This window comes from Pelmatolapia mariae, linkage group LG7 (assembly GCF_036321145.2).
Source record: "Pelmatolapia mariae isolate MD_Pm_ZW linkage group LG7, Pm_UMD_F_2, whole genome shotgun sequence".
NCBI lineage: Eukaryota > Metazoa > Chordata > Actinopteri > Cichliformes > Cichlidae > Pelmatolapia > Pelmatolapia mariae.
In genome coordinates, this window is record NC_086233.1 from 10099718 (window position 1) to 10212500 (window position 112783).

General features: G+C 39.9%; 3 protein-coding genes across 4 annotated transcripts; 1 reads left to right on the forward strand and 2 right to left on the reverse strand.

The window, feature by feature from the left end:
* The first annotated feature begins 15484 nt into the window (after window positions 1-15484).
* Window positions 15485-32609, forward strand: hapln1b (hyaluronan and proteoglycan link protein 1b). Its single transcript, XM_063480528.1, has 6 exons — window positions 15485-15610; window positions 27161-27293; window positions 28800-28963; window positions 29386-29584; window positions 30442-30744; window positions 32286-32609. Exons 2-6 carry the CDS (start codon window positions 27188-27190, stop codon window positions 32573-32575), a joined length of 1062 nt encoding a protein of 353 aa, XP_063336598.1. The 5' UTR covers window positions 15485-15610; window positions 27161-27187; the 3' UTR covers window positions 32576-32609.
* Window positions 32610-39409: 6800 nt separating this feature from the next.
* On the reverse strand, window positions 39410-74252 carry vcanb (versican b). 2 transcript variants are annotated; one of them, XM_063480530.1, is made up of 16 exons: window positions 74155-74252; window positions 72832-72909; window positions 71347-71769; window positions 68637-68811; window positions 67711-67838; window positions 66893-67189; window positions 60077-60781; window positions 56395-56498; window positions 54846-56172; window positions 53565-53678; window positions 53348-53461; window positions 48149-48307; window positions 47378-47460; window positions 42710-42854; window positions 41092-41274; window positions 39410-40986 (listed from the first exon to the last, which is right to left on the reverse strand). In XM_063480530.1, exons 2-16 carry the CDS (start codon window positions 72896-72898, stop codon window positions 40739-40741), a joined length of 4272 nt encoding a protein of 1423 aa, XP_063336600.1. In that variant the 5' UTR covers window positions 72899-72909; window positions 74155-74252; the 3' UTR covers window positions 39410-40738. The 2 variants fall into 2 exon arrangements, with proteins under 2 accessions (XP_063336600.1, XP_063336601.1); XM_063480531.1 differs by lacking the exon at window positions 71347-71769.
* An 811-nt stretch (window positions 74253-75063) lies between these two features.
* Window positions 75064-107213, reverse strand: xrcc4 (X-ray repair complementing defective repair in Chinese hamster cells 4). Its single transcript, XM_063477842.1, has 8 exons — window positions 107113-107213; window positions 98263-98400; window positions 96333-96523; window positions 91682-91848; window positions 90871-91002; window positions 90489-90628; window positions 84707-84848; window positions 75064-76249 (listed from the first exon to the last, which is right to left on the reverse strand). Exons 2-8 carry the CDS (start codon window positions 98396-98398, stop codon window positions 76147-76149), a joined length of 1011 nt encoding a protein of 336 aa, XP_063333912.1. The 5' UTR covers window positions 98399-98400; window positions 107113-107213; the 3' UTR covers window positions 75064-76146.
* Between the last annotated feature and the right edge of the window lie 5570 nt (window positions 107214-112783).

Genomic DNA, 112783 nt, shown 5'->3' on the forward strand with positions numbered 1-112783 from the left:
AAAGTCAAATAATGGTGTAGTTAATGATGCAAGTTGAGCAGAGTGAGCTACACTAAAGCATGTATTGCATGTGGTCCTGAGTCATGTATGCTGTTTGGTGATACATTAGACATTTTTATTAAAGTGATTTTAAAGTGTAGTGTAGCTCATGTTCTTGTTCTCTGGCACCAGTAAGTTGTAAATCAAACATTGGGTAGACCAATGTGCACCAAGTGATCTTTACATGTTATCAGGAGTGTTTTCAAAAGGTAGAAGAAATGGGTTGATGTATAGAGGAAAAAAGCAACTGTATTTAGTCCTGGAGACTGGGCCTACCAAAGGTATGACGTTACTGTTTTGTAAATATTGAAAACATAACAGATTTTCACTATTGATGTAAAGCTTTTACTGTTAACAATTATTAACATGTTAAGTGTGGTACAAACACTATCAGCTGCTGGTTAGTATTGCTTTTACCGCAATCAGTTATAACACTTATAAACAGCAACTTATATATGCAATTAATATTTTTACCAACGGCCCTATTTGCATACCATAATATCTCTATATCTGCAAGAATCACCCTAACAACATGTCAGTGACAGTTCGTCAAATCACAACAACAGCTGCCTCAAGGCGCTTTATATTGTAAGGTAAAGACCCTACAATAATACAACACAAAAAACTCCTATAATCATTTAACCCCCTAAGAGGCAGTACTTTGGCGACACTGGCGACCAGGCTCAGGGAGAGCCGCCCATTTGCCGCAACGGGTTGGGGTGAGGGGAGGAAGACAGGACAAAAGACATGCTGTGAAAGATAAGATAAGATAAGATAAGATAACCTTTATTAGTCCCACACGTGGGAAATTTGTTTTGTCACAGCAGGAAGTGGACAGTGCAAAAGTTATGAAGCAAAAATTAGAATAAAATAAAATAAGAATAAATACAGTACACAACTGTACAGAATAGAATAAAATAGAATACTATATACACTAGAATAAAATAGAATAAAATATACAATAAGATAAAAATGCTATATACAACAGAGTAAAAATACAACGATGCCAGAAAAGATTATTGCACTTAGTGTTATTGCACATTTGTGGATGTGTGTGTTTGATCAGTTAAAGTCTTTGTTGTGGAGTCTGACAGCAGTGGGGAGGAAAGACCTGCGAAATCTCTCCGTCCCACACCGTGGGTGCCGCAGTCTCCCACTGAAGGAGCTGCTCAGTGCTGTCACAGTCTCATGCATGGGGTGGGAGATGTTGTCCAACAGGGATGACAGCTTAGCCACCATTCTCCTGTCACTCACCACCTCCACTGGGTCCAGAGGGCATCCTAGAACAGAGCTGGCCCTTCGGATCAGCCTGTTCAGTCTCTTCCTGTCCCCAGAAGAGATGCTGCCGCCCCAGCAGACCGCACCGTAAAAGATGGCTGAGGCCACCACAGAGTCATAGAAGGTCTTCAGGAGTGGACCCTCCACTCCAAACGACCTGAGTCTCCGCAGCAGGTACAGTCTGCTCTGCCCTTTCCTGTAGAGGGCGTCTGAGTTATGAGTCCAGTCCAGTTTGCTGTTCAGATGAACACCAAGGTACCTGTAGCTGTCCACAGCCTCAATGTCCATACCTTGGATGTTCAGTGGTTGCAGTGGAGGATGTTTGTGCCTGCGGAGAGCCAGAGATTAATAATAAGTAATGATTCAATGCAGACAGGTGCATAAACACATATTAAGTATAAAAGGTGACTGAAAAAGAAATACTCAATGAATCATGGGAATCCCCCAGCAGCCCATACCTATTACAGTATAACTAAGGGAGGATTCAGGGTCATCTGATCTAGCCCGAACTATATGCTTTAGCAAAAAGGAAAGCTTTAAGCCTGATCTTAGAGACAGTGTCCGTCTCCCGAATCCAAATTAGAAACTGACTCCGCCTCCCATTCTACATTTACATACTCTAGGAACCACAAATAATCTCGCAGTCTGAGAGCGGAGTCCTTCAACGGGGTGATACGGTACTATAAGGTCTTTAAGATAAGATGGGACCGGATTATTCAAGACCTTGTATCTGAGGATCTGGATTTTGAATTAGAATCTGGATTTAACAGGGAGCCAAAAAAACAGAGGCCAATATAGGAGAAATATGCTCTCTCTTTCTAGTCCCTGTCAGTACTCTTGCTGCAGCATTTTGGATCAACTGAAGACTTTTCATGGAATTTTTAGGACATCCTGATAATAATGAATTACAGTAGTCCAGCCTAGAAGTAATAAATACATAACTAGTTTTTTCAACGTCACTCTGAGACAGAATGTTTCTAATTTTAGTTGCGCAAATGGAAGAAAGCAGTCCTACATATTTGTATAATATTTGCATTGAAAGACATCCTGGTCAAAAGTGACTCCAAGATTTCTCACAGTGTTACTGCAGGCCAAGGTAATGCCATCCAGAGTTAGTATCTGGTTAGATACCATATTCCTAAGATTTTTAGGGGCAACTACAATAACCTCTGTTTTATCTTAATTTAGAAGCAGAAAATTAGAGGTCATCCATGTCTTTTTATATTTAAGGCATTCCTACAGTTTAACTAATAGGTGTGTATTATCTGGCTTCATGAATAGATAAAGTTAAGTGTCATCTGCATAGCAGTGAAAATGTATGCTATGCCTTCTGATGATACTGTCTAAAAGAAGCCTGTATAATGTAAACAGAATTGGTGTTAGCACAGAATGCTGTGGAACCTTAGTGTGTGAAGAGGACTCTCCATTTAGATGATTTATTCGATAGATATGATCCACTGCAGTACAGTGGTTGAATACCTAATATCTACAGAATGCTCTAATCACTGTAATGAAATAGTATGGTCAACAATCTGTCTGTGAAAGTTCTCAGTCATCCAGGTCATCGTAGTCTAAGGGGCTTGGAAAGAAAAGGGTCTATTGTAACCAACCTTTACATGGAGGAAGTGGAAAGAAAGGCTCTTGGCTCTTTTAAAGGGAGAGTACCCAGCCACTGGTGCAGATATGTAGACGACACCTGGGTCAAAATCAAAACACAAGAAGTGGAATCCTTCACTGTGCACATTAACGCCGTGGATAAAAACATCAAGTTCACCAGGGAAGACACAAAGGATAACTGTTTGCCTTCCCTGGACTGCGCCGTGCACATTGAAGAGAATGGCAACCTCAACATTGAAGTTTACTGGAAGCCCACACACACGGACCAGTACCTCCTCTTTGACTCCCATCACCCTCTGGAACACAAACTTGGAGTAATTAAGACCCTACATCACCGGGCAGAACATGTTCCCTCTAAGCCTGACGGGAAAAAGAAGGAACACACACATGTAAAGGAAGCACTCAAAACATGCGGTTATCCTAATTGGGCGTTTATAAAGTCAGCAAAGATGCACAGAAAAGAAGATCAGACACCAGCTAGGGAGGATAAGACAGACAGATGCAACAACACAACACAACGCAGCCGGTGTATTAGAGAAACTCAGGCAGGAGAGTTTTCTCCAAGCACGACATCCCAGTGCATTTCAGACCCAGCAACACACTCAGACAAAAACTGGTTCATCCCAAAGACAAAACTCCTAAACACAAACTTAACAATGTAGTGCATGCTGTACAGTGTAGCGAGGAATGCCCAGACTGCTACATTGGAGAGACCAAACAGCCACTTCACAAGCGCATGGCACAACATAGAAGAGCCACCTCCACAGGACAAGACTCAGCAGTCCATCTGCATCTAAAGGACAAAGGTCGCTCTTTCGAGGATGCCAATGTTCACATTTTGGACAAAGAGGACAGATGGTTTGAAAGAGGAGTGAAAGAAGCCATTTATGTCCACTGTGAGCGACCATCTTTGAACAGAGGGCGGTGGCTTACGACACCAACTGTCTGCCATCTATAATCCAGTTTTGAGATCCCTTCCCAGACGCCTTAACACCCACTCACACCCTGGGCCATCTGACCTCAGGAAATCACATGATAGGGTGGGGCCAGGTTTCACAATGAGCTCACCCGAAACCCTGGCTGATTGTGACCCACACCCATTTTCACACCTTGGCTCATGTGATTAGGTAGAGGATCATCAGGGGGTCCTTTGTCCCTCTTTGGGCGGACACTCCCACGGGGTTTAAATCTGGGACTCTCCACCATGTGACCCTAGAACTGAAGAAGCTTCTCGGATGAGAGGTGAAATATCTTCAAGCAACTTAAAGAAGTCCAGACACTTTTCTTTCCAAGCTCCTTAGACTATGGTCAACAATATTGAACACTGCAGGACAAGCACAGAGATGAGTCCACTGCAGAGGCCATAAGAAGATCATTTTTAACCTTAACTAAAGTTGTTTCTGCTGTTATGATCAATGTTGTGGTTTGTGATCACCTGCCGCCTGTGTTGATGTGTGGCTCCTCCCACTGGGGTGTTGGGTGTGGGTGTGTGTATTTTCTTTCTCCTCCCTCCAGGCTGGGTGTGTGGGTGTGTCTGTGATTGGCTGATTCAAGCAAGCTCCTGAAGTTGGGATTGGATGATTGACCGGACAGCAGCCTGTTATCCTCCACCTGACAGCCACCTCGCCCCTCTCCATGTCTCCTCTATACCAACAAAGCGCCATCTAGTTGTTTGTACTTTTGATCATTTCTGTGAGAATCCCGAGCGTTGATCTTTTTTGTAAACTGAAAGCCATTTGTAATTTAGATATGTTGTTGGAACTAAGAGTTTTTGTAAATAGTTGTTGTAAACATTTCTTGTAATTTCCTATTCACTGTATATATTGAGCATTGCAGCAGGTTAGTAGGAGTAAGAAGCCATTTTTGTTGAGCCCTTTTTCTCATGGTTTTTGGATGGGATCTTAGGTTAGAGAATTGTCTTTTGTTTGCTTTTGTTTTCTGATAGGAAAGATTAAGGAAAATTAGAAACTTTTTCTTTGTTATTTTGGGCACTGCTTACATCTGAAGGAAATAAATTGCTGCTTAGCACCTTTACCTGCTTTGTTACTGGCCTTTCTTGGAGTGGTTGGAGTGGGGATTAGTTCTGTTTTACAACTACTCTTTCAAGAATTTTTGAGATAAAACAAAGGTTGGCCTATAATTAGCCAAGACAGCTGGGTCAAGAGATGTTGAGACTGCCAGCTTGAAGGTCTGTGGTATATAACCGATTAGAGATAGGTTAATCATATTTAAGCATTAGTTAATGGCAGTTACATCTTCGCACAGTCTCAAGCAGGGCCCCACTGGTTATCTGGAATACCGGGTATTTGCCTGGTGTGCCACTGCACTTGTGGGCTGATCAAAATAATATTTTTTTCTTTATCAATATACTTATGCAGACTATAGACCAGCTTGAGTGGCACACCTATCCGCACTTACAGCAGAGTTGAGTGTGGATGGAGATAACTGTAGACTGTAAATACAAGACAGATGTAACCATTGTTAGTCAAGTGTCAGCTTCAAGCTGAGCATCAATTGCTTTTTTTAATCACATGTCACAGATGTGGAAAACCAACACTCTGCTCTGCAATGGCAGACAAGTGATTGATAAGTCATTCACCAATAAGCATACACTGCTTTACCCCCCTTCTCACTTTAATGAGACCTCTCACCTACAAAATAAACTAAACAGCTTACTGTTTCCCTCAAGAAGTGAAATTAACTTTTCATCCAATAAACTAATCAGGAAAGTGGTGTTAACTGCAGACGTTTGCCTTCCATATCATAATACCACAATTTCTGTCTCAGAATAATATACAGTGGAACAGAGGGTGTTTCGTAAGTCAAAATATTCGTAAGTCGAAGAGCCTTTTTCCATCGCCTTTTTGAGTGAGGCGATGCTGGCTGAAGACAAAGTTCTTGGTGGAGGCTGAAGAAAGCATACATACGTACGTGTACATTACGCGGCCATTTTGCCGTACCACGGGCAGAAATATTGCCATTAAGTGCCTTCATAACTTGAATTTTTCGTTAAATGGGGTCTTCGTAAGCCGGGGTTCCACTGTATTTCCCATGTGTTGTTACTAACAGTCTATTTCAAAATGTGGTCAAATAAAAAAATTGTGCACTAAAGATAATTGAAACTTCCTGAAGTGACATTTATTATGCAATACTGACTATATAGCAGATTTAAAAAACAGAAAGTGTTGTACAAAAACAAAACAAGAGATAAAACGAAAGACAAAACCACTAAACCACCAGTAAAACAAAGAGAATAAAAAGAGCATGTCAACTCACACTGGTCCAAATGCTTTTGAAAAAAGATGTGTTTTCAAAAGAGACTTAAAAACAGGAAGTGAAGGTGCCTCTCTCAAAGGCAACATATTCCAAAATTTGGGAGCCACAATTGAAAAAGATTGTACTCCTCTAAGTGCCAGCTTAGTTTTTGAGAAAGCAGTTGGCTGATCTAAGGGCCCAGGAGGGAATATAAGGCTGAAGTACATCAGAAAAGTATGGAGGAGCAAGACTGTTTAGGCACTTATAAGCCAACATTAGGACTTTAAAATTAATTCTGTGATAAACAGGAAGCCAGTGAAGAGAGGACGGGATAGGAGAGATATGTTCATGCCTGTGTGTACCAGTTAAGAGATGGACAGCAGCATGTTGAACAAGCTGAAGACGTGAGAGGGATGCTTGGCTGACTCCAGCATAAAGTGCATTACAATACTCAAGCCTAGTTGAGATAAAGGCAAGTATTATTTTCTCCAAGCCATGCCTTGACAAAACTGGCTGAAGCTTTGCTATTTGCCTTAAGTGGAAAAAGCTTTGTTGCAACACAGAACTGATTTGTTTATTAAATTTAAAATCCAAGTCCATAATGACTCCCAGATTTGTGACATGCTGTCTGATGTATGACCCAAGCCAACCATAATTAATAACTGGGTTGCATCAGGTATTATTAAGCCCTCATATAATTACCTCTGTTTTGCTTTCATTGAAGCTCAAAAAGTTCAGAGCCATCAAAGCCTTGACATCTTAAGGGCAGTTTTAAAAGAGTTTGATGGTGCCTGGATTATTAGGTGTTAAAGGCAGGTAAATTTGGCAGTCATCTGCGCAGCAGTGGAAGGATATCTCATGTTTTCTAGGAATAGAGCCCAAAAGCAGCAAGAACAAGAAAAAAAGAAGATGACCACGGACTGACCCCTGAAGTACCCCACAGGAAAGGGGGACTGAGGTGGATAAAAATGTTCAATAGTAACACTAAATGTTCTGCCACCCAGTTGGAACCCAGTGTTCCAAACATGAGATAAGAATACTGTGGTCCACAGTATCAAATGCTGCAGTAAGATCTAAAAGCACAAGAATCACAGAGCTTCCAGAATCATTTGCTATAAGGATGTAATTATAAACCCATTAGCGTGCTGTTTCAGTGGAATGTAAATGTTTAGAACCAGACTAAAAAACCTCGATGATACCATTAGTATCCAAAAAGGTATTCAACTGGCTAAAAACTATTTTCTCTAATAACTTTGAAAGGAATGGGAGTTTTGAGATTGATCTAAAATTTGAGCAAAGTAAAGGGTCAAGGCCAGTTTTTTTTTTAAATAAAGGATTTACAATTGCATGTTTAAAACCACCAGGAAACACATTGGAAGTAATACTGCTATTTATAATGGGAAGGACTGAGGTTCCAGTCGAGGGAAAAACCTCTTTAAAGAGATATGCAGGTATAACATCCCGTGAGAGGCAGAGGGTTTCATTTGCCTAACCACATCTTTGAGAACTTAAATGAAACAGGCTCAAACTGATGTAAAACAGCCGAGCAGGGAATAAGCATGGGTGGGTCATATGTTGGAAATACTATTGCTGACCTGACCTCGACATGTTTACAAAGAAAGAAAGGAATTGATTACATGAGTCAGCAGAGGCTTTCAGGGTGGTAGACTGCGGCACATTTAGAATAGAGCTGATAGTCTTAAAAAGAACACAGGGATTATGACAATTTGGCAGAGTGATCTGAGAAAAATCTCTGTTTTTCTCTTTTATTTACATTTCAAAAGAAACCTGCAATTTGTCTTTCTTCCACTTTCACTCTGCTCGCTTACACTGATGCCTGACTGCTCGGGTCGATTCATTTAACCAGGACTGAGGAATACGTTTTGGGTGCTTGGCCTAAAGATTTTCTTCATAAAAGTGGAGGAGAAGAGAGCCGCAACGGAAGAGTTAAACATATGGCAGCGCCTGGGTGGAACGCAAGCTTGCACAAGAGAAATGTCAAATAAAACAGGTTTGTGATCAGAAAACACTGAATCCCATTTTCCAAATTAAAAACAGATAAACCATATAACATGATAACACCAGGTCAAGAGTGTGCCCCTGCTGATGTGTAGGGTCTTTTGTACAAGGTCAAAACACTAAATAAGATTTAAAAACTCCTAAGCTAACAGTTTATCAGGGCAACAGACATGAATATTAAAATCACTAACTATTAAAATATTTAGGCACAATTTCAGCCAAAAATCATTAAAAGTCATTTAAAAAATGTTTGTTAAACTGATTAGATTAGATTACTGCACACATTACTAGTTGAGAGCATCCCTGTTCAAATATGCAAGTTCAAAGCTGGAGGAGGAAACCAGCACCTGGTTTAAAAGTGAAAGTTATATTTGAAAACAGTCAATATTCTTCCTCCTCTACTTGACATCCTTGGAGCATTAAGAAATGGGCAGTTGGAGAGTAACATTTCATAAATAATGCTAGATTCACCAACTCTCATCCATGTCTCAGTCACGAAAAGGAGATCCAACCCATTAGAAGAAAACAAAAATTAATCATAAAGAATGAATGTTTTATTTGCTAAGGACTGCACATTTACAGCCCCCATTAAAAGTTTAAGACCACTTAAAAAATGGCAAAAAATGATATTTGCATGGTTGGATCCTGATAGGGATCCTCCTGAAGTTCCATTTTTCCACTGGAGGACAAAGCACTCTAGACCATTATGGCGCCCCCTCCACTGTCGCGTGTAGAAATCATCTCAGGTGGGATCTGCTTGTCATGCCAGTAATGTTGGAAACCATCAGGGCCATCAAGTGACCGAGTGACCCTGTTTATGCAGTTCAACAACTTGACCAAATTGGGAAAGGTTTTTTGCCTTTGCCATCAAAAAGTCATGACAGTGTGACTACCTGACAGAAAATGACAATGAATCCCCATTTTTGCACAGATTTAGCTGTTTAAAGGCATGCAGTCCTAAACTTTCAATCAGCTGTAAAACAGCCTGTTTCAGTTTAAGTGTTGTTTTCAATAAGTTGCATGCTTAAAAAAATGTTTTGTCTCACTCCCATTTCTTCTTGTTGCATGTTGAAGCTCTACTTGGAACCTTGTTAATATCAGCCATGCAAAATATGATTTTTGCCATTCTTCAAGTGGTCTTAAACTTTTGATCAGGACTGTATTAGAGCCATCCTTGTTGGAGCCCAAGTTAATGGGCGCAAATTGAAAAAGTTTATTCCACGACTCCCAAGAAGCAAAAAACAGCAGCTAGCAGGGTTATGGACACATAGTCCTACCACAGGAACCAGAGAGGAGATAACAGGATAAAGGAGACCCCTTAAGATGCGATGGAATGGAGCATAACCAGCTGGCGCAGCTGCTGAAGAAAAGAAAAGGCAAGCTTTAAGCTTCACCAGCCAACCGGCATGTTTACCCTGGAATCTGTGGTGGTACGTGAAAGCGCTCCACATAGCAAGTAAGCAGGAACATCAGCCAGGGACGGACAATACCCTGTTTTTTGTTCCTTCTGATTAGAGCTTTCAAAATTAATGGAAAAAATGGAAGATCCAAAAGTTTTTGGTGTTCATACACCAGTTGTGAGTTGATTTTGGTGACAAGAATTGTCAGAAACAGAGCAAACAATAACATAATTGACAGAGGTAGACGGCAAGCCATCTTTCCATGGAAAAATCAGTCTGTCTTCATTCAGCAAAGATTACATTTTACTTAGTATAATCCTTTCTAAATAGTTTAAATTGCACTCTAAGCTTAAGTAATTGTTTGCTTTGATTATTTGTTGTTTAACTGTTTGACATTTGGTTTTGTGCCTTTTCTGTCTTTAACAGTCTCGTACTGTACCCCCAAAAACAACAGGATCAGAAGATAGGGAAACAAAAAGAAGGAAGCACGGTGTCCAGAAAAGCTGTAAAGCAGACAATGGTGAGGCAGTTAGAAGAAGATAAGTAATGATAGCTGGAGAGACATAGAGGGAGGAATGGGGTGTGATAACAAGAGTGTAATTAATTCTGGGCTTAGGGTGTTGTGAAACATTCCCACAGGATGTGGTTCATACTGGAGACACTTGAGAACTGCTCCTAATTAGCCTAAAGACTGGGCAAACAGATGTAAACAGAAGAAGGTCGTTTCCTATAGGACACTTTCCATTTAGCTCTCAGTTTCTTAAATTTGAATGTTGAAAGCATGTAGTAGTGCCTGTTTGTTCACTATGACATAATTTTTTGTAATACGTTTACGTCTCATCACAACACAATAAGTACTTTAATTTTCCACTTTACTGTTCCTTTAATGTTCCATTGAAACTGAATTGGATAAGCAGAAGAAAATAGATGGATGGATAAGAAAGAAAGAAAGCAAAGTAAGTAAATGTAAAAAAGGGGATGCATGAATAAGAAAGCACAAAGGTTCAAACACACAATTAACCAACTCAAAGAAAGACAAATCAGTAAATCATCAAAACAGACATGCCAAATTCCACAAAACGGCATTAAAGGAGATTCAAATAATAACGTAAAACTGATGTCAACATACCAGGATAGCAAGAGATGAAAACAACAATCAAACAATTATACAGAAATTAAAAAAAGAAGTCCAAATCTCCCGACACTAGAACTCAACCTCAGTTATATTCTCTAAGAAAAAAAAGCAATGTATTACAAATGGGGTTTTTTTGGGTTTTTTTAACAGTAATGCAGTAATTACTCAGAGAAAGTAACTTGTTACATTACTTTCTCGCTACTCCATAACATGACCAAAGATACATGGCCCCATAATTATTAGTTAACAATATAAACCTGAGGCTACAGTTCCACATACCAACACAAACTCCTGCCCTAGTGAGACCACACAAATGAACATAAAACCAGCAAAGCAAAGATGAGCACAAAGAGACTTCGAAACGATCATCACAGTGAATCTACTGTATACATAAACAGATAGAAACAGAGGCTACAGTCTGACTGCTCACTGGTACCTCTGTTACCTGTTTAAGTTCAGACTTAGCTGGTGGGTCGCAATTTCCAGTATTTGCCAAAAACTCATTGCCAGTATTTAAAATATTTTGAATGAGTTTTTTGCCTATATCTCTTATTAATGATGTTAAGTTATACTGAGCAGGAATGAGCATTCCTGTCACAAGGTAGAAACTGCATGTCATGGTTCTGGGTCATTTTGACCCAGCATTTTGGGTTATGGTGTTTTTGTGATTTCATTGTGTTGTAATGTTTTACTTTCTATTATTTATTATTGCTTTATATGTTTATTTATATTTCTGTTTTCATGTTGTCTTGTTGGTGTGTCTCATCTCCCCTAACACACAAATTTCCCCACCATGGGATCAATAAAGTCTTATCTTATCTTATCTTATCTTCCTGTTTGCATGTTTCCCTCCTTTTTTTTCCTTTGTGTATGTTCTCCCCAGCTCTTCTTGTGTCTCTCTCACTTCGCGTCCCTCTTTACCTCTCATTTCCCTTGACAGTTTTCCGTGTTCCCCTCTTTGTGTCCACCCTCGTTGTCCCTGAGCCTTCCTTCCTTCCTGGTGTGTGATTAGTCTGCGTCTTGTGTTTCCTGTTTTACTTTGACAGCGTCATGTGCTGTGTTTAGTGTGTTCTGTTTTGCTTCCTCATGTCTCGTAATGCTTAACTTATGTTTATCTCTTTATCATGTATCACGTTCAATGTATCTCATGTTCAGGGGGGTTTTTTTTGTCTCTTATCCCTAGTGTTAGTGTTAGTGTTGCCTTAGTTTATGTGTGCCTTTGTTTCTTATCCTTGAATCAGCCAATAAATCGGTCCACCTTTCGTTAAGAGCCCGCTTCCTTGTCTTGTTTTACTACATTTAGGTCTTCACTTACAACACATCGACCACCGGGCTGTGACACTGCTCAATTTAGATATTATTTTTATTTTTGCAGCTAAAAAACATAATTTACAAATCTTAAGTTACAAATGTATTTTTCAAGACAGATGTGGTGAAGAGGGAAGCAGAAATTGCAACAAATATAATGCTTTTACAAAAATATTTTAAGTGGTGAAAAAGAAATGCATTTATTCTAATGTGGAACAAAGAGAAACTGTAGTTCAAGCCTTTTTATTTATATACTTTTATTTAATTCTTTTCTTCTGTAAAGTATCCTTGGATTTCTTTAAAAGATGCTAGTTAAAATGGTTTTTATATGTTATCAATAATATATATAATCCTTTTGTAACTCCTGTTGTCTATACCCTATTTCCCAGTGTCTATTTATAATGTCTATTTCCCAATATAAGCAAAGATATTACACTTTACAATAATGAATAGAAACACTTGCAATCATTTTTTGACAGGTGATCGCAACAGCGGCATACATTCAGCTATAACACCTCACTAGGTTCTGGGTGAGGTTTGCGTTAGTGTGCTATATGTGGAGATGCTTGCAAAGAGCTACAGTTGTATTAGCAGCATAATGCAGTTGTTTTATGTCTTGGACACAATTTACACTTTAACATCATGCTCTTGTCCTTTTGTGCAATAAAAGTAAAAGTAATGTCCATATCTCCACCCCTTAAAAGTTCCACCTCCCTGCATAGGAACTGAAATCAGCTGACTATCTGCACAGGGGAAAAAAATGTATGCCTGGGGTTTTTTTTTTTTGTTTGTTTGTTTTGGTTTGGTTTTTTGTCCAACGGTTGTGAGCAGATAACTGAAGGATCTTTGTAACAAAAGCAACAATCACAACTTTTTTGTGATAACTGAATTTAGTATGGTAGCATGTTACTGAAAAAAATTATGTAATTACAGTAACTGGTTATTTTGGAATCCTTTGTAACCAAAATCGCCTGCCAAGCACTTTTTTTTTTACTGAAAGAGATACTCTATCTAGGTTGTTCTGTTGCCAAGGGTGCATGGGATTACCTACAACTGTTTTCCACACTTCTGTTTTAAGAGAGTGGAGATCTGATAACAGAAGAAATTTATCTCTATCCCTTTTATCTCAACAAATTCGTAATAAGTAGTTGTCAAACAGCTAACAGATCATCTGCAGAGGAATGGTTTATTTGAAGAGTTTCAGTCAGGTTTCAGAGCACATGACAGTACAGAAACAGCTTTAGTGAAGGTTACAAATGATCTTACGGCCTCTGACAGTGGACTCATCTCTGTGCTTATCCTGCTAGACCTCAGTGCACCATTTGATACTGTTGATTACAATATTTTACTGGAGCATTTAGAGCATGCTGTAGGTATTACAGGTACAGGTGCTGCAGTGGTTTGTATCATATCTAACTAACAGACTCCAATTTGTTCATGTAAACAGAGAGTCCTCTTCACACACACTAAGGTTAATTATGGAGTTCCACAGGGTTCAGGGCAGAACCAATTCTGTTTACATTATACATGCTTCCTTTAGGCAGTACCATTAGTAGGCATAGTATATATTTTCACTGCTATGCAGATGACACCCAACTTTATCTATTCATGAAGCCAGATAACACACATGTTATCTAACCAGAAATATGGTATCTAACCAGATAATATACTCTTGATAGCATAACCTTGGTCTCCAGTAACACTTTGAGGAACCTTGGAGTCATTTTTGACCAGGACATGTCCTTCAATGCACATATTAAACAAACATGTAGGACTGCTTTCTTCCATTTGCGCAATATCTCTAAAATTAGAAATATCCTGACACAGAGTGACATGGGAAAAACTAGTTATGTATTTATTACTTCTAGGTTGGACTACTGTAATTTGTTATTATCAGGATGTCCTAAAAACCTTCAGATAAACCAAATTTCTGCAGCAAGAGTACTGATAGGGACTAGAAAAAGAAAGAGCATATTTCTCCTATATTGACTTCCCTTCATTGGCTCCCTCTTAAATCCAGAATTGAATTCAAAGTCCTATTCCTCACATACAAGGTCTTGAATAATCAGGCTCCATCTTGTCTTAATGACTTTATAGTACCGTATCATCCCATTGAAGCACTTTGCTCTTTTACTGCTGTCTTACTTGTGGTTCCTAGAGTATTTAAAAGTAGAATGGGAAGGAGAACCTTCAACTTTCAGGTGCCCAGCTTCCAATTTGGATTTGGCAGACAGACACTGTCTCTACTTTTAAGATCAGGCTTAAAACCTTCCTTTTCACTGGATCATTTGACCCTGAATCCTCCCTTAGTGATGCTGCAATAGCCGTAGGCTGCTGGGGGATTCACATGATGCATTGAGTATTTCTTTGTCAGCCACCTTTCTCACTTGCTATGTGTTAATAGACCTCTCTGCTTTGAATCATGCTTGTTATTAATCTGTGGCTGTCTTGTGCAGCATGTCTTTTGTTTTGTCTCCCTCTCCTCACCTCAACTGGTCATGGCAGATGGCCACCCCTCCCTGAGCCTGGTTCTGCTATTAAAGGGAGTTTTTCCTTCCCACTGTCACCAAAGCGCTTTCTGGGGTCCTATGATTGTTGGGGTCTCTGTTGTATTATTGTAAGGTCTACTTTGCAATATAAACCAACTTGAGTGGATTGTTGTTGTGATTTGATGCTGTATAAATAAAACTGATTTGAATTAAAATTGCTGGCCAAAATGCATCTCTCATTTTCTAGTTTCTGAAACTATGCCTGTTACAAACCTGAACTAAACTATAGGGTGGCTGTAGCTCCATTCTGCATGCCAAATATCAATAAAGTAGTTTGCCGGTGACCCTGTAAAGGCTCAGTTTATAATACTTTGTTGATTTGTTCTGTCATAACCAGTGAAAAGAGCTCATCATGGTGGAACTCAAATACTGAACTACATTTTACTGAGTGTAAGAAAGACTGACTCTCTCTCACGAGACACGTCATTCTTTTCATGAGCATGTTTGTGATTTGATGTCTGTTTTTTTGTTTCTCTTCAGGTAAAAAGAGAAGAACACATAAACACTACATCACTACTGCTGACAAAAGCACGTTTGAATGTGTACTAACTTTAAACACGACGTGTGATTAAAGCTGAGAGGCGCTGAGAGGCAATGAGAAGGCGGGGTGATGGGCTTGTGCAAATCTAGTCTGTGAGCACAGATTGAGCAACAGGGTACCTCCTTTGTTTGACACTTTTCCTGAAATGGGTGTGAGGCATTTGGAAATAGTTGTCCAAAAAGGCTAAACATCCACTTCACAGTGTGGATTTACACTTCACGCACTTCACCTGCATGCGCGCGGTGCCGCTCGCAAGTCGGACTGTTCTTACCCATGTGCGTGTAAGCTGGAGGACCGCGCTGCCGCACTGCTATTAGTGCTGATAGTGGAACCTGTTATTGGAGTAGATAGAGAAACCGACAACACCCGCACCGCCTGCTGCTCTTAAATTGGTGCGTAAACGGTTTACGCTTCAATCACCTTCTTGGCTGCCGCAGGATTGAAGCTTCCAAACAGCGCACAGGGCGAGGTAAAGAGCTGGGTTTTTTATTTCGTTTTGTCTGTACAAAAAAAAGTCTTGTGAAACTCTTGTCACTTTGACGCATTACAAAGAATTTGAGAATTAATGCGATGTTTATTGGAATAATAAATATAACACCTTGTAATAACCTCAAGGTGTTTTAGGGAAAAGGAAAGATGTGTAACAGTAATGGAGACATTAAAGTGCATATCACAAACCAAACCTAATAGGAATAAGTAGTAACACTATTTTTGTTTGTTTTTTGTTTTTGTTTCTTGCTATATAACTGTTTTCATAAAAGAAAACCGACTTGTCCTTTTAACAGCAGAAACGAACTCACTAAGCACCTTGTAAATCTACTTCTTCTTCTTCTTCTTCTTCTTCTTATTATTATTATTATTATTATTATTGTTGTTGTTGTTATTACTATTATTATTTTTTATTGTTGTTATTATTATTATTATTATTATTATTATTATCATCAACTCTACTATCTTATAACAAATATTAAAATGTAAAAAAACAAAAAGCATTCTGACTGGCATAGATCAAAAACTATTTACTTTTCCCTTTAAAAAGTCCTGCTTGTTTTTCCTCCTCAACATAAATACTTGCCTGAGGTTGAGTCCTGTGTACAGGTCTGGAACATTTTTGGGGATTTTGTAAAAGGTAACTGAAATGCTTGTCTCCTTGTGGAGCTGGACTTTTAAGGATTTCCACTGCAGTAGACTCCAAACACCCTTCATTGAGTGCTATATTTAGACATAGGTTTAAAGGTACTTGAGCTTTAGTTGAGTTTTCAATATGCATGCTAGAGAGTGTAACCTTTTGATGAAATGAAGAAGGGGCAGGGTCTCGCTTAGGTTTCAGGTGTTTTTACCCACAAAATGCTCCTGCTTGGGGGTAGTACTTTCACACAGTTAAGGAACATCTGTTGAGGGACTTGCAGCTCAATGATACTTATCAACTTATCAGTGATAAGTCTACTGTTTTCTGAAGCAAAGTAATACAACCTGAATTTTTTTCCTAATATCTGTAAAGGCAGTCAGGTAGTTTTTCTTGTAGCGTGAGCAGACCAAGACATATTACAACTGATGTACATTCAGGTTTTGTTATCCACTGCGAACAGGGAATTGGAAATCTGTGCTATTAAAAGCCAGCTTGCTTGATTGTTCAGGGGCCCTGCCGTGGAAACACTAAGCAAAATGTTCTAGAGGAACATCTAACCAAGCCACAGAAGTGAAGTGAATATCTGTGAATAAAGAAGAATGTCCCACTGCTGCAACCTGCAAAGAGCAAAGAGCAGTGTCTTCCATAACAAGGATTAATTTATTTTTTAAGAATAGTTGATATTGACAGTTTTCACTGATTGACTTATTGGACTATTGCAAGTGGAATGCAGAAATTGCTTCTATAAACTCCATTGCGCTATAAACCAAGGTTTTGTTTTCTTTCCCCATCTTCATTCATCTGCTCATCATGGAATCGTGCAGCTGATCATATTTGTGAGACTTCTGAGAATAGTTGTGGTCGACCATGTTGTGCAGCAACAGGCCAAGTGATTTAGAGCTGAAAACATCAGGACTGTGAGCAGCTCTCAGCTCAACAACCCCTCTCTGTTTGCTGGCTTAGACTCTGCGGCTCCACCCGGACCCCCACCCATTACCCCTGCACCCACCCAGAGCACACACACGCACACACACACACACACACACACACACACACACACACACACACACACACACACACACACGCACACACACACACACACACACACAAACATACATTCAGACTGGGGCCTGCAGTGGACCATGTCAACCCTTAATCAAAAAGGGGGTGTTATTCTCCACACACACACACACACACACACACACACACACACACACACACACACACACACACACACACACACACACACATTTTATATGAATTAGTAGTGAGCAGGAAACAGCAACATCTACTGGCTGCTAGGTTGAAAGGGAAAAATCTGCATCAATATATCTTGCGTGTGTCTATTTATGTGTATTCACCTTTATATAGCAAATGTTAAGCAAGACACATGAGCCAAATTTTCTGAACTTTTTCTCTCTTCAGTAACATTACCTTACCTTATTTATTATTTAACCGTGCTCCCAGTTAAATGCTGTAGGTGAGTCTATTGTGGTGTTGAGTGGATGGACGAAATCACAAGGTCGAGATTTTTCTCACTACAAGACTATTTGTGAAATATCTTTCTTGGTAACTTTTTCTCATACTGAAGCTATTTTTTTGCTGGTTTTTAGTTTGTTTTTCGTATGTTTGGAAGCTGACACAGTCTCTAAGGGGATCAGGTTTTGGGGGATAACAGGAGGAGAGAAGCTGCAGAGAGGCTTGTAAGACTGCAATTCTGCTTCCTGGTCCCAACTCTGGATAATCACGTTTTGGGGGGGTTAATAAATTTGGCAAGGTTTCTAGAAATGAGAGCTGCTCCATCCAAAGTGGGATGGTTGCTGTCTCTTCTAACAAGACCAGGTTTCCACCAGAAAGTTTCCCAATTATCTATAAAGCCCACATCGTTTTTTTGGACAACACTCAGACAGCCAGCAATTTAAGGAGAATATGCGGCCGGTCATTCCAATGGACTGGTTCCTATATAGTACTTTTCTTCGTACCTTACTTAACCATTCACAGAAGCACTTTTTTTCTAAGTCTAAGTGCTTTCTATCTAAAATTCACACCTTACTGAACACATCGGAGAGCAACCCCGTGACCCTGAATTGGATAAGTGGAATAGAATGGACAAACAGTTAACAAGGCAAGGATTAAAAAAAGCACTTGAACACTTAGTTACTTTTAGCTCTGGTAGTGCCTCCTGTGTTTGGCTAGCAGTGAGTACGCTGTACCCATTTTGATGCTTATGAGGAGTGTATCTAACCCTAACCAAAGCTTGATTTCCCACAGAAAACAAAAGTAGAAACAAAAACAGAGATGGGCAGGATTGTAGGATCATACATTTCTAGCTATTCTCATTCCTGCAGTAGAATCAGTGTCACCAACAGTATTACTGTTTTCTCGTAATATTTATATGGAATATTAAAAGGAAAATCTTGTGCTCTGTACTGAGGGCTCTTTGTGGCAGGTATGACGTGGTGTGCTGGTGATGTATAATAAAGAATTCAGTAGACTAGTTTGAACTCACCACGTCAACCATAGAAGGAAAATATATCAGCTGTGCAATAAGGAGACAGACTACTTGTGAATACCTAAGGCTGCATATACAGTAAATACCACACCCATCGAATTGCACCCCACCCACATGCAAACACATAGTAGATTCTAGTGACTGCTAATGTCTGTATGCTTGGCAGGGTTTGCTTTTCCAAAGCAGGTTGCCTCACAGCTTTTAAAAACGTTCTCCAACAGGGTGTTCCTACTCCACTTTAGAGATGCTGAATATAGAATGTATTCTGCATCATTTCCCTGTAGAAAGACTACACGAGGAAAGGAAATGCATAAGCATACCCTAGGCTAAGGTTTACACTAAACCTCCAAGTTTCCATTCAGTTTATTTTAAGAATGATTCTCCTATGTAATCTTTACATGTTTTATTTTTTTTTCTGTGCCAGAGTTTTAATGTGACCTTTGTGGCCTCCTTCATAAGAAAAATAAATATGTTTAGCATTTAAACCTCTGCACTGGTGCTGCAGAGACTGAATGCCTCTCTCTTAGCCAGAAGTATCAGTGTAAGTCAGGTAACCCTAAATGTTGTCCAGAGCTCTGAACATTTGCAGGCTTGCAGCAGAGATAGCAGCACATTAAAGGAGTCTGTCACTATCTGTACCATAAAGTTATTCACCCAACCACAACAGCCTGATCTGGCCTGTGCGTTGTCACGTTTGTTGAATGCAATCTCATTTATAGAATTCACATTGAACCAACAAATTGATACCTGTCTGAAACCAGTTTTCCCTAGACTCTTTTACAACTTGGGAGATAAAGAAGCTGCTTTTATCACTAGATTTTTGTCTTTTTATAGCTGTAGCTGAAGCTTGCTCTGTAGCTGGTTAAGATACTGACTAAAACTGAATGCTTCAATTGTCCTGCTTAATCTACAGCTCAGAAGGACATGTACAGTGCTGTGAAAAGTATATGCTCCCTTGCTGATTTCTTTCTTTTTTTTCTTGTTCACGACCAGTTTGGAGTGAGAGGAGGAAGACAGGATAAAAGACATGCTGTGGAAAAGAGTTACAGTTTAAAATGATTAACAATTAATTGCAGAGTGGTCTATAAACACATGGAGGAAAGCATCTCCTTTGTACTGGTTTTCAGCATAAGCCAGGTTAACAACTTGTTTGTAATGAAAGTATTGTGTTTATCGCTCAGGCTACAACGTCTCAGGAGCTCTTACATCATCTTCTCACTCAGTCAGAAGTGAGAGGTCCATTCAAGCAGAACAAAACTCCACCTCTTTAATTCATAATGGTTATTTTATTTGTAAGCTTACACTGGGGAAGTGTGGTGGTGTGGTTGCTGTTGCCTCACAGCAAGAAGGTCCTGGGCTTATATCCAGCCTTTCTGTGTGGTGTTTGCATGTTCTTCTCTGTATGGACTCCCTGGCTTCCTCCCACAGTCCATAAACATACATTGGTGATAGTTGTTTGTCTGTATGTGTTAGCCCTAAGACAAATTAGCGACCTCTCCCAGGTGTACTCTGTCCCTTGTTCTGTGATAGCCTCTAAACTCCTCGTGACCCTGAATTGTATAAGTGGAAGAAGATAGAGAGATGTCTGCATTAACCTGTGAACTATTTTCTAGTTATACAGTTGAGTGTTCAATGAAACAATCCAAATCTCATGATCACTTATGCATTTCTCACAAGAACAAGTAGTGTCATTTTACAATGACATAAATGATTGTTTTGTCTTTTTGTGGTGGTCTTCACATCTCATTGTCTCCTTAATGTCATTACCAATGCATTCCTTTGCATGTATCATTGTCCTGAGGTTTTGGTGCTTTTGTTTAAAAAGAAGGCAACAGTCCAGAGATGCTTGGCTCCCTGTTATAACTCACAAATGTGTACCTTAAAGGAGATAACCCATAACTGAGCAAATGATGTCTTACAAATAAAAAAGAAAATAACACAGACTTTTCTTTTTCTCTCCAAGTGGCTCATCAGGTCTCTCTTTTAAGGTTTTTACACTAAATTTAGTTTTCTCTCTAAAGGAGGTTTTTTGAGGTTCAAGTTACTCTGTTTTGTGGCTTAGTCATAAATGTAAACAATTTCCATATTCCAAACCTGGAATTTGGAAAGAACATTAAATTTAAAAAAACAGAGTATCTGGATATTAATAATAAAAAAAAAACAGCTCTGAATACATAAGATAAAATTGCATCACATGTAGTAATGACGTGTGCAAAGGAGACATTTAAGAAGTTTAAAGGATGTTTACTCTTCTTTTCAACCTGATGAGAATATTGTAGCCAGCACGGGTCTTCTAGAATATGTTGAGCAAACCAGCGTGCAGCTGGAGAATGCTTCCACTTAAGTGGTTATTATTGGCACAGCTGTGATTCTTATGTGTGGTACACTGATTTGGTGAGTAAGTGGTTTACTGTTATGTTGTGCTTTCTTGCAGTTTAGCACCAGGTTCATAAACTTGCTAGCTAGCTAGTGTTAGCCTAGTTTTTGTATCCCGATGCTTTCTCTGCGTGCTGCTGCCTCTCAGCTTAATAAAAAAGTAACCCCACAGCTTTTAAAACCTTATATAAAACACTCTCAGTAAAATTTCCTGTTGTTGCTTGGAAATGGAAAAGTGAGCTTAGCAACTTCTACATAAGAGTTAAGAAGAATGTGGGGGCCTGTTTTCAATCCACACAAATTGTAAGGCAGCAAAATCAACCCAACACATTAATTCACAAGCCCATGACATAGATGTATTCTAAACTGCATTTATTTTAATGCTTTGTGACTGCTTTTGAACATCTGTGGCATCTGTTTTTTACTGCAGTTTTACTGCAAGGTGGTTGGTGCTTTTTGTGGCGGTAATCCAAGAAGAGAGCCATCAAGCTGAAGGAGGAGTCCGTCCTATTGGGCTTAGTTAGCCATCAGGAGGTGGTCTATAGCTTGCACTGGAGTGGCTCACAGCTGAGTGTGAAGCGGCGGGAATGAGAATCAGCACCCACAGATCTGTTGCCGTGGTCCTCAGTGGGAAAAAGGTGCAGTGCCCACTCTGGGTCAGGGATGTGTTGCTGCCCCAAGTAGAGGAGTTTAGGTATCTCAGGGTCTTGTTCATTAGTGATTGGATAGAGGATCGAGAGATTGACAGATGGATTGGGGCTGCAGCTGCAGTCATGCACCCTTACCTATGGTCATAAGCTCTGGGTCCCACATAGCAAAATTGGTATGGCCCAGATCCACACATGGGCCACCACAAGGCCAGTTGCAGACACACTGGTGGTCCTGTGCTGGCCCATGCGTGGATTACCTCTGTCAAACCAGATCTGGGCCACCAAAGGCTCGTCATTCTTTGCGGTATGTGGGCCATGTGTAAGTTGTGTGCACCCACGGGCCAGTTGCAGACACACTGCTGGCCCTGTGCTGGCCCAGAACAGTTTCAGCTCTGGCCCCAGATGTCAGCCTAATGTGTACCTTAATCAAGCCATGTAATAACAACATGTGCCGGAACATGATAGCACAAAAGAAACATGACGAAACTCTGTTCAGACAGTGAATGGACTGTTTCTTACATAGCGCTTTTCCACTCTCCAGGATTATTCATAGTGCTCTATACAACATGCCACATTCACCCAATTTCTCTAAACGGAGAGCTTCCTAACTACATTCATACACATTCACACTCTTGACATGCAGCCTGGAGGAGCCAGGGATCGAACCACTAACCTTTCGATCAGTAGATAACCCGCTCTACCTCCTGAGCTACAGCCACCCCGTGGTAAACGTAAGTAAACCCTCACTAAGTTTTGGATAAAGTGTACACTCACAAACCTGTCAAACCTGCATTTGAAAAGTTGGCTACCATAGCAGTATAGTATTGCAACATGGCATTTGGGTCTTCTAACTAAAATAGGAAAATAGGAAAATAAATAGCACCATCATTGCCAGACCTGGCCCACATCTGGTTGACATACACCCTGCCATGACACCAGTCAGTCAGAAGTGCCAGCTTATTGCCGGATACAGGCCAGACTTGTTTTCTATGAGCCTTGGCCAGATAAACCAAACCACAATCGGGCCAGATGTGGCATGCCATCATATAAACAGTGCCATCTACGCCAGGCCTGGCCCATATCTGAATGACTTACCATGCCAGAAGTCAGCCAGCAGTGCCAGCTGCTCCAGATCCGGGCCAGACCTGTCTGCTATGTGGGGTAGTGATCGAAAGAATAAGATTATGGATGCAAGCAACAGAAATTAGATTTCTCTGAAGGGTGGTTGGCCTTCAGAGAAAGGGGGAGAAGTTCAGTCGTTCATGAGGGGCTCAGAGTAGAGCTGCTACTCCCCCACATTAAAAGGAGCGATTTGAGGTGGTTCAGATGCCCGTCTCCAATCCACATCCACTGCCACTGCCACAGCAGTTTGTTAGAAATGTTGAAGGTTTAATGAGTTCATGGGTCCACTTAAAATAGTGCCACAGTGTTCCAGTGGCGGTTGATTAAAGACTAATTAAACAAGGTTAATGCTGCATTTGATTCAACTCCACAGCTCATAATCCAGTCTGTTTGAAAAAGTAGCCTGGAATAGCTCTTAAAGTTGGAGATTCAACTGGAAAACTCCCAGTTTCATGAGAATGATGTTACCAAGAAACACATGTTCAAACAGCTATGTTTGTAAATCACATCAGTGCTCTGGTCCTCTGTTAGTCATGGAACACTAAAAGTTCAAGAGATTCCAAACTATGACTGCTGTGACCCCTGTGCCAGCATGCCCAAAGGACATATTAGCAGATTAGTCAATTATCTTATATGTTAAATGCAGATAAGAAGCAAGTGGAGATATCATCTGAATTTCAGGAACAGGACCACTCCTCATTCACACCCCTTCCGGCCTCAGGCTATATATGCCCCTTTCAACAATACCTGCTGTTCTCATTTTCATGCCACCCACCATCTCACTGTCCCAGCATCCTCCACTGTCATACCAGCCCTCTGCATGTCCTCCTTCTCTACATCCATGGATGTTCTTTTTGGTCTTTCTCTTTTTCTCTTGCCTGGCAGCTCCATGTTCAACATCCTTTGTCCGTTTCATTCTCCAAACCATACTTTACAGCAGGTCACACTACTATTACGTAAAGCTTCCCTTTCTGTCTTGCTGCTATCCTTTTGTGGCAAAACAGACATTTTTGATAAGATCTCAAAAGAATGAATATTTTCCAATTTCAGCTGTGGTTCATTGTTTAGCACTGTTGCCTCACAGCAAGAAGGTCCTGGCTTTAAATAAACTAGCTGGGGGTTGTCCAGCTACTCTGGGTGGGTTCTCTGGCTTCCCCCAACAGTCCAAAGACAAGCATCAGTTTAAATAGTGATTCTAAATAAGTTGTGACCATTAATGGTTGTCTTTCTCTCCGTATACATATATACATACATACATATCTCTATTTAGGTATATATCTATATCTCTCTCTGTCTCTCTATCTCTCTCTCGATAGATAGATAGATAGATAGATAGATAGATAGATAGATAGATAGATAGATAGATAGATAGATAGATAGATAGATAGATAGATAGATAGATAGATAGATAGAGCGATAGAGAGATAGAGAGTATGATCAATCATAACCATCATGCTCTTTGAGTACAAATAGGTTTTGTGTTTACGCTTCATGCAGCTGAACGTGGAGCCCTACATACCACTACGTTTACCCAGGGGATGCTGTACCTTGTAGGAGGAGGCTGTCAGAAATGACTACAGCAAGACAGCTCCTCCCAAAGCAGAACCAACTTTACCCCAAATCAGATTTGCACACGATTACACCTCTGCCTCATCACGAGATATTTTAAATACAGTGAGGGTTTCTACAGACACAAACATGCCTCTTCAGTTCAATTTTATTTATATAGCAGTTGACTCAAGTGTAAGGTACAAACTACAATAACACAAAGAAAACAGAACACCCCAATGATCATATGACCCCCTATGAGCATTACTTTGGTGATATTGGGAAGGAAAAACTCCCTTCTAATAGGAAGAAATCTCAAGCAGAACCAGGCTCGGGGAGGGGCGGCCATCTGAGCAACTGGCTGGGGTGAGGGGAGAAAAAGATCAAAGAGATCTTGCAGAAGATAGCCAGAGATGAATTATAACTAATAATTAAATGCAGAGTCAAAGGTTACTCGAGGATGCCAATGTTCACATTTTGGACAGAGAAGACAGATGGTTTGAAAGAGGAGTAAAAAAATGAATTACGACACAAACAATTCAGTCTTGAAATCCCTTACCAGGCATCTAAAGCCCCCACTCACAACTTGCATCTGATGACCTCAATAGGTCACATGATAGGGTGAGGCAAAGTCTTATAGTGGTTTTATCCTCAACCCCCAGTGATGCCAATGAGTCATACCCTTTTTCACACCTCGGCTCATGTGATTAAGCACATGATCAGTAATGGTTTAATCTCCAAAGGGGACAACGCCCACTAGGATTTAAATACCTGGCGCACTCCACCTTTTGGGTTTAGAACCGAAGAAGCCTCTTGAATAAGAGTTGAAACATCTTCAGAAACTTAAATAAGACTTTCTCTTACAAGGTCTTAAAAGTGAATGTAAATCAGGCATCAAGAATTTGATAAAATATCACAGACATAACTGCAGTTCAATGTAGAGGCATTAAAAACATTCCCTTGCTGTAACATGTCCAGGATTACACAACTGAAATACATGAATTAAATGGATAAGTAAAAAGACTCCATGAACTTATAACTTGGTAAGTATCTATGTAGGTAAAAGAAATGGTTCTTCGTACGAGGTGTACTATAAATGCAAATGTTATCAAACTGATCTAAACTACCACTCTTCAGCTGTATGGAAAAACACTACTTATTAACTTTTATATTTATTTAATAATGTTAACATTTTGTTCAAATAAAGTCAGCACATGACAGTTGTGGATGATGAGGTGCTGAAGCTCATCACCTACATGGATACTACTAATGGTGCCAGTGAAGCTTCAAACTGCATCATTTTTGCTGCTGCAGTCCCCTCAGCTTCTTCCACCTCCCTCCCTCCCTGCTTTAGCTTCTTTTTTTTTCGCCGTATCTCCCAGTCTTAGTCTCTCTCTGTCTGCTTCTCTATTATCATTTCATACATCACCTGCTTTTCTTGTGTCCTGCAGTGCACATTCTGACTCAAGCATTTTTACCTTTTTTTAAACGACATGCATCTTTCCCAACATACTTCACTTCCTTATCATTGCACCCTCCCCAGTTGTTCCGCCCATAATGACTATTTTCAGGATGGGAGGGGTGTAAAGTAAGTGTGTGCGTGTGTGTGTGTGTGTGTGTGTGTGCGTGTGTGTGTGTGTGTGTGTGTGTGTGTGTGTACGCTGCAGTTTTTCTGCTGACTTCAGGAACTCCACCTGGCAAAGTCGGCCAGCACTCCTAACCATCCTCCAGCACATATATTGCCACACAAGCTGTAAAATATGTTTTACAGCTTAACAAATGAAATTGTTTGGGGTTTTTTTCTTCTGTTATATTTTGTATAAGATATATAAGGGTACAACAATAATTTTTCACCCATCACCACCTAAATATATATATATATGTGTGTGTATGTATATATATATATATATATATATATATATATATATATATATATATATATATATATATATATATATATATATATATATACATATATATTACATGTATATTTACATGTAATGCCACTTGAAATAGTGAGGAAATTTTTTAAGTCAAATTGAGGGCAATGAACAAAATGTGGGGAACCTCAAAGGGCTAGTTAGCTGTTAAATCTAGAATTTCTGTTGTGTCAGCTGGTGTCCTCACAAGGATGCAACTACAGCTACGCCAGTGTGTGAGTGTGAATGAAGCTTGAGGTGCAGGGGTGACGCTGCACGGTGGCAGTCTCCTTCTAAAAGTGTGGGCTGTCATCAGGACATGCTGCTTTCTCACAGTGCTCAATGACAGAATACTTCCTGCACAGTATGTACTATATGGCTTACACAGAATGTGTATTTGTAAGAACGTCTTCTGTGGGCTGTAGCTTGTAGGGATGTCTGGTTTGTGCATTGAGAAGCTTTCTTTTAATGTGCTGAGTCTGACTGTATGTTTAACTGCGTTCAACAACTTAGAAATGGGATTTTGAGATGTGTGTGTTTATCTTTAGATGTGCTCAGTACCCAGCAGGCAGGCGTCCTGTTAACCAACTGTAATTACGGAGCTCACGGGGGAGAAAGAGCACTGCAGATAAAAACACAGGGTCATACAGTTGCATACAGAAGACGCTTATAAATGGGCTTTCTGTATAGCTTATACATGGAAAACTTTCCTTAGCATTCTCACTGTAGCATAACCCCACCCTCTGTCTGTGTGTCTCTGCAGTGGTCAGAACCTAGCTGGTGAGTGAAGATGATTCCTGTGCTGATCTGGGCTTTGATATCACTGAATGTAGCAGAAAATGACTTAGATGCTCTGTACCCTGACCTGGAGCATTCGAGAACCATTTATGTCACAGGTGAGTACATGTTCACTTGTGTTTCTTTGTGAGAGTGACAATGTCATTCCAGTGTCTGTTTCTGTGTTTCGTTTACAACACTCACTCTGCAGTGTCCTTTCTTCCCTCAGTTTATCAGCATGTTCTCAGTGATAAGACTGCTATGTAGGGACTTTTAGCTAACTTAGACAGAGCTTTCTTATTTGGCTTTTATCAGCAAATGAAAACTTTGTATATCTCTAGTTTTTACATAGTAAAAAAAACCCCACAAAACAGCTATTTTGTTATGCAAGTCACTTCGGAAATGTATTTATTTATCTATTGTTTGGTTTTCCTTGTTTGTGAGATACAAACAAAACCAAAGCCCTTTTCATTTAGGCTGCGTGATTCAGTGAGAATGATGATATAAATCTTTACCAGCATGACTTCCAATTTCCTTTTTTTTTTTCAATATCACTAGCTAATGTATAATATTTTTAGTAAAATAAAACATGATAAATTAATCTCTATTAGTTATTGTTTAAAGTAAAGTTTAAAGCAGTTTAGCAGCAGCTGACCACACCAGCAAGAAATAAATGGTGACTGGAGCCACTGTGTCAACAGCAATTAGTTTTTGGCACTGTTTGGATCTATGGCCAAATATTCTTTGCTGCTTGGTTTGAGACCTTGGAGCAGTTTCGTCTTGATGGTAAAGATAAAGAAACAGTTTAACTGGACTAGCATTTTTTAACATTTTTGCTTCATTTTGTTGTTGTTTTTTTGTTGTTGTTTATTCATTTATTTATTTTTGTTTTTCTAGTCTAAAGTGACCATACATAGAGAAGATGGCAGAATGCCAGAACCTCAAAGTTTTCAGCTAAGCCTAGCAGGCTTGGATATTCAGCTGTATAGCTGCAGCATTCTCAAATTTGTTATAGTCTGATCTCAGTTAGAGACTAAAATGTAATAGAATTTCCCTCTTTAAAACTGGAGGACAAACATTTTAGAGGGTTCATACCCCACAAATCTGTCTTCTTTCACCTGCACAATTGCTAAAACTAGAAACATCTTGTCAGCTGATCCAAAACATTCGACAGGAGTTCTGGTTGGGACTAGAAAGAAAATCATACTTCTAAAATACTTTGTCTGTCTATTAGCTTCTCTTCACTGGCTCGTTGATAAATATGGAATCGAATTTAGAACCCTTCTTCTCACATATAAAGTCGCTAATAATCAGTCTGCATTCATTTCTTAAAAACCATACTGTCCCACTGAAGCACTTTGCTCTCAGACTGCGGGCTTACTTGTGCTTCCTAGGATATTTAAGAGTAGAATGGGAGGCAGAGCCTTTAACTTTCAGGCCCCTCTTCTGTGCAATGAACTCCCAGTTTGAATCAGGTGTCCCTGAATAGTCCCTTTCCTTTTCATCAATTCTTATTCTCCTCATCGCACAACTGATCACATCACTATCTTAGGTTTGTCCTATGTATATATTGAATGTGGATCTCCAGTCAATGTCTCAGGTAAGGTTTTGTTGCTGTTTTTCAGAAAATGGCCCCCAACTGTCAGTGGTAGCAGAAAAAACCAAAGTGGTGTCGAGACGAGGGGGAAATGCTACTTTACCATGCACGATTCTAAGGGACCAAACACTGGCACAAAACCGTAAGATGCGGATCAAATGGACCAAGCTGACCTCAGACTATCTAAAAGAGGTTATCATTTATTTGAAATGAACTGTCATTAGTATTTTTTTTTTTTCAAAACATTGTGTATAGCATTCCAGAGTATCAATATATAATTTATGTAGAAGCATTATAAACTAGTTTTGTTACACATGTCTAATGGTGGCCTTATTATCTTATTATTCATCACTTGCTAAGACATCTTCCCTCCCACTGTCATCAAAGCACTTGCTCATAGAGGGTCGGGGTTTTCTCTGTTGTATTATTGAAGGGTCTAGCTTACAATATAAAGTGCACTGAGGCGACTGCTGTTGTGATTTGGTGCTGTATAAATAAAATTGAATTGAATTTCTTGTTTATTCTGTTCAAAATGTGCTGGACTATTCTTAAGAAATTCCAAAAACTGAAAGCAGTGGAAAAGTATAACATGAACACTTTTCATCGTGTTCTAGGTGGATGTGTTTGTTGCCATGGATTATCACAAAAGGAGTTATGGCAGATTCCATGGACGTGTCCACCTACAAGGTTCTTCGGCCATGGATGCTTCTCTAGTCATTACAGAAATCACTTTGGAGGATTATGGGGGGTATAAATGTGAAGTAATTGACGGGCTGGAAGATGGAACAGCAGTGGTGTCGCTGGACCTTGAAGGTATAATATTTGGAACTACTTCAAAAAATACTAGAATTTAAATATGGAAAAGGGGGGCATAGTGTATATCATTGTTCTAGCAGCTTCATTATGTTTGAGAATAGCCAGCCACACCAGGCATTACTGCCTGAAGACAAAAAAATTCTGGAGCCAGTCAAACACACACACAGCTGACCAAACACATCCAGTTTATCCTGGCTGCAGGCCATCTCTATAAAGTTAAGGATCTTCTAAATCAAACATCATTATATACTTTGTATTGTTCCATTATACTTCTGTTCTGTACTATGTGGAATTGTTGGGAGCCACATACAGAACACACACCCATCCAATATATATTCTGCAAAAAAGAACCATCAAATCCACTTTTTATTAAATTAAATATTCTTAAATTTAAAGACTTGGTTGACCTGAGAACTGCACAAATAATGTATAAAGTAGGAAACAAATCTTTGAGCCACAACATTTAGAACTTGTTCCAAATAAGACCAAATACCCTCAGAGCAAACCCTATGTAGTAAGGATTAATGTAAAAACAATAAGTTGCATGAATATAGCTGTATCATTGTGTTCTATTGAATCCTTGTCTCATTTTTATATACCTTTTTTTTAAGCAAATTTTGGAATTTGAAACAAGCGGGTAGGAACAAATAAGTGTAAACTTTTTCTACCCCTTTTTAAGCATATAAATTGAGTGGATATAGAGATATTAATGACAACTTTGATGCCTTTGCTTTGTTTTGTGTATGTGTTTTCTTGTTATTTTAGTTATATTGACATGTTCAAAATAAATTATATTCTATTCTATTGCATCTCCTTCTCTGCCCTCATTTTCTGTTTTCACCCTGTCTGTGCAGGTGTTGTCTTCCCATACTACCCCCGCTTGGGACGCTACAACCTTAATTTCTACGATGCAGAGCGGGCGTGTCACGATCAGGATGCCATCGTGGCATCTTTTGACCAGCTGTATGACGCATGGCGTGGAGGGATGGACTGGTGCAATGCTGGCTGGCTGTCTGATGGCACAGTCCAGTATCCCATCAACACCCCCAGAGAACCCTGTGGTGGCAAGAGCACAGTGCCAGGCATTCGGAACTATGGGTTGAGAGACAAGGACAAGAACCACTATGATGTTTTCTGCTTTACCTCCCAGTACAAAGGTGAGGAGCAGCACTAAAACTGTGTTTTTGTAGGTATTGGCAACAAACACATCTGCAATACTGAGGGCAACATGCTCTGGTTTGTAACCCTCTCTATGGTTACTGGGTTATGAGTTGATTGAAAACATTTTTACCTGTTTGGCCACCTAAAATTGAAAAAGAAACGAATGTTAATACTATAATACCAACATGTAAGAGTTTCTGAAAGTTTGCTTCTTTTTTATGTGGCTAAAACAAAATCCAGCCCTAACCACAAATGGGATGCTAGTGCCCTGATGGATAGCAGGTTAGACTATAGAAGTTAATTAACACTTGGTATTAACATGTCTTTAAAATGTAGCTAGTGACCTCATATTTATCAAATTGTTGTTGTTGTTTTTTTGTTGTTTTTGTTTTTTACACACTATTCAATCCAGCTTTAATATGAGTTAGTATGAAGAGCCATGTGAGCTCCAACTGGGATGCTTGCATCTTACTTCCTACTACCAGCACCTAGAATAGATGTGGCTCAGGAGACAGACCATGGTTTCCACCACTGGACTCCTTCCTCTTTGTTCAGGTGTCCCAGGGCACAATACTGAATAGTGTGGAACAGAGGGTAGCTTAGACTTCGTGGGGTTAGGATGTGGTATCCGATTTTTTAGACCACCACTCAGTGTAAGTTTTATGTCACAGCTGTGTACTAAGTACTGGTAATTATCAAAATGATTTTTTATGCTTCCACCAATATTTGCAAGCTCTTTATGATGATACTTTTAATCATAAAATACAAAAATTGTAGTTGTCCAAATTCTTTTAATGTACCGTTTTACAAAATAGCTGAAAAAAGATAGTAAATCACATCATTATTTTTTGATGAAAATGACAAATTACAGTTATTTTATTATATTCCTGAATGTTTGAGTGTTACACATGGTCTCAACAGATTTCTAAAATATTTGTTTGTTTGTTTTTATGACAGGAGGTATATAAGGCTGTGCGATATGACCAAAATCTCATATCCCGATGTAAGACATTTCTCATCCCGATAATGATATATATCGGATTTTCAGTAAATTCTGTGAATCTCGGGCAACTCAACTTGTGTAAAGTGTTTTCAGCTGGGCGTTGTGTACCTGGAGTGTACCTGTGACCGATGCATGAAACTATATATCTTTAGATTGTTGTAACGGCTGCCATTTACTTTCTATTTATTACATGGCGTGCCGTGTGAAAAAGGCTGTTTTAACGTTTCAGTCTAAGGTTTATTTTTGAGCACCTGACGGCTCTTTCTTGCTTCTCATCTGATCTTCATCATCTCAATATTGCCGTAAACAGTGTATTTTGCAACACCACAAAACAAACGATGGCGTATAATATGAAATGATGGATGTTTTAACTTCGTCAAATTTGTAAAGGCATCAAAGCATGTATATCCTGTCTTGTTGTGGTGACAGGATCATGTCACTCTGGTTAGGTTGCAGGAATTTGATACATTGATATATTTTCTTCTGTATGTTCTAACCCATTATGTTCATCCTTCTGTTTTCTTGTCACCTCAGGTCGTTTCTACTACCTGATCCAACCCTTTAAGCTGACCTATGATGAGGCAGTCAGGGCATGCCAAAAAGACGGTGCTCAAATTGCCAAGGTTGGCCAGATGTATGCTGCCTGGAAGCTGCTGGGCTATGACCGCTGTGATGCAGGCTGGTTGGAAGATGGCAGTGTCCGTTACCCCATCTCCCACCCCCGCCGGCGCTGCAGTCCCACTGAAGCTGCTGTTAGGTTCAGTGGCTTCCCTGACAAGAAGCATAAGCTGTATGGAGTGTATTGTTTCAAGGGCCACAACTGAGCCACAACACACATCCAGCAAACAATTACATACACTAACATGCATCAACACATACAATAATGAGCATAATAATTGAGAGAAAAAAAACAGAGAAAAAAGCACATTCAAACTGTGATAGTTTTTTTTTTTTTTTTACGGAAACCTTAAGATGTTTTATCCAGACCGATTCATGTTGTGCTTTGTAAACTGGGACCTTATATTCTACAAGGGATAGTTTACGCATATTTAAGGTTTATATTATTTAATCAATGCCTTTCAGAGAGGTGGGCACATTGTTGTGGGGATTAGATAACCTACGGCTACAGACATACTGTCATTTACAAATGGACTAGGCTCGTCAAAGTCTGAAAGTCTGAAGCGTAACTAATCCAATCTCTGCTGTTCAATGTTAACAAGGTTCTAAGACAGGTACTTTGTAAATCATCCTACCACCCAGTGTTTTATTTTTTTATACAAACGTGATGAACCAAACACTAGTCTCATCACCAAAATGAAAAAGAAATCATTTAACTGTTAGCATTGTTTATGTTTTCTAAGTATGTAGAATGTGATAATCTAGAAATGTATTTCTGTTAATGACTATTTTTTGATATACTGTAGAAATATTTAGAATATAATTTTTATCTTTCTGGTCAAACTATCCAAGTCTATTGGGTTTACATGAAACATACAATAACGGTGGAAAAAAACACCACAAAAAATGATTTTGCACTGAATTTATCGAATATGATGCATAGAGGAGAGAAGACAAGGCAAACAGCAGTTTGCTCTTTGCAGCAATACAGAATGCCTGGCATGAAAAAATACTTTACAGTGCTAGAGTACGTTTTGTTCTTCAGAGCATGCCTTGACTTCAACAGCAAAATCGCTATTAGAGTATAGCTACTCTTGCTATCTATTTAGCGCCTTATAGACTGCTATTTTTGATACAAATGCCATAGATTCTTCTAGCTTATTACCAGAGCCAGGCTTTGCCCTGCTTGTGACTCATGTTGCTCATTAGCCCAGCAATCCCAGTGCAACCTGAGAGGACAATCAAAAAAATCTATTACCTGTTATTAAGTTGTGGGTTTGACCTTCAGCATGTGTTTGTGATATCATAAAAATCTGCTTTCTGCATACAGTGTTGCTTGACCTTTAAATCAAATTTTTCTACTGCATTCCTCTCCTATGATGGTGCTAGGCTGCTGTTAACTAGAATTGTAGCTAGCATTGGAAAATTTAGATTTAAATCCAGGTTATGCTCAGGTTTATGTTTGATCTATTTTAGTCAACAAAAAAGCAAAACAATAAAAAGAAATAAATATTAGTCATGTCACAAAAGCAAAGATTTAGTTGTTTGTACCACTGAAATTGCAAAGTTCTTTGTGCCAAATGCAAAGAAAAAAGCAAAATAGTGACTGTTAGTATGCTAACAGACACACATGGCCAATGACTACTACTCACACTGTGGATTGTTAGCCTAAATAAGACTTGCAAACTTTTTGGACCCAAAAATCTACCCTCTCTTTAACAAGTCATGTAGTATTGAGGCTTTTCGTGTGTGTGGGTGGTGGTGGTGGGGGGGCTTGCTAAATGGGTTTTAAAAGTTTGGAAAAGAAATTGGAAAAAAAAAGAAAACGTAATAAAGTCTTAGTTTTTGTTGACAAGAAATAATAAAATGATATGATATGAAATGATAAAAATAATATGCAACTTTTTTGAATAAATTGGAACTAATGCTAGGCTAGGTCAGAGTATTCAGAAAACCTGCTAATGGATACCAGGTAAAATAACAAGGTGCTGAGGTTAACAGAGATAACACTCTGTGACTGACTTATACAGTAATGTATATAGAGATGAAGTCTAAGGTCCTGAACTGACCCCCTAATTGCTATCTAAGTTCTGCAAGGCACAGCCATGAAGCAGCCAACCAGTTCTTCCTGTAGGAGCCTCTAAAGGTTTCTTCCATTTAAGGGTATAACAGTAAATGTAATGTGTAAGCTCACTGTACACAGCCCAGGATGGAAAAGACTGAAGTTTAGGTAATCTAATTGGAATGGTGCAGAGTTGGCTATACTTAGCTACTCAAGTCACTGCACAATCAGAGTTTTGCTATACTTATCATCAGTGAACTGCTGGACGAAAATAGCCTGTAATGATCACACACTGATGATGTGGAAGATAAAATGCTATAACAGCTATGAAGTAAACACTTACTAAAGATCTGTTTTATTTAATTTACTCCTTTTGCATTAGTGTATTGATTAGAATGATTGCAGAAATTATAGTCAATTAAATGAATAGTTTGACATTTGTGAAAGTGCAAACTGGTATGCTAACACACAGCTGTGTAATAGCTAGATCTCATAATGGGCTATAAAATCAAGATATTTCTTGAAAGTAAACAGTATTATGTGTTAATTGGTAAGATTCTGAGCTACATGTTGACACCAAGCTCACACCAGTGTTTAAATTTATGACACCCACAAGCTCATTAGCTAGCATAGAAAAAAACCTGGAAAATCCTGTAAAATAAATAGAATGAAACTAATATATAAGATATATAATAAGATATGCAAGACAGTTCTTCAGTGCATCAGTGCGGATTGAAAGCAATTTTACAATTGATGTTAGATCATCCACATTTCCTACAGTCAAGTTGTCTCAACCTGCTACTCGTTAAATGAAGAAAATAGTGGGGATATTTTGCTAATTAGTTGTCCAGTGTTTCAAGTTTAGTGCAGCTCAGCTACCTGTTTACATTTGTTACTTGCCTTACTTAGTATGTTACATTTTTCCTAACCAGATTACCTGTTTCTACCAGTTGCTAGTCTACATTCTGTGTGTAGCTAAAGTTCAAGTAGTTGTCAGGAATATCACACTTCAGCAAATGTTTTCACGTCTCTTTACTAGCCTTTCTTTTATGCTAAATGAAGTTACGTGTCTCCTGCTTATCTACCACTTTGTATCTACTGTACAGATATGACAGTGGTATCACTTTTGTCATATCACAAGAAAGTAAATATCTATGTTTTCACCATTTCAACTGTTCATTTAAAAGCTTCTATTTTGTATTCTATTGTCTTTCTGATATTGTTCTTCAGGAACCACAGCATAGAAAAAAATCTTAGGGACTTGCAGATAAAGGGATAATAAAAGAATATATAAACCATGACTCAGCCTCTATCAATTTATACAACCATAACTGAATTAACATAAATACATCATAGTAATGATGAGCGATTCCACTGTAATTGCAGCGGAAAAGAAAAATCATCAAAGTTAATGTCTGCCCTTACTTTGTTAGGATGGGTATTTGCAGAGCTGTAGTTCTTGGGTAATGCTGTAATGTGTAAATGTTTGCAGAGGGAGGGGTCCTGCTTACATGAAAATGTTTTTCCAGTGGGAACACTGAGGCCATTCATGGTGCTGCATCAGTTAATTCTGTAACTGAAATACTGCTTGTTGCCAAAGTAAATGACTGTTTTAAAGGCTGAGTGACGTCATGTTGGTTTTCATGCTGATTCTTTTTTTTTTGTGCTGTTTTCAGGAAAGCTGTCTGTTTAACATTACAAAGAGAGCACAGATTATATATAGACATCCACAATCAACAAAGACAGCAGTACCGGTCAAAAGTTTTCAGAATTATACAAAAAGGCCTGTTTCAGGGAACACAAAATGCGTTAACAATTTAAAGTTGTTCTGAAGCAATGGAGGTTGATCAAGCCCTCAAAGCTCGTGCTACTAATTCCTACAGGTGTTCCAACTTTTCTGGATCACTTACAACCCCCTCTGTCTGCATAACAGCAGTGTTGGAACACACTGTGGTACCGTACCCTCGTGAACATCAGCTGAACAGTCTTGTACTGCAGAAAGTAGTGTGTTGCTAGAAAAATGGTGAGAAAAGGGCAAATAACAAGGGAAGAGAGACAGACCATCATAACACTTAGAAATGTAGGTCTTTCCTACAGAGAAATTGGAAGGAAAGTTAAGGTGTCAGTGAATGTCACAGGACAACAGCTTCAAAGCACAGCTTAGTATTGACTGTAGTAAGCAAGTCTCAGTTTCAACTGTGAAGAGAAGACTTCAAGCTGTAGGTTTGACAGGACAAGTTGCAGGAATAAAGCCATTGCTAAGATGTCAGAATAAGACAAAGAGGCTTGCCTGGGCCATGAAACATTGCCATTGGGATACTGAAGACTGGAAGAAGGTATTATGGACTGATGAATCAAAATGTCAAATCTTCGGTTCATCACACAGGATCTTTGTATGCCGTCAAGTAGGTGAAAGGATGGTTCCACAGCGTGTGGCATCAACTGTCAAACATGGAGGAAGTGTGATGGTCTGGGGCTGTTTTGCTGGATCCAGGGTCGGTGACTTGTACAGAGTGACAGGCACCTTAAACCAAAACAGCTACCACAACTTTCTGTAGCGCCATGTAGTACCCTCTGGTATGTGCCTAGTTGGTCAGGGGTCCATTCTACAGCAAGATAATGACCCAAATATAAGACCCAGCTATGCCAGAACTACCTTAGGAAAAAAAGAACAAGCTGGTAAGCTTGAAAACATGGAGTGACCAGCACAGTCTCCAGACTTAAACCCCATTGACCTGCTTTGGGATGAACTGGAGTGAAAGCAACAGATATGGGGAGAGCTTTCTGAAGTAGAAAAGACTGTAGAAAAAAATGCCACAGGTGTGTTCAGCTGTTAAATCTGCCAAAGGTGGCTACTTTGATGAGTCAAAAATTTAGAATACACTTTGGTTTAATAATTGATTCCATGATTTCCTCTTTAACTTCAGTTGCTTATTTGTATTATGTCTTGCAATGACACACACACACACATATATATATTAGGGGTGCAACAATACTCGTATCGATATTGAACCGTTCGATACAGTGCTTTCGGTTTGGTACGCATATGTATCAAACAATACAAAATTTTTTATTTATTTTATCAACTTTTCTTCTGACGATGCTGTCTGTGTTGAGCGCTTAGTGGATCTACGTTCGACTACTCCGCCTAGGCTGCACTGTCGAGTGCAGATCCACTGAGCGCAGCGCAAGCTAGCAAGACAGAAGCTAAGCTCGTTGCAACATGGCAACTGCCTCAACGCTACCCGAAATTGAACCTCCCCCACCCTCATTCAGATCTGGCGTTTGGAACTATCTTGGTTTTCATGTGAAGCATGACCCTGAAGATAAGCGCGTCATGGACAAAAGTAAAACAGTGTGTCTGATGTGCCACGCAATGCTCAATTGGTGGGAACTAGTGCGTTAGCGCAGTTAGCTTGTTAACGTGTTGACGCCGTCCAGCCCCACGCACGGGGCGATCCGCGGTAACTTGTTAACGGAGATTTGCCGCGTTATGACGTTAATGTCATTTTAACGAGATTAACGCTGACAGCACTAGTGGGAACACAACGAATATGACTGCACATTTACGCCCACATCATCCTAGTGCAAAGACAAGTGGAAGCAGACAAAAACAACAAGCACGCATGTTACAAACTTTACCTGAGTCATTTAGACCGCCGTTAGCACATGATTCTCCTTATGGGGATCTGATATGTTTAACATGCTGCTGAGAATATAGCCCAGAAGAAGCATATAGTATAGCTTTTATTTTGGAAAGAGCCATTTCTCTGTAATAAACTCTCTTTTCCAAAGATGAGGGATTTCTCGATCAGATAGATTTTTTTTTATTTTATTATTTTGTTTCAGCAACATTAAATTTAAAAACTGTACTTTTGAGTTAAAATATATATTTATAATTTTAATAAATGGCAAATTAAAAAAGGCATGAACATTTTTTTGTATCGAAAAAATATCGAACCGTGACACCAAAGTATCGAACCGAACCGTGAATTTTGTGTATCGTTGCACCCCTAATATATATATACACACACATATTGCTCCATTCTGTAGTTAGTATCCGTAGCCAGTCCTGTCAGTGATCTCACTGAGGGGGTTCAGGCCTATGCAGAACAGCAGTGGGGATAAAGCATTTCCTTGGTAGATCCCGCACTTGATGGCAACCTGTTCTATGGGCTTGAAGTTGGTCTCTAGTGTTGACCGCCACATCCCCACTGAGTTCCTGATGAAGGCTCTTAGGGTCCTGTTGATCTTGTACTGTTCTAGGTATTCCAGGATCCAGGTGTGGGGCATCAAGTCATAGGCGTTCTTGTAATCAATCCAGGGAGTGCACAGGTTGGTCAGCCTAGTCCACACTGCCCTGTCTACCAGTAGCTGGTCTTTCACTCTTCCGGTATTCCTGACAATTCCTTTTTGTCCCCCCACTCATGTATTGCTCTTCTTAGCTGCTATGATGCCTGACAGGAGCTTCCATGTGGTACTGAGGCAGGTTATTGGCCAGTGGTTGGATGGGAACGTTCTCTTCTGGGGGTCCTTGGAGATCAGGACTGTCTGGCCTTCAGTAAGCCATTCTGGGTGTCTCTCATCAACTAGCAGCTGGTTCATTTGTCATTTGTTCATTTGCTCATGGAGTGCCGTCAGCTTCTTCAGCCAGTAGGCGTGACTCATGTCGGGGCTGGTGCTGTCTAGCTCTTAATACTGGAGACCCTTTCTTGAATGTTTGCCACTGTGATGGTTACTGGACCTTGTTCAGGGAGTTTGCTGTGGTCTGCTCTTAGATTCACTAGCCATTGAGCATTACCGTTATGGGCTGTATCCTTCTCCCATGTGCTTTTCCAATATTGCTCCGTCTCCAGCCTTGGTGGTGCTGTTCTCATATAGTTACATACTATTAAGCTACATACTAAAGGAAAATGTATGAAGGACATGAAGACAACGTGAGATGCATAAAAAAAGTCTTATAGAGCAGGTGGTCATGTTTATTTGTTTCTTATACATTCTCTTATTCCTTGAAAACAATAAACAAACTGATTCCAGATCTACAGGAAAAGGCAACATGAAGGTATGTGTCTAATAATGTAAAAATAATGTAGAAATAACCAGAAGTGTTTTCATTGACAATGGAGGAAGTCAATTTTGAGTCACAGCACAATAAAGAAAATCAACAATCTCAATAAAACTACAGGATGGCATTGTGTATACATACTGTCAATGATAACATGATTTCTCAATAAGAAAGATCATGACAAGAGTCTGTAAACAGTGCAGAAGATATCACTTCAGTTCAATTGACCTTTATTCAATATCACAGTCCATTCATAGTTTTGAAATATACAATAAATTAAATTCTTATGGCTTCAGATAATATTTATAATATATATCCTATGATTAATAGCCACAGCACAGACAGACGACATATTCATCACAATTTCCTATTTGTGTTCATCAAATCTCAATTAAGAAAAAAACTCAGGTAAAATATTTTGTACAAAATCCTACATAGACAAACAATAAAAAACAATGAGTTCCGATAGGCAGACACATTGAAAATGTGGTCAAAGGTAACAATCTGAGGTGATTTGAGGTGAGGAATTCTTGCTCATCTTTTTAATTCAGTGACAAGTTCAAAGTTGTCATTTTTTGTTAGTTTTGCTCAAGAACTGCTAAAATGTTTCCATTTAATTTTTCCATTTCCATCCCTTTTAAAAGTTAACAAAGTGTGAGTGTCTTTAACCAGCTTGGACGTGACTATACTGTTTAACAAAGAATAAGGACTTTAATTCCTTTTAATGAAAAATTTGCCACTGGGCTGCATTAAAATCTGACAGAAGGCACTAGACTTATGAGCACAGGTCAAAAGCTGATGGCTTAAGTTACACTGAACACTTTGACTATTAAGTGTACAACACAGTGAGGAGCTAAAGGCTGCAGTGCTCCTGTGTTGTGACTGATAGACTTGGTTTTAGGGCGACCTCCTTAGGAGACATGGCTGTGTATATCTATATCAGACACAACATATCCAAGTATTTGAACAATGGCACTAGCTGCTGTTTGAAGCAGTGAAAAGGAAGCATATCAATAATCTGAGCACCATGATTTTGTGGGGAGACTGATGTGGTCAATAAATGAAGTTTGGAAATGAAGCTAAACTGTCCTTGGTGTCTGATCCTGGAATGTAATGGTAAAAATGTCCCCTCAAGAGACACTGATAGACAGTTCAGTGGAACATCACTCTCTATCAATGCCTCTAGACAGACTGTAGATAGCCTGCTGCAATTAGTCATCACCAAAAATCTGATGTCCACAACTACAAACCCACTGAGTGTTTCATCTGATCCTGGCTGCGAGTGTGGACCTGCAGCTGCCTCTCCTTACTCAGCTGTCGATGACTCTGAATGGCAATCCAGTTGCTCTGCAAGATGTTGGAAATCTGCTGTTGCCCTTGGTTTTGTCTGTGTTCCTCCTGACTCTTGGTGTGGTGTTGATAGTGCCTGTGTTGATGCTTGTTCTGGGTGTGGCGGCGTTGAAGAACAAATGTCTTGTGGTAGGTTGCAGCTGAGAGCACAGATGTAGAAATTAACTAAAAGTGAGTACAGTTGAAAATACTTTACAGACCTTTAATGAAAAAGTTAGCTAAAGTACAATTAGGAGGAGACTCACGGCTTGTGCAGGTGACTTTAGGTGAGTCCCACTGGCCGTTGGCCTGGCAGCGTATAGTTGGGGTGTGTCTCTGAATGAAGCCCTGCTTACATTGATAACGGAGCAGGGTGTTGATCTCATAGCGCAATTTTGTGGCCCCAAAAACTCGGGCATCCTTCACCACAGGAGGCTGACTGCATGATACTGTTGGCAGGAGATGCAGAGTTTAATAATGTTATTCTCAAACCTGTACCAACCATTTCCATTGACACTTGGGACAGTGCAGGAAACTCTAAACATAAGCAAAGCTCTACATATTTGCTGCAGTTCTGTGAGTCCCAAGGAGAAAACTGCAGCTGCCCAAAACACAACAAAGGCTCATCTCAGATTGGCCAAAAACATCTTGATGATCTCCAAGACTTTTATACTTTAGACTTTGACTGACATGGCAAAAGTTGGACTTTTTGGACGTTTGAGTCCCATTACATCTGGCATCAAACTAACACAGCATTTCATAAACAGAACATCAGACTACCAGTCAAACATGGTGACTGGACTTCAGTAGTGGTAACTGGACTTCATGTCATCCTTAGCTTCTGGTGTGAATAAACATGGTCTCTAATGATGTAGCTAGGTCGCCATGATTATTAACACGCAGCAGTCCCAAATAGAGGAGGTAGTTTCCAGCAATAGCTCTAGTTTGTTGGTCTTCATATGCAAGATGGCTCTTCCATATGTTGAGTAATGGGGATTTAAATAGTTAGAATGCTTGCTTGGCATCCCAGCTTTTGTCTGTGCTCCCTATGCCACCTGTGCTACTTTCCAGGGTTGAGAACACACCAGGAAGATTCTGGCAGTCTGGCTATATCTGGCATGCTGTACAACATATGACTCCAGTGGAACTCTCTGATAACTATACCCTGACACTGTAATATGATGTTCTCAACCTCCATGTGACTATAGATGTGTTAAATGGCAACTAGCACCCGTTAGACCACACACCACCATCTTTGTATTTTGTTTTTACTCTTCGTCAAAAACCAAAATTTGATTGATGGTCTGAAACATGTGTCAAATATGCAAAAAATGTGCATTTTTTAATACAATGCACAGCACTGTAAGTGAAAGATAAAATAAAGATAAGTAAAAGATGAACAACAGAATCACAGTACAGTCTTTAAGTTTAGAATGATCACCGAGACAAAATTAGAAGCAACAGACAACACTTACTTTTTCATCCACACCCCATGTAAGTACTGCACTGAACAAAACAAAGCTAATGCAAAAGTACAGTTCCTCTCGTGGCCACTTGAGGCTGGCCCCTAAACCTAATCCATGTTGAAGAGTCTGGTACAGAACACAGCTTTGGCAACTGCTGCCAATAAAACTGAATTAAATTGAAAAGACTGTTACTTGGTCTGCAGACTTAGTCTGCACAAATTAGCTAATATGTGTCTGTGTATTACACCTGCACAGTTTATGAATGCAGCTCATTCTATGTTTACTATCCCTAGCCAATAACTTTGAAGCTAAGCTTCAAAGTTAAAGTTAAATAAAAAAGCTTCTCTAAGCTTTTCCCATTTTTCCCAGTTGTCCTTTAGTCTCCAAAGAGGACACGTATGTTTTTCCATGTGCATACCTGTTCCCTTTTTGCAGGTAAATGTCAGGTGATAGTTGCAGGGCACGTCATTCCACTGTCCTCCCTCATGCCAGATCATCACCACACAGTCCTCTCCTGACTGGAAGAAGCTGTCCGGCTGGTTTGGCCTCCAATGGTCATATTGCTATCAGAAGACAAATTACAAAGGGCATTATGTTACAGACTGTCTAATTAAATTAGTTTACAAAGTAATGCTGTTACATTTAAGATGGCATGTGCACTTAGCGACCAGCAATGAACAAGAGCTTAGCATCCTAAGTTTGTTTTTCTGTTTTTTTGTGTTTGTTTTTTCTCTTTTCTAAATAACGCCCCAGCTGTGCTGGCCTGTTTCCCATGATGCGTGTGAGGCTGTTAGCCCGCTGAGGATTGTTTACTCCCGTGAGGAGTTGCTACAACTTAACTTCTTGTATGGTGGTAAGGACCTCACCCCATGTATGCTGGGTTTTATACCAAAAGACAGAACAAGTGATAAGAGGAAGATAAAAAGAGGGAGACACGGAGGTGTCAAATTGTGTCTGAGGAGACAACAGGTCAGTCGAACTCCCCTGCCCTCTGTTATCCTGGGAAATGTTCAGTCTGTGAGCAGCAAGGTGGATGAACTCCAGCGGAACGTTAGGTTCCAGAAAGACTTCACACAGGGACAGCTGTGTGATGACTTTTTCCGAGACATGGCTGACAGAGCAGGACCAGGACGTTGATTTTTCAATTGACGGATTTGGAGCTCCATTTCATCGGGATCAGGATGTGGGGGTAACGGGGAAATCCCAAAGGAGGGGGAGTATGCTTGTATGTAAATAAACGTTACTATAACGCTGTGACTGTTTGAGAGTTTATTTGCACACCAGACGTTGAACTTTTATCGGTTGCCACTGTGCCCTTTTTACCCCCCTCATGAGTTTCCACAACTTTTCAGTACTATAGTCTATGTTCACTTGAAGACTCACCTCTCCCCCTCCACCTCAACATCATCACAGAAGTAGGGCATAAGCTGCAGGCACTTTTTTTGTTTGGTGGCATGGTTCAGTCAGACCTCTGTCACAGAGAAAAAACTCATTGAATCAGATAGTGAGATGGTCCTGACAGGTGAGTCTCAGCCCTGTCTAGCCTCCCTGTACTTTAAACAGATACAAAGGATAGCTTTATTAATTGTTAATAATGCCCCCCCCCCCCATCCTCTATTGGGTGAATTTCAGCTTCTTTCCTCTGGACGGAGGTTTCTAGTCCCAAGTTAGCGTTATAAAACAAAACGTTATAAAAACAGCTTTGTCCCTACTGGTGCTACTGTTTTATTTGATTCATCTTCATCTTATTTATATTGTTCTTTTATCACGCATCTAATTATCAAATATGTGTTTGTCAGGTTTAATGGGTGTGTGTGTGTTTTGTGAGGGGATGCCAAATGCTATCACTTTTTTTTTTATGTAAAGCAAATTTACCTAGGGATAGAAATAAAGTAATCTTGAACCTTGAACTGCAAATTTGGCAAAAACATACATTACTGGCCAAATGTTTTAGGCACTTGTGATCTTAGTTGTGATTTAAGCACCTTTCCTATTCTCAGAAAATGCACAGAAAAAAAACAAATTCAATCCAGGTTTATTTATATAGGGTCAAATCACGCATCAAGAAACTCCAACAAAAAACAAGATAATTTGGGGGGATTTTTACCTGTCAGCCTGACACTGTGTGGACACCAAGGTTTGTGAATAAGAGAACTTGAAAATGAGTTGTATCTGCTAAGAATCTACAAGTTAGAATCTTAGTGGCCTCAAACTCAAATTCAAAGTCAGGTTTTCTGAAAAACTTGTCAATGCGATAACTCAAAAAATAGGCAATGTAGGTTTTGAAACTGCTGGGTGGTTAAGGGGCAGCACTGGCTGTTGCCAGTATTTTTCTCATTAATGTCCTCTTTACGATTGTAACCACTGATAGCTGTATCTACTTATGGACAATATCTCTTTTGTGAATACAGACTATGAAGTCCCCACCTATCCTCTTCAGAAGGCAGTCAATACTCATCACATGTGACTGGATGTAATTCATAAAATATACAGACAGTGGTGCTGCAGAGACAAAAAAACAACAGGCCTAAACAAACCCAAGGTTGTGTGGCCTTATATACCAGACGAAATACACAAAAAGTTCATTTTATACTGTATATCTACTTATCACTGCACGCACTTAACATGGTGTATGGCTCCGATTTGACCCCATTCAGGGTGTGTCTGTATTAAGAATGATAACACATGACACAGTCCTCCCTCTTCAGGATCAGATTTCAATTTTCTTGCTCTGAGTTTCCAGCAGATGAACCATGTGTTTGAGATTGTGTCATCACTGCCTACAACTGCTACATCACATGAGCATTTTGCCCCAAATAAGGTTTATTGGCAATTTAAATTCAATTCACTTTTATTTATATATCACCAAAGGTGCTTTATATTAAAAGGTAAAGACTACAATAATATAGAGAAAACCCCAACAATCAGATGCCCCTCTATGAGCAAGTGCTTTAGCAACAGTGAGAAGGAAAAACTCTTTTAATAGGAAAAATCCTCCACCAGAACCAGCCTCAGGGAAGGGTGGCCAGAGAGTAATAATAACTAATGCAAAATGGTTTATAAACACATAGTGAGTGATAAAAGATCAGTGAAGAAGAAATGCTCAGTGCATGATGAGAAGCCCCATAGTAGTCTGAATCTTCTCTTAGCTGTGGGATAACTTAGGCGGATTCAGGGTCAACTGAGCCAAACATTACTATATGCTTTGTCAAAAAGGAAAGTTTTAAGCCTAATGTTAAAAGTGTCTGTCTCCCGAATCCAAACTAGGTGCTGGTTCCACAGAAGAGGGGCCTGAAAGCTCAACACTCTGTTTCCTATTCTACTTTAAATATCCACAAGACAGCAGCCTGAGAGCAAAGTGCTCTAATGGGGTGATATGGTACTATAAAGGTCTTTAAGATAAGATGGAGCCTGATTATACAAGACCTTGTATGTGAGGAGCAGGATTTTAAATTTGATTCTGGATCTGCAAGGGAGACAATAAAGGGAAGCCAATATAGGAGAAATATGCTCTCACTTTCTAGTCCCTGTCAGTAGTCTTGGTGCAGCGCTGAAGGCTTTTCAGTGAGTTTTTAGGGCATCCTGATAATAATGAATTACAGTAGTCCAGCATAGAAGTAATAAATGCATGAACTAGATTTTCAGCATCACTTTGAAACATGATGTTTAAAATTTTAGAGATACTGCGCAAATGGAAGAAAGCAGTCCTACAAAGTTGCTTAATATGCGCATTGAAGTACATATCCTGGTCAAAAATGACTCCAAGATTTCTCACAGTGGAGGCCAAGGTAATGCCATCTAGTGTAAGTATAAGATATCATATTTCTAAGATTTTTATGGCCGAGTACAATAACCTCAGTTTTATCTGAATTTAGAAGAACAAAATTAATCATCCACATCATTATATCTTTAAGAGATTCCTGCAGTTTAACTCAAGTGATCTTGACCCAGCTTTTTAAGTAGCTTTTTAAGTAGTGGTTTAATTACTGCCAGCTTGAATGCCTTGTGGCACATAACCCATTAAAAGAGAGAGGCTGATGATATTTAAGATTGAAATCTTACTGCACCTGGTATTCTCAGATTGTACTGTACTAACCAGGCCTGCCTAGAGTCTGAAATCAAATGAGATCAGGCATGCTCAGAGTGTTACAGCAGCAAGTTAAAAATAGCAACAGGTCGTAAACTTGCCTGAGGATAAAATCAGCACCTTAGAGGTGCAGAAGTAAAGATGGGCAGAGGTTCCCCAATCTGCAAAATAAAATTGTCTACTAATTGTTGGACATTTTCTGAATAATTTTCTTCAATGAAGAAAAAATAGGCCTCAATATTTCATCAGCTACAGTTCATAATATCATCATCATCTCTGCCTTCACGGGACAAGGCTGAAAATCAATCTGGGCCCTCAGGTGGCACAGCATTAAAAACAGGCATGATTCTGTCATTGAACTCGTGTTTTTTGAAGTCAAACAACATTCTGAAAGGTACAGTGTCTGAGAACATCTGAACCCCAACATATTTTCCACTGAAAATCAAAGAAATCTACCTGAACATGTAGGCTCCATAACAGATTAGCAAACCACATCTGGTTCTACTTGCACAGTAGAATGAATAAGAATATCCAAAATGAATAAAGATCACGGAATGAATCTGGAGGCCCAATCTGGCCCAAGTCCAGTTCGGTTCCAGTCATTTCCCACTTCATCTGGTTCTGATCTATTTTGGATTCGTTCATGTAAAATGGTTCATCTTGAAACTGCACTGAAATAAGCCTGACTAATGTAGATAGTAGACAGCTCCCTAAGAGCCGAGACATTTCTTGTAACATGTTTGCTCTACATTTATTAAAGACTTGGAAAGGTGCCCTGTGTTTTTCTTTGTTTCAGTGAATGTGAAACTATTATACTCTGGCTATTAACAGTACCTTAATAAAACATCTCTGCTACTGCTATATGAGAGCCATCATGTATCATTGAAGGCTGATTTTAAATCAAATTGCAAATGGTTACACTGGGGAACAATAAACATTGATGTCTGTAAATGTAACTATATCCATAGCCACTTATCTTATCATTAGTGCTTATCTTACCATTGGTCTGCCATCAGTCCATCTGAAGTCTCTCTCAAACATCTTGTCATTCAGGCCAGTCCACTGGTAGTCACTTCCTAGATCTGCAGGGAAAAAGCACAATGCACTGAGTCCGAGATCATTTTACTGAAGCAGAACCTGATCAATACCAAACAAAGCATTTTGGAGAGGAGTGTAAACAGACAACAAAGAATTATGGAGAAGCACCGTTCAGCTCAGTGTCAGTAGCTTCACCAGTAAACTGGAGTTTACTTGCAGCTCCATCACTATTCTCGACTGATTTCTGTAGTAGAGCAGTGACTGCAAGTCGTGTAGCATTTGCTTGCTTTTTCAAATTTGGTAAAACCAACGATCAAATTATTATTTATCATCAAAGTTGCTTGTTTGGTTTTTTTTTGTTTTGGGGTTTTTTACATACATTCATTGTGAATGAAACCCAAAGACATGTTGAAATCAATGCAATCAAATAACAAAGCAGCTACTCAAAATGTAACTAATGTTTTAGGTAGCCATTTCTACTGTATTTTCAAAAATATTATCAGATTTAGTTTTAGACTATCCATCCAAAAGTAGTTTGGACGAGTGGTTGACCACAAACAACAAAGTTGTGCTGCTAGCACAGCCAAAAACTGTTTCATTTATGATATGGATTTTTAGTATTTGTACCCCGAAGGACTTATTCACAGACTCTCTAGACCCATAATTCCTTATACTGTCGACTGAGCATTATATTAACATTTAAGACACCTCATCAAAACAACACAAACTTACTATTGACAAAAATTTGCTCCTCATGCGACAGGATGCTGGTCAGGTGGGCTCCGTGTATCCGACATTCCCTCTCTGCAGCGTCCCAGGTCCGACGGTGTGTAAAGTGCCTGTAGCAGTGAGATTGAAACTTCTTCCAACCAAAACCACACATCTCAATGTCTGCAGAAAGGGAAAAAGAAAATGTGAAAGAACCATCAAACCAGGTGGAAAAAATATTTCATATTATATACACTTTATCTTGACTTCTTGTGTTGGTGCAGAATTAAAAATGTGGTATGTATGTGGTTATATCATAACTAATGACAAGTCCCTACATATCTTTAAGGCAATAAAACAAAATCCACATACTGAAATATCAAATTTAGGACTAACCCGCTATCATTATAGGCAAAAGTGCAATGCAGTCACATGCCTGGAGCTTCGGTTAACAACTACATCAAATAGGCTCTCAGAATGTTTGTTTCTACTGTCATTAACTTCAGGAGTGAATGACAGGAGTGCAGTTTCACTGAAACTGCACTCCTGAAGACTTAAAACCATAGCCATGTTTGATAAAGCTACATTTAATCTGGCTGCAGATGCCGTGCTTGCAATCTGAATGTCAACCTGCCTGTATCCGAGGGATGCACTTTTATTAGATTAACAGGTAAGAGACTTATCCTACACACCTACAGCCAGTCTAGAATCTTCAATTCACCAAACGTTGTGCATTTCGTAGGACTAACTCCAAGGACTTAGCTTCACTATACAGCTGTTACAATAGAAATTAAGACCATGGGTTAACCCAAAAAACTGTGAACCACTGTTGTGATAGCCAATATCTCTGACTAGGGTTCTTGGTTTTATTAGGCCAGCTAACAAAGACTATGTACAACTGTTTCATAGTACACCTCTCATTTCTGAATTAAATACCACATTCTGACTGATTATTGTGACAGATCACCTGAATCCCTTTTGTCATCTTTTAACAGCTACTTTCATCAGGATAATGCAGAAAGAAATTGTTTGGTAAATCAATTTAATGAAGATGAAAATTAATTTAGTGGCTTTCAGTGGCCTTCTGAGTAACTAGATCACTGACTGGAAATAAAATATTAGATAGTGACTTCAGCTTTGGTTGGTGAGGTCGCATTGTAAAGCCTTGAGCTGAGCACTTTCTTTTGGTGTTATAAAACCAGGTTTGACACTGCATGCCTTATCACAGCTTATCACGTGGTAGCGTCAGCCAAAAGCAAACTAATCCAAGTCACCTCTCCTTGTGATGGATGGATCCTAGTGTATTCAATAACACTTAAAAGCTGTGACTGAGATCTTAAACTAATCAATAAAGTGTTTACCAAGATCACAACTCAAAGGAGGGAAAGACTTCTATAGAACCTGTCACAGTATGCGGCAGCACACTGTATGAATTTGCAAAGAGGACCCAAAATGCAGACACCAAGGAACTTGGACCAAAACTTGAATGTTAACAAAAGGCGAGCTGTTTATTAAGGCTGGTAGAAAAATACTAAGGCAAACAAAGATGAGCTTAAACTAACAATCTAAACTGTGGAAACTAAAAATACAAAGTTACCTGGGACATGAAACACGGCAAGTAATAACAGCCGACCTGACAATAAATCAACAGAAACACACAGACTAAATACACACAAGGGTGATAGGGGAAGTGGAAACACAGGAGGAAACAGCTGACACTAATCTGACATAACGAGACAAAGGAAGCAAAGCTGACTACACTGACATAGGACATAGACCTTCAAAATAAAACAGGAAACTCAACGGAAAGCAGACATGACAATACAACTTCACAACAAGGACAAGAAGACAAGAAACATGACAGACTAACACAGAAGACCGAAGTGAAACATAAATAAATAAATATCCCTTCAGGATTAATAAAGTATTCTGATTCTGATTAAAGGCAACCAAAAGATAATCCAATTACTCAACATAATAAAGGAATAACTTAAGAACTCAAAACGTAAACTGAAAACGCTGGGTCAGAGACCCAGGATCGTGACAGAACCAAGCTTTTTGCTCTTGTAGACATCACCATTAGAAAGACCACAGGTGTAAATCACTGTTTATACAGTATGGTCTATGGACCTGATGTGAAATACAGCAGAACAGCAGCACAAATTTGACGATGAAAATAAAAACCATAGAAACTAAACAAACATAGTGGCAGAACACACAAAACTGAGAGAGATCATGACAATGAGCAGAGGCAAACAAGGGAACAGACCACAGGTGGGGATCAAGCTGAACATAGTCTAACTAACGAGACGGGGAACCAAAACAGAACATGCTGCAAACAGGACAGGAGACTATCAAAGTAAAACAGGAAGTATGAGAAACACACTGAGATGCAGACTGACTAAATACAAGGAACAGAGGGAGCAAGAGACAGAGGCACCACTGGGAAAGAGGCGAATAAACATGGAGACGGAGGCGAGACTATGGAGACACCGAACAAGGGATAGAACTTTAAATACATAACAGACATGGACTACACACGGAGGCATAACCGGGAAACAGACAAATTGAGCATTGAGACAGGACTGATTTCAAAGAGGGATACGACTACCGGAAACTAGACACAATATGACAGGAGAAGGGAAAATGTAAGGCTAGATAACAAATTAAAACCTAGGGATACAAACAGCAATCAAAACTATAACAACCAAAACTAGGATCATGACAATAAAGAGCTGAAGCTGTTTGAGAGCAAAGGGAAGCTTCAACCAGCATTAGTATGCGGTTTCTACTAAATAGACTGTAAGACACAATATCTCTTACTATGAATAAGTGCCTTTTTTCAAACTTCATGTGGTATATTCAAGAAAATGTTTAGACTTTGCTGCTTCGTAACCACATTTTACCCACTCCTTAGGTGTTAATGTGTAGCTAATCAAACTTCTGTCTAAAAGTAGCTATACTACATTTCCCTGGTTGCCTATCACTGCCTTCTAGTACACTTCATAATCTGGAATCAGATTTTCATTTGTTGATGAAGTTACATGTTGTTTTGGAAACATGCTGTTGTAACAGTGAAGCTAACAGCAACACAACAGCTCTGAATTTTATTTCTGTGCTCTGGCCAGAGACGGTGAGGGAGAAAGAGAGGCACAGAGAGAGCTGAGGTCCAGCTGGGGAGTGAAAGCCCCTCACTGAATGAGCTCAGCAACACACAGTTGGACTTCATTAAGTCTCACAAACATCCAGTTGTCTGCAGGTCAAGCACACACAGACACACACAAAGAGCTCATGTATAACACACATTCAACTTCATATACAAGTCACATAATCAGCCCTTTGCTTTGTCTGGCCCTACAAACAATGGCTGTTTTGTATCAGTGGCACCAGAATTATACATGCCAGTAAAGTCATGATGGAAAGTATCTGTCGAGTCTTTTAAGGTAGTAGCCATCATCAACTGACCTCATTTTAATCCTGCCTCTGTGCAGCTACCTGGAATGTAAGGTGAGGTCTCTAATGAATGCAGCACTATAACCCACAGCTCTCTGTCTGTCAGTTTGAAATTAGCAGAGTGGTCAGTTGAGTATGAAACATAGCATCACTCAGCATCACCCAGGATATCAAGCCCAGCCTGAAAAAACTGAAGCAGTATTGTCAGTATTGATTCAATTCCACACAGCTGCAAAAGCTTTCTGGAAAAATAGAGGGCAATTATCTTTCTTCCCTCATTCTTTCCATTGGCAAAAAGCTGCAAGAGGACAGCTGTGTCCCTGATTTTTGAACTCTTGCATATATTAGGAAGGAAAAATAAGCAGTAAACAGTCCATAATTTATATCTGAGTATCTACATTTAGCTTGACACACAGTGTCAATTATTCATCATTCAAATGGATACGCCCTGCAAACTGGGAATTCGTACAGCACCAATGTTTCTATTTTTTCCACAAGACCCCAACAATGCTGACTTGGATAAGCAGAACAAAACACAAATTTCCTCAGGAGTGTAGGTACCACCATATTAACCGCAAAGGATGTTTGGAAGAAAGCCTCTTCTCTCCCAAAAGAAGATGTTGGCATGGCTTAGCTTTGCAGAGCTAAATTTGAACAACAAAACCAAAATGGAGATGTTTGACCATAATAACAGCAGCATGTTTGGAGTAAACCAAACAGCTCAAACACCTCAGACCAACTGTCAGCACAGTGGTGGAGCGATGATGATTTGGGCACCTTGCAGTCACTGAGTGGAGCATGAACTCGTCTGTATACCAAAGTGTTCTAGAGTCAAATGTAAGGCCACCGTCTGACAGCTAAAGCCTGGATGTAACTGGGTCATCAACAGGACAGTGATCCCAAGTACAGAAGCAAATCTACAACTTCTTCTGCATTTTGGCTTAGCTTTTTGTGACTGGAAGACCCCACAACAAATACACTTTTGTGGTTTTGCTTTTCGTGGCAGCAACTTTCCAGCTGTCGCATCTTCTGCTTGGCACATACCCTTCTCCAGGTCCCAGTGTCACTGAACTAGCGAGTGGAGTGGCACACCACACTACACCTCCGCCACATTTTTGTTAAATAAATAATAGCACATAATATGTAATTTGTTCTTGTTCATCTGTGGTTGTATTTAACTCATTTCAAGACTTGCTAAGGACCAAATAACTTTTTAAATATCCTGATATTCACTGTAAAACCTCAGAATTGACAGATCCAGTACTTTTATTCTACAATGACTGCATATGAATACATTAAGTAGTGTATAATGTATGACTCCAAACCATTAATAGACTGAGTAAAATAATTTAAGCAAGCAAATAAAAGCAGAATTTAGTTAAACAGCTTCTTATCATGACTACATGATACAAAAGAAAAACTATGGGGCCTCATTCTGAAACCAAACATCTGACGTTTTGCTCAAAGCAGCAGAAAAAAAACTGTTGCTGCTGAGAACTGTTTCCTTGTTTGGAAAATATTAATCCTCGGAGTCCTCTTGTGTGCCTGAGTTTTGATTATCTGCTGAGTAACGGCAGAAATATTAGTCCTACGGCTGGAACTCATCTGTTGAAGAACCAACGCCCAAAGCTGAATGACGGCCCAAAGACCCAAACTCTGCAGTAAGTTCAGACTTACTTGAAAAGAATGGTGGTCAGAACATATATCTGAGAACTGACTTCCATAGATGAATGATTTTGACACAGTTGCTTATTAATTCTGTTTCCTGACCTTGTTCACAGAACTTTCCTTTGTAGCTCGGGAGGCAGAGACAGGTGAAGGAGTTGATCCCATCCAGGCAAGTGGCTCCATTCAGACACGGGTTAGACTGGCACTCATCAATATCTTCAGACATGCAACACAGACCAGCATTATTATACATCCACCTGTCAGGAAGGGTCAGGATGGCTTGTTAAAAGAGCACACCTGGCTCTGAGGCTCTCTGTACCTGTTTCACAGTGCCACCCGGTGTATCCAGGTGCACAGATGCAGACATTTTGTGGCCCCTTCTTGTAGCACGAGCCTCCGTTCTGACACACGTTGGTTGAGCATGGCAGGAGATCTGCCAAGGAGACAATGAGAATGGAAAACGATTAAAATCATCAACATCATTAAGAGCGGTGAAACGTACTGCAGTTCAGAAAGGCTTTACAACTCCTTATTGGTACAGCAGGGCTGTCCATGTTTGTGGTAATAGACACTCGGTTTGTTGGTGGGCTGACCTTCTTATATTAAAGTATATCAGAAAATTCAATGTCTGCACAAATGTTTACAAGGAACCTTCAATTGCAAACAGGACAGGCTTTTATCCTGCTGTGAATTTTTAATGCATATATTTGTAGAAAAGCGAGGCCAACAAGGGAAAACTTAAATATGCTGTTGCTACAAATCACATAGGCAAACCTGGAAGCTAAATGCTAAATGCTGCTTAGCCCTGCGACAGACTGGCGACCTGTCCAGTGTGTACCCTGCCTCTTGCCCTAAGACAGCTGGGACGGGCTCCAGCCACCCCGCGACCCTGACAAAGATAAGCACAAGAGAATGGATGGATAAATAAAACTAAATTGAATGTCTTGGGTTCAAGACTCTGCATTTTTAAGCTGGATTTGGTCACTTCTGGTTTCAAAAACATCACATAACGCCAAAATGTTCATTTTTTGGAGCCATGAAGTAACCGCATTTGAACAAGCAGGTGGACTAACATGTCAGCTAGGGACAGTAAGGTCAGCTCACGGATCTGACAGTACATTATTTGTCGTATAATTTCATTAAAACTGCTAGGTCAGGCCTACCAGACACCTGCTAGCTACCTCACATCTGTCTGAAATCATCATGCCCCTAAAGCTTTACAAATCCATGAGGGTGGGTTAACAAAGGGTGAGTTGTTATGAAAGTGGAAACTATGTAATAATTTTTTGTGAGCAGCTGTTAAGCTGACCATTTAATACTTGATGTACAAAGGGAAAACCTTGTATTTTGGAACTTTGAAAGTGTATTACAGACTTTTGATAGCACAAGTGGATATTATCATTGAAAAAGCATGTTCTATCCCTTTTAACTAAGGCAGAAGGCTGAGAGAGGGCTCAGCTCAAACATTATAGCTGCTGACTCAAGTAACTGGCAAAAATGTTAAGCAGGGGAACCAAAGTATGCGTAAACCAAGCTGCTGTGCTGTTTAAAACAACTGAAGCAGCTATGAACCAAACCAACAACAAAAGAGTTCATGTACCTGTAATGTTTATAGTGCTGGTCATGACTGAATAAGTTGTGTCCGAGCTGGTCTCAGGTTGAACTGTGGCCACTGTCTGTTCAGGTATCTGAGGTTGGGACTCCACAAAAAAGGGGGTGATCTCTTTATCATAGTCTACAAATTTCTCCTCTGGTACAGCAGTGGCAGCCGGGTCAGGGATTAGACCCCACTGGGGGACAGAATAGCTTTTTTGCTCAGAAGTATAAAAGGGTGAAGTAGTGGAGAGTGTGGTCTGGTCTATGTTCTCCATGGTGGACAGGTCAGCATGTTCTCTGTAAAACTGAGTGTGGATGTCAGAGGAGGCAGACGGAGACTCGGTAGCGACAGCTGGATGGCTCTTATTTTCAAAGGAGGGATGGGCAAAGGGTTTAGGTTTGCTCATTTCTGCAGTCGTGCTCTTTATATTGGTGAGGGTCACAGCTGCCATGGCTGGTGAAACAGTAATAGCGACTTCTCTGAAAAGTTCCCCAGAAGCTCCCTCCTCATCAGACAGCTGGTCTGCACCTGAGTCTGGGTCTGTAACTGCAACATCACCTGATGAAACTCCAAGCACATCTGTGATTTCTGTACGTACTGCAGGTGAAGGCTGTTGGGTATAAAAGTCATTTGAAATCATAGTGCTAAGCATGGTGCTAAGACTGGGTGTGTCTGACGGGTATACATCTTCACCTGAAGCCTCATCTTCTCCAGAGGAAGACCCTTCAAAGTCCCCAGTCTGGGCCTGCTCAGTGGTTTCCTGTGACTTTGTGTCTGGGATAAAAGTCGCAACCTCTGTTCCTCCGATTTCTGTCTCATCAGTCCTCGCATCCAACTGGTGTCCGGTAGCCAGGGTGGGTATAGCATCATCTGCAGAGCCCTCCTGCATACTGCCAACCTCATCATCTGTGGAGTTGCTTGCAGAGCCTTCCATGTCCTCATCAGTTAAGGCAACATGAGCAACATCCTTGGAAACACCAAGCAGGACTGGACTTGATATTGCTGTAGAGACAGGGGGAGTGTATGTGGTTGTGACTGCTGTTTCATGTGGTTCTTGAGTGTTGACTCTCATGGCATCTGTAAAAACATAAGGAACTGTGTCTGCATCCAGGCCTGAGACTGCAACATCATCTGGGTATGCAGCTTGAGGATAAATTATCTTGTCCGTGGTTTCCTCTGGAAATGTCTCCCCGGTTTCAGTTTCAAAGCTAAAGGGAGTCATGCTGATGTCTTCTTCCTCCTCTACTTCTGTCTCATTCACATTTCCAGGAGTGGCCGTCTCAAACTGATCTCCTCTGGCCTCCTCTGGCTGCTGTGGTTCAGGTGTTACCTGGATGGATTGAAACAAATTGGCTATTTTTAGCAAATGAGAAAGAATGACAAAGAGCCAGTAGCTTGACTCAGACCAGATTAGACTATTTTACACATTCACGGAGAGAGCGTCTGATTGAATGATTTGAACACACAAACACAAACACAGACATACATATATATGTATATCGGAGGATTAAACTAGAATTATTTAGTAGACATATCAGTGTATAGAAAGTACCTCATGTTTTCCATTGACAAAGCTGACTATTGGTGCCATATCAATCGGAGTCACCTCAAGGGAAGTGATCTCCCCGCTGCTCAGGAGGTCCAGGATACGATCCACTAGAGGCAGATGAGAAGCAGCCATATAACACATCAAGGCAAAAAAAAACAAAAAAAAAAAACAAGCAATAAGCATTATGATTTTATTCCTTACTTAAAGTGCAATGTCAGTACCAAGTCACAACCTCTTGGGAAAAATCAAATAAATCACCATACAGCCTCTGTGTTAAAATGACTAACTTTAGCAAATTTAAAATTGTTTGCAGCCTGGTAGAAAAAAGTTTTGCTTATTATAATTAAACTAGATCATTTGGTATTGTAGCATAAAGTCATGTATGATGGAGGCCTCAGAAACACAGGTCTAGAGACGGGTAGTCATGAACTAGCAACCACCAGTTGAGAGGGAAAACATATGTTCCTAGACAGGTTGCTGGCAGTTGATGTGAAACTGATTGCTAAAGCCCCACTCACACAGGCTAAAGATCAGTCAGTGATCCCAAACAACAGGTGACATTCTGGTGGTTTCGTCGTAGTTAAGTGTGCTCTCGAGCGAGGGAATCACAGACAGCAGAAAAAAAGATGGCTGTATCCACCACAACATCATATGTTGTTATGTTAGCTTCTGTTATAATACCTCAAGCTAGGCATTTTTGCTGCCTTAAACTTAAAACTCAAGACCAAGGGTCAGATTTGACTGTGATACCAACAGACATGCAGTTATAGTTAGAATCAAGGTAGCCAGTTTTAAAGCATATCTTGCTTACCATGCTTTAAAAATCAATGTGATCGAGACCATAGACTCATCAGAAGAGTTTGTACTACGCTCACAAAATCCAGCCAGGGTGGCTTCACCACAGACTACAATACATTTGGAAATCTTGGTTTGCCATCAGAATCCAAGCTTAAAGGCTTCACTTCGAAGACACACTAGCTATGGTGATCTTTTCATCGTAAACCTGCAGAGGTTTTTATATTTTTAATTTTTTAATATTCCTGATGACATTTCTTCACCTTAACATCAGTAAAGCATTTGAAAGGAGAGCTTTTGCATTGTGGTACTGCAACTTAAGTGAAGGATGTAAGATCTTACAGCTCTGGCACAAACCCACAGTAGTGCATTTCTGATATTTGTTAAAATGAGCCAAAGAGCATATTTGGATGGTTAACAGTTAAAAGTCTGAGTTTTCTATGATTAAGGTCAGTCTGTGCCAGCGGCTTCTCTCAAACAATGCATGCTTGTGTCTCTTCATTAAGACTTTGTGGTACACATGGAAGCTATACAGAGGGGAAGCAGAGTATGCAAATGTATACAAAGTCATAACAGAGAACTTACAGACTTTAAATTGAATAAATATATACAAAATTTCAGCAGAAAAAAACAGTTGACCTAGAAGCATGCTGTTACTGTTAAGTGACTAGTTAATTGGTCCAGGTCAGCCTCTGTGTCACTCTGAACTTGACACCACATGAAGCAGTCATTCTTCATTGTAACACTCAGTGGTTCAACTTTCCTAATTTCCTTAGGATATGGAGACTGAGAGTTGGAGGGCCTCATACAAAAACAGCCTCTGTTTTATGTGATGGTATATTACACATGTAACAGAACATGCCTTCAACATTTTAATAACAAACACAACTTCTGGAAGATGGTACCACTTGGCTAAACACATATGCACTGTAATCTGAATCAATGATTATTAGGCTCTGGGCAGATAGGGCCTCTCTCTTGTCAAGTGCTATTAACCATTTCCAGGCACAAAATATGCCAAAACAAAGATCTGAGCAAGCTGGTGAAAATACAGTGTCTTTGTTTTACTGCTGTAAACCCCACTGCATTCACTGCAAATCACGCCCTACATCTCACATTTGTCAGGAAGTGATTTTAATTTTTTAATTATAAATCTGTACTTTTGATATGGTTGTGATTCGAACAGAGAAATTTCTCTTCTCTCTAGACAACCTAGATTAAAGACAGAACACAGGACCTACTGTTTCCATATCCAGCCTAATCAGAAGGGGAAAAAATAACATGACTGTCTGCCAGTTCTTGGTTAGCCTGTTTAATGTAATCAAACATTGGTGGTAATGGTGTTAATTCAAACGAATTAAGGGAAAATGAAGTGTAGAATATAGGGATTGTTTGAGAACTTGTTAATTTTAGCAACTCAAACTGCTCCCTGGAGAAAAGATAATTACAGTCCAGTATTTGTGGTTTGTTGGCAACTCTTTGTGCAGAAACCCTGATGGGAAAGTTGAAGACCAAACTCTGTAGGCATGTCTAAAGCCAGCAGAGACTAATCACCGATGTCTAAAGCCAGCAGACTAATCACTCCATCAGACCACCACTGTCTCTTTGTGTGTGAGTGAAAAGAAAAGAAAGTGTTCAGAAAGACTCTTGATATACAGTGTTTGTCTTCTGCCGAACCCATCCTGTTTTTTCCAGTGCTGTGGTGTGTTTACAGTGTGTTTAACTACAAACTGGCTGCACAGCAATGACTGACTACATCATTTCCACATCTGGCTCTACAAATACAGCATGTTTTGTGTGAAAATGTGTGAGCATATAAAAAAAAGGTTGCACACCATGAGCTGTGTCCTTTGCCATTTTACACATGAAGTTCTTACTACAAATTGTTGATAGAATCGGGTCAGTCTACAGTTTGTTTCAGTGTTATTTCACTGCTGCAATGGATGCTGCCTCGGTATAACATGCAGTAGACAGGAGAGCCACTTGCAAGGTGCTGTTATCGCCATTTCACCCCAATTGATCGTGACAGATGGCCGCCTCTCCCTGAGCCTGGTTCTGCCGGAGGTTTCTTCCCACTGTCGCCAAAGTGCTTGCTCATAGAGGGGGTCATATGATTGTTGGGTTTTTTTTCTGTATGTATTATTTTAGGGTCTACCTTACAATATAAAGCCTTGAGGCAACTGTTGTTGTGATTTGGCGCCGTATAAATAACATTGAATTGAATTATCTGCACTGTTATCACAATGCTGCAAATCAGTGTGCTTACATTCAAGATTTCTCAATCATTTTAAAGCTGTGTCGACACTTATGTTTACACATAAACCTCTTTAGACTAGTATTTAGACAAGTTCAAGGCTGTGGTGTATGTGGCTCCACTGAGACAACAAAATCAGCTGTTCTTCAGTCCTTGACAGCACAACATAACAAACATAAAGTAATTCCCAAGATAAATGTTCTCAGCCAAAGCCTTTTACAAGATTCAGGAGGGCACATTGCACCACATGTTAGATAATAATCTTTTTATTGCCAATGGTGAAATATTCCCACTCTGGAGGTCTACCTCTACAGCCCCCATACTGGGGGCTTTAAATGCCTGCTGGCTTCCGGTTAATGTGTTGTCGCGGGATAGGTTATTACTTAAATCACGCCAAGAAAAAAAGACATGTTTTGGCATGGACATATGTGTGTTTTTGTCATCATACTTCTCCTTCTTTCTAGAGAACGATGCTTACATGACATGCTAACATGTACTTATTATTTTTGTCAGTACTTGCAACCAAATTTTCAACACAGTACTGGCATCTATATGCCATTTCTCTTAATGCTTTCCAGGGCCTAACAGTATGACTTAAATTACTACATGACTTAGTTAACAACCCACCCAGCTCACCTGATTCTGACCCATTGGTGCTTTGCACATTGACAATGATGAGATGGATAGGAGGTTTTGCTGATGCCATCTCAGGAATGTCCAGAGACTTCTCATGGTCAAATATCGTTTGAGCTCTAATGGTGTAATCCTCTTTGAAAACAACTGCAGGTTGTTCCCCCACTTCAGTAGTCCCAGCTGCGATGTCTGGCTTTGGTGTAAGGATCTCTGATAGAACTGGGTGTGCAGCAGCGTCTTCAGCTGATGACGTTTCAACCCGTGCACTGATGTCCTGAAGCCTAGTAGGCCTTGATGTGATCTCCGGGGTTGCCATTGCTCCTACCTCAGATCCACCAGAGTTGCCCTGGCTGCTGCCTTCTTCCCCTCTGCCACTGGTCTCACCCCTGCCTGATCCTGCCTGATCTAATTGGGAGATATCCAGACGTGGAGGCTGCGTGAGGGTGGTGGGTAATGGAGGCAGCTGCAAGATATCTCCTGATACAAGCTCTTGTGAGGTGGTAGTAAGAGTTGTTGAGGCTGTGGTGTGTGTAGAAGTGAGTGGGCTGTCTGCGGGTGAATGTCCAACAGGTTCTGGTCCTTTTCCTTGGATTTCTGCTCTTTCAACATGTGAAGCTATTGTAGCATGGGGACTATATGTAGGGATGTCAGGTTTGTACACAATTGGAGTCATCAGGGAACTCATAGTAGTTGGCTCTTCCAGTCTAACTGTAAAAGAGGGGAACACAGGAGAGGGACAAGAATTTAGAAGTGGGTCCTACAAAGAGCTTGGCAGTTAAGAAGTGCTGCCCAACTGCAACTCTGTTAATGAAAAAGGCACAATTTTTCCTTAGTCACTACAAAAAAAAAAAAAATGCAAAACACATAATACTAATGTAAGGAAGCAACATTTTCACTAAAACTAGCCATATTCACAAGTCCTTCTTTATATCAAATGTGGTGGCAGCAAGAGGCGCTCCCTACTGGTTTGAAGCACTGCAAGGGCCTAACAACACCATTGCTGTATGTCAAATGGGCAGTGTTGGGAAGGTTACTTTTAAAATGTATTCCATTACAGAATACCGAATACATGCCCCCAAAATGTATTCTGTAACGTATTCCGTTACGTTACTCAATGAGGGTAACATATTCTGAATACTTTGGATTACTTAATATATTATCATGCTGTTTACAACTACGTGAATGTACTATTGCTGTGATTTATTACGGTTACTGAAGGTCCGCGGCTCCGAACCGTAGTAAAGGGACATCTGGCTAATACGGTGGGTTCCGTGTCGGGCTCGTAGCTGAAAACTAGCTTTACTTTGTTGTCTGGGTCAACTTTGCTAGCGAGAGACAAGCATTGAAAGGCTGCTCCAACGGAACTTATTTTTTCCGGAGGAAAACACGAACACAGCGTACAGTTGAGTCTTAATAGCTTACTTACAAATGGGCTCGTCAGGCACTCTTCTTGGCTGCAGTGGTTATTATTATATTTACATGCTTCCAGCTCCCGTTTTTGCTCCGTGACAGCTCGGACTTTTCCTTTCTCTCCCTCCCTCGCTCACAGACACATAACGTGTATGGTAGTCCATTCTCGCTGCAGCACGGACTACACTGCCCATGAGGCTACATTCTTTAGGGCCATGCCTGTAGCATTCTGCCTTTTAGCTTAGCACAACAACAACAACAAAAAAGCACTCTCTCACCCAGGAAACACGCAGAGAGAGAGAGCTTCACCCTGTAACCATGGCAACCGTAACGCTGCCGCCTGGAACAACAGAGCGTAGCTGTCAAACAAACCCAAACAATCCTGACCCGCCACAATATGAAACAGGAAAGTACCGCCGTGTAATCCATTTATTTCAACAAAGTAACTGTATTCTGAATACCACCTTTTTAAACGGTAACTGTAACGGAATACAGTTACTCATATTTTGTATTCTAAATACGTAACGGCGGTACATGTATTCCGTTACTCCCCAACACTGCAAATGGGTGGCATCATTCATAGAGCTACATGAGTGCAAGAACAATGAAGGCCAAAAGGTCAGTATGGAAGATTACACTTTTCACCTTTATTGGTCACAAAATGTCAAAATCAAATACAAATCAGTCACTTGTGATTAAAGAAGCATATAGGAAATAATTACAGGAAAACCTCGGGAAGTAGGAATTCACATTAAAACACCCCTTTAACACTAAAGTAAATCATTCTCATTTCCTCCTTTCTTTCTTTTCAGTTTGTCCATGTTATTGTCAGTCATTCAGAAACAAATGCTAGGAAGGAAGAAGTGTTAGTGATCAACGTAGCAGTGAGTTACAAATGAGTATTTGCAAAAATCAGATTGTAAAGCTGGCACATAATGTAAAGAATGATTAGGTAGAAAATAAACCCGTCTGCTTTGGAAAATAAGACACAGCACTGGCAGTGGGAAAATGTGGAAAACTATGAGTGTGTTAAAAACCATTTAGGCAAGCAAGCAACATTTATATTGAGTGAAAAATGTTCACAGAATGAAATCAGCAAAACCAATGAGTCATTAAATAAAGAAACAGGAGTCTGGGAAGCTGTCAGACGGCAGCTAGCACACAGCAAGCTATAAAAGGAAATGCAGCAGATTGATTGCTGATTTTGGAAACATTAAGTCACCTGTCAAGAATGAAGCTGTTTCAGTCCCCAGAAAAAATAGCACACCCTCAAGACATAATAAAAATTATCTTAAAATTGGTTAAATACAATCTCAGATAAAGAACAAAAACATGACATATTACACCGTATCAACTGAGGCAAAATACAGAAAGTGTGTGAAAAACTACATACAATTCTATGTTTCCACGGGACTTAAGCTGCTAACCAAGTTCACTTGATTATCTGATCATCAGTAAGTGTGAACACCTCTATATATACTGATGTTTTGGCAGTTTGCACATTATCAATTGTACATCAGCAATCAATCAGTCTAGGAAGGGTTATAATGTAAGGCTATATCCAAACCTTTCCAAGTCCATCATTGTACAGTGAGAACGATTATTCATAAGTGGAAAACACAGAAGACTTTTGCCAGTCATCTTAGCAGAGAAGACTGGCAAATGTCAGAAGACATCTCAGACTCTACTAGCCTCGGTTAGCATGTTAATGGTTAAAGTTCATGACAGTATAAAAAAGATGGAATAAGTTTGTTTCCTTCTAAAAACAACATAACATAAGCCTTCTGTAACCATGAGACCAAAGTGGATATGTCTGTTCATAACAGATATCTCCATGAACATGAACTGTTCTGTATACCAAAGTTTTCTTGTCACGGTTTGCCTCACAAACCGTGTGGAGATAAGAGGCATGGACCCAGGTGCAGACAATGATGAAGGAGAGTGTTTCAAACTGAGAATGAGCCTTTATTGCAGCTGTAAGAATTACCACAAAACCACTAATAAAAACCTAAACTGGGGACAGCTAAACATGAAACTAAAAACATAAAACTAAACAAACTGAAAGATGGAAACTTAGCTGGAGAGACACTGGGGAAGATGAACAAGATGACCAACATGACCAACAGGCATAATACACAGAATGATACACAGATGCTCCAACAAAGAACAGAGGTAACCACACACTAATGATAATGTATACTTTATTGATCCCCGAGGGGAAATTCCTCTCTGTATTTAACCCATTCACTCTGTGAAGCAGTGGGCAGCAGTGTGTAGGGACGGTACCTTGCTCAGGGGTACCTCAGGGTCACCGTTCAATGGACTCGAACCCCCGACCTTCCGATCATGGGGCCATCACTCTATCTACTGAGCTATCCCTGCCCTAAAATGCCACTAAATATTCACACAGGAGGGAGACACAGTTGAACCTAATTAGACCAAGACAACAAGGAAGCAAAACAGAATACATGACCTGAGACATGGACCTTCAAAGTAAAACAGGAAATACAACTGGCTCAAGGGCAGGGACTTGAAACTACACAGGGGACACGGAGTACAGGGACCAAAATCTAAGAACTAGAAATACAAAACAGAAACCATCACACTAGCAATCAAACTCCAGATAAAAACAAAGATCAATAATAATACAAAAAACAAAACACTGGGTCACCGTCCCAGGACCGTGACAGTTCTAGAGTCAAATGTTAAGCCATCTGTCTGACAGCTAAAGCCTGGATGAAACTAGGTCATCAACAGGACAATAATCCCAAGCACAGCAGCTAATCTACAACAGAATAACTGAAAAAGCAAAGAATCAGTGCTCCAGACCTCAACCTGATAGAAATGATGTGGTGGACCTTCAGAGAGCTGTGCATAAATAAATCCTCACAAAGTTTATGAACTGAAGAAATGCTGTGAAGAAGAATGGGTTGAAATTCCTCCACAACAATGTGAGAGACTGATAAAGTCAGACAGAAAATAATTACTCCAAATTATTGCTGCTACAGGTGGTTCTAGAAGCTGCTCAGTCATGAGGTGTGCTTAGCTTTTCCCACAATGCTTTTGCAATTTTTATTAAATGATACTCTCCTTATTGACACGCTGTACTACAACATGTGCTGTTGTTTATCTCAGACTTGGTGAGAACCAGATAATTTTTATGTCGTGATTTGTGGGGGAAAAAAACCCTTTCAGCTGAAACAGCTGTACTTTCTTTAAGCCTGTAACTGTCTCACATTGATCAGGCTTTTAAAAGAATTTTAGACAGTGCATAAGAGTTTTGTTGTAAGGCCCTTCTCCAAGTAATCTCTGATTATAGGGAAGATTAATGCCTTGTTATAATGGAGCATATACCACATGAAAAACTAACAATTAGGACTCCTGAACATACAATGCATTCCTTTGTGTGTGTCTAAGTGCTGAGTTCAAATGGTTAGTGTCCTGGGAATGAGTGGGGGGTTTGAGCGTCACATACATAATGCTTTAATAAACTGGATGTAACATAGTCCCCTCCATGTGTGAATGTGCAGGAGGGTGTTTGGGTGGGTGGGTTTTGTGAGTGTGCTTTTTTCCTGTTTCTCTTTAGCACTATAGCCATAATTTTAGATCTAGAGAGACATATAAGGAAGACTTTTCAACATAATGGTAAATGGACTGATTCTTATATGGTGCTTTATACTGCAGGCCAGTACAACACCACTATTATCCTCTATAATCTAGGGAAAATGCCTTTCTGACAACCTAAAACAAAACTGAAAATGATGTTACGGTCATGCTCCATTCAGTTAGACTCCACTGGGTTACACAAGTCCTCAGAAAGTCTGTAACAGAACAGGTGAAGCAGTCACAGAGCAGATGCTGAGGCAACCGATGCTGTGATTTGGCACTATATAAATAAAATTGAACTGAACTGAATCAAATGTTTCTGCACTACTTTTACTAAGTAAAAGCTGTTATACGTCTGTACCTTTATTGTGACTTTTCTTGAAGGAATACTTGTTAAAATGCATTTTTTGATTACTGCTTCTATCAAAGAGCTTGCTAAAGGTGTGGATTGCCTGTAGACTTGTGCTTTAACTGTGGTTGAGTCTGTCTTTTTGCACTGTGAAGGAGACCCTGGCTGCATGTTAAGTCCTGCCCAGATATGATGTCATGTATTTGGCGAGCTTCAGCCATCTGGCTGGGGTCTGTCCGTACACCGTCACTGTACATTTACTTTCTCTTGCAGTCCTGCCACTATACTTAAGTCTTGGTAAAGCACATTACACAGGTTTCATGTTCAGAAAGGCAAGTGAGTGAAATTATATGTTTGGTGCCTCATACTTGATGCTGCAGCTTCACACTGCAGACTGAGCTGGGCTCACTGTTAAAGTTTTGTGCTTTTTATACAATGATGTCACTTATGGCAGAAATCCCCCTCTTTTCCATCTCCTCCTTCGTCTGTCTGTCTGAGTTTGGGCAGGGTCCCAGCTGTGAAACATTAGGGACCTGTCCTGTTTCTGTTCTATCTGTGTTAGAGTGCACGTGCTGGGTTTTTCCCCTCATAAAAAACATGGCCCACCATTAACATGGCTACTGAGAGATCATTCTTCTCTTGGTTGGGTTTGTTCTTTGTAACTTCTTTTTACTCGGCTTTTAAGTGGTTGCAGATTGTGACACCTCAGTGTTTATTGACCAAATTAGACTTTTCTTGTCAAAGTGTTGTGGATGTTTGGAGGAGGACCCGTATTGCAAGCTCAACAGTGCAGCATGGACCTGGATTCCATACACTTTGTAATTTGTCTTAATTTTTTATCTGTAATATTACTCATTTTCTTAACCAGGTTACACAATGCATCTAAAGACACTGCTGCTCTAAACAGAATTCCTCATTAAAATATGACCAAAGAATTTGCACATACATGCTTATAGATCTCCAAATTATTATTACCTTTGAGACTCAGTGTCTTGTGAAACACTGCTCTGTGACCTGCAAAGGTCCTGAGCGGGAATGTATCTGTAATTAAAGCTTGTGGTTTTTAGAGTTTCAAAAGTCAACTAGGATGCAGAGACTTCAACTATTCGATTCAATTCAATTTGATTTTATTGATATAGCGCCAAATCACAAGCACAGACAAGTTAATGTGCTTAATATTTATATAAGGTAAAATAACCCTAAAATAACAGTGACAGACTCCTGTCCTGTGAAACCAGCTCGATGTATGTGGCTTAAATGAAAGAAGCTGCCGAAACTGACATGCTTTTTAAAACTGTTTATTACACAGCCTTTTTCACCCTTTGAAACTAGATAACGGGATAAACACTTAATAGATATGAGACCACTCTGTTGCAAGACTAAGTTCATGCAAATAAGAAAATAAGTTGAGTAAATTACTGTCCAGTTTGGATCAATGTGTGTTTCTGTCTTACCCTTGAAGCAGAAAGCCCCGTGCCTGTCAGTGGGGTCTGGGTAACCAGTCTGGTTTTCATACTTGTAAAGTGTGCGGACCCCCAACTGGCCTCCTCCACACTGAGGCCTGGGGATGGTGATGGGGTAACGGACACTGCCGTCAGATAACCAGCCAAAGTCGCAGCGGTTTAGCCCCGCCCTCCAGGCTGCAAACAGATGACCGGGCGATGCCAGCACGGCATCATGCTTCTTGCACTCTTCCCTTGCTTGCTGCCAGGTGAGCTTACTGCTGATGGAAGTAGGATAGAATACCTCGCCTACAGACAGAGCAGATACACAAAGTCAGTTTACAGCTAACCACAGTCTTTTTACTTGATATTTTAAATGAATTACATTTGTGACAATAAGCTAACTTCAACCAAATCCAACAAAATCAGCTGGGTAAAGGGCAGGGGTGGGGAACTCCAGGTCTCACGGGCTGATGTCCTACAGGTTTTAGATATCACCCTGGATCAACACACCTGAATCAAATGATTATTATCATTACCAGGCCTCTGGAGAACCTCAAGACATGTTGAGGAGGTAATTTAGCCATTTAAATCAGCTTTGCTGTTTCAAGGACACATCTAAAACCTGCAGGACACCGGCCCCTGAGGCCTGGAGTCCCCCACCCCTGGTATAGAGCCGCAGCAGACTAGCAGAAACTAGTGGAGGAGCTATGAGGTTGAAATTTTTACTTCAGAAAAGTGTTCTGCTAAAGACTTCATGCTAAGCTAAGCTAACCACTGCCTCTATTATTCTGTATTTCAGTACGTATTTGTCTTGCATGTGTATTTACCGTGTAGTTTGTCTACGTAACAGTACACATCATATTTCTCCATGGGGTCACGGATGCCGTAGGTTCTCACACCTGGCCGATTCTTTAGATTACCTTCGCAGCCTGGACGGGACACTGTGACTGGATATCTGAAAAATGAACAATAATAATGACAATATTTTTAAAAGCAGAGCAAGAAATGATCTGATATTTAAAGAAGTCATATTTATTTGTTTATTCGGTTTTCATGTTCTATAGTTGGGTCCCTAAGTACGTGTACAATAACAGTTTTTGTATTTTTGCCTCTGTGCACCAACACAGTGGACTGCACACGATGAAAATGTGACTTAAGTGCAGAGTTTCAGCTTTAAATCAAAAACAAACTTAATTCAAGTTGAACTCTGAGTTATTGCTTTGACCATTTAGGAATTACAGATATTTTTATACATATTTTAGTCAAAGTAGGGAGCATGTGTAGGAGAGCCTCGAGAGGTGGAAGTATTCTCTGGAGAGAAGAGGAATGAAATTCTGCAAGACAGAATCCATGTGTGTAAATAAAAGAGCGAGACAGGTGGAAAGGTGAACATGCAACGAGTAGAGCACATCTCAGGTTTAGCACTTTGGAGGCAAATTAGAAAGGTGAGGCTGAGGTGGTTTGAATACGGCAGACGAGAGAGAGGACAGGATGATGAAGATGGTGCTGCAAGGCAGGAGGAAAAGAGGAAGATCTCAGTGAAGATCCATGGGTGTAATGAAGGAGGAAATACAGAGGGTTGGTGTGGCAGAGTTGGCCTACCGCACTTGATTTACCATCACATTTGGGCTCGCTGAGATTCAAAATGGCACTTCAACTTTTGAATTTTGGTTATTTTATCTGCTAATTTATCATGAAATTACGAGGGACATTAAACTTGAGATTACTTGTTTAAAGAAATGTAGGAACATACCTAACTGACTGGTCTGCAAGCCAGCCCGCATCACACTGGTCGAGGCCATCTTCAAAAGCAGCTGTCAGCTGCTCAGGTGTAGCGATGGATGCGTCTACAGAGTGGCACGCTTCCACAGCTTCAGAATAGTTCAGACTGTAGCGACTGCTGTTAGCTCTGTAGTGGAACACCACACCTGCAAGAGGGTTATCAACAATCAGGAATATATGGATGCCTTCAATAGCGTTTTATTAAATCAACATCATTTTTGATCTATTATTGAAGGTCCTCGAGACAAAATATCAACATATACGACCAAAATTATAAATATCCAAAAGTCAAGGTTTCAGTTCAGGCTTGAAAAACAAATCTACATGTCAGGAAATCAAACTTAAAATCAAAACAAAATCAATAGCCAATCAGCCAGATTGGATGGAGAGTATCTGTGAACAGCAATTTTCAAGTCTTGCCATAGATGCTCAATGGGATTTAGGTCTGGACTTTGACCGGGCCGTTCTGACACATGAATATTCTTTGATCTAATCAATTCCATTGTAGCTATTGCTGTATGTTTAGGATAATTGTCTTGCTGGAAGGTTAATCTCCTTCCCAGTCTCAAGTCCTTTGCAGCCTCCAACAGGTTTTCTTTCAGGATTGTCCTGTATGTAGCTCCTTCCATTTTCCCATTAACTCTGACCAGCTTCACTGTCCCTGCTGAAGAAAAGCATCCCCACAGCATGATGCTGCCATCACCATGTTTCACAGTGGGGATGGTGTGTTTAGGGTGATGAGGAACGTTACTTTTACATCACCTCCAATTGAGTCAGCAGGTCTGGACTCAAACCAGGGGGACTCAGCTTAAAACCACAACAAAAAGTACACTGATTGTCATTGCTCCCTTGCACCCAGTTACTTACCCAGTCAGACAGTATGGCTTCCAACTAAAGATTCACCATTAAAATCATTAACCCAGAAACTAGCTCCTCGTTTTATCGGTCCATATCAAATAGACTCTGTAATTAGTCCCATGACTGTCAAACTCAAGTTGCCCCATCACTGCGCAGTCATCCCACCTTTCCTGTGTCTCAACTCAAACCGGTGTATTCCAGTCAATTGTGCCCTCTATGCGATCCTCCCCCACCACCCACCCGGCTCATCGACAGCCACCGGGCTCATCGACAGCCACCCGGCCTATGATTTTTGCTGGCTCGTCAATGTTTGTCAGCAAGGCCAGCGCAATCAGTTCATGTTGGACTGGGGGGGGTACTGCCAGTAGGAGCATTCCTGGGTCCTACGGGCATTCATCCTTGACCATTCTTTAATCTCTTACTTCTACGAGTGTCTTTGCAGGTCTGTGTCTGATCAGTGCCTGGAGGTGACTCTTGGGGTACTGTCAAGATCTGGTGTGTTTTGGTATTCTGGCATATTTTCCATTCTGCTCCTGAGGCTTTGTTTCTAGTTCCCAGGTCCACCTTTTCTTATGTCTCCATGTTTCGTTAGCATACTCATTTCCCTGTGTAACATTGCTCTGTGTTTCCAGTTTTGCATCCTTGGATCAGCATTCACTCATCTCCACTAAGAACCGAATTCCCTCTGATGCTGGTCCTCCTCGCCCACTTGCTACCTGCCAGTTGCCACTGGTCTTACCTCTAGGTTTCCTGGAGTAAGCCTGAAATCTCACTGCCCTCCTGCTTGCTGCAAGATACCCCCGCTGTGGAAAAGAGGACGTCAGACATCTGCTCGTTCATCACTCACCCACTCACCCGGTGAACCACCCCTCTCTGTAGCCTTGCTTCACCCTTTCACCCTTCTCCTTTCACTCACCATTGCAATCATACACACCTTCTACCTGAGCTTGTGAAATAACACACCTCTCCCTCTATCGCAGTGGCTCCCAGTCCTGTGAATTTCTTTGTCCACCATGCTTTGACTTTAGTGATGCCTGTGTTAAATAAAGTTTTGTCTAAAATTGAAAGGTTGTGTTTTGAGAATTTTAAAAAATCAGAATTAAACTTTTTAAAAATGAATGCTGGCCACTCTCCTGGGCTGCAAATAATGCAGATCTGGACCTCCAGCATTTTTTTAAAACACTCTCTCCCCACAATACAGCACACTGCTTAAAATAGTGGTAATATCTTTGTAGCACACACAACAAGACACAAGATGTCTCCTGAATGAGTGAAAGACTGATGTGAGACCTCCCAGCCCATTGTTTGCCAGTGGTGCTAGTTTCAGTCATTGTGCAAATGTACTGTTTATGAGGTTGGGAAACTTGCAGTCAGCTGAGACTGAAGAAGTCACTTGGATGATACCAAAACAGTTCTCCCACTGAAAATGCTACGATGAACAGAATCAGCTTTTTGGGACTGGTGTGAGTGTTTGTGTAAAGCAGACTTTAGGTTTCCACATCACACTGGAGTAAAGTGTTTGCTGGACACAGTTAGCTTTGGACTAGTTGCCTAAAAGTTTTTAGGTCATCTCAGAGAATCTTTCCTCTTTCAGCAGATGGATTAGAAAACAGACCATTACAATGACCAGAGAGGAAGGGCACTTTAAAGAAAATGGCACGTGCACACATTTCAGTTAATACTTTTGGCGACACCTTCAACTTTGAAGTCTCTGCCAGCTGAGCACATCTGGATACAGACAATGAAGTTTGTAGACTTGCATACAGACTCCTAACCTGACTATAAAATGGTGAGTTGCTAGTGTTCCTGTATGTTTTACTCACCGCTGACAGTGAGGATGACTGTGACCTGAGTGGACTCTAGCCCATGCATCACCTCGCAGCGGTATAACCCAGCATCGCTGGCCCTGAGCTTCCCTATCACCAGAGAAGCATCTCCAAACCACTGCGGATAGCTGAGCACTGACACCCTGCTCTCAAAGCTGTGCCCCAACTTTACTCCCAGTCCCTGGGCCACCAGCACCACTTTCTCCTCCTGCCCGTCTAGCTTCGTCCACTTGATCCTGCCGTAGTCATCAGAGCTCTGGCTGTGAGTTTGCGCAGGTGTAGGGGTGTGCGTCAGAGCTTGTGTGGAGCTGCTGGGATAAGCTTGCGTTATGGAGAAGTAACACGGTAGCACCACTGTGTCTGCTAGAGAGCCAGCTACAGCCAATTTCTCCTCCATCTTCACTGCCATCTCTGGAGGTGCTGGAAGGAAAACAGGAACCAGTTTGAGTCTAAAATGAATAAAAGCAATGCTTTTTGCAGCATTTTAATGGAAGTACAACCTAACTAAGAAGTCTAGACTCCACTTTTCACGAGTGCAATTCCAGTATTTTACTAGTTTTGCTATTTCTGTCTGTGTGTTACACCGAGTCTTTGTGTGAGGCTAGCTAACTCAGCTTGCTGACATTAGCTGATAACTTAGTACTCCACCCTGTCTAAATATGATCATGTCTGGCTCCAAAAATACAAGGCAGAGGCCCAATGCAGTGAATCAACGTCACTTCCCATCCAATGAAACACTGATCCACAGCGACCCACTCCTTAGCTCTCAGGACCCAAAATAGAATCAGGAAAAGTAGGATCTGCTGCCAATAGCTAAGTACCAGACCCCTCAGGCCCATGTGTCATACCCAGAAGTCTATGCCCATGGCCTAATGGCTGTATTGATCTCAATATACACATAGCTGCAGATCAATCTGAAAGCAAGAGTAGTGACCAGCTACACCTGAGCAGGGTTTGGTTCAAAGCAGGAAAGCAGTTTCTGTGGAGTTCAACTATAAATCCATTTGGAGAATTGCAATTCTATATGGAAATATATGTTTAACCTGCATAAACAACTGTGAAATCTGCAGAAGTATTGCACTAATACCTGCTCTGAGAAAGTGTGGGAGCGTTCAGCTGCAAGAAGAAAATGAAAAAAAAAAAACAAGTGAAAGAGTGTGTGTGTGTGTGTGTGTGTGTGTGTATGTATGTGTGTGTGTGTGTGTGTGTGTGTGTGTGTGTGTGTGTGTGTGTGTGTGTGTGTGTGTGTGTGTGTGTGTGTGTGTGTGTGACTGCATACACACTTAACCAGGGAATGCTGGTTAAGTGTGTATGCAGAGTGAATTTGTGTTGTGTTGAGAGTATAATAATTTTCCACTTTGTCAGTCTTGGATCGGCAAATCTGGCACGTAATTACAGCTACGTCAGAGAGAAAGCACCAGGGCGGGTTACAAAGTTTGGATTCAGCTACAAAATCATCATATCCTGCTAGACTCAACTTACCTGGCTGAGGACGGGGTGAACACAGACACACAAGACAGAGCAGGAGTATAAGGATGTGTTTAATCATCTCAACAGTATCTGCAAGAAAGAAAAAAAAGGAGTGACAGTCAGTGTGGGACCTTATAATAAATGCCAAATATTAGCCTACTGTAAGACTACAGTTAACTGTAGTTAATATATTTTATAATGCTCGAATGAGATAAGCTTTTTTTAAAAAACATAGAAGCAACACAGTGACCACAAACCACAGAAAGTGCAGTCTAGTGTAGTACCTAGTAGCATAACCTCTAAAATGATTTTAAAAATTAGTAATACCCTCTAAACTGTAGTCAATTAGTCTCAACTGACCAATCAAGCCATTAATTATTAGATTAGTAGTTTGTACAGGAATATCAACCAATAGTGTTGGTGCAGACATCTACAAGCACAAATACTTCTGCGCTGTAGCCTTACACTGTAAATAAAAAGACTAGACTGTGTTTCCAGGGGAAGTGGATTTTTATGCAGCATTTCAGCAATCTATAGGACAGTTTCACTTGGACAAAAATAGGCTTTTAAAATCTTATTTTTCTTTACTCACTTAATCTCATAGAAATAAAATCAGATGTTTTATTGTAGCTCATATAACCTACAGTTTTGAATCACTGTTAACTAAAATAAATGAACAGACATAATGGAATAACATGTTTTCCCAATTTTCTTCCATTATTGCATGAACTAGGACATGTATGGAATTCACATTGCCTGGACTATATAAAGTACTATTTGTTCTATTTCAACGTTAAATAAAAATAAATTAATTCATAAATACAGTTAGCTGTGTCTGAGTAATTATGAATAACTGAGAAACTTTTCTTAATCTTATTAGGACACTTCGTGTCGGTGAATCAGATTTAGGTTTTGCTTTAATGCTTTACATAGCTCTAGTTTGCATAATTATTATTATTAAAAAATAATTCAAACACAAGAGAAAAGCGCTCCTTCTGAGACCACGTGTGTGCTAAGAGCTGTCCCAGGGCTTCACTGAGGCTGCCGCAGTGATACAGCTTATCAAGTGATCAGCTGGTTGAGGGGACTTAATTGGTCCCTGGCTCAATTTTATCAATGAGTCTCTAATCACTTGGCTCTACTAGTGTGGGAACATTCCCGCCACCTAAAAAGCAGCTCCTAATATGGGAATAAAACACTGACATTATAGTAATATCGCCAAATAACCACACAAATATTACCCTTAGTTAATATCAGGTGAACCACGGAGAAAACATAATAATAATCATAATAATTATTATGATTATTATTATAATTATAATAATGTAATACAACCTTGGAAGTGTATCCAAAGTCCAGCTGGCTCGTTTCAGGTTGATCACTTAAAACCTTTCCAAACGAAACTGCCGGAGACTCCAAATGATCCGCGGAGTGTGAGCGTGCTTATTTTTCAGACCACTGTACTCACCCACTTCACTGGTCTGGCTGGAAGTTCAAATCCACTCTGCACGCGTTATTATCTTGATATTAGGAAGAGGAGGAGCGCACAATCCCTAAAGTAACGTAAAAACGGGGGAGGGACTTGGGGGGCGGAAGGAGATCTGAGTGGGACAAAAAAGAGGAAAGTATAGATAGGCTGAATTTGGAGAAGTAAAGGAAAGGGAGAGACTTTTCTTTGTATTACTGACAGAAAGACCTGACTCCTGGGCGGGATGGCTTTGGAACCCTAACTGCCTCATATTTCTTCCATGTGTGTGATTTGTTTAGTAATGTTGTTCTCGCACTCTGTAGGAACACAGTCTGCAATGTATTTAATCGGTTAAGTGACAACAAGTTAACAACTGGACAAGTGTATCAGTAAGAGCAGGGGGAGGCTACAATGAAGGGTGTTCCGGGGGGGGCAAGGCAATAACTGTCTTAACTCAATAATCAGTATGACTGACTTTTCAACACTGTGGAGGAGTCCGTAACGCTAATCAGCAGATCATGAACACACACACGTTCACCGAACATCTGTACGGACTGTGGAGTACTGTTTTATGCACTTTAATAGAGAGCCAGGTGCATCTGCAGTTCATGTTCAAATTACGAATATCAATGCAGGGTCTTTACAAAATCAGGCGACTGCTGTTGTGATTAGGCACTATAAAAGTGACACTGAATTAAATGTGAGAATCTTTTTCTTCCAATATTTTATTTTCCACTTAAATGCTGTCCTATGACACAGTGAACATTGTTTATTATTTTTGTGTGAAAATTACAGCAAGCATTCATTCAAACCATATAAATCTTTAAAGTCAAATTATCCTGAACCTCTAGAGATGACAAAATACACACTGAGAGTCTAAGCCAGATTATACATGCAGAACTGGTGTTGGTTATGATTTTCATTTTCATTCCTCAACATTAAAAGTATACTTGAAGCATAAAATCTATTCTGCAACTTAGCCTTAATAACACTTTATGTAACCAGTAGACCCAAAAGAGTTTTCAAGACAACTGAAAAGCCAGCCGGCGTGGGAGGCTGTAACCTGCCCTGGGTGGCTGTAGCCAGGTGGGTATCCTTACTGCTAAAAACCAGCCCTGGAATGGCACGGCTACGTCTGCAGCCTGTCTGCAGTTCAGGACACAAGCATTTCACTGCATGTTCACTATATGTTGTACTGTGTATGTGACAAATTAAAAAAAAATGTAATTGTAATTGTATTGATTAGTAGGTTGTGGGTTTGATCCCTGGCTGTTCAAGTCCTAAGCTACAGCCCGGGTGGCTTAGGAGTTAGATCAGTTCTGCTAATCAAAAGGTTGGTGGCTTGCCAAATATCCTGGGGCCAGGTATTAACCCTGATGTATCCATCGGAGCGTGAATGTTAGAAAGCACTAAAAGCGCTTTATAGATGCTTCGCTTAAGTGCTCCAGAAGAGTAGAAAATTATGTAAGAATCAGTCCATTAACTATTTGTTTTCACTTTTTATTTACACAAATATCAAAATTAGTTGTTGATGTGTAGCCTGCAAAGTATATCAGAAAAAATGCATTTCAAAGAAGTCCTGAGCTAATGTAAACTTTGGCAAAAACATGTTTATTATTTTTACTATTCCAAACATTGGTCATTAGTGTACTTTACTATAAAAAAGCAACCTCTACAGTGCTCTATAAAGAATCACCAAGCATTTCTCTCATCAGCATCCACTGAACGCCTTTTTTTGCAGTGCATTATCCTTCCATATAGATACAGCACTAGATGCATTCAATCACAATAAAAATATGATGCCTTGGCATTTCACTGCTGTGGTCTTGTCTAGGTCTATAAGGTGCAGACGTGGAACATCAGAATTCCTCAAAAAGGTCTTCCACTGCAGAACTTGCTGCAGCAACATCTGCAGAGAGCTGGGGAGTCTGCTGCTTACTGGATCCTGCAGGGGAGTCATTCCTGTCAACCACACACACACACACACACACACACACACACACACACACACACACACACACACACACACACACACACACACACACAGAGAGACAGAAAAGAGGTCAGTGGGCTAATTAGACTGGTTTACAGGACCGTTTTCCTGTTGAAACAGGAAATATGTCATGTGCTCTATAAGACACAAGACAAGAAACACATGGGCAATGTGTGTGTGTGCGTGTGTGTAACTGTGGCCCAGCAATTCCCCTACTTTAATTGTTCTACATCAAAGACATCACCACTTCTGTTTGTTTTTGTGCATTTCCACATGGAGGCTCATGTTCTCCACCAGTTTTTAAGTCTGATGATGTTACCTCCCCAAAGCAGGTTTTTTTCCTGTAGCATAAGCATGCGTTCGGTCTATATACATCATAGCTGCAAATATTTTAAATTTTATGATTTATTGGTGGAAAATTGACAAAAAATGTCACATTTGACCTCTGACATGGTTAAAGCCATAGTAAATCAATATTGAGCTTTTTAAAACTCTGTTTCATACGGCTGTTGTTCTACATACAAGCATATAGGGAATGATACACAGGGGTTTTAAATATCATGTCACATTTGAGCTCTAAAAGGAAATAATGCCCAGATAGTGAGCTGCCTTGGTGGAAGGTCACACTGAAGGTCTTTAAAACTGAGCTTCATCAAGCAATGAATATTTTTTACATTTTATACTTTAAACTAGTTAATCCATAAGCAGGGGCAGATCTAGAGGGGTGGCATGGGGTGGCATGTGCCACCCTAAAATGATCTCTTGCCACCCCTAGTGCTACCCTAGTTTTGCACATGACAATGTTGTTTATTATAATAAGATAACTGTAGCTACGCTCAAAGTGTTAATGCTAACACTGAATATAAATTCTAAAACTGAATATATTACATAGTGCCCCCCCACTCACCATTAACAAATGGGGTTTTTTTTTCTTGTTTTCAGTAGCAAGTGATGCCTGTGATTGTGCCAGAGCACCTTTTGAACAACACCATGGGAATTTCACATTTCACACAAGTGGTTGGTTGTCTGGAAATGGAAAGAAGGTGAATGTTATTAACCCTCTGGGGTCAAAGGACACGACACACCTCCAAATCACATGACTGATTTAAGCTGACATAGCAACAAGCTGCAGCCACCCTGACTCTCTATTTCAGCTTGTTTTGAAGGTTCAGACTCCAAAGTGAACACCAGTTTTAAATTTTAATGGCAAGCCACTAAACCCAGATTTACGATTATTTTATATATATATATATATATATATATATATATACATACATACACACACACATACATAAGCAATGCTTTTTTCTGAATACTATCATCACGTTTGTGCAGGAAGAAATGCTAAAGAAAGCATTTTCTAAGGACAGCCCGAAAACAGTAAAGAAAGAAAAGAAGCCACCTCTCTCCTATTGGTGAAAAAATGTACCATGTCGACCAATAGAAAAATAGCAACAGGTGGGATTTCTTTGTTTAGGAAGAGGGGCAAGTTTTAGGAGTGAGCGAGAGAGAGAAAGCGAGTTCTGAGATGTGAGAGATTTGTGACGTTTAGCGTGGAGTGTGTAGTTAGTGTGTTGTGTGGTCGTTGTTTTGTTTTGTGTGTCAGTGAGGGTACTAATGAATGTCACAAAAGCAGATTGCAATGAAAACACTGTCTTGAGGTGGAAAACCGGAAGAGTGATACACCTGTTGTCAGGCCTACATATGTGTTTTAAAAAAAGGCTTTGATTTGCCACCCCATTTGATTTCCATGCCACCCTAAGAAAATTTCTCTAGATCCGCTCCTGTCCATAAGAAGTTTCCTGCTTCTGCGTCTGTCATGTTTCTTTCTTCTCACTGTTATGCCTTTCCGGTTTTGACTCTGCGGCTTTCTGTGTCTCTTGTGTATTTTTCTCTTTGTGGTTGTTTGAATATGAAGTTACAGGCCACCTGAACACAGGTGGTGCAGGTTATCTTCATGTGAGGTTCTGAGAAAAAAAAACAAAAAAAAAACAAAACATGAAATCGTTTCATCAATAAATGCTGGTTTTGTAATTTTTCTTTTCTTCGTGTGACTACCAACAGTGGTTCTATGCTACATTAAAAGATTTAAAAGGCTCACAAAATTTAAATGATCAGCCTTTTAGAAACCATGGTGACATCATGTGATGTTTAAGTGTGGAGATAAGAGAGGACAAAAGGGGATCATGAAAGCTCAATGGGTAACAGAGAAAAGAAATCAAGAGGGGATCAAGGGAGAAAAAGTGATAAGGAAAACACAAATGTGGGCCAGCTGGTCACACTAGTGCTTTAAGAGTCTCCACATTTCTTTGCATGACATCTTGATGAACAGAAACATATATTAGCTTAGCAAGAAAGCGGGAGTGACGGGAGGGTGGGGGCATACAGCCTCTGCCATTAATGAGCGTGTTATATCTAATTGGTTAACTTTGGCAAAGCCATAGGCGTATGAACTCCTTATAAAGTACTTTAGCAGCATTCCCACCTGGAAGCTTTATTTACAAGGATAATGTCCAAAACCTTTGTTCTGCATTTCCACTGAAGACTACAGCTTTGTAGATAAGGCACATTAGGCAGCTGATATATCAAAAACTGAAAGCTGTTTTATAATGTGATTTCTCTATGTAGCAATATCAAACCTATCTGGTGCATATCCCAAAACGTTGATTCTGTTCATCGGGAGATAGTGTCTTCAGTGGGAGAAACGTTCATCCAAGTGACTTCTTCAGTCTCAGCTGAAAGCAGGTTTCCCCAATCTTATATTTGCACAATGACTGAAACTAGCACCACTGAATGAACAATGGGCTGGGAGGTCAGTTCCTTGATTATTAATATGCAAATTCTCATGACCATTGAGAGTTGTGTGTGTGTGTGTGTGTGTGTGTGTGTGTGTGTACGTACACAGGTGAAACTCAAAAATTTAGAATATCGTGCAAAAGTTCATTTATTTCACTAATTCAACTTAAAAGGTCAAACTAAAATATGATATAGACTCATTCCTTTATTTTTTTTTTTAATTTTGATGATTATGGCTTACAGCTTATGAAAACCCCAATTTCAAAATCTCAGAAAATTCGAATATTTTATGAAATCAATAAAACAAGGATTTTAAATAGAGAACTGTTGGACTTTTAAAAAGTATGATCATACATATGTATGCAGTACTTGGTTTGGACCCCTTTTGCATGAATTACTGCCTCAATGCAGCATGGCATGGATGCTATCAGCCTTTGGAAGACCAGGTTGCTTAAATAGCAGCCTTCAGCTCTTCTGCATTGTTCAGCCTCATGTCTCTCATCTTTTTCTTGGCAATGCTTCATAAATTCTCTCTGGGGTTCAGGTCAGGCAAGTTTGCTGGCCAACCAAGCACAGTAATCCCAGTGTCATTGAACCAGGTTTTGGGTACTTTTGGCAGTGTGGGCAGGTGCCAAGTCCTGCTGGAAAATGAAGTCAGCATTTCCATAAAGCTTGTCTGCGGAAGGAAGCATGAAGTGCTCCAAAATGTCCTGGTAGATGGCTGCGCTGACTCTGGACTTAATAAAGCACAGTAGACCGTCACCGGCAGATGACATGGCTCCCCAAATCAACACAGACTGTGGAAACTTTACACTGGACTTCAAGCATCTTGGATTGTATGCCTCTCCATTCTTCCTCCAGACTCTGGGAACTTGGTTTCCATAGGAGATGCGAAATTTGCTCTCATCAGAAAAGAGGACTTTAGACCAGCAACAGACCAGTTCTTTTTTTCCTTTAGCCAAGGTAAGATGCTTCTGATGTTTGTTGTTCAGGTGCGGCTTGACAAGAGGAATACGAAATTTGAAGCCCATGTCCAGGATCTGTCTGTGTGCGGTGGCTCTTAATGTACTAACTCAGTCCACTCCTTGTGAAGGTTCCCCCCACTTTTGAATGTCCTTTTCCTGACAATCCTCTCAAGGCTGTGGTCATCCCTGCTGCTTGTGTACCTTTCCCTTCCACGTAACTTTCTATTAATGTGCTTTGATACAGCACTTTGAGAACATCCAACCTCTTCTAAGAGACCATTTAAAAGCTCACTATGCAAACCTAAAAAAAAAAAATATGAGACTTACACTGTTTTCAAGGGACAAAGGATGTATAAACTCTGTGTTGATCCCAGTATAAATCAAAATGAAAACACTTGTGAGACCCTCACAGTGCCATGGCTTGTAGTGATTATCTGTGATGCCTTGGAGCAATATTTGATCGTTTACAGAACCAGTGCATGTGTAAAAGGGAGGAAGGATTTCACTGTAACTTTCTTTTAGTTTCCTTTCATGGGAAAACAGTCCTCTGCGTACACAAACAATTATATCCTAACCACATGTTCAAAGATCAGGAGAGGGAGATGGGGTAGTAAACTAAAAACCTCTCTTTATTTTCAGAGGAACTGAGAAATCCTTTCATCAAACAAAGAGTTTTGGGTTAGAAATATGTGTATTAGTGAAGTAAAGAAGAGAATATGGGAAATGGTTAGTTTAGTGTAGGAATGCATTTTTACTGCAAAGAGCAGAATAGCTGCTAGCCTGCAGTACTGTGAAAAACTCACTTCTTCACAGTTTGCATCCAAGGAGTCAGACTTTCTTGTATTTTTGTGCTCAAGTGCTCTTGAGCAACAGTTCTCCAGCTTCCTGTAGGTCTTTAAAATTGTTCCTTTTGGCATTGCCTGCTTTATCACACATTTTCAGTCCTTGTACCTGACCAATTTGACAGAAATAGTTTCTTTGTTAAGCCACTGAACTCTAATCTATATATCATTCAAGTATAAAAAAAAAAGGCCCTAACTCAATAGATGAGCCAGTGTTGTGGCTGCACATAGACAATTTAGCAAAATTAAACTGTATCTTTATTAGAAGCCTGTTGAAAAAAATCATTTGTTCTAAATTCTTTAGTTGACTCTATAAACAATGCCAAAGAGAACACAGTGTAACAGGCATCTAAAATAGTATCATCAACTCAAAGGTTTGATTCTCAAAAATGTGTTAAATACAAACTTGACTGCTTTTATACACCTGCTTGGTGCTGCTGGAGTCACAGTGAGGTTAAGTGACACAAAAAGGAATTTCCCAAAATGCTGAGCACTCTTTTACATTGCCAGCCATGCTTCTGTTTATGTGGCTCTCTTGTGGCTCTTTCACTATGTTAACTTTTCCTTATCCTGGTCTCCATCTTCTCTGTGGAGGTAACAGTGGTTAATAGTCACCACCAGGAGAAGGGCCTCTTTTCTGCTGTGTGTGCCAGCTCAGAGGGGGGGCAGTTTTAGCAGCTATCGCGCCACTGCAGTGATCAAACATCCAGCAGCTACAACTGTACATTAGCTCACTGCTGCTTCTTGTTAGAGAAGGCAGAGCTGGTAATGGGCAACAGTACCAAATCCTGACAGCAGCTTTAAATGGATGGCAACACTTATCTGCATGTGGCACGGTTTACAGTCACTGGCACTCTGAGAAACTTGGACACAGTACATTTTACTCTGTTGGAAGGGACTGTTACAGAAACAATGTCAGATTGAGACATGCTTTTAAGAATATTTTCTAAACAGACACCTCCAAAAGAAGCTGGCAAATGGACGAAACGGGAACAAGAGCAATGGTATTGTGAGGTTTTGGATGTGCAGCAATGGGGCTTTCAGAGCAGTGTGATGGTCTGACTGAGCTTGAAAAGAGGGGCTATAGAAACAACAGCGAGTAGAATAGAAGAGAGTTGCACAATTGTTTCTTTGGCTCCTCACTTCACATGCTAGACCTCCTTTGACAATCCCCCACCCCCATCCTAGCAGCTCCACTCCAAACTGTGTTCAAACCAGACAATAACGGCATTCACTGATATCCAAGATATTAAAAGGGGTGATTATGAAAAAAAAAATATCCACTTATGTAAAAATAAAGCACGTTCTCTTAAAAGTGAACACACATATCCTAATCCAAAAATTGTGTTACAAACATTTATCAAAATCTGCACATTGCATAGACTGTATATAAAAGAAGGATGTGGCTTCCATGCAAAAAAGTGCCTTAAAAATTAAAAGCAAGGCAGTAGGGGTCTCCTTTAGTTGTCTCTACACACTGGGCTTAATAACACAGCATAAAGATGATTCCCTCCAGTGAATGTTTGATATTTGTTATTAAAGTAACTACCAAGGGGTAAGATCAGGGACAGATCTAGAGAAATTTTCTTAGGGTGGCAAGGAAAACAAATGGGGTGGCAAAATCAAAGCCTTTTTTTTCCAAACACATATGCAGGTGGTTACATATGGTTAAAATGATTCAAATGCAGTAAGTATACACATTTTTCCATAAATATAGTCTATAACTTTTTTTTTCTATAGCCCACATAATTAAAAATTTTAGTTACATAATACGTGCAAATTTTGATTTTATGTACTGTATAGCCTGTATAATAAATACATATGTAGCCCAACTAGCTAACTTGAGTTTCACACTGTTTTTTTATTAGAAAAAAATCAAATTGTTACACAAAATGTCAGAAATTTGCACTGTCATGAACAAAATTTTAAACTTAATTTTTCATGATTTGTTGAGTTAACCCTCCTTTTGATATTACATTTGAATTTTACCTTTAAATTGCTTCATTTTATTTGTTTGCTTTGCCTTGCTTGGTATCAATCTTTTCAGCACAACTTCACGTGTCTAAATTTACAGTTATTTTTTCACTGACATACTGTATTATCACAACTCATCTGAAATCACACAAAAGACATAAAATCCTAGTAGTAGTTTTTGTTTTTTTTTTTACTGTAAAAACCACAAACATGTTTAGTAAATTATTTTTATAACTTGAAATGCAAATATAAATTGTTCATTTTGGAAAACTTATGCACACATTTTGTAAACATATACAAATATTTATCTAAAAATGCAGCCAATACACCTGCCGTTTTTTACATTTTGTATAACCATTTAAAAATACTACTCTAACTAAAATGAGAGAATAATCAGGTGTCACAATAAGACACCCCACAAATTTTTTGTGCCAGTAAAAAAAATTGGTTTGTTTGCCTCAAACCACTCCTCTTTTCCACCTAGAGACAGCATTTACATTGGAATCTGCCTTTGTGACAGTCATTAGTGCCTTCACTGACACAAAACAAAACAACGACTACACAACAGACTAACTACACAAGACAACGCAACACACTAACTACACACTCCACGCTAAACGTCACAAATCTCCCAAATCTAATCGCTATCGATATCTCTCTCTGTCTTACTCACTCGCTCGCTCTGTCTCTCTGCCGTCACTCCCAAAACGTGCCCCTCTTCCTAAACAACCAAATCCCACGTGTTGACTTTTTTTTAATTGGTCGACATAGTACATTTTTCCACTAATAGGAAAGAGGTGGCTATTTTTTTTCTTTACTGTTTTCGCGCTGTCATTAGAAAATGCTTTTTAAAAAAGAAAAACAAAACAAAACGTGAAAATAGTATTTAGAAAAAAGCATTGCTTATATATACTTTCTAATCATAAAACTCTGGATTTAGTGGCCTGTCATTAAAATTTAAATACCGGTGTATACTTTGAAGTCAGAACTTTAAACACCGGCTGAGACTGCGTGGCTGCAGCTTGTTGCAGCTTGATGTCAGCTTATATCAGTCATGTGATTTGGAGGTGCAGCGTGTCCGTGGATCCCAGAGGGTTAATAACACTCACCTTCATTCCATTTCCAGAGTGTAACAACCAACCACCTGTGTGAAATCTGAAATTCCCATGGTGTTGTTCAAAATGTGCTCTGGCACAATCACAGGCATCACATGCTACTGAAAACAAGAAAAAAAAAAGCCAGTCTGCGCTATGGGCTGAACCACTTGTTTATTGTGGAGGGGGTGGACACTATGCAATATATTCAGTTTTAGAATTTATATTCACTGTTAACTGTAACTACGCTCAAAGTGTTAATGCTATCTTATTTTAATAAACGACACTGTCATATGCAAAACTAGGGTGCACTTGGTGTGGAAAGAGATCATTTTAGGGTGGCACATACCACCCCATGCCACCCTTCTAGAGCCGCCCCTGAGTAAGATTAGGAAGAGAAGGGATGATGGATGTGAAGGAAAGGAAAATATGACACAGCAGAAAGGACTGGGACATTGAATGATTTAAAAACAGATCAAGCTCTTTGTGTTCTGCTTTTAGTTCCTCAGCAATAGAGGGAGATGTGTGTGTGTGTGAATTATGACAATCAAGTTCATTGATATAGAATGTGTTATTTCAGGTGGAGCTGTCCCTCCCTGTCACATCTGAACACATTTTAACAGACCTAGATGATGTGTTTGAAACTATAAAGGTAGTGATGTTAAGCTGGAGGAGCTACTCTGAATACAAAACAAAATACAGCAGCACAACCAACAGTGATCTTGATGTGAATGAGGCAGCGCAGACACTCATACCTTTTTCTCTGAGATGTCTCTGGGTTTGGTCGCTTTACTGCAGCCTCTGGGGCCCTGAGGTGACGAAAGCGCCGTTTGCGAGATGGGGCCACATCTGTGAGGTCACTCAGGCTTTCATCCAGTGGTCCCGGAGTCGGTGATTCTGAGAAGAGCATGGAGTCAGGAGAGTGAAAAACAGTAGTCAAACAAAATGAGAGCAATCTTACTATAATGATGATAATCTTTGAACAGTATGGACACCATCTCCTCCTTAACCAGTGGGCCAGTCTAAACAAAACTTTGCACCAACATTGTCACACATACAGCAACTATTTACATCTATGTGTTTTTAAAAAAAGATTCATTATAAACACCAGTTCTTTGGATTTTTGTATATATTATGTTAATTTCATTGCCCCCCTGCAAAAGCAATGATGCGGTCTCTATTTGTGTTTGTTTTCATTGTGTCACGTTCAGTGGATGTCATCTGTAACTTAATGGTTTGAGTCACCACTAAATACAGGATAAAGGATTGGAAGAAGTGCAGCACGGGTGGTTTTTGCTACTAGTCCCATGGGATTAGCCCACTGAAAGGATCTTACACACATATTTCCCAACCTTAAATGCGATCACCAACTAATCTAATGTTTAAGTAACACATTTTGAACCTTAGCAGCAGTTTCTACACTACACAAAACAGACCCATGCAGACACACAGCAACACTACAATATTCCCCGAATTCACTTTACCCCTTCACCCCCCCCCCCCCCTCCCTCCCTCCCTACTAGCCATCTGAGTCATTGTCGTGGCAACAGAAAAAACACAAATGGTGCAAGTTTTGCCTAGTGATGGGAAGGGAAGGCCCAGCAAGGACAACAGCATCCAAAAAGTGTTGACGTATAAAAAAGAAATCTAATCTGGAAGTAAACCATTTCAAAGTGGAAAAATCATGAAAGGCAAAAGTCCCCTAAAAACCTCTTGCAGTGTCTTTATTGCTAACTTATGTTCACTACTTACACTTACATACTTGGCACACTAATTACATCCATGCCATCTGGGAGTAAAAATCTAGTGGCTGACGAAGGGTAATGTCATTGGTAGAGGCTGCTTATGTAATACTATAGTTACTTAAAAAAAACCTTAACTTGATTTACTTCACCAAAACCTTTAAAGGAGCTCAAATGATTTGGACCAGAAGGTTTGGCTATGTACAGAAGCAGTGAAATGAATGAAACAAAGGTTTAAAGGGGTGTGGAATCCATCTAACACAATTTAAAAAAGAAAAAAAAAGAAAACCTGACCTGTCAACGACAGTGACACAGGACACACCAAGTTTTCAAATAATTACACTTCAATATTTGGTAGCACATAAAAGTACTGCTTGTAACATTAATCTTGTTTACAATGGAAAATAAAATAGTGAAATATGTAAAAATCTTCACATTGGTTTTAAATGCTTCTTCAGTGTTAATCTCAATAGTTTAAATGTTTACAATTTAAAAAACATTCTGAATAAAAACATTTTTCAGCAAAATAAAGTACAGTTTTCTACAAAACATTGTAAACTATTTCTTCAGTAAAGGTTAGACATGTTTTACTTACAGTGAACTCATAAAAAATGCAAATAAACCATGGAAAGATAAAATAATCTGCTCACCGATCTCACAAGATGACACCACAGGAGCATGAAATGGCACCACCTCTAAGCCCTGACTTTCTACAACCAAACATTCGCGGAGAGAAGCAAAACTAGATAATAGCTTTGAACTTAACGCATCACATCATTAAAGTAGTTTGGACCCGGAAGCAGGGTTCATATGTCATCACTTAAAGACCGGATATCCCACCTGCTGTGAATGTTTTAAAGCAGTACAGTTGTTATTATTATCACTTGTCACATCCTGTTTATGACAGTAAAAAAAACTACATTCATATAAGAAGTAAAATTGTCTTGTGTAAACTGTATATGGTGTTAAATAGGCCTATACTACTGTACTTTAATGTTGTTCATAAAGGTGGTACTTTAAGAGCTATATATTTTATGAGGTGGTACTCATTGTGAAAAGTTTGAGAACCAATGTACTAGAGGTTTATATATTCTTTCCAATGCAACTTTTCATTGTCACTCAAAGTACCAAGCATTTGGAGGAGCGTCCTACATAACCTCTCAACGACATTGGCTCTGGAATGATACAGTGTTGTACATATCTTTTTCATGTTTACTTATTGTCTTCAATTCAAAATCGGGGCCCTGATCGCTTAAGAATCTGTCTGGGACACCGTTATGAACAATAAACTTTTCCCAGAAGACTTTTGCAACAGTGCATGCTCATTGGTTGGGTGTAGGGACAGCCATTGCGAACTTAGTGAAATCATCAATCATAACTAATACATCTTTTGTGTTAGACTGCTCTGGCTCAATAGATAGATAAACTATAAAGAGTAACTCGAGGGGACTACCTGTCTGAATGTTCATAAGAGGGGCTGCCCTCTCACATCTACACTTATGGCAGACATCACACTCACACACACTGATCAAGTCCTCTGCTAGCAAACGCTATGGCCCTCAACTGTCCATCCTGAAGTTGGTAAAGAGCTGCATCGAGGTCAATGGTACTAGCGTCCGTGTGGAGGATATATGGGAGTTTGGGGCCTGCAAAACCCAACACTGGGGCTGAGGTAAGCATTCAAACAGATCATTTGTGAGTCCATCTCTGGCCAAATGGCTCTTTTGGTATACAGACCTTTATTGCTTTGTGGATCTTTTCTTCCCCTTTTTTTATTGGTAGGTAACCGGCGGTTAGCTCATTTAATGGCCTTAAAATGTTAGAGTAGTCCTGGATGAATCCCCAGTAATACCCAGCAAAGCCCAAAAAAGATCCTTAGCTCCTTGAAGTTAGTGGAGATGGGCCAAGTTGTGAGGGCTTTGATTTTCTCTGTATCTGTTTCAACTCCATACCCTGATGCTACATGGCTGAGGTACTTAACTGAGATATTTAAATATCTCAGCCGGGTGCTAATTTCAAGCCAAACTTTTTCAATTTCAACAGGACTCTCTTCAGGCACTGCTCATGCTCTTCAAGGGATAACAAGAAAATAATGAGATCATCAATAAAGACGAGGACCTCCTTAAGATTCATCAGACCCATACACCGCTCCATGAGCCTTTGAAATGCTTATTAAATTCCCAGAACCCCAAGGGATACATTAAGGCAATTTTCTGCTTGTCTGACTCCAACATTTCAATCTGATAGTATCCGGACTTGAGATCCAAGACTGAGGACCATTTTGACCCTGCCAGAGCTGAAAATGCTTCCTATAGATTGGGGAGTGTGTATGCATCTTTATGGTTTACAGGTTTAGCCTCCTTTAATTGATGCACAAACTACCAGACCCGTCCTTTTTCGTGACAACTACAATTGGGGTGGCAAAAGGAGATTCAGATTCTCGTATCACTCCAATGTCGAGTAGTTCTTGGAGGCGTTTCCTCACTAAGCTTTATTTGGTGGTGTACTTTTTCTGTCTGTCCAAAATTTAACTCATGCTGTGAAAACAGTTCTGGCATTGAATTAAGCATTTTTGTGACAAGATATTTCCATTCATCAGACAAGTTACTTCCAAAGTCAAAACTGATCTTTTTAGACTGAGTACGACCTTCAGGGTCTGAGGGTTTTGGCACCTTCTCTATTTGTTCTGTATGTAGGACTCGGGTTAAGGCATTAATGTTGGCTAGCACACAGCCTGAAGGGACAACAATGTTGTGATTGGTTTCATTTTTAATACGATTGGCAGTTTACAGGGCTTCTTAGCTGGCAGGTTAACAACACAAGCAGACCACTGGGCAAGGGAAAGGCTGATGACTGTTCAATAATTGCTCACCTCTCATTAATGGAGTCGGGGATATACACTGAGGCTTCCAAAACTGTTGTCTGCCCTGCTTCCACCACACATTTAAAGGTGTTTATTGAAGTCAGTACATGGACGCACACTACTCTGCATTGCATAACTCCTAACTGAGGTCATGGTTAGTTTCTGGGTAGGAAAACAAAGTCTCTTGATAGTCCAAACACACTTAGCTCCCACGACAACAGCTCCCAATGTATTTTAAGTCATAGCTGACAAGTCAAAGTGTGGAAATGCCCAACGCTTGCTGATTTGCCAACTTTAGAGCAATAAATGAGAAGGTGGTGGTGTTTCAGGTCTGCTCTCAGTGACATGTCACACTCATCTTAACAGGTGTTTTCCATCAGCTAGCAAAGTAAAAAAAAACACGGTAAAAGCACTTCTCCGCCAAATTAAGTACAAAAATATGTAAGTAAGACTCAGATTAAAATGGACATGGCTTCATTATTTTTTTATATATATTTAATAATATATGTGCAAGATCTAAAAGTAGACAAACTGAAACCAGTAAAAGAAATGAAACAAAAATTTTCCTGAGAATACATATGAGTGAGGAGAAAAAGTATGCAAACCTCTAGGATTACCAGCAAATTTATAGCAGAAATTAGAGTCAGGCCTTTTAATCAATGGGATGATCCAGTACAGGTGAGCACCTTGTTTTTATTCAAGAAAATGACTTGAAGATCGGCATTACCCTCTACTTGAGTCAGGGAGGTCATGAAGGAAGACAAGGTAACTCTGAAGGCCCTGAGGTTCTCTGGAGTTTAGGGCAGGGCTAGAAGGAGAAAGCACTGCTCTCCAAAAAGAACGCTGCTGCTCATCTATAGTTTACTAAAGATGACATAGATGAGCCACGAGACAATGTTCTGGATAGATGTTGCCAAAATAGCATGTTTACTTTAAATAAGCGTTCAGTTTGGAGAAAAGACAATAACAGAATTTGGCATAATTACATCTGTAAAACATTGTGGTGGTGGTATTATGGTTTCTACCTGTTTAGCTACCACTAAACCAAAAAAGCTTACCATCAATGATGTTAAAAGCTAGGAATCTTTCAGTAAATTCGCAAGGAAAATATCATGACATCTATTTATGAACTAAAACAAGTTGGTCATGATAAAAGGAGCACAAGTACCTCCTCAAAGTAATGGTTTAACAAGAATAAAGAAAGACAATGTTTGGAGATTAATTAAGAGATTAAGATTAAGTTTACTTGGTTATTTAATTTTCTGTGGCAGCTTCTAAGAACAGCTCCTTCTTTTCTTACTGACGTTGTTGTACCACAAGGTTCTGTTTTGGGTCCTTTACTGTTTCTGTTATATCTGCTACACACTTACACACTCTTCAACACACTTTGAGCCATTTTAAATACACTTCTTATCACTGCTACACAGATGAGATTTAGTTGTACATCTCTTTTAATCCCCAAGATACTTCTAATCTATCCCACATAGGCGCTTAGACTCTATTAATAGTTATTTGGATGACAATTGTCTCCAACATAATGAAGAGAATACAGAAATTCGTTTTTTGTATCCCTGACAGATTGATGGCTAAGGTAATGGAAACTCTAGGTCCTCTTACCTCTTGTGCTAAATCTTCAGTCGAGAACATTGGTGTAACTTCAGACTCAGTTTTCACTCTGGGTGTTCAGGTTGAGGGCCTGCTGCCTGTGCATCATACAAGGCTGAGAACTAAAGGAGACAGAGCTTTTGTAACACCGGCCCCCAGATTCTCGAAGTCTCTTCCTCTGAGCTTGAGAACAGTCGATTCTGATCTCGTTTTAAAAGCAGCTAAAAACTCACCAACAATGATTCCCAGTTTGCTTTTTAGTCATTTGTTTTGAGGTTTTGATGAAATTGTACTTAATTCTTTTTTCCCCAGTGTCACCAGTCTTACCCAAACTGGAGGCTGGAGTCGACTGCATCTCCACTGGGTCCTCATCAGTACTGCCTCCATAATCATCCTCTTCAACACCATCATCCTGACCTCCTGTCTGACCTGACTTCACTGGGTCTCTCTTTCGTTGGTCATTACTCCTGTATCAGAAACCATACATTATACATGATTCACTCAGACTGCTTAACATAACTTTTACAACAGAGAAATCAGAGGAATGTTGTAATTAAGGAAAAATACCCTTGACCTGTTTAATAAGCAATTATGGCATATATTTCATTTTAAAAAAACGCTTGCCTTGAAACTCACAGCTAAAAATCTACTTTTTAAACATTTGGAAAAGCTTCAGTGTTTGAGAGTCAATGTGGTATAAGCAGTGCACCTCATTTCCTCCAGGTTTGTGACATCCTGCTGTAGACTGCGGATCCTTGCTTTCTTCTCATTCAGAACCAGGACAAACCGAGAGTAAAGCTCTGCCTCCAGGGCTTCCTTACCACCAACATAACGCTTCAATCTTGAATGTACAGAAACAAAAAAGTTCTTTAGCAAACCCAAATATACTAATTAGTCTGTGTTATCTGGCTTCATGGATAGATCAAGTTGGTGAAAATGTATGCCATGCCTTCTGATGATACTGCCTAAGGGAAGCATGTATATTTTAAATAGAATTGGTCCTAGCACGGAACCCTGTGGAACTCTATCGTTATCCTTAGTGTGTGAAGAGGAATTTTAATTCCTAAGGAGATAATTTGTAACCTGTACTAGAGCTGTTTCTGTCCTGTAATGAATTTTGAAACCTGATTCAGCCTCTTCAAATATAACAATGTTTATGGTGACTCAGGATTTAGAACAGGTAATCTACTAGTGTAAAAGGTTGAGAGTAAAAAAACAAACAAACATAAATTACAGTCCATTTAACATGGACTAAACTAGATGATCATATTAAAAATGCTCACACTTTATGACATTATATAGAGCCAAGGATAGAAAAAAAAAGTCTGAAACAGAGTGTGCAGTGACAGGAAGACAAAGCAACAGTTTAGGTGTGGAAAAAAATATTCCTGTATTTTCTGTGCACTATGTGCTCGCACAAGATTACATACTCGCACCCTCAACATTTTGTGTGGTTTGGGTGTAAAGTTGACTTTACTGTGATTTTGTATGCATGTGTGTTCATCCATGCATGTACTTACTCTGCAGTGATGTGTTGCTGTTCTCCTCGAAGTCTCTCGTTCTCCTCCTGTAGTCTCTGGTTGTGGTGCTGCAGGTTATTTCCCCTCTGCAGACTGTAAATCAGTAAATTTCTCACTGCCTCTGCTGGCTCTGGGACGGCCTTCAGCAGAACGCAGCCCAACCTGAACTGGAAGAAAGGAGTGAAAAATCAACCAAACAAACTGACTTGTTTAGTTTTGTGTCTTTGTGACCTAAATATATATTTTTAGAGCTACAACTACTAAGCTGTGGTGTTGTCATGGACCTGTATTACTGATACATGTTCATAACATATATTTATCCAACATAACTGACAGATGATTTGATATTCTTGCTAAGATCTTTGGGCTGTCATAACCATATCATAACATGACAGCCCAACTACCAAGCAGTTGGTAGTGCTTGGTAGTTGGGCTGGTAGTTTCATTGCTGACAAATCTACTAAATGTATTTTGAGACTTTGCTAAAATATTTTAGATGGTGATTTGCTGACAGTAAAAACAAACAAACAAAAAACTCCATAATATCATAATATCAGGTTCAGGCTACAGTGATGTACAGTGAGGTACTCATGTTTTTGGACAATGACACAGTTTTTGTAGTTTGGACTCTCAACATTACCACACTTGAATTTAAATCAAGGAATCAAATCAAGGCTTTAATAAGTATGCATTATCTGTTTAGGAATCACAGCCAGTCCAAAGTAGTTAGACCACTGACAGACAAGCAATTTTCTTGGCCAGGTGAAGCGTGCTCCCTGTTTTTAGTGGAACTGTCAATTTGAGACCCAAAGCAACACTGATATAAGTGAGGGCGGTCATTGTCAGGTTAAAATACTAAAGAAAACCTATCAGAGAGAGCGAAAACTTTAAGAATGAAATAAAACTCTAATCAAAACCATCTGATTTGATAGTATTAAAGTTAAACTACTATGTTTAGACTTAATTTGAGGTTATGGGCCATCTCACTCACATCACAAACATAGTGATCAGTGTCCTCTGGGAAACAAACTTTTCTCTCAAACATGTTTGCATTCACACAAAGACATGGAGCACAAATGTGGGTATCAGCTCTAACTTCTGACCCCTGTGATCCACAGCTCCCTAAATAACTGTTTCGTGGGGGCAGTAATAGTCGTGTGCCTGCAGACTGGATAAGAGAGATAACCAGCAGAAAATCAACACCAAATGCTGATATAATATCCTCCACGTACTGTTTTAATTAAGTAGCAGTTCCTGGATTAATCATTTGATGCCAGCTTAAAAGCAAGTAAATACCCACAGACTACAATGTAAAAATACTCAGCTTCACAGCATTAAAAAGCATCTTTAAAGCCTGGCACAAACAAAAGAAATAAAAAGTGTTTTATTCTTTAAGGATAGTTTTCCCCTGTGTTTCAATCAACACAGCCACACCGCAACTTTAAGTATCAACAAGGCCAATTGTGGTGAGTTACAGTCACAATTCGGCTCTTGTTCGGGTTGTATGAAGGGAGAATTACGTGACAAACAATCTTTTCTTCTCTGAAGTGGAAGACTTTACATTTCACTATTTACTCACTTTTGGAGGCAGTTGCAGCAGAACATTTGAGGAACTGCAATTTCTACTGAATAGACAAACCAGTAATTTATCCCTTCCTGCATTTCCACACTTTCTGTTTTTCTCAGTGTCTAACCTTTGCCAGCTATTACTTCATCAACTCTTACAAATGGTAAGTAAATAACATGTGACTGAAATATTACATATTGAAATAAAAATGGCTTTTCTAAGGCACTCTGGCAAAAACGTTCTAGTTATATTCTTGTTGTATTCACTGAGTTAGTATTATGCTCTTAGTCATCATAAGCCTACCTCCAACTGTTACCTGAGGGCTTATGTAAGGGGCAGTAGGTTGTAAAGCTGCTAATCAAACTGGATGTTGTTGACTGGTTTTAGGCACCAGCAGGCCGGCTGGACACAAAATATTGAGAGCAATAGGTTTCCCATGTCGTCATAGCAACAGTACTGTTTGGAACTCTGACTCACTGATTCACATAAATTAACAGCTAGACACTTTTATTTCAGGACTGGCCCCCCACTTACTCAAAATTTACAACCAAGAAGAGTGAATGTTGTATTTCTCCTTTAGCCCCCCACCTAATAGAGGCTAAGACTAAAAATCTAAGATGTATTCCCATTAACAACTAATAATAATAATAATAATAATAATAATAATAATGGATTGCATTTATATAGCGCTTTTCTAGACAGTCAAAGCGCTTTACAATTCCACCATTCATTCACTCTCACATTCACACACTGGTGGAGGCAAGCTACAGTTGTAGCCACAGCTCCCCAGAAACGAGGCTGCCATATCGCACCATCGGCCCCTCTGGCCAACACCAGTAGGCGGTAGGTGAAGTGTCTTGCCCAAGGACACAACGACCAGGACAGACAGAGCTGGGGATTGAACCGGCAACCTTCTGGTTACAAGATGAGCTTCCCAACCCCCTGAACCACGGTCGCCCCATGATGAATATAATAACATTATATTATGCACATTTATGCACATTTTGAAGGGTGTCAAAAAAAAACCCTCAAACAGACAAAAAAAAACCCCCTAAATTAAACAAAGAAACAATTTAATCCCGGCTCTTCAATTCAGTGTTACATTGTATAGTTAGGCAATTTGCTATTAGCAGACCTGATGCAGAACCTGAGAGCTGTATCTGGGCTTCTAGTTGATCCATCTGTTGTTTCTTAAAGCCTCATCAGAAATGGAAAGAGTGGCTTAACAAACAAACAAATACAATTTTCCTCTGAAATGGTAAATGGACTGATACTTATATAGCACTTTTCTACCTGGAGCACTTAAAGCACATTTTGCTAAAAGCCTCATTCACCCAATCACACACACATTCATGCACGTGCTGTTTTCTGTACCCAAGCTCCTTATCTAATATTCACACACTCAAATCTCAGGTTTCAGTATCTTGCTCAGGAATACTTCAAAACGCTGGAATGGTAAATGGCTGGCTCTACTACCTAAACCACAGCTGCATAATAGCTTACAGCACCTGGTATTCACCCATCTGACCCTGCTTAGCTTCCGAGATCAGATAAAACTGGGCGTGCAAATAGTCCGATACAAGGACTGGAAGGAGTGAAAAGGAGTAAAAACACAGCCAGTGTCCAAAAGATACCATCTAAAATACTAAAGTTAGGTGCTCCCTGAGGTGGTTGGCTGTCTCCAAGTGTGAGACTCTCATTTCTGGGCTCTGCTGGCATTCAGCAGAGCTTGACAGGAGCAGAAAAAGGGAGACATTGCAGTGAAGGCTTATGTTATGACTCAAAAGCTTATGACAGATGAATAACAGGGCTTTTTTCTGTTGCGGAAGAAAAGCCTTGGCCACCTCTAATAACACATCGCTGCACACGTCAGTAAAGTGACACATGGTACTTTCATTTTTTTTTTTTTTTTTTTTAAATTGCAACATAGATTCATTTCCCTTTTGCTGTTATGGAAGCACTCAACATTTCCATTTTTTCACAACTACGATGAGAACATAGGCCCTGTGTCTAAATCTTGTACGTGTATTCACACAGTGAACCTTTAAAGAAGCATTACTCAGTCAACTGCCAAATACCATTATTCCGTCTATCAAAACATAAAACACCAGCAGTGCAAATATACTAAAGATCATACTTCATAAAGCATCTAATCAATAATAAACGTGAAGCCACAAACCAAGAACAAAGATTCAAATGACAAAGAGCAACAAAAAATACAAGAAACAAATAAAAAAGATTCATAAAACTACAACAAGTAACCTCAAAATAAGAAGAAAAAGACAAAAATGAGCACACTACAGAGATACACTGAGGAACCATAACAACCAGAAAACATGGTAGTTTCATTTAACCTGCAGAAAAGTAGTGCAAAGGTTAAAATACAAGGCTTGCTGACATTTAACTAATCAAAATGTTTGAAAAATGTTAGAAACGTATTTTTATGTGTGAAGCACATCTAAAGCTGGGCATACACTGTGCAATTTTTTCAGTCCTGTTATTCAGCTCCTGCTCAAACTGTACAACTGAATCACAGGGGTTAGAAGTTTGTCGGTCACAATGCAGGGTCTTACACTATACGGCCCGATGCTCTGATGCGACCTGAGTGCTCACACTGTACTTGCCAAAGTTCTACAAGTTGGGCATCCATCTCTTGTGTCCAGATCACACTGCCATGCTACGCCGTCTTTTTCACTTTCATTTGTTTTTTTCACTATCATGTGTTTGCGCGTGTGCAGTGTGAGAGGTTGCGTTGATACCCTCATGACGGGCAACAGGATTTCAAACAGGTTTGATTTTCTTGCAACCATATGATTGTTGATCGGGAGCTAGTCGTGAGGTGTTAATCGCTTCTCGTTACCCCATGTATACTACACGATGCACGACACACGATTAAGGCGAAACTCGGGCCGATCCCCAAAACCGTCGCTCGACTGAAAAGTCGGCTCAAAATGGGCCAAAAATCGCACAGTGTATGCCCAGCTTAACCACACTTCACTGTTTATCTAACCCACTGCTATCTGGGTGTCATAGTGAGATATTAGGGAGAGGGTGATATTCATGAGTTAGACATGCAGCACTCACTGAGATATCCTTCTGCATCTTCTCATATGTCAGTGTCAAAGTGGAACTGTGACCTGGGGGATTAGGTGTCAAAGTGAAGTTGTAGGTGTTGGAGTTTTCTCTCCCTGTAAAGGCTTGCTCGATGTCCTCGATATATCTTTCCAATGGCATCTCCAGTTCCTCTGCCTCATTGCACACCACTGCACCTCTCACTGTATAGGAAAAAATGAATAAAAAGAGTATCACGTCTAAAATTAAAATTAAGAAAAAGATTATCCGAGATCCTCTAGCAGCTAATTCACCATGTTACTCAATGAGATGGAAACAGTGTTGGTTTTTGAGGAAAAAAAGTGCACAGTGGGCACATTTAAGTTTAGCAACATCAGAATCTGTTACTGTTAATGAATTGAGGCTGGAACCTCCAGTGCTAAAAAATGCAGCCAGACGTTTGGTCCAGATTGGACAATGTATGTGTGAATTAGAGCAAATAAAATTTGATGGCTAATAATCTAAATTTGCCAGGGCACCACGGCCACGCCCTTTGACAAAAACTCAAAAGGTCTACAATTCAATATTGCCTAGGTCTGTAGTTTAGACTGACCAAATGTGAAGTTCATCTGATAAAACCCCTAGGAGAAGTTCTCGAAAGTACAACAACTGGAAATGGTCAAATCTGTGCCAAAATGTCACATTCAACTCGAAGTGGCAGTCTTTCTGTTGGCTTTGGGACATGGGTCTATCGGACCCATGGATTTGCATGTTACACACGTGTACCAAATTTCCTACAACTATGTGAAACCCAGCACGGGGGCATAATTTTTCTCACTTTGTAGAGGGGTTTTCCGAGCCATTTTGCCCCACCCATGTCTGAAACAAAAAAATTATAAAATTTACACCAGACTTGACACGTGTGCAATATTTCATGAGTTTTTAAATATGTTAAGCCCCCCAAAAAGCCACTTCATTTGCTTTAATACTAACAATAATAAATGGAGCGATTACAATAAGGCCTTCACTCATTTCGTGCTTGGGCCCTTAATGATTTTGATAATTACTGTAAGTACAGGGCTGCTGTGGTATAAACGTTGCACTGTGTGTTGATTTAATACATTTACTAAGCACTGTATACACCCAGAACCACCAACTTTCCAATTAGTAGATGACCTGTCCTACATCCTGAGCTACAGCCATCCCTCAAATCAGTATGTTACAAATTACTGATTTAAGTTTCACATATATTTCAAGAATCGTTAGTTTCTGAACTGAATCAACCAAAAAGTTCATTCAGTTCCTCTGAACACAGCGGTTTTCAGTGGTTTATAGTCATCTGGTTTTTAGTCATCATCATTTTAGTCATCACTCATCCAACTGACTTCTTGAACCTCTTCAGATTCAGACTGTAGAGACGGAAGAAGTCACTTGGGTCTAGATAAATGGTATCAAGGATTTTTGTCTGAATTACTGAGCTTGCAACAAAACATTCTTTGTCTTTATTTTTTGCATTTAGCATATTCTAAACTAATTTTCAGCTTAGCATGCAGCAGCTTTCTGAAGAACAAACTAAATTCATCTATCAAAGATATAGCAAAAACTTTCAGAATGGCCAAGTCAGCTACACCAGAACAGCAGAAAACAACCTGGCCCCGTCACACAGGCCTAGAAGCCCATTAGTGACCCCTTGGTAACCACCGGTTGATAAGGAAAAATGTATTTTCAGGAACGATTAGCAGGTGGTTACTGGAGGTTGCCAGCAGTTGCTCATTGAAATTGGTACCAATTTCCAATGTCCCAGGCAACATTTATCTCAAAGGACTTTAAGCATTTGAAGTTTATCTTGAGCCTCTGAAAACTGGGGACTGTGTATAAAAATGACATGTGATGTAAAAGAGATAAGAGTATATAATATAAGGTAATAAACTGTGAAGTCATGCTGAGTGATTTTTGTTTTTACCTTCCCCTCTCCATGCATCTTGTCCATTAGTAAGCAGCAACTGGAAGCCGGTACTAAAGTTGCACCCTTCCCAGTCCACCCGCAGGAAGTAGGAGGTGTCTGAGCAGAGATTAATTTCACGCACTGACGTGTGCATCCCTGCAGACAGACAGACCACAAACTGATTAAAAGATCACTTAAGTTTTCGGAGTACTTTAATAGGTACTTACTACTGTATTTCACATAATTTCATTACATCAAACCTTTCAATGACCCCACGTGTGAGGTCAGCATGACAGAAATGTTTGATTACAGGACAAAGACGATCACTCAGAACAACTTTGTACTGATTCACAAATTTAGAGGATCATCATTTAGCCTGGAGAAATAGTTTGCTGCTTTATAAGAAAGCCCTCCGCAAAGCCAGAACATCTTACTATTCGTCACTGATTGAAGAAAATAAGAACAACCCCAGGTTTCTCTTCAGCACTGTAGCCAGGCTGACAAAAAGTCAGAGCTCTACTGAGCCAACCATCCCTTTAACGTTAACTAGTAATGACTTCATGAACTTCTTCAGAAATAAAATTTTTATCATTAGAGAAAAAATTACCAATAATCATCCCACAGATGTAATATTATCTACAGCTACTTTTAGTACCATTGATGTTAAGTTAGACTCTTTTTCTCCAATCGATCTTTCTGAGTTAACTTCAATAATTAATTCCTCCAAACCATCAACGTGTCTTTTAGACCCCATTCCTACAACACTGCTTAAAGAAGTCCTGCCATTAATTAATTCTTCAATCTTAAATATAATCAACCTATCTCTAATAATTGGCTATGTACCACAGGCCTTCAAGCTGGCTGTAGTTAAACCTTTACTTAAAAAGCAATCTCTAGACCCAGCTGTCTTAGCTAATTATAGGCCAATCTCCAACCTTCCTTTCATATCAAAAATCCTTGAAAGAGTAGTTGTCAAACAGCTAACAGATCATCTGCAGAGGAATGGCTTATTTGAAGAGTTTCAGTCAGGTTTCAGAGCTCATCACAGCACAGAAACAGCTTTAGTGAAGGTTACAAATGATCTTCTTATGGCCTCTGACAGTGGACTCATCTCTGTGCTTGTCCTGCTAGACCTTAGTGCAGCGTTCGATACTGTTGATCATAATATCCTATTAGAGCGATTGGAACATGCTGTAGGTATTACAGGTACTGCGCTGCAGTGGTTTGTATCATATCTATCTAATAGACTCCAATTTGTTCAAGTAAATGAAGAGTCCTCTTCACACACTAAGGTCTATTATTGTGTTCCTCAGGGTTCAGTGCTTGGACCAATTCTATTTACATTATACATGCTTCCCCTAGGCAGCATCATTAGAAGACATAGCATAAATTTTCACTGCTATGCAGATGATACGCAGCTCTATCTATCCATGAAGCCAGGTAACACACACCAATTAGTTAAACTGCAGGAATGTCTTAAAGACATAAAGACCTGGATGGCCGCTAACTTTCTGCTTCTTAATTCAGATAAAACTGAGGTTATTGTACTCGGTCCTGAAAATCTTAGAAATATGGTATCTAACCAGATTCTTACTCTGGATGGCATTACCTTGGCCTCCAGTAATGCTGTGAGGAACCTTGGAGTCATTTTTGACCAGGACATGTCCTTCAAGGCACATATTAAACAAATATGTAAGACTGCTTTCTTCCATTTGCGCAACATCTCTAAAATTAGAAATATCCTGTCTCAGAGTGATGCTGAAAAACTAGTTCATGCCTTCATTACTTCCAGGCTGGACTACTGTAATTTGTTATTATCAGGATGTCCTAAAAACTCGCTGAAAAGTCTTCAGCTAATCCAAAATGCTGCAGCAAGAGTACTGACAGGGACTAGGAAGAGAGAGCATATTTCTCCTGTTTTGGCTTCCCTTCATTGGCTTCCTGTTAAATCCAGAATTGAATTCAAAATCCTGCTCCTCACTTACAAGGTCTTAAATAATCAGGCCCCATCTTATCTTAATGACCTTGTAGTACCATATCACCCTATTAGAGCACTTCGCTCTCGCACTGCAGGCCTACTTGTTGTCCCTATTGTATTTAAAAGTAGAATGGGAGGGAGAGCCTTCAGTTTTCAGGCCCCTCTTCTGTGGAACCAGCTTCCAGTTTGGATTCGGGAGACAGACACTATCTCTACTTTCAAGATTAGGCTTAAAACTTTCCTTTTTGCTAAAGCATATAGTTAGGGCTGGACCAGGTGACCCTGAATCCTCCCTTAGTTATGCTGCAATAGACATAGGCTGCCGGGGATTCCCATGATGCATCGAGTTTTTCCTTTCCAGTCACCTTCTCACTCACTATGTGTTAATAGACCTCTCTGCATCGAATCATATCTGTTATTAATCTCTGTCTCTCTTCCACAGCATGTCTTTATCCTGTTTTCCTTCTTTCACCCCAACCGGTCGCAGCAGATGGCCGCCCCTCCCTGAGCCTGGTTCTGCCGGAGGTTTCTTCCTGTTAAAAGGGAGTTTTTCCTTCCCACTGTCGCCAAAGTGCTTGCTCATAGGGGGTCATATGATATGATTGTTGGGTTTTTCTCTGTATTTAATATTGTGCTATCTACTGTACAATATAAAGCGCCTTGAGGCGACTTTTGTTGTGATTTGGCGCTATATAAATAAAATTGAATTGAATTGAATTGAATTGATTTCCCTTTAAGGTTGTGGTGTCCAAACCCAGGCCTCGAGGGCCGGTGTCCTGCAGGTTTTAGATGTATGATCCATCACAGCTGATTTAAATGGCTAAATTACCTCCTCAACATGTCTTGAAGTTCTCCAGAGGCCTGGTAATGAACTAATATTTGATTCAGGGTGAGATCTAAAACCTGCAGGACACCGACCCTCGAGGCCTGGAGTTGGCCAAGCCTGCTTTAAGGGATTAAGTGGAGAGGACATACCACCTTGAAAAAAAAAAAAAAAGAAAAGAAAAAAGATTCAAGTCTGTAATTATTTTTTCATTGAAGCGCATTTCTGGTTTCCCTCATCAAGCAGCCACATGCTTGTGCTCTTCATTCGAGAAAAAAAAAAATGGCAATGTTTCTATCCACTGTACTTGACCTGTAACTGTATTTGTCAAAGTGGTCAATAGGCACAAATTTATTTTATTTTATTTTTCTTTATGACATAAAGAAATATAGATATATAGAGTGAGCTTGTCTCATTTTGCAACTCTTCATCATTCTCTCACATAAAGAAATTAAGAAACCAAGAGGTTCTTGAATGCAAAGTATTTTTCAGAAAATAAAATAAAATGGTTTTTATTTCTTTGGTTTTGTAAATTTGTAATTTTCTGTATGACTATGGTCTGATCTTTATTGATGTAAATCTTTTGAAACTAAAGCTAAAACTCTGGCTCTTTAAAAGCTAGAGACTGAGGGCATGGGGATTGGCAGACCTGACGACTGGATGCGTTTCAGAACTGATGAAGGTCTATCATAACTCCCAGAGCATCCACCATAGCCAGTTGTTCCCACGTCAGCCCATGATTTACATCCTCTCTCTCTCCCCACTGAGCAGGACAGAAGAATAAATCTCCTTAAAGTGTACTTTTTTTTATTCATCTGGGAAACAATACCTGTGGGGATAAAGCAATTTTTAAAGAGAACAAAGTCATACTAAGAGAATAAAGGGGAAGTGGATTTCTATAAAGGAATCTAATAAGTCTCCAGAAGTTGAAACAAACAAGGCTTGCCTGTCAGTTTAGAGAACTATTCTTCCTGGAGTCATAAATTTTACATTAAACACACACTGACAGTGCACTTTAACTACACACACATGAGCATATAACATAACAAAACAAAACAAAGAAAAAAAATGCGCACAAACAACAATAGGTTCGAAAACTCAAATTACCTTGCATGTCAGAAGATTGATGATATATAATTTATAATGGTATAAATAAATTTAATTTACAGCAATTCTACAGCATGCACACAACAACCCAGGTTTATATTAATAATTTCTACAGTACCTTTGATCAAAAAAAACAGATTTTTTTTTTAATGGATAGTAGGGGTTTTTGTTAACGGTCCAAATGGCCCACGGAAGAAGCTGTTTGTGAGTCTGGAGGTGTGAGACCTGACTGACCTGAGGTGCTGACCAGAGGGGAGCGGGTCAAACAGGTGGTGGAGCTGGGTGCAAGGAGCCAACTGTGATGGTCCCGGTTTTTCTGAGACAGGAGGATCTGGCAATGGCCTCCAGGGGTGGCAGACGGCAGCCAGTGATTTTTTGGGCGGTATTAATTACTCTCTGCGAAGCCTTCCTGTTCTCAGTAGTGGTCCCTGTGTACCAAAGACCCATCCAGGAGCTGTAGAAGGCCAGCAGCAGCTTATTATTCTTCCTCAGAACAAGGAGCAAATGCAGCCGCTGTTGGGCCTTCTTTACCAGGGCGTTGGTGTTATGGGTCCAGGTGAGAACGGCGGGGATGTCGGTGCTCAGCCTCAAACCAAGCAAAGAAGGTGTTGAGCTTCTCTGCAAGTTTGAGGCTGCTGTCGGGGGTTGGCGGGCTCCGTCCTTTGTAGTTGGTGAGGGCTTGGATACCTCTCCACACCTGGTGGGGGGTTGTTGTCGGTAAGGAAGCCATTTATTCTCCTCCTGTAGGCCCCCTTGGCCGGTTTGATGCCCCTCCTCGGGTTGGCTCTGGCAGTGCTGTACATGGAACTGTCCCTCAGCCAGAAGTTTAAGTTACGAGTTCTGATCTGCGCCTATACTTTACTCATCATCCAAGGTTTTCGGTTAGGAAAACCCGAGATGGTTTTAGTCCCTATCACATTCTCCACACAACACTTAAAGCAGAAAAGGGCAGACTGAGTGAAGATATCCAGGTCTTGCTGTTCGAAGATAGACCAGGTTGTCAAATCAAAACAGTCATGTAGCTGAAGGAGAGCAACATCTAGCTATGTTTGAATGACTTGGGTGCTTGGAGGGGTGTGTTTCCTGGGGGGAGGGGTGCAGGAGCAGAGTGAGGTGGTCAGGTTGTCGCTTTGTGGGCATACTTGATGTTGCCTTACACATGTTCCAGTGCCCTGTCCCACCAGTGTCCTGCCGGTGTAAACATATCTATACGACTGCCTAATGTTGATTAGTTGATAAGTGGGCCGGAATATTTCATGACGTATAGCGGAGTTCGCCGGGAAGGGGAGAATGGCAAAAAAAACTTCAAAGACCAACAATTTAAAGAATGAAAAGCACAGATAGTGGTTACAGCGGACACTTATTATTATTTTTAACACTCTGCTTCAATTCCGCTTCGTTCTTCTCTGCGGGTGGCTTACGGACCAACAGAACCATAAGCAAGAGCTGCCCACAGACCAGCTGTAGCACATACTTTGTACACTGCCTTCATCTGACAACAGATGTCACTCGGACATCTGTGCAGTCAAGATCTTGAAGGACTGCATGCCAGCTCTTCTCACATGGGTGAAAACCACCTCTCCCCTCCTCTGTCCAACCAAAAAATGTACGCAGATGGTCACAAATTTACAGGACCATAAATCCCAGATAAGCAGGAAAGCCCAGACCTTCAACTTGTCAGCGACCTCCTCCAGCTTATCCGAAGAAACATCGACGCACTCCCAGGCCATCCAGTATATATATTCTCTGGGTCTAGGCAGGGGTCTCCTCCGGAGCCTCGTCTCACTAGGACATGACTAATTGGAATACTTTATCCAGGAGGCGCCCACCTCAGCTGACTCATTTTGATGTAGAGGAGCAGCGGCTCTACTCTGAGCCTCTCTCGACTAACTGAACTCACCCTGTCACGAAGGGAAAGCCCATCCACCTTTCATAGAAATCTCATTTCCACTGCTTGTATCCATGAAGATGGATAGTGACTATAAAAACAACTGATGAAGAACAGTCACAGGTAACAGAGCTGGTTTTATTTAAAGTTTTCTTTGGTATGCGGGGAGACATTGACATGCAGAGTTGAAAACAGTCTTAATTTTTCAGTGGAATAAATTTGTTGTACTGCTACCTTAAAAGCAATAGTTTTACGACAGGTTTTGCAAATTTGCAAATTGTTCGACATCCTCCTTGTAAAATCCAAACGACAGCGAGTCTAATTCCCTCGCTTGTCTGAAACTCTACTGTCACCATTTTTTCCCTGTCTGGTAATATATGCATAATAATATATACATAATATGTGCATGCTCAACGCAATGTGCCAGGTAGAAAATTTTCCATTTGGGAGGGGCGGGGGTTAATGGTATATTTGCAGCGTGTAGGAGAAAAATACCTAACAGTGAATTATGTGCAGGCAGCTTAATATTTCCATGGCAGCTTATATTCGATGGTTACAATAAAGCAATTGTAACCATCATACGTGGAAATACTTGCAATACATTGAGTATATCCGATATATCACCCACCACTACAACAATGCTCCATCTCATGGTAGATGGTTGCATAACATTTAGGACACAACAAGCTATCAAAGGGTATTCACTAATTACCAAAAAAATAAGTATCTAGTTTCATTCCAACCTAGGGAAACAAAAATACATCAAAACTAGAAACCAAAATAAAAGAAGTGAATTAACCTCACTAAAAAGAGTCAGTTGCTAAAAGCATAAGCATGGCTGGATGTCTCAGCTTCACATTACTTTCTCTGATGTTGTGGAATTCAGCCCTTCTTTTTGTCACAAAAAATTGGCAGACTCATTTGCTGTTTAGTTCAAGCCAATATGATTAAAAGAGAGCTTGTGTCAATAGGATCTAAACAGAAGAAGCTTTGACCCTCTACAGGTCTTTCAAGCCATGTAGGTCTACTGGTGCTTAGACCTGTCCTCACACCGTCTACAGGAGTTAGCACCGTGGTGGAGACAGACTGACAAAGATTAACAGTAGAAACATGTTACAGTCAATAGGAAAGCATCCAGAAGTTAATGTCATATTTATTTTAATGCCTAATGTTATAAATTATAACTTGTTCTGTCTTGACATGGCTTTATGTATACCTTCAATACACACTGCTATTTGGCTCTTTTACAAGATGAACTGCTTTTTGATTTGTAAGAGTGCTGCTGCTTTTGCACATCACACTTCAGAGCATTGACATGAGCATTTAGTACTGAAGCAGATGTTGGAAGGATGTAATTAAAGGTGCAGTGCTCTCAAACATGTGTCTGGCTTCATGGTGCTGCTTATCCATCCAACAACCTTCTCCACTGCACACAGCCTGTGTTTAGACCTAGTTAAAGGCTGTGTATCAGTGCATTAGAGCAGTTACATAGTTACATAGTTATGATAACATGGTTGTAAAAAGCTCAACTTGGCCATGTTGCCACTGTAGCCAATACAGTAGCCAAAATTGACATTGGCATTCCAATGAATCGCATTTTAGATCACAGATCACAAATAGCTATTTCATATTTTTTGTAACCAATAAACTTTTGTACATGTACAGCTGAGGTGTACCTAAGTGAATGGCATTTAAAGGTTTAATCAAAGGTCTTTGATTCCCAGAGGAAATAAAAACACTACAAATTTACAATTGTAATATAAAGTTTTTGCATACAATGCATTCTCAGTGTTTGGATAAATGCAACAGATATTATTTTATTGTTGCATTTCAGGATTGGACCGTTGGAAAGCCTTAAACATCACCGACTCTTAAACATCAAAATCAACACAGAATTTTACAAACTGAAAAAGGAAAAATAAAAACTTGAGCAGACTCTTCTGAAAATAAGACCTATGCAGTAAGTCCTTCAATTTGATGCCCCTTTACATGTATTTTAGCCCAGTCCATTACAGGGCTAACAACCATTTACACTCACTTCATGCCTATGATCAATTTATAATGACCAATCACAGTAACATGGATGTCATTGTACTGTAGGAGGAAGCTGGATTAGTTGAAGAGAGCCCACAAAGACACAGGAAGAATATGCAAACTCCAAACAAAAAGACCGCAGCAGGGTATGGAACTTCTTGCTGTCAGGTAACACTGCTAACCACTGCATCACTATGGCCTCCTCCATGAAACACACAACAGTAATTTAACAAAACCAACTCAACCGACTCAATTTAAAAATAGTAAGTGACACACTAACTGTGTCTGATCTCTTTTCCAGATCGTCAGGTTGTGCTCCCACATCTCGCTTCTGTCAGGTTACAGCTGAATAATTAGCTTAACTAAAATTTGAGTAAATGATGACAACAGACGTCATAAAATAACATATATAGAGCTCCACTGACGACGGCTTTTACTCACGCACGCAGTTAACTCAAGGTGAACATACTCTAAGTTGATTAAATTTACTCTGATCAGCTGTTCTCAAACAGAAAATTCAAAGTTGCCCATCTCAGAGGTGATCAACTCAGAGCTTATTTTTAAACTCACACTTTGTTGAACAGGATTTCTAGTTACGAGCAAGTGTGCTGAGCAGCAACATTTGGGAAACTAACATATGTACTAAAATCCCGTTCGTTTAATGTTTTCTCACAGTCCACTCTAAGTATTAGGATGTATGTCCAAAAAAACTGTCCCATGAATGATTATAAGAAATGCGATCCTTCTCACAGTTGGACGTCTGTTTCCGAATCAGAACAAACTTCTTGCTGCTTCTTGCAGCAAACTCAGTCTCAACTATTGAAAAGCGTCAGCGAGCTTTGCTTTTCCAAGACTGGCGGCAATTTGAGATTTACACTGAGAACAGATCGTGCGACTGCACCGTATGCTAACATGACAAAAACAAGCAGCTAGCGAGCTCAGCTCAGAGTGAGACACGAGTTGTTTGTAAACACAAGCACGAGGGTAGAAGTGCTCCTTCACATCTATATGAGAACAGCACATCTCTTCATGTCCTACCTTCAGCGCTTCAGCTGCACCTTTATGCGTCCGCCAATTTGTTTTGGGTTTTTGTTGACAAGCTGCACCGGGAACGTGGATGTACGTCATCACCCAGCGACATCCAGCAACCAAACAGATGAGGGGTGTGTGTGGTAAGAATGATGGGAAACTACGAAGATATCACTCAAGACTCAAGAAAAAGAAAAAATACCAAACACATATGTGTATGTCTAGGTCAACAGGTTTATCTCTGCAGCTTTTGTCAGTCATTTTTTTCTGACTTCCATATGTAACCCTCCAGCTCAGCATTGTCAGTGTTACACTATTGATGATATATTGGACTACGGTAGTATACAGTCCCATTAAAAAGAAACTACACCCTCTTTCAATTCTAAGAGTTTAGGTATTGATGCATAAACTATCCGTCTTTATGAATATTCTTATCACTTTGTCATCATTAAATGCAGGGTCATGTGCTTCCATGATGGTTCTTCTTGCTCGTCTTCCTTCTCAGGTTTCTGCTGCCTGAGGTATTCACTAAGCACACTATCAGTAGTGGCCATCTTCCTGATGTACTCATGGATATTTGTTGTTTCATCCTGGATAGTAATTCTGACACTCACTAGTCCTCTGCCACCTTCCTTCCACTTAGTCTTAGTACACTCTCAGGATGCTGGATTTGGGTTGAAACCCTCCATGCATGGTAAGGAGCTCCCTTGTCGTGATTTCAGTGGGTTCTGTCTCCTCTGGCCAGCTTATTATCCCAGCAGTGTATCTGATGACCGACAGAGCATAGGTGTTGATTGCCCAGATCTTGTTCTTTCCATTCAACTGACTCCTCAGGATTTGACTTATTCTCTGCAGATTTTTGGTTGTTGCGGCCTTCCTAGCGGCCTCTTTATGATTACCATTTGCCTGTGGGATTCCCAGTCCTCAGTGTCTGCAGTGTTCCGTTTTGGTAGTGCAATACCCTCAGTTCTGATTACCTTCCGTCTCTTTGTTACCATCTATCTACACTAATACAGTCCAAATGACATTCTGATGTCATTGCTGTAGATCCTAGTGGTATGGATCAGTGAATCAGTCTGTCATTTAGTCCTGGCACACAGTTTGATGTCATCCATGTAGAGGAGGTGGTTAACAATTGTGGCAATCTGTATTAGGTATCCATAATGAGCCACTTGATGGCGACTTGTGCTTTTGCATTGAATCATGTCAGGATAGATAGATAGATAGATAGATAGATAGATAGATAGATAGATAGATAGATAGATGGATAGATAGATAGATAGATAGAAGGATAGATAGATAGATAGATAGATAGATAGATAGATAGATAGATAGATAGATAGATAGATAGATAGATAGATAGATAGATAGATAGATAGATAGATAGATGATAGATAGATAGATAGATAGATAGATAGATAGCCAAGCCTACTTTGAAGTATGTGTGTGAAATATATATTACTGAACCCATGCCAGCTTGGATGTCTGCATCTGGATTAGTTATCCAACAGCTACCTTTGAGGTAGAGGACCTGAGCTTAAATATGTATGTATGTATATATATATATTTATATACATATAAATGTAGAGCTGTGACAGAGGACTCACCTCTCCAGGTGTCCCGCAGGCAAACATTCATATCCTTTAGAACACCAGCTTATTTACTTTCTTAAACATTTTTTTTTTCTGCATTTGCTATATAAATGGTAAATGGCCTGTATTTGTATAGCGCTTTACTAGTCCCTAAGGACCCCAAAGCGCTTTACACATCCAGTCATCCACCCATTCACACACACATTCACACACTGGTGATGGCAAGCTACATTGTAGCCACAGCCACCCTGGGGCACACTGATGCATATAATAGACGTCAAGTTAGAATATCTAACTGCTTTATTAAACTATTACCAAAAAATACTGTACATTTGATACAAACAGTTATGTCATGCATACATTTTCTTCCACTTATCTGCAACTGGGTCATGGAGGCTAGTAGCCTAAGCAGAGAACCCCAGACCTCCTTCTCCCCAGTCACCTCCTTCAGCTTATCCAGGGGAATTCCAGCGTGTCCAGGTCCAGGTTTCACAATTGTGGACACTTACTTCTCTAATTTAAAAGAGCTATCTAAAAACACTACAAGATTTCTTACAGTGTGGAATGATGACAAGCAAGAGGACCAATAAATTAAATTATCCACAGGGGATTTACTTCCAAAAACAGCATGAACCATGATCAGCATGAACCAAGTGTGTCTGCTGTGTCTTCATGCCACATATTCCACACACAAGGGCCAGTACTACAGGCAGAAACATGGGTGTGCCATTGGTTCCCCAGTTTCCCCCACTGTGACCAATTTGTATATAGAGGAAATGGAAGAGAGGGCTCTGTTATGCTATCCTGGAACACCACTGATTCAGGCATTGGTTCAAGGTTGTGTATGACACCTGAGTGAAAATCAAATCTCGGGGTAAAGGTAAGGGTACATCTTTCACCATCTTAAAATGCTGTGACTGCAGCCATTCTACAACTCTCAGTGAGTGTTACTCATGGCCCTTGATCATTGGCCCTTACAATTTGCATATTACTGTTTATGAAACTGAGTTCATGACCCATTGTTAGCCAGTAATGCTAGTTTTGGTCATTATGCAAGTGTACTGTTTAGGTTGGGGAAACCTGCAGTCAGCTGAGACTGAAGAAGTCACTTGGATGAGTGACGAAATGTTTCTCCCACTAAAAACACAACATCCAGATGAACAGAATCAACTTTCTGGGATATATTACTCACAACATCCAACAATTCAACAGTGGGTTCCAGAGAAAATTATATCTGATCTTGTCAGAAAAGTGTGTAAACAGTGAACCAAACTGGGAACATTTTTAACCCAGTGATTTTGAGTGTGTAGTATGAAGGGTTTGTGGGAAATGCAAATAGATAAACAGGAAGGAATTACTGTTGGAGTGAACCCGTTACATTAGTAGGCTCCACCTCAGGGTAGGAAATGCAGCCAAGTAATTAAAAAAAAGCAAAGAAAACAATGGATCCCACTGAGGCTGAAAGAATAAAAGAGATCAGGCTGGACTGTACACTGCTTCAGATGCATTTGTGTCTGACCTTGTGTAGTTTGCTACTGGAACGGTTGTAGTCCCAAAGGAACTTAATTACCAACTGCAAGAAAAACTTTATGGATAGCCTTTTGCTGATACTAAACCGAGAGCATTTGGGTCTGACCTTGTTATAGCTATGAAAGTTTAATTAGACAGTGTTTTGGGAGGGATTTAGCAGACACTCATTTCCTGTCCGTTTGGAAACCATGGTTATCTTCTTTTTTTTAGCACATGAATGGGACATTCATGTAGTTATGAACATCAAGATCATGAGGAAACTGCACAGGTTACTCCAAATCAAATCTGTCATACATACATCTCTGAACTTCTGATCACTCGTTTAGTAAATCACTACAAAAAATCAGCTGTTGAAAGCACTTCAGGATATAAAAAAGCACTCGTATGATTGGGTGAATGAGGCATGTTGTACAGTACTGTTGTAAGTACTACATACAACTCTGCTGGGTGCCAGGCAGTTCTTGGGTACCTTTTTATTTTTATTTATTTATTTATTTATTTTTATTTGATTATATTTTCTTCTGTTCCCCCCCCCCCCTTCAGTTTTTTATTTTTTGCCTGTCAGCTTAGACATTGCCATTCTACACATATACTGTAATAACTGAAATAACAGACATAATAAATAAACAAATCAATAATACACGCAAACAACCTATAGAGAAATTATAGAGATCATCTTTGAAAAGCAAAATGTGTTTGTCATAACATTATATTCTGATCAAAATTTTGACTGATTGCAAAAGCTGCCAGACAAGACAGGTTTTAAAAAAACACATTTAGGCTGGACTAATTATTTAACTATAAAGAAAACTGTGCTTATTGTGTCTGTTAAACATCAGAGAATTAGAGGTCATCCAGTTTGTCTTTAAGACTTGGGATGTCTGTATCTGAGGGGGTTAAGCAGGTCATCTACTAATTATTATGTTAATTATAAGGTTATATGGTTTTACTAATTAAAAGTGTAAAGTAACCAATCCCACATATTTTGTCATGTTAAACCGCTGTTCTCAAAACTCTTGGTTAATATTTGAACTTATAAGAGGAGTGAGAATGGGAAGAAACAAAAAAAGCACCACTAAGAACCGATGGCAGAAGATGGCAAATGTAAATGAAAATTAAACTAAAATGAATGTAAATGAAACTGGAAGTTTAACTGGAGTCGATACAAAACTTTAAAAATAACAGCTAAATGGTTTTCAATCAGGATTCACTAACATCAATCAGAGAAAAAGCTGAGGCAGAGATACGAACTGAAAAGGTGGAAGATTTTGTTCAAAATGTGGAACAATTAGACAAGATGATAAAAATGATATAATATCAGGAAAATCAACTACTTGACCAAGAAGGGAGATCTTTAAAGAATAAGAATATTCAATATTCCTGAAGGAGTGGAGGGATTTTGTGAAGAAACTTCTACAAGACACAATGGAGATTCACCTGGCTACAGAGCTGAATATTGAACAAACACATTGGGTGACTACTCCAAAACCCTCTGGAGACAAAATACTGCATGACTTTTAACAGGAACTCGTGAAAGAGAGCATATAACCCCTGTTCTAGCCTCACTCCGCTGGCTGCCTGCCTCAATTGAGCAGTTTGGAGACAAAGTTAGAGAGACATAAAAAGACGAAGACAGAAACAGAAAAGATTCATGGATGTAGTGAAGGCCATTATGCTGGGGTAGGAGGAGATGGAGGTAGATTATATGCTAAAAGGACCAGACAGAAGGAGAACATGACTTGGGTCAGAAACAGATCATAGGTTGGGTTAAATTAATAACAGTAAACACATGTTTTAAAGCTCAGTTTTAAGGAAGAGTGAGACTAGAGTGGTTCGCCTCCTCTCTCCACAAGTCAAAGTATCCTTGGGCAAGATACTGAACCCTGAGTTGTCCTTGAAGTATTCATCAGAGTCTAAGTGTGTGAGAATGTCAGACAAGGTATAGAAAAAAGTTATTGTATGAATGTGTGAGTGATTGGGTGAATGAGGCTTTTTGTAAAAAGTGCTTTGAGTACTCGGAGTAGAATAGTGCTATATAATTACTTGCCCATGTTTTTTTTTTTACCATCTTATAAAATCAGCACAAATTTTACGTGCATTTATCCATAGAATTGCTAGAGGGTTAGTGTTAGTGGTTAGCATTAACTTTAAAATGAAAGACAAAAAAGACCACTGGCTTCAATCTGCACAAAAACATGTAAAGTCATTACAAAGAGAAACAAAATCAAAAAGTCACACAATTATTAGCAGACAGAAACACTCCAAAGAGACACAAAAGAGACAGAAAAAATAAAATAAGACAGAAGCAGAAAGCAAGTAAGTACAAACACAAAGCTAGATAAAAAGAAACTCAAAGGAGGAAGAATACAACAGCAAAGAAATGCATAAAAATTACAGAGTGCAAAATATCACAGCACTACAGCAAAGAAACACAAAACAACTACAAAAAAAATGTACAAAAAGCCATTAGCATCTGATAGCTGTTTGTACCATCTATGCTTGAGCCATGTTGCTAATATATCGAAAAGAGTAGTGTATGATTACTTTTAATGGTGCCA

Excerpts from the sequence above, each read along its gene's own strand:
- hapln1b (XM_063480528.1), top strand. The coding sequence starts at position 27,188 with ATGATTCCTGTGCTGATCTGGGCTTTGATATCACTGAATGTAGCAGAA. Across the intron at positions 27,294-28,799 it reads GAGAACCATTTATGTCACAG|AAAATGGCCCCCAACTGTCA; the intron begins GTGAGTACATGT and ends GCTGTTTTTCAG. Across the intron at positions 29,585-30,441 it reads GGTGTCGCTGGACCTTGAAG|GTGTTGTCTTCCCATACTAC; the intron begins GTATAATATTTG and ends CTGTCTGTGCAG.
- vcanb (XM_063480530.1), bottom strand. The coding sequence starts at position 72,898 with ATGATTAAACACATCCTTATACTCCTGCTCTGTCTTGTGTGTCTGTGT. Across the intron at positions 56,173-56,394 it reads TTGTCAATGGAAAACATGAG|GTAACACCTGAACCACAGCA; the intron begins GTACTTTCTATA and ends CAATCCATCCAG. Across the intron at positions 41,275-42,709 it reads TACCTGCAAAAAGGGAACAG|TATCATGCAGTCAGCCTCCT; the intron begins GTATGCACATGG and ends TCCTGCCAACAG.
- xrcc4 (XM_063477842.1), bottom strand. The coding sequence starts at position 98,398 with ATGCACACGTCAGTGCGTGAAATTAATCTCTGCTCAGACACCTCCTAC. Across the intron at positions 96,524-98,262 it reads AGATGCATGGAGAGGGGAAG|TGAGAGGTGCAGTGGTGTGC; the intron begins GTAAAAACAAAA and ends TTTCCTATACAG. Across the intron at positions 91,003-91,681 it reads CAGCAACACATCACTGCAGA|ATTGAAGCGTTATGTTGGTG; the intron begins GTAAGTACATGC and ends TGTACATTCAAG.